At 43.6% G+C, this 122,657-nt stretch overlaps 1 protein-coding gene across 1 annotated transcript; it reads left to right on the top strand.

Annotated features, from left to right (window-relative positions):
- The first annotated feature begins 36,053 nt into the window (after nucleotides 1-36,053).
- Barx2 (BARX homeobox 2) lies at nucleotides 36,054-102,945 on the top strand. Its single transcript, XM_051156127.1, has 4 exons — nucleotides 36,054-36,573; nucleotides 87,747-88,071; nucleotides 92,670-92,754; nucleotides 101,903-102,945. The coding sequence occupies exons 1-4, from the start codon at nucleotides 36,387-36,389 to the stop codon at nucleotides 102,167-102,169; spliced, it is 864 nt and encodes a 287-aa protein (XP_051012084.1). The 5' UTR covers nucleotides 36,054-36,386; the 3' UTR covers nucleotides 102,170-102,945.
- Nucleotides 102,946-122,657: the final 19,712 nt, after the last annotated feature.

Below are 122,657 nucleotides of genomic sequence, written 5' to 3'. Positions count from 1 at the left end.
AATAAAAATAATAAAAATGTTTTAATACTTAAAAAAAAAAAACTTTGTCTCTCTGAGTTCAAGGCCAGTCTGGTCTACAAAGTGAGTGCAGGACAACCAGGGCTACACACAGGAACCCTGTCTCGAAAAACCTAAGCAAACACCTTTAGCTGAGCATAGTGGCACATGCCTACAGTCCCAGCACTCCAGAGACTGAGGCAGAAGGAGCATGAGTTTGAGGCCAGGATGTGCTACAAAGAAACCTCCAGGCACGCCTAATGAGATTCTATCTCAAGAACCCAGAAACAGAGCAGGGTGTGGTGGCACGGGCCTTTACTCCCAGCACTCGGGAGTCGAAGGCAGGCGAATTGCTGTGAGTTCGAGGACAGCCTGGTCTACAAAGCGAGTCTAGGACAGCCAAGGCTACACAGAGAAGCTCTGTCTCAAAAAACAAAACAAGACAAAACAAAACAAAAAACAAAAAGAAGAAACCAGAAATAAATAAGTTGGAGGATATGGAGGATATTACAATTCTTCTTCCCTTTCTTTCTTTCTTTCTTTCTTTCTTTCTTTCTTTCTTTCTTTCTTTCTGTTTTTTTTAAAGATAGAGTTTCTCTGTGTAGCCTTGACTGTCCTGGACTCACTTTGTAGACCAGGCTGGCTTCAAACTCACAAAGAGAATCTTAGAAGAAGCTTGTTAATTTGTACAGAGTGGTCAGTGGGTACTCAAATGGGAATTACAGTGAACTATAGGCCAATTTGAATAGTATTAGAATTTCAATATTAGAATCTCTGTCTCCTCATTGGATTGTGTAATTTACTCATTTTTAAGGTTATGATTGACATGAATTTACACTCGTCATTTTAAGATTCTCTGTTTCTGTCACAGGACATTCTCAAGTTTTGTTAATTTTGTCTTTAATAAAGCTGATCTCAGCCAGGCGTGGTAGTGCAGACCTGTAATCCCAGCACCCAGGGAGGAAGAGGCAGGCAGATCTCTGTGAGTTCAAAGCCAGCCTGGTCTATAGAGCAAGTCCAGGACAGCCATAGAGCAACTCTGTTTCAAGAAAACCAAAAAATTAAAAAGCAAAGCTGCTCTCTTAATGACCACCATGACTTCCTTCTTGATCTACAAGATCAGAGCTGTGGTGAAAGGGGGAACGCCTGACTGCCAAGCAACAACCATCACTGACTGACATTCCGCTTTCAGAGCCCTTACCATTTATTTACTTATTGGTTGTTTTGAGACAGGGTTTCTTTGTGTAGCCTTGGCTGTCCTGGACTCGATTTGTAGACCTCTGCCTCCCTGAGTGCTAGGATTACAGGTGTGAGCCCACTGTGCCCGACTTCAATGTGACTAACTGGATTTTGGACACTTAAGGAACAAGACAATTAAACATAAGAGAAAATGATACACTAAGCTATTGTCTTAGGGTCTTAATGTTGTGAAGAGACACCATGACCATAACAACTCTTACAAAGAAAAACAGTTAATTGGGGCTGGCTTACGGTTTCAGAGGGTTAGTCCATTATCAATCATCATGGCAAGAAGCACAGCAGCATGCAGGCAGACATGGAGCTGGGAAAGGAGTTGAGAGTGCTACATCTCGATCTGCAGGCAGCAGCAGGAGACTGTGTGCCACACTGGATGTAGCTGAGCATATATGAGACCTCAAAGCCTGCCTACACAGTAGCACACTTCCTCCAACAAGGCCTTACTTCCTCCAACAAGGCCTCACTTCCTCCAACAAGGCCTCACTTCCTCCAACAAGGCCTCACTTCCTCCAACAAGGCCTCACTTCCTCCAACAAGGCCTCACTTCCTCCAACAAGGCCTCACTTCCTCCAACAAGGGCCACAGTTCCTAATAGTGCCACTCCTTATGGGTCAAACAGTCAAGCACAGGAGTCTATGGGGGGGGGGCATTCTGATTCAAACCACTATAGCTTTTTTTTTCCTGTTGTCATTGTCGTCGTCATCATCATCATCATCATCATCACGAGACAAGGTCTCTCCATGTAGTTCATTGCGCAGAATTACTTTGGCTTTCATCCTGTGCTTCTTTTTTGCATCACTGCTCTTGCTGAGGACCCAAGTTCAATACTAAGCATCCACATCAGGTGGTTTGCCACCACCTGCAACTCCAGCTCCAGGGGGTACCTGCACTTATGAGCACGTACCACTTCAATATACATAATTAAATAAATAAGAATAAATATTAAAAACTCTATTGTCTCAATGCTTCGGCCTTCTCTTCTTCATCTCCTCCTCTTCCCACTCCCCTGCCTCAGTGGCTTTGTTGTGGTATCACTCTGGGTCAGTAATACCACCTCCACCTAGCAGTAGTAAGCATCTGATGCTTCTCCTTAGGGAGCCATAGCTAGTCGCCTAACAGTCATTCTGGGAAGTCAGTTGTTCGGCAGGGCTTTCTTCCTTTCTTCTGGTCACAAATACCAGGTAATTACTTATCTGTTTTCAAGAATTTCCTGGTACATAAATCGCTCTACCAACAAGCATAGTAAAATCATGGCTCCTTTATAGAAATGGTTTCTGAGGTCAGTACTTGGTATTTCCCAAGAGGGCTCTTAATTGCCGAGGTCCCCTGAGCTCCTGTCTTACACAGTGGCCAGTTTGTAAGTTAGCTTGAATATTGATCCTTCCCACCAACTGTCACCCACAGCTTCTTCTTCTTCTTCTTTTTCTTTTTCCAAAGTTCCCCCGCCCCCCCCAGACAGGGTTTCTCTGCTTAGCCCTGACTGTCCTGGACTAGCTTTGTAGACCAGGCTGGCCTCGAACTCATAGAGATCTACTTGCCTCTGTCTCCGTAGTGATGGGATTAAAGCATGCACTACCACTGCTTGGCTCTTCTTTTTAGGACCTATTTCCCCAAGTTCTGTTGCAAATGGGTAACTTCTTTTAGGGAGGAAGTTAAGAATTGCCTTTTTGTAGTCCAGTTTTTTTTTTCTCTAAGCCAGTCCTCTGAGGCGGCAGTCTGGTGCTTCTGGATGAGGACGGACTACAACGAGCTTTGCTGGAAAGGACACCACTGCCCTCTAGTGCTCCGTGGAGGGAGGGGTAAGGGCGGCTCCCAGGGCGCCTTCCATTTTGTCTCTTCTGGCACAGATCCACCAATGACTGGCCATTGACAGGGCTCCAGTCTTTTCCACATGCCAGGCCCAAGGTTGGACTGAAACACAGAAGGGAGCCATTTCTTTAGTGCGTTCCCACCTAGCAGGAAGTCATGGAGATAGGATGGGAAACATTCGATGTCCAGATTCTGCAGAGAAGAAAGCCTTCCTCCTGCAGATGGGGTGGGGGGTAGGGGTGGGGGTGTCTTGTTCTCTCAGCTGTGTCGGCTGGAGCGGAGTTGGTATGGGGTGACGAGAGAGGGCATGTTGCCAAGGCTTTTAGGGTCAGAGCGTGGGTCCTGGCCGCTAACAAGCTAGGCTTGTCCTCCCATTCTCAATAGGCCGATTAAAGAAACAAATAATGGTGAGGAGCAGAGAAAGGAGATTTACTCACTGTGGCCACATTGAGAAGAGGAAGAGATAAAGGGGCCCAGTGTGCCCCCCACCCCCCCCCAATCTTTGGATTCCTAACTTGAGTCTTAGGTTTAAGTAGAAGGCGCTAGACACGCTATGCACAAGTGAACAGACCTGGTCAAGGTTCATCTCTGCCCATCGCTGACTCATCGTTGTCTTGGGTCCAGTCTCTCCTGCAGGCAGTCTGACATGTTGACAGAACTGTCAAGTCTGGCTTCATCCACCTTTTCCTTCTCTTGGGAAGGGCTTTAGAATAAGCCCCACTCCCGTTGGGATGATTACAACGAGCTGGGTGTGTTTAAATCGCAGACTCTTCCTTTGGCACGAGATGCTCTTGATTTGTCGTTTCTTCATTTGCCATCTGCCCTTAGGACTTTTTCTAAGAAACTTAAAAGACTCTTTCTCTAATAATAGTTTGTGTGAGATCACAGGAGAGCTGAGCAGAGCTGGTCATCATCATCTGTAATGACAATACCACCTGGGACCCAAAACTCAGAGCTAATACTCTCTTTGCTTTGCTGCTTCTTCTTCTTCTTCTTCTTCTTCTTCTTCTTCTTCTTCTTCTTCTTCTTCTTCTTCTTCTCTTCCTCCTCCTCCTCCTCCTCCTTCTTTTGGTTTTTTTGAGACAGGGTTTCTCTGTGTAACTGCTCTGGCTGTCCTGGAACTCTCTCTGTAGACCAGGCTGGCCTTGAACTCATGGAGATCCACTTGCCTCTGCCTCCCAAGTGCTGGCATTAAAGGCATGCACTACCACCACCTGGCTGCACTTTCTTCTAAGTGATGTTCACCTGTGGCCTCCTTCGAGTACTGCTGCCTGCCCAATAATCTTTACTGAGAGTCATGTTTTTTCATACAGTACAGTCTAGTCACACACCCCCCGCCCCAACCCCACCACCTTCCTCCCTTCCTATCTGGATTCATATCTTTTCTTTCTCTCCTTAGAAAACAACAGGAATCTAAGGGATAATAAACAAAATAAGATAAATCAATAGCAAAAAACAAAAATCAGACTATGACAAAACAACCAAATAAGAAAAAGAGCCAAAGGAAAAGAAAAGCGCGCGCGCACATACACACACACACACACACACACACACCATATAAACGCAGAGAGAACATGTATACCCACTCGGGAACCCCATAAAAACCCCCAATCAGAAACTTTAATATATACATCTGTAAGGTGGAAAAAAAGCACAAACAAACAAATGCCCTGACTTAGCACTATGAGACGAAGAATCTCTAAGGATGCCAACAACACAAACAAGTTCATTTTGTGTTGGCCACTACTGCTGGGCATGGGGCCTATCCTTAAGAGTGGTTTGTGCGCCCCCTCCCACCCCCATGAAATTCCCTTGGCAAAAACTAAATTTTCATTTGCAACTGGCTCTCAATTGGAGATAGTTTCTGGGCTAGGGATGGGTATGTGTGTGTGCTCACTTCTCTTTTCAGCTCTAGCACTCCATCTGGTGCAGACCCACGCAGGCCCTGTGCACGTTGCTTCAGTCTCTGTGAGTTCATATGTGTGCCAGGCCTGTTGAATCTAGAAGGCATCGATTCCTTTATGTCCTCCATCCCTTCTGACCCGTACATCCTTTTTTTAAAATTTAATTTATTCATTCGCTTTACATCCTAATCGTAGCTCCCTCCCTCCTCTCTTCCTGGTCCTGCCCTGTGGCGCTTACATTCTTTCCGCATCCTCTCCCACAGGGTTCCCTGTGTTCTGAAGGGAGAGATTTGATGGAGGTGTCCCTTTTAGAGCTGAGTTTTCCATGGTCTCTCACTCTCTGCGTATTGTCTGGCTGTGGGTCTCTGTTCTCATTCTCATTGGCTGCAGGAGGAAATATCTCTGATAATGGTTGAGCGAGGCACTGATCTATAAGTGCAGCAGGATGTCATTTGGAGTCGTTTTATTGCTACATTCCTTTAACAGGGCAGTAGAGTTTGGTTTCCCCCTAGATCCTCGGGCTGTCTAGTCTCAAGTTCTTGGCCACCCAAGCAGCATTTGGTGTGGGTTCTGCCTCATGGAGTGGGCCTTAAATCAAATTGGATATGAGTTGGTTACTCCCACAAGCTTTATGGCCACTGTTGCACTAACAGGTCTTGCGCACAGGTCACTCCTGTAGATCTAAGGGTTTCTTATTGAGTTGATGCTTACCTCTCTCTTTGGTCATATGCAGAGTACTTCCCAGTACCATAAATTCTAGTCTGTAGGGCTGAAGGCATCAGCTCAACTTCCCTGTGTTCAGTGAGTTGTCTTCAGCAATAGCACCTAACCATCAATTAGTGGAGAGTTATCAATAGCCTGGCAAAAGCCCGGGTTGTTTGGAGGATTCCCAAGGGACCCCTTTGGCCAACAACTTGATTAGTTGTAGCCCATTCCTGGTACTGGAAGCTTTATTTGGTGAGAGATGTCCACTTGAGGATCTATATTTCCTATTTTTGGCAATTTCATTCAGATTGCCTTAATATATGTAAATACTATAGGGCACTTCTGCTGTATTAGGTTTTCTTTTGCATTAGGTTTTCATGTGGCCTTTCAAATGGCCCTCAGTTTTTGCTGTCTCTTCCCGCATTACTTCCCTCATCTCCCTCTTCCCTCCCTGTTTGAGCACCCTAGTCTAGCCCCGACCCCAGTCCATTCCTAACTATACCATTTCCCCTTCTGAGGAAGATCCCTCCCGCCATGCTAGCTTCTTACTCTCTACTCAACTTCTGTGGCTGTCTAGAATGTAGCTTGCCTGTCAATGACATAATAGCTAACATCCACATCTAAGGGAATACATGCCATTCTTGTCTTTCTGATTCGGAGTTACCTTATCTAGGATCTTTTGCCCCTCGTTCTGTCCATTTATCTGAAATGTTAATGATTTCCTTTATTCTAATGGCTGAGAAACAGTCCACCGTATAAATGTACTACGTTTTTGTTATCCATTCATCTGTTGATGGACGTCTAAGTTGTTTCCAATTTCTGGATATTATGAGCAGAACAGCAGTGAACTTGGTTGAACAAGTAAGTGTCTCTGTGGTAGGATGAAGCATCCTTTGGGTACATGCCCAAGAGGAGTGGAGCTGGGTCTTGAGGTAGATCAATTCCCATCTGTCTGATGGACTGTCACACTTATTTTCTTGGTGGCTGTTGCAGTTTGCACTCCCACCTGCAATGGATGAGTATTCCCCTTACTCGCATCCTGGCATCCTCACTAGCAGGAGCCGTCTTTTGCTTTATTCCTCTTGGCCATTCTGATTGATTTAAAATTTTATTTCTAAATTTCAGAAGAGTCTTTCTCTGCATTTCCCTGATGACTAAAGATATTGATCATTTCTTTAGATGCCTCTCGGCCTTTTGAGTTTCCTCTTTTGAGATTTTTTTTTGTTGTTTGTTTTTGTTTTGTTTTGTTTTGTTTATATCTCTACCCTAGTTTTAAATTTCCTTTTCTGAAGCCTGCTGCTTTGTGTCCTGTTCCTGGCTGTGTTTTTGGATTTTATTTTCAAGTATTTTATTGAAAAAAAAAAAATCCATGTTTTTAGGAATAGCTCTATAATTTTCTTTTTTTTGGAGGAGGCTTTTATATGATTTTGTTGTCAGGGTAGTAGTGGTCTCATACCAAGAATTAATAAATGAGCCAGGCACAGTGGCGTATGCCTGTAGTTCCCAGACCTCTGTGAGGCAGAGGCAGGTGAGTCTCTCTAAGTTCAAGGCCAGCCTGGTCTACAAAGTGAGTCCAGGAAAAAAAAAAAAAAAGAAAGAAAGAAAGAAAGAAAGAAAGAAAGAATTAAGAAATGTTCTTTCAGTTTCTATTTCTTTGAAGGTCTGGTAGAATTCTCCATTGAATCCATCTGTCCCTGGGCTTTTCTTTGCGGGGTGGAGTGGGGTGGGGTGGGAGATTTTTAATTACTGCTTCTATTTCACTAGTGGCTATGGGTCTGTCTAAATTGCTCATTTCATCTTAATTTAACTCGAGTAGATTATATACATCAAGGAATTCATCCATTTCTTTTAAGTTCTTCAGTGTGGCAAAATACAGATTTTTAAAGCACGTCTTCATGATTCTCTGCATTTCTCAGTATTGGTTGTTATGCCCCCCTCCACATTCCTAATTTATTAATTTGGATCAGCTCTCTTTGTCTTCTGGTTTGCTGCTTACAGAAAGTGGGACTTAATTTTCAGTTCGCTTATGTAGAATCATCCAGGGCATTGGAGCTACCTCCATCGATCACCTTTCCATAACTCAAAGAACTGTAGTTAAAGCTGGGTACCAAGGCACACGCCTGTAATCCCAGCACTCGGGAGGCACAGGCAGGTGGATCTCTGTGAGTTCCAGGCCAAGCTGGTCTACAAAGCAAGTTTAGGACAGCCAGAGCTACAGAGAAACTCTGTCTTGAAAAACCAAAACCAAACAAAACAAAGAATGATAGCTATGGTGGTTTCAATAGGAAATACCCCTCCCTCCCTCCCCTCCCATCACAACCTCAAATGCTTGGTACCTTGCTTAGAGCACTGTGTGGGGGGAGATTATGGAACCTTTAGGAGGTACAACCAGCCTGGTGTGAGTTTTAAGAGTTCATAGAGAACCCATCTTCGGTTCATTCTCCCTGCTTCCTTTGTGTGGGTGGAATGTGACTTCTCAGCGCCTGCTCTTGGAGCCATACCCGATGCCTGCTGTTTGCTTCTATGCCTGCCTTCATAGTGGGCTCCTAGCTCTCTTGACCACAAGCCAAACCTTCTTTCATTAGTTGCTTTTGATTGTGGTATTTTATCACGGCAACAAAAGTAACTAATACCATAGCCTAGGTAAAGTGACTCATGAAAACTAACCATCACAGGCTGCCTGAAGTCCCCTTGGCATCCTTGTACATCTATTTAAAGGAATAAAATATAACAAACATTAAAAAAAAAAAGACACATTTCCACTTAATATGATACGTTTCTCCTTCACACAACCAAAAATGCACTAAATTTGTTTCTTTGTTTTTTTTCGGGACAGGGTTTCTCTGTGTTGCCTTGGCTATCCTGGACTCACTTTGGAAGATCAAAATATTCACAATATGTTTACTCTTGCTAACATCCTATAACACAAGTACTGTTATTTTAAATAATCTGTTATTTCTACATCTTACATTATACTGTTGGAGAAGATACATGGGAACAAAGTGAAAGCGACCAGGCAAGTTTTGCAGCAGGGGGCAGAGCAACCCAAATTGGACAAGTAAGGACCCTCGGTGGGGAGGACAGTCACTTAGTTTTTAATCTGAATGTGGGAGTGGTTTCTTGCAGAATGGTTATTATGTCTCAGGGGTGTGGTGGGGTGGGGACAGAAGCTCCCCTAGACTTAAAGCTTTTTGGGCAGTTGATTTTTTTAAAAGGGTGTTATGAACTGAGGTTCCCTGAAAAAAAAAAAGGTCCCACCTACATTGGAGAGTGAGAGGACTGAATAGAATCTCATGACCGTGTAGAGTTAGTTGTGTAGAGAAAGTGCTGGAACCCAGAAGCCAAATGGCCTTGGACATCTGAAGTCCCCTGAATAACCATCTGCCCCCCACTGCTGTGTCTGCTCTTATCCTGGTCTTCCTGACTACTCTCCCAGTGTGTTGTACAAAAGCATTGATTTGTGACTGAGCTTTTGTTCTGCGACTATAAAACATCGTGAAACCGTTTCCAGGTGCAGTATGTCATTTGGAGCAACCTGAATCGGTGTTCCCAGGCCATGTGCTCTCTGATTTGGCTCAGAACAAGCTGTTTCTCATTCTCTTTGGGATGAAGTCTTATTTATTTATATTTTAAAAACCTTAATATAGTGACAAGACAGTGTGGTTGAGAAAATAAACTTTTTATCACATAAGGTGCTTCTAGGATAACTGGAATCCATAGGAAAGAAGATAAATGGACTTTTTCCTCATGCCACATGGAAAAAAAATTTTTTTTAAATCTCACTCTCCTCCTTGAACTTGCAAAACTCTTTTTTCCCCGTTTATTTTATTTATTGCGTATGAGTGCTTTATCTGCAGAAGAGGGCATCAAATCTCATTATAGATGATTGTGAGCCACCATGTGGTTGCTCGGAATTGAACTAAGGACCTCTGGAAGAGCAGGTGGTGCTCTTAACCACTGAGCCATCTCTCCAGCCCCCACATGGAAAAATTTAAGAGCTAAAAAGATAAGACGCTTGTAAGTACACTTTAGGAGTTAGTCCTTTTGAATCGGGGTTTGGCAAAGCCTTGTTGAATTCCACACTAAAGGCGTAATTCACAAAAGAAAACTAAAATACATACATACATACATAAACAAAAAGACCCCAACAAAATGCAAATATTTGTGCTTCAGAGAACTTCAAAAGTGAAAAAAAAAACAAAAAAACAAAAAACAAAAACAAAAAACAAAAACAAAAACAAAAAACAAAACAAAACAAAACCAACCCAGAGAATGGGAGAATAATATTTGTAAAAAGGTGTCTGGTAAGAAACTGTGGTTAGGTCTGGAACAATGAGTCGCTGCTTAAGAGCAGTGGCTGCTGTTCCACAGACCTTGGTTCCATTTCTAGCACCAATATGTCGGTTCACAATCATCTGTAACTCCAGTTCCAGTGGATACAACACCCTCTTCTGATCTCTGAGGGCACTACCTGCGGTGCACATACTTGCACCCGTATGCAGAAAATAATCAAAAGTAATTTTTTAAAAGGGCAGAAAAAGAACCTGTGGTTGGATACCACCAGTAAAGTGACATGGGGAAGTATGACAGGTGAAGTGACCTTCACGGTCCACTGCCTGGGCAAGGCCAGGATAGGCGGAACAGGAAGTGTGCGGAGTAACTCAGCACTGTGCTGACGAGCCGGGAATTCATCACACGTGAAATGGCTTGAGCTGAAACTTGGGAGAACTCCAGAAGTGCACACCAAGAAACGCAGTGGAGGCCTGGTAAAGTGAACATTTCCAGCTCGAAATGTGACCAACAGAAGGCTGTGGTCACATCAGAACCTGATTTAGAAACACAATACCTGTGCAGCAGTGACTGACAGAGAAACAACAGGTCGTAACGAGGGCTCGGAACAAGACAAAGGATGGGCTGACACCTACTGGTCACCGAGTAAAAGCTCATCTCAAAAGATACTTGAATTCCACTGGGACTCAGCAGTACTGTACTGAAGCAAATGTATTTCACAGGTTTGAACTGGAGCTATAAACCACATCTCTTGCTTGTGCATAATTTGGGACTTGAGACATCACAGGGAGGAAAAGAGTTCAAAATCCATTCCACAAAAGAAGTAATGCTATAGGCTGGGAATGGCATGTCTTTAATCCCAGTACTTGGGAGACAGAGGCAGGTGGATCACTGTGTTCGAGGCCAGCCTGGTCTACAAAGTGAGTCCAGGACAGCCAGGGTGACACAGAGAAACCCTGTCTCGAAAAACCAAAAAAAGAAAAAGAAAACAAAACAAAAAGCCAAAAACAAAAAAAAGGGAATCTTTCTGGGAGGTGGTGGTGCATGACTTTAATCCCAGCACTCGGATCTCTGAGTTCGAGGCCAGCCTGCTCTACAAATTGAGTCCAGGACAGCCAAGGCTACACAGAGAAACCCTGTCTCAAAATGAGGAGACCCTCCCTCAGGGATCTAGGCCTCCCAAAGACCCAAGTTTGCTTGACTAGACCAATTTCATGACAGGCTTCAGGTTTTCACTCTGCCTAACCAGGCCAAGCTTCTAACAATTCCTGGAAAGGCCACAAGTTATGGCCAGCTCATGGCCAGCTCATGGCCAGCTCATGGGCAGCTCATGAGCAGCTCGTGGCCAGCTCGCCAACTCCTGAGGAAGAGCCAGAACCTCAATGACTCAAAAAGTCCCCAGTGATCAAACTAGCAGGCAACCCTAAATCCCCTCGTATCCTCTGACTCTCTTCTGACCAATCAATTAAATTTTGTCACAAATCCCTCTAATGGTTTATAAATTGAGCCTGTGTGCTTATTTTGGGGTCATCCTCTAGAGGAGAGAGATGATCCCAGTATGCTGGAATTAAAAAAAAAATGCTCTTTGCTTTTGCATACTGCCTTGAGGGGTCTTTCTTCAGCAGATCACCTGGACTCTAAACAAAACAAAACAAAACAAACAACAACAGCAACCCTAACCCAAAAAGATCAAAACAAAAACAGAATCTTAAAAATGTATTTATTTATTATTACTGGTGTGTGTGTGTGTGTGTGTGTGTGTGTGTGTGTACAGTTTTGTTGAATCTGTTTTCTCTTCCCACCTTTACCTGGGTTCCAGGCTTGCTTAGCAAGCTCTTTTACCTACTTAGCCATCTTACTTTTCAAAATCTAGTTTATTTTTATTTACATATGCCTGTAACTCCTAGTATTTAAAAGGCAGGAAGATGCTGTCTTAATCACTTTTACATTGCTGTGATAAAAACAGCATGACCAAGGCACCTTATAAAGGATAGTGTTTGACTAGGCTTATAGTTTCAGAGGGTTAGAGTCCATAAGCACTGTGGCAGGAACAGCTGAAAGCTCATGTCTTGATCCATAAGCAGGAAGCAGAGAGCACACTGGGGATGGCAGGGGTCTTTTGAAACCTGGAAGCCCCTCATGCACGTCTTCTCTAGCAAGTCCACTTCTCCTAATTCATCTCAAACAGCTCTACCAACTGGGCTCCAACCACTCACAGAAATGAGCACATGGGGCCATTCTCAGGGAAACCATCCCAGAAGTTTCAGACCAGCCTATGTTACATAGTGAAACTGTATCTCAAAATGAAACAAAGTAAAACCGAAACAACAACAACAACATGATTTATTTGTTGTCTACAGGAAACATACCTCATTGTTAAAGACAAACAAGCTTGGAGTGGGAAGATGGAAAAAAAAAAAAAAGGCATTCCAAACAAGTAGAACTAAAAGGCAATTAGGTGTCATTGTTATAATATCTGACAAAACATGACAAAATGACTTCAAACCAAAATTAGTCAGAAGAGATAAAAAGATCACTTTCTACCGATTAAAGAAAAAAATCCATCAAGATGATGTAACATCAAGTTGGTGTAACAATTCAAAGCATACACACTGAATATAGGCACACTTAATTTCATAAAACAAACACTACTGAATGTAAAGACACAAGTTAACCCCAACACAATAATAGTGGGTAACCTCAGTAACCCACTCTCATTAAGAGACAGATCATCACAACAATAATAAGACACAAAGAAAATCTTAGCAAATACAGAAAAATGGAAATAATTTCTTGTATTCTCTTATCATAATGGACTAAAACTAGAAGAGAAATGACAGAAAATACATAAATGTGAAGACTGAAAAAACTGCATAAATGTCAACACTATTGAGTGATAAACGAGCCATCAAAGAAATAAAGAAGGAAACTGAAAAAGTTCATAGAATTGAATGAAAATGAAACATAATATACTCAAGACACAATGATAGCAGTGTTAAGAAGGGCGTTCATAGCTACAAATGCCTACACTAAAAAGTAGAAGAGAGCTACATTGGTGATGCATACCTTTAATCCCAGAACTCTGGGAAGCAGAGGCCGACTGAATGCTGTGAGTTTGAGGCCTACAGAGTGAGTTCTAGGACAGCTACACAAAGAAAATCTGTCTTTAAAAGAGAGAGAGAGAGAGAGAGAGAGGAGAGAGAGGAGAGAGAGGAGAGAGAGAGAGAGAGAGAGAGAGAGAGAGAGAGAGAGAAAGGAAAGGAAGAAAGAAAGAAGGAAGGAAAAAAAGTGTGCTGATAGGATAGCTCAGAGGATAAGTGGGCAGCTTTTCTAGGGGTCCTGAGTTCAATTCCTAGCAACTACTTGGTGGCTCATGACCATCTCTAAAGGGATCTGGTGCCCTCTTCTGGCGAGCAGGTACATGTAGATGGAACACTAATACATTAAAAACAAAAACAAAAAGAAAAAAATTTAAGATTTAATTATTTATTATATGTACAATGTTGTATTTGCATGTATACCTGCAGGCCAGAAGAAGGCACCAGATCTCATTATAGGTTGTTGTGAGCAGATAGGGCTCTTAACCTCTGAACCATCTCTCCAGCCCAGACCCTGCCCACCTTAAAAAAAAAAAAAAAAGTAGAAGAAGTCTCAAATAAATCACACATTTTATGGCCTTGGAAAACCATAAACAAGCCACTCCCCAAATGAGAACACTGAAAGAAATAAAAAGATCAGGAAGAAGTTAGTACAATGAAAACAAACTAAAATTACAAAGAACCAGTGAAACAAAGAGTTGATTCTCTGGAAATATGAACAAGATTGACAAACCTTTAGCTAAACCAAACAAAGTAAGAGAGCAGACTTAAGTTAATAAAAATAGAAATGAAAAAAGGAGGCATTGAAACAGATACCAGTTGCTGTGTCAGAAAAAATAAGTAAATAAACCAAAAACCAAAACAAAACAAAAAACCCAAAACAAAAACAAACCCAGATAAGTTCAGAAAATCATTATGGCATACTTAAAAACTTATATTCTAATTAATCGGTAAATCGAAAACAAGTAGGCAAATTAAACAAAAATAAGGTAAGTAACTTAAATAAATATATATGAAGCACTGAGACTGAAGCAGCCTAACATTTTTTTCCAGCCAACAGTGTCCAGGCCCAGATTTACTCACTGTTGAATTCTATCTGATTATTAAAGAATTAACAGCAAGAACCTGCAAAGTACACCAAAGAAGAGAAAGGAAAGGAACACTACGTACCAAGCGCTGCCACAAAGCCAGCATTACCTTGATTCTAAAGCCAGATAGAGACACACGAGAGAAGCAATACACACCAATATCCCTGATGAGCACGGATGCATTAATTCTCAGCAAAGTGCTTGCAAGCAGAATTGAAGAATATATCAGATAGATCATTCACCGTGATCAAGTTGACATCATTCCAGGAAATCAAAGATGGTTTGACATACTTAAATCATTAAATATAAACATTACACAAATGGACTAAAGGCCAATAGTATATGATCTTCTGGAAAGATTCAGAGAATTCTTTTGACTAAAATCCAAAATTGCTCTTGATAAGAGTGCTAACAAAACTAAGAATAAAAGGAACATATTACAACATAAGAAAGGCTATACACTACAAATATACAACATTATACTCAATGGGGAAAAACATAAAATATTTCAACTAAAACAAAACAAAACAAATGAGATAAGTGTGTCCACTCCTCCACTACAGTACTTGAAGTCTTAGCGAGTGCTTAGCAGTAAGACAGGAGAAATAAATAATGAGATATAAATAGGAAAGAAAGAACTCCAAATATTCTTACTAACACATGGTACAATTTATATGTAAGGAGAGTCTTCAGAAGAAAACCTAGGGTGTTGGGACAAGCATGCTTAGAATTTTGAGCAGTAGCCAAATAATAGATAGATAGAAAGAAGAGAAAAGGTCATATTCTTGGGTAGGAGCTCAGGTAATTGGCAGGTGCTTGGGGTGAAGATCTGTAAGCATTGCCATGGAAATGGCTCCTGGGATATGTAAGTAAGTACACTATCTCATTAAGGGGATAATTTTTCCTCCCATTTCCTAACCGTGTGTGTGTGTGTGTGTGTGTGTGTGTGTGTGTGTGTGTATGTATGTAGTCTTCTAGTCTGTTGATTGATTGGCCCAGTTGGTTTAACTCTTAAAAGAGGGGACAATAGTTATTCCCTATGGATCAGATAAAAATGTTGTGTCACTATGGGCCATAGACAGAAACCAGATTTTGGCCAGGAAGAAGTAGCTCTCCATTGTCTCCTAACACATCCCTGACACCTCCATATTTCACATAATAAATGGAATGTGGTGTCCAAAGCTGATTATGAAGAATGAGTCTATCCTCTGTGAACTCCAAGCTCCCTAACACCTGTCCACCTTCCTAATAGGAGTTTTGGTTTTCATTTCTCTGGTGACCAGTAATGAAGTTCATTATTTTCTTATGAATTTATTGGCTAGTCGTTTATCTTTGGGGATGTAACTTCTACCGCTCAGCTGTTCTAGGGAAGTGGAGTAGATTGCTGAGAGATTGGGGAAAACATTGATGGTAACATGTAAGCTGTAAGGATGGCTGAAATTCATTAACAAGGGGCCTAAGGGGAGAAATTCATTAACAAGGGGCCTAAGGGGAGATAAACTCACTAAGAGGATCAACTGTCCAGTTGTGGCTGGGATAAAAAGATAGGTGAGATTGTCACCAAGGATGTATCAGACACCCTTGAGCATCTGAATGGACAAGAAGAATCACCCAGAGTTTGAGGAGTGCCTATGTGTGTCTACAGCTCTGCTAAGGTCCAGCAGGGACCAGCAGGACCACAGTGCTTGTCCTCAGCACAGTGGTCCTTTAGCACAGTTGACAAGGGCTTAAAAGGTTATACTGTACAGACAGTGATTTTGCTTAGCTTGCTTTGTTCTGGCCTTCCAGGAGTGACTGACTCAGTGGGTGGGCAGGGAAGCAGATTTTCTTCTGGATAACATTGGTTTGCCCCAGGCTTCAGCATGCTGGGGGTGGGGGGAGGGGAGGAGTGATGTGAATTTTCATGACGCCAGTCATTTAGTTCTTCTAGGCTGCTTTGGATTTCTCTATAGGGAACCTGATACTGACACAGGAAAGTATTGGGGTGTCATTGAGTTCAATAGAAGCTTTTCCAATTCTTGGTGAGTTTATTTGAGGGTGGGGATGACTAGAGCCCTAGAAAACTTGATGGCCCCGAAGCTGCCCCAAGACACAAAGATTCTTGTCTTGTGAATCTGAAGACTGAAAAATCATGGGCCACAGAAGGTGAGTTTTAGAGAGAGATATATTACAGATTTTATAATAGAGAAATATATTATAGATGTACTATAGATTTGCAAGTGAGAGCAAGAGAGAGAGAGAGAGAGCGAAGAATATGGGGTACTATCGAAGTCTAGTAGCTTTTTAGAGTAACCACAGCTCGTCCAGAGCAAGGTCTCAGGTACAGATTCTGGTCAAAGGTGAGAGGTCACAAAGAACAGAGGCCGGAACTCCCCTGTCATCCCCGGTCTCCAGTAGAGACAGCCTCACACCCGCTATCTGTGGTCCCTGTCTTGCCTGACCAGTTTCCATCTCTTGTTCTCAGCAATATGGTTTCTAACTGCAGGGGAAAGAGAAGCACATTCCTTTTTCTAGAGCTTTGCTCACTCTATAGTTAAACAAGCTTGTATTTGTCGTTGTTTTCTTTGTGGTTAATATAATCTAGGACCTCACGATGAAGTTCTAAGGGCAAGGTATTTAGAAAGAAACTTGAAACATCCCAAAGTATAAATATCTACATTCCAAGAAGCCCTAGCTCAGTTCCTCAGCTCCTTTCTTTTTTTTGTGGTACTGGGCCCTGAGCACGCTTAGTCAATGCTCGAGCCCAAAGTCAGTACCATGGGCTCTTAATTCTTCAAAAAATAATAGAAATTGATTATTAATCTCTTCAGTTCAGCTCCTATATCCAAAATTTGTGTCTTGTTGTTGCTAATTATTTGCTTAAAAAAGATTTATTTGTTTTTGGTGTGTGTGTACATGTGTGTGTGTGGTGGTGGTGGTGGTGGTGGTGGTGTGTGTGTGTGTGTGTACAGGTGCCCCAGGAGGCCAGAAGACTGTGTTATTCCTTGAAGCTGGAGTTATAGGCAGCTGTGAGCTACCTGATGTGGGTGTTGGGAATTGAACTTAGGTCCTCTGAAAGAACAGTATATACTCTTTTTTTTTTTCAGTATATACTCTTAACCACTAATGCATTTCTCTAGCCCTTGCAATTATTTCTAACTGCTGTATAGTATTCCATTTTATGTATGTAGCACAATTTATACACGTTCTTGTTGGAAAACTGTTGTTTATACCTTGGTCATCGGGATAATAGTCCCACGGAAACTCTTACAAATTGAAAGGATTTTAAGGGAAATATTTGTTTGACACAACAGAACTGTTATACACATGAACTCAAAGAGGTTGTGAATATATGCACACAACAGCACAAGATCAAGCCAGCCAAACCCCCAGCATAGACGAGGGAGGGGCCTACAAAGTCTCTTGCTTAGCTGAGAAGCTATTAGCACCCAATGGCTTCTGGGGAAGACAGAGCAAGCTTTCTTTAAGCGACTCATTTTTTTAGTAGATATTCCTATATCTATGTACATATAGGCAGTGCTGAGTGAAATCAGTGAGTTTAAAAAAAGAAAAAAATAAGAGCTGGAGAATACGGCTCAGCTGTTAAGAGCACTGATTGCTCTTCCAGAAGATCTGGGTTCAATTCCCAGTACCCACATGTCGGCTCACAACTGTCTGTAACTCCAAGATCTGACTCCCACAGACATGCATGCAGGCAATGCACATAAAATAAAAATAAATAGACAGTGCATAAAACTGGGAAGGGGACAATGGTGGTGGGGAAACAGCAGAGGAATTAAGGGGGCGGGAATAGGGTGTGGATTTCATCAAAGCATTATGTGAAATGACGTTCTCAATTTAAGAAGGCTAAAGAAGAGGATGACATCCCCACAGACAATAAAGCACAAAAACCCTCATGCACAGGACAGATTAAAGTATAACTACTATTTCAGAGTAACTTAAAACACATTTTAAAAATAGTACAACATTCCCTTCTTCTTGAGTCTAAGAACCATTGAATAAACCAGTGCTGGTCAGTTTTTGTCAAGTCGACACAAACTACAGTTATCGGGAAGAGGGAATTTCAACTGAAGAGTTACCTCCCCAAAGCAGCCTGTGAGACTGTGAGGCATTTTCTTGATTAATGATTGACGTGAGAGGGCCCATCCCACAGTGGGTGGAGCCATCTCTTGGCAGAGGAAGCAAGCCAGTAAGAGGCATTTCTTCTAGGGATGGAGATTCCTCTGGAACTTCTCTTATTGTACAGCGAATTCTCTCTTGCCTTAGCTAATCTGGGGTTTTGTTTTTCCACATGAAGTTGAGAATTATTCTTTCTTTTGATGGGGATTGCATTGAATCTGTAGATTGCTTTCGATAAGATGGCCATTTTTATTATGTTAATCCTACTGATCCATGAACATGGAGGATCTTTCCATCTTCTGATATCTTCTTCAGTTTCTTTCTTCAGAGACTTGAAGTTCTTGAATATACAGGTCTTTCACTTGCTTGGTTAGAGTTACACCAAGATGCTTCATATTATTTGTGGCTATTGTGAAGGGTGTAGTTTCCCTAATTTGTTTTGTTGTTTGTATACAGGAGGGATACTGATTTAAAAAAAAAATTAATCTTGTCCAGACACTTTGCTGAAGGTTTTTTTTAGCTGTAGGAGTTCTCTGGTAGAATTTTGGGGATCACTTATATATACTTTCATATCATCTGTGAATAGGGATGCTTTGATTTCTTCCTTTCCAATACCCCTGACACCATTAATGATACTCTGCCATGTTTACAGACTGGAGCCTAACTTAACCATCCTCTGAGAGGCCCCATCCAGTAGCTGATTGAAGAAGATGCTGAGTCTCACAGCCAAGCATTAGGTGGAGTTTGAGGAGTCCTGGGGAAGAGTCTGGAGGGAACAAGAATGCTGAAGTCAACTAACATAGACCCATGGGGGCTTACAGAGACATAAGCACCAACCAAAGAGCATTCATGGACCAGCCCTAGGCCCCCTACTCATATGTGATGGGCAGTTTGTTCTTCTTGTACATCCCCTAGTAAGTTGAGCTGTTGCTGTTTATGACATGGATTCTGTTGCCTGTGGATGAGGATGAGCTCAGTCCTGATGTGACTTGATATATTTGGGTGGGTCTGTAGAGGGGGCTCCCCTTTTTTGAGGACAAAGGGAGAGAGGATAGGGGGAAGAGAGTAGGAAGGAGGGACTTGGAGGAGAGGAAGGAAGGCGCTATGATCAGGATGTAAAGTGATTATATAAATTAAAAAAAAAGAGGCATCCTTCATGGTTTTTCCCTGGATGATGAAATAAACTCTTTCCCCAAGTTGCTTTTGATCATAGCATTTATCACAGCTACAGAAAACGAACTAGAACCGATCCAAGTAAAGGAGCTTGAGTGGAGAGTTGGTATTTTAGTTTCTTTTTTGGTTGTGGTGGTAAAATACCCAACAAAAGCAACTCAGGGAGAGAGGATTATTCTGGACCATGGTTCAAAGGTACAATCTATTATAGTGGGCAAAGTCCTGACAGCAGGAGCATGGGATCGTTGGTCACACTGCATCTGCAGGTACAATACAGACAATAGGGAATCCTTGTGTTCAGCTAGATTTCTCCTTTTTATACAGTCCAAACCATGGAATGGGGCTCCCCCTTTTTCAGGGGAGGGGCTTCTTCCCACCAGAATTAACCTAATCAAGACAATCCCTTACAGGCATGCACAGAAGCTAATGTAATCTAATCTCTCACAGGCATACACAGAGGCTAATGCAGTCTAATCCCTCACAGGCTTGCTTGGAAACATGTCTCCTAGGTGATTCCAGATCTTGTCAAGTTGACAATATTATCATCAGATACACACACATGAACATGTTATCCATGCCCCCCTAAAACACGCACACACAATGTCTGGGAGCTCATAAAACTTTCAAGACTCAGAGGAGACTCTTGTGCTGAGACGCTGCCTGTAAGTTTGTCAGGGAGCTTCAGCTATGAGCTTTCCTGAGTCTTCACTCAGGATGAGAGGATATTTTAGGAACTTGGAATCTTTTGACTTGCCCATGTTCCTTTGGTCCCTGTAAGTAATTCCAATAAACTCATTGTCTCACCAAGATACACTTGCATAGAATCATTCCTTTCATCTGTTGTTGGCACCTTACTTGGAGTTAATAGATGCTTGTTCACATATCCTAGGAAAGTCTTTTAAACTGGAATTCTACTTTTTGTTTCTGTGAATTTATCTATTCTGGTATTTTGTAAAAAATTCTTTCTTTCTTTGTTTCTTTCTTTCCTTCTCTCTTCTCCTCCTCTTCATCTTCATCCTTCTCCTTCTCCCTTTTCTTTCTTTGAAACTAGGTCAGGCTGGCCTAAAATTCACACCCTTTTAGTCTCCAAAATACTAGGATTATAGGCATGTACCTCTATGACCCACTGGGCTATACATTTGGTTAAACAATATTTATACAGTTGTGTCTGGCTTATTTCAGTTAGTGCAATACTTAAAAGACTCATCTGAAGGAGAGAAATCTATTTTTGTTATGATGCCAAGTGTGGGATCCGAATGGTCTTGTGAGAGAACAGGTGAGGCTAATCCACTAGAAGACAAACCACCTCATGCAGGAGCTTGATTGTTGCCAGCTGAAAAGATCCCATGAACAGACTCTGGGAGGAGATATATAAATGAGCCCAAAACTGGAGGCGGGACCTTTAGAGACTTGGGATAGTTTTGGCTGTTCATCACTCCACTTTGAGAGGCTCCCAGAGAGAACTGCTCAAGGGAAGGCTTTGGGTCTCCGGGCTCCTGCTGAGGTTCCAGGTTCTGGTTACTCCAGGTTCAGCAGAAGAGATCCTGCTGATTATGTCAGGAGAATGGTTCCTTGGAACTGATTTCCTTACGGTTTTGTTATTCTTTAATCCTCTTTTCCTATCATTTAGGTTAGTTGGGTTATAAGGGATGTACGCTTAGTTAATAAGTTCATAATAAAATATATTGGTTAAGAAAATTGAGCCTACACTCATCTATGTTGTAGACTGTATCAGAAGTTTATGCCTTTGTGTAGCCAAATAACATTTCATTGTATGTATGTAACATTTAGTGTTTATATAATTTTCTGTTGATAGACTCAATTTGTTAGCCATAAAAGATAATACTGTAGTGAACATCTGATTATACTTTTGTAATTCCTTTTTAGGATTATTCTGAGTATGTTTCTAGAGCTGCGTAGCTGGGTAGTAAATGTGAGTAAGAAATCATCCCCCCCACACCTTATAGGTCTGTATGTTTGAATTTTTGGTCCCTATGTGTGAAACTGTTTGGGAAGGATTGTGAAGTGAGGCCTTGTTAGGGGAGGTGTGTTACTAAGTTTGGGATGGGAGGTTTCAAAAGCCCACAGCTCTTTCTGCCTTATGCTTACGGACCAGGAGGTAAGCCCTTAGTTACTTTTCTGGCACCATGTCTGCCTGCCTGTGCCATGTTCCCTGCCATGATGCTCATGGACTCGCTGCCTGAAACTGCCAATAAGCTTTCCCTTCTATATGTTGCTTTGGTCATGGTGTCTTAACACAGTAAAAGAAAAGTAACTAAGAGAGTTTGGTGGCTTTATGTTTACATTTCCTAGGAACTACTAAGCTACTTTCTACAGCTAACTTACAATCTTCCTTCAGACCTTAGCTTAGAGGCAAATGTGTGTTTTGTTTTTGTTTTTTTTGTTTTTTTTTTTTTTTTTTTGTCCCTGTTTTTGAAAGTTTTCCATGATCTTTTCTAAGCCTGGGCTATGACTGGGCTAGTTTCAAACACACCATCTTGGGCATAGGTAGCTGCTTGTTGATTTATTTGTCTGCTTTTCTGAGGAAGGAGTGAAGACGGAATGGGCAGGGGTCGCACACTCTGTAATCCAGCACTTCGGAGGCAGAGGCAGGTGGACTTCTTTGAGTTTGAGGCCAGTCTGGTCAATAATCAGGACAGCTAACAGCCAAGGCTACACAGAGAAACCCTGTCTTGGGGAGAAAGAGGGAGAGAGGGAGAGAGAGAGAGAGGGAGAGAGGGGCAGAGGAGAAGAGGGGGAGAGGAGAAGAGGGGCAGAGGAGAAGAGGGGGAGAAGGAGAGAGGAAGAGAGAGGGAGAGAGAGAGAGAGAATCTTCCAAATGAAAGCCACACTTTAAGGAAGCCATGTAGAAAGACAGCAACGCAGATGATGCAGAAAGTAGATCCCCTGCATGGAGACAGCTTAACAAACTGACAGTTTGTTGAAGAGGGACAACAGTTCACTAGACTGGTAGACTGAAAACCTTAATACTGAAATGTACCATTGCTGAAGGACAGATGATCAGGACTACAGTTATGGAGGCTCATCGCATCAGTAGCTGAAGGACATTTTGACTGCTAAGATTGTGGGATTGAGAATTGTTTCTATTGTAAAATTTAAACTGTGTACAATTTTTAGCTTGAACAGAAAGGGGGAAGTTGTAGAGGAGTGTTAATTCAGAACATGGCTGCTCTGGCAAGAGATCACATCCAAAGACCTTCTAGGTCTGTGTGATCCAGCTGGAATACAAACATGCCTTTAATCGAAAAGTCAGAAGCAAAAAGATCTGAGTTCAAGGCCAGTCTGGTATAGAGCAAGCATCAGGTAAAGAAAAGCTTAGATCCAGACATGGTGGTACATGCCTTTAATCCCAAAGAAAAGTAAAGTTAGTTTGTAGAAGGAAGTACTCATGTTTGAAAATTATGTCTAATTGAGTGGCAGAAAAGGTGACGAATCATAGATTTGACAAAACAGGATACACCTAACTCTTGTGAGAAGAGAGGAAAAGGAAGCAACTTAAAAGGCAGTTTTTCAGAGAGGAGGAGTTTTTTTTTTTTTTAACCAAGGCAGTAATGGAGAGATGAGTTGCAGAAAGAGAACTCAGATGAAGACGGAGTGAGCCAGAAAGTGAGAAGAAGCCAGAAGATTAGAGCAGATTGTCAAGTTGGTTTGGGGCCAGGCAGAGCAATTCCAGGCTGAGAGGGGATCCAGATTGAATAAGTCAGCTGGGAGAAGAGTTTGAGCCAGAACAGCTGAGTTGAACCAGCCAGCCCAGAGCTCAGAAAGAACAAGAAACGGCGAGCTGATTACACAGTAAGTCTCAGAGGCTAAAAACATTCTAGGCCTAGGTTAGGTTTTACGAAGGCTAGAAGCTTCCAGGACCAGGCCTAGGTTAGCAGAAGGTGGCAGTAAGACAACAATTGAGCCAGGAGAATAAAAGTTACTTTTACAAAGGAGTGTCCACTTTTTACTCATGTTTCCCAGAACCTCCACCCCCAGGGTTTCTGGGAGAGTACTGATACTCAACAAATAGGGAAGTTATTTTGTGCATTTTCTGTACCACACAGCAGTGATTGCGAGAAGGCAATGCAGTGCAAAGGGGGAAAAAAAAAAAAAACCACTGCTGTTGAAACAACAATGTCCTCCTGTTCCCAAACTCAGTTATCTGATTGGCTAAACGGCCACCAGGAATGCGGTACCCTCGCCAGCTTCTTAATGGTTATCCACAGTGCTTTGTAGTTTGCCCTGGTTTCAGCCAGCCGCAAGAAATGGAGCTCTGCTCTGAAATGTTCGGCAGGGCCGGGTGGTTGTAGTGACATACAAACTTGCTTTTCATGCCTGGCCAGACTGGTTAGCTTGGTATGTCCTACGGCAGAGCAGGGAAGAATAAGGAAATAGGCATTTCCTGTGAAAATGCCATTGTCGCTGCTGCCAAGTCAACAGCGACTTAGTTATTTGGAAGGCCAGGGATTTTTCTCTATGGTAGAAAAGATGGGATATTTTCAGTTTGCCTTCTTTTATGTGTATCCTGCTGTTCACACTTTGCACCTTTCATTTTCCCAATATTAGCCACATTCTCTACTTTTCCCAGAAGGTTTACAGCCTTAATTAACGGAGACTAAATGGTAAGCTCAGGGTAACATAAATGTTATCCAATCCCCAGAGGTTAGATGTGTGAAAATAAGGCCTGGAGTAGAAACATGCACACTATAGTTCACTGTACGTAAACCGTGTAGATCGTATTAGAGATCTGCTGAGCTCACAAATGAGGTCTCCGAGGCTAACTACCCAGGGCCAGCGCGCCTTTAATATTGGTTGAGGTCCACAAATGAAGCCTGGACTTGAGCCTCACACCGTAGCATTAGGGCACAGCCAGGGTCGTGGAGTGGGCTATTTGCAGATAATCTTTTTGTATCGTGGCCTGCTCCCATATCTTTTGTTCAATACCCTTGCTACAAAGTAGAGTTAAGTCACTTAAGTTATTTTAGATGCATTTTTAAGTCCTTGATGCACGTAAGTAAGCTCAGCAAACAGCCTTCCCAGTCACACCCAAAGCTGCTCCAGATCTGGGAAATATAGTGATTAACGATGCTTCCAACATAGTCCCGTGGTCCGGTTCCCCCTCCCTCTTCCTTGTCCCCGGTCTCCCGTCGTCCCCCCCCCCCTCCGCCCGCCCCGCCCCTGGAACAAAAGTTAACACTGACTTAACTGACTTAGTGTCGTCAGGGACATTCCCGTGTCCTGACAATAGAGGGAGCCGTGATTCCACCGCACAGACATGACCGTCCTTGTCCTCTGACAGAGGGCAGTAACCACCAAACTCCAGCTCCGAGGTGTTGCCCGCCGCTCCAGGCTCCTGTTGGTTCCAGGAAGAGTCAACAGCTAAATTTGCTCACTGATAAATCACCGCCAGGCTTCGCGGGGGGCCTGCTGGCCGGAGAGCGCTTTAGAGTAGGAGCGCACAGCTCTCCAGTTGGCAGCTCTTACTCCACATACTTAGTCAACTAATTTTCCTTGCTCATGAAATTTCTGTTAATTTTAAAAGGCAATTGGGAGTATTTATATTTAGATTACTTCATAACCGAAGCTTTGCGGCCCGTGAGATTATTAACGTTTCTATAAATATATTTTCCTGCCAGTCTTCTTAATATTCAAATAATTTTAATGTTATCAATGGCTTAACATATAAAAAGCAAGGAAACAATGGGGCAGACAAGTGCAGTAGAAATTAGATTAAAAACACATACCTGGGTTCAATCAGAAAACATTGTCCAATAGAAGGTATTCTGAAGTTGGACAAACAAAACAAAACAAAACAAAACAAATACAACTGGATTTGGGATTCAGCTCTAACAATTGAGCTGACTGTGGACAGCCTAAAAGAAATAGCAGACGATTTCATTTTCCTCAGTGTAAAAAGGATTAGTACACACATTGGTTTTTCATACATAGGATTGCTTGAGGCTCCCAGGAATCAACGCATCCAAAATACTTCTGTAAATGTGTTATGCAAGTGTATAATTAAAGTATACTTTACATTCTTAGGCTTAAATGTACAATTTTTGCTCCTTCCTTCCTTCTTTCCTTCCTTTCTTTCTTAGACAAAATCTTACTGTGTAATTCTGACTAGTCTAGAGCTCGCTATGTGGACCAGGCTGGCCTCAAATTCACCTCGATCTGCCCACCTCTGTCTCCAAAGTGCTGGGATTAAAGGTGTGTGCCATTATGCCCAGCTGTTAAGTATACAATTTAAAAACTTAAATATTATAGTTTTTTTTGGAAATTATACATTTAATATATTTGATAAAGTTTACCACCAAGAAATTACCAACTAATATTTGAATATGTTTTGGAGCCTGTCTGGGCATATACATGTCAATGAACAATATTTTCAACAATTAAATCATGTTTTACATGATATTATTTAAATGGACTTTTTCATTCAGTATTAATAATTAACAGTTGTTTATCTTTATGTCAGGCACTGTTTAAATGTGTATCTTTTAAATCCCACAAGAACTTTAAGAGATCTGTGTATATGAATCTATATCTATATCTAGTACAAGAAAACTGAGGCTCAGAAATGTGAATTGTCAGTCTCAAATTTATATATCTTTCAGTTTGACGTTTCCATTTCTGTTGTAAAACCAAGAAGCGGACTGCTTGTCGAAAAAAATGTCAATTCTTACCTGGTATGGTAGCACTTGCCTTGAATCCCAGCACTCTGGAGGCAGAAGCAGGCAGATGTTTGTGAGTTCAAGACCAGTCTGATCTACAAAGTGAGTTCTAGGACATCCAAGGCTACACAGAGTGACCTTGCCTCAAGAAACAACCCAAATCCAGACCCAAACAACAACCAAAAAGACCCCTCAAAAACCAAAGAAAGGTCAACTCTCACACCCCAGGTGTTGGCAGGTTTTTTTTGGCAAGTTTTCTAGGGCAGTGGTTTTCAACTTCCTAATGCTGTGACCCTTTAATACAGTTCCTCATGTTGTGGTGAGCCCCCCAACCATAAAATTATTTTTATGCTACTTTATAACTGTAATTAAAAATATTTTAAATATGATATACATAACATCGCATGTGACCCCCAAAGGAGTCTCAACCCAGAGGTTGAGAGAACTGCTGTCCTACAGTGTCATGTCCGTGTGTCCGGAGAAGGACAGCTTTGGTTCCAGTTGCTAGACTGGGATTGCTGTACTGCCTCTGAGTTTGGCATGATGCCAAGCTGCCCTCCAGAAGTGTCATACCAGGCCACATGCCCACAAACAGGGTGTGATTCACTTAGGCTCTTTTATGTGTGTCTCACTGTGCACTGGAATATGACCTTGTAAATGACGTCTCAGTTTGTCATTAGGACAGTAGCTCACTTGTAGGCTGCGAGCCTCCGTGCCTCTGCCAGGCAGGTATGGTGCTCTAAAGTTTGCACTGGAGGCCTGGCGTCTTCAATGTTGTTTGTCAGTGACTTTGAGGATTTTTAGGAGTTGGTTGTTACAGTCTGTTCAAGAATATAATCTCTCACCTCTTCAGTGTTCTCTTATGCAGTGCTGCCTTTCTGTTCTCCAAGCCACTCTCGTCAGGGCCTGCTTTCCTAATGTTATACCGGACACAAGGAGGAACAAACAGCATGGAGGCTGGTTGTAACTCAGTGGTAGAACACACACTTGGGCCCTGGGCTCAATCCCAGCATTCACTCTGTTCAAGTAGTGTGCACTCCAGTTTCACTCCTAGTCTGATTGAGTGCTTAGTAAATGTTCCGTTTTGATCTATTTCTTTAAATTTATCTCTTGCATATGAGTGCTGTGCTTGCATGTATGCACACCACGTGCTTGTCTAGTGCCCTTGGAGGCAGGAAGAGTTGTGGATCTTCTTGAATGGGAGTTGCAGATGGTTGTGAGCCACGCTGTGGTTGCTGGGAATTGAACACAGATTCTCTGGAAGAGCAGCCACCCAGGACTACTAAACACAGAACCCTCTCTCCAGCCCTTATTTATTTATTTTTAAAGAAAGCAAGATTCTCATACTGAGAATCCCCTAAAAAACAAACAAACACACACACACACACACACACATACACACAAACAAACAAACCTTCCTGCTACTGAGGAAATTAGCTCCTTTAAATTTCATTGTCCTTGAAGCAAAGAACTTTCTTCTCCCCTTTAAGAGACTGGAAATACTTTAAGCAAAACAAAACAACAAAACAAAACACTTAGCTCATTAGCAATTATCTTTGAACAATTAGCTGTAGACATCCGGCAGGTCTACACAATCATCAGCATAAGTGACTGGGTGCCCTGGGATGCTCAGGAGGAGAGGGTGTCTCCTCTGACCTTCACACAAAGTTTATATTGTATGGTATAACAAACATTGTTTATACTCATCTCTGGCTTTCCCTTTTAGTTGAAAACTATACGCAGATAAGAAAGCTATAAAAAATAGGCATAGCTTGGCAATCTGTCCTTACTGTTACAGATCAACAGGAAAATGTTTTTCTTCACTATGAAAATGTGTTTCTTCAAGGGAGAGTCTGTATTCTGGTGCAGATTTCTGAACAGCACCATTCAGTAGAATGTTACAAACCACAGGATATTTCTTCCTCAAGTAACATACGGGGACAATGCTTTCAAATGCCAGGCTCTCAGGGCTCTCCCCCTCCCTCTCATTCTCTTGGGACTATGGCCATATGATTCCTAAAGATAATGATTTGAAATTCCAGCTATCAGTTGAGGATGTCCTATGAGAGGGCTGAAGAAATCAAAGTTCTCCACTGATCCCAGATTATACTAGATAGATCTCACAGAGAAGCACTCTACGCACGGAGGTTCCAGGGAGAAGCCACGGACAGATTTGCTTCAGGCAATGAAAATCACGTGCGGGGTTTTGGTACAGTGAGGACACCAGTCTGTGATTGCTAGCTCGGCTACGTTTATTTTTTCACGATTCAGGGACTACCAAAGAGCGTCAGCCGGTGGGCTTGTTTCCAACTTCCAGAACACAGAATTCAAATGAGCACAGAACTGTCTCATAGACATGAATAAGTCAGCTTCACACCCATTACATTTTGGACTGAAGATCTGTCAGAATACTTTGCAAGCATTAACTGATAAAAATCACAACCTCTTTCAGGAATTACGGACTGTACTCTGGCTTCCGAAGAGAAAACTAAAACCTATGGAACAATATCCACTTACTGTCTACTTGAAGAAAACAACCCCTTGTTCTCCTATACAAATGAATAATCAGACTAATTTTTTCCCCTTGACTTGGCACAACCTCCTATTGACCTGATTGAAACCACCAGATGTTTTGGCAACTCCTGGAGACATAATCTAAGTAACTTAATAATTGATTTAAGTAAACGTAGCAGAATGTGGACTGGCAATGGAATCAGGGGGTCTCTGTTCCGTGATGATTTTGAATTCCATAAAAAAAAAAAAAAGGCCGTCTGCTTGCATAATTGAAATGAATAGAGGTTGGCACCATCTTGTTTATTTACTTCGGTCTTTACATTCCTCTAACTGTTGAAAGAAATGATGAAAAATCCATAACATCAGAGAAATGGAACAATTGTCCTTATGCTGTCTGTTGGAAGGGAAATAAAATGTTTCTCTGCAGAAACACCCCCTGATTAGAAAAAGAAAGAAAGAAGAAAAAAAGAAGGAAAAAGAAAAGGAAAAAGACGACGACAACAGCAGGGATCCCTTTGACTGATTTTCTAGGAAAGGATGTTTTAGCATTTTAAATTTTGGATTATTGCACACCATGTTGTTTTATGCCAGAACTTTTCATACTTTTTGTTTCTCTGTTTTCCCCTGAGCAATTTACTATGTCATCATATCCACAGGTGATGAAAATATTACATATGAGTAGATTTAGAAATGGAAACAGTTTACTTTTCTTTATGTGCAGCAAAGACTGGTTGAGATAGAACAGGAATGATGCTTTGAGCGTGACACTTTGGGATGTTGAGCATGCTAGTAATTGTTGGTGCCCTTTGTAGTATGGGGTAGTTCTCTTGAATTTGCTCGAAGATCTTGAACTTGCCTTTCCTCTTTCCCCTGCCACAATAATCAGAAAGAGAGAGAATAGACAGACAAAAGTTTATGGAACAAGACCATATGTGAGGCAGAGAGAAACAGAGAGAAACACTCACACAGCCCCATACACTTACACACACACACACACACACACCCTTTGTACTTAGACCTAAGTAGGTGATTAGCACCTGTGTCCAGGACTCTGTCCAAACTTCCTCTTTCTTAAGGGCCTGGAGTGCAGAGGCCATTATACTCTTTGATTGGCGTATTGCACCCATTGTTCTTGGTAAATGTTGTTTTGTATTAGCACGGCAACAATCCTGCCAGCAGATTGCCTTAATCACCCAACGCTCTCCTCTGTGAGCGTGGTTATTCTTTGTGTGCTCAGAAGGCAGACTGGCTCCACAAGTCTTCCCCTGTGCTGGCTGACACAGGAGCCTTCTGTATTTGATAACAACCGACGCTAATGGCCCATGGGCTACTAGCTCTCTTTGAAACCCATCTCTCTTGGTTGGCTACTTGCCCTGAATTGGGGAAGCCCACAGAGATCTGATTCAAAACTACTTGTGAGCAAGGCGAGAAAAACACATATTTTATAAAGCGATTTGGATGAGACCGTCTCCTAGTAGGCGATTGATCATAATCCTGCTGTGTTTCCAGGACACAGCCTCCTGCAAACTGCTGGGTGAACTGGTTAATACCCGTGGATGTGCTGAGTCTGCTGCTGTGGGGTCAGATGATTTTAGGAGCCCTAGGTAGCAAAGGCTACATCTTTATTTTAGCCCTGCCCTCTATTCCTGCCATCGCATTCATTAAAAAAATAAATTAAAAAAAAAATAAATAGAGCTAGGGTTTCATGTATTCCAGGCTGACCTTGTTTTATAACTAAGGATGAGCTTGAACCCCTGGTCCTCCTGCCTCTGTCGCCTCAGTGCTGGCTTTGCGGGCATATGCCCTATCACACCTGGTTTAATCAGCACTGAGAACTGATCCCAGGCAGTGTTCCACAAGCTGAGCCACATTCCCTTCTGTCCCTTCACTCCTAACGTCTTGGTTGATGCTGGGATTATAACACTGAGAAAAACCTGATGCTAGGCATATGAAACAGAACAGATTGGCACTCGTGCCTTTTAAGGAACTGTTTTGTTTTGTGAAAATTGTTTATTTTTATTGAAATAACAAAAATGGGAGGGACACTAGCAATTAAAAAAAAAACTTCTTAATGTGCATTGGTGTTTTGCTTGCATGTATTTCTGTGTGAGGATGTCCGATCCTGGAACTGGAGTTACAGACAGTTGTGAGCTGCCATGTGGGTGCTGGGAATTGAACTCGGGTCCTTTGGAAGAGCAGCCAGTACTCCTAACAGCCGAGCCATCTCTCGAGCCCCAACACTAGCAATTCTTGAGTTAGTGATGGGTACATGGAGTCCCTTGGTTCTCCTTATACCCAGGTTGTCAAAGACCAGAGGTCAGAGAATTACTCAGTGTCTGAGCTAGGAATGGATTTCAGCTTGGCCTGATTTAAAAGCTAATTTTCTTACTCCAGAAGCAGTTCCATTGTGTGTCTCAGACTGCTGCTGTTCTCTTGCTGCAGTTTTCTGCTTAGCTAAAGGGATAACAGGGGTGTGTGTATGTGGTGTGTGTGTGTGTGTGTGTTGGTGCAGGCATGGTTAGTGACGCTCCAGGTTTCTCATGTGTTTAACACAATATTATGATAAACTTCATAAAGTCAAATTTTAGTTCCCTGGTACACCAGTTGGAATAACAGAAGTACATAAGCCATTTGCAGAAACGTGTCTAAGTGATCAGCATAGTCCCATTAAAAGGAGAAACAGAGCCAGGTATTTTCTATCATCTTAGCACTTGGGAGATGGATGTGAGAGGATCGGGAGTTCAAGACCAGTCTTGGCAACATAGCAAATGCATAGGAAGCCTGGATACGTGAAACATTATCTGAAAAACCAAACAGAACATACATGCGCACGCGCGCGCGCGCGCACACACACACACACACACACACACACACACGGGAAAATCTTTGAATCTTAATCTGTACATTTAGCTCCTCAAATTTAGAACTATCTGGATGATTTACTGAACTTTCTCTCTCTCTCTCTCTATTTCAACATTATTATTATTATTACTACTACTACTACTGTTAATTTTTACACTCCACCAGTTTCTCCTCCTTTGTCTCCTCAGTGTCCCTCCCCCATCTCTACTCTGCCTCCCACATCCTATCTAACTGAATTTTTTCATCTTTGTATTACTGCTAAGTCTTTATAGATAGAGCTATTGTCTTTTTTCCCCCCTCCAGCTTGAAGCTGCCTTTTGGGAAAGGCTCAGTGGCTCTAGTCTGTCCTTTCTAAGCTCATTGGTCAAGTGGATTGCATTTGTGGCTTGTCTTAAAAAGATGCCTTGTAGTGTACGAGAGCAGTTTTGTAAATTAATATCATCATTAAAAATAATCTGGCCTCCTTGTACACCTCCTTTAACTTGTTATTCGAGGCTGCCGGGTCGGGCTGCACAGACAGCAAGCGGTTTTGGCATGGACCTGGGGCCCAGGGGAATATTAACTTACAAGGCTTTCCCTATTTTGCTTTTACATGTCTGAAAGCATTTCCAAACCTAGTGGCAGAAGTAGAAGCTACTAAAGACATGTGACCAGACTATAAGAAATACTGTCTAGCCCCCTCAGTCTCCTTTAAAGAGAAGACAGTCGGGGAAATGAACTGGTGTATTTGTCGTAATTATACCCCATTGCATTATAATCAAGATTATAAAAGGGTGGTTAACTAAGAGTCAAGATGGTAACACCTAAGGTAGGTCCTACATGTAATTTAAGCGTCGTATTTGGGATTAGAGGAATTCTTCCATTAAACATCAAGAGTTCTCAGGCAATGGAGATGATGAGAGTGTAGGATAAAAAGGGAAAGGGAAGCTTTGCTTTTTGGATCACCCAGCACAGCCTTCATCCTGGTACCCTGTCTCCTGCTGGGCTGTCTCAGGCATCAGAGGCCAAACTGGGGAGTGTGTGTGTGTGTGTGTGTGTGTGTGTGTGTGTGTGTGTGTGTGTGTGTGATCCTCTATAACCTGTTCTTCAGGGTGTGAACTTTTCTCATCTTGTCTACTCACTGTTCTGTGTAAACTGTCTCTCTCTGTGTGTCTTCCTCTGTGGCCGCAAGGGCAGACACACACTGCCTGGTATGGTGACTGAACACTGAAGAGTGTCTGCAGTCTCCAGCAGCTGGAAAAGGTTTGAGCCCCTCTGGCAGATGTTTGTTGTTCCAGCCACTTCATTAACTTTGGAAACAAAACCCCTGACTATTCTGACCAAAGTTCCACTTTGTGATTGACAGCTGGGGTGTGTTTCCTCCCATGGAAATGCTTTGCAGTCTAAGAGTGGCAGAGAGGGAATTAAAAAAAAAAAAAAAAGGAGCTTGAAGGGGGGAGAAATTGGGCTACATGCCATTGCTCAAAGCTCAAAACTAACAAGGAAAGGGGAGAGACTCATTTAAAGAGAGAGACAAATTTAGTACAGCTAATTAAGACTTGCTGTCCCATCAACACATTATATAATTCTGTTTCCAGAACTTTTATACAATCATTTGTTCCTGACACATTTACCAAGAAGGGACCATGTGCAGGGTGCTATGTGGTATTGGTAGCAGAGGATGAAGAATGTGAAATAAAGCACTGGCCACCAGGAGTTCACTGTCCAGTGGGCAAAATAAACATGCGAAGGACAACAGTTGAGGAAATGCCGGGATAGGGGCAGGAACAGCAAGGGGCAGGCTTGGGGGTGAGAAAAGGCTGCTTGGGAGGAGGTTGTATTTGAGACTAGTTTTCCTGGGCAGAGAGGAAGGGAAGGGAAGAAGTGGCAGGGTGTTCCGATGAAAGGCGAGGCTTGGAAAAAGGCATGGGACCCTGTGAAGTAGAAATTAGGAATGCCCTTTGGAAATGAAAAGCCAAGGTCAGTTAAGGAAACCGAATACCTGGATTCCAAGATCCAGAGGTGCCCACTTTCCCCTCCTCCCTCCGGGGTGGGGAAGAGGGGAATTTCCTCCTACAAATCTCTTCCTAGTAAAAAGTGGGAAACAAGAAAAAGCTCTACTTCGTTAGCTGTCAAAATTCACTAGATTTCAAACTAAATCTGCAGGAGGGTCTAAGTGACTTTTGTGCCTGCGGCTCTGTAGAAGGGAGCAGTAAGAGGAAAGACAGATGCCCGCCTTGGGGAGACTTATCAAGGAACAGGGGCCAGTCCAAGGGATGAATCTGCCGGCTGGGTTTCGGGTTCAAGCACTGTATCTGCCGATGAACTCCACGGGTTCGGGGTACACAAATGGCACTCCTGACCCAAGTTCAGAGTAAGAAAAGATGGGGAGGAAGAAGAGGAAGGAAGAAAGAAAAAAGAAACAGGCGCGCTATGGGGGGGAGAACAGAGCGAAGGACAGAAGCAGGGATTAAAAAAAAAGGGGGGGGGGAGAGAATGAATAGAGAGGCCCCAAAGGCAAGGACCAGGGAGGGAAAGGGAGAAATGAAAGGGGGAAAGAAGAGTTAGTGAGAGAAGAAGCGGGAAGAGCCAAGAGGAAAAAAAAAAAAAAAAAAAAAGGGAAAAAAAGATAGAAGAAAAGCAGCGCAGTAGAGGCAGGGTTTGGGGCGGAAAGACCCAGAATACACGGCTGAGCCTCCTAGCGTGAGCGTGTCAGCACGCTCCTGCCCTGCGGCCACTTTGGTGCGGGGTCTCGGAGTGCAGCAAGCTCGCCTTGGTCATAGGCGACTCCTGGCAAGCACTTGGTTTCTTTGTAGCTGCCTACAGCATAGCACTGTCCTGGCGACTCACAGAGCCCCCCCCCCCCCGAGGATTGCCCTGTGGGCGAGTGTTGCACCCCAATCCCAGACCCCAGTTCCTCACGCAGCGGGTCGGGGAGACGGGTGGCAGCCAGGGACAGGTCCTAGGCCCTCGATCCCCAACAGCAGATAGGAGACAGGATCCAGAGAAGAAAGCAAGGAACGCGCCGCCGCTGGGATACATAGCTGCAGTGCTGGAGGGCCGCCTCGGTCTGGAAGAGAAGAAATAAAAGCAACCCTAAGAGGCCAGGAGGGAAGCGGAATCAGGCAGACGCAGACACGTGGGAAATAAAGATAGTCAATACGGCTACTATCCATAGCAAACACTCGGCTATGATTTGGTCTAATAATGCTTATTTTCTTTAAGTGTTTAATCATTGGTTCAGCAAGTTTGTCCCTTCGCGAGTTTAGCCACCGGCCCAGGTGCTAACTTGCTCCAACTTGCTTCCGCGGCTAGCCATGCTTGGAGCGCGAAGCCAAACAGAACACTCCAAGACTCCGGTCAGCCCTAGGGTGCGAGCATCCAGCATCGAGGAAACATCATCAGCTGTTTATGTCCCCACCATTCGTTTCTTTTCCAGCTCGCACACACTGCTTCAGGGGCACAGATCTTGCCCCCCACCCCCCCACCCCCCGGGAGTGCACCAGGAGGTCGCTTCCCAAGGCGGTGCGCCAAGCTGTCCCAGGCGGGTGTAAGCGCGGACCCGGTCTCTCTCACTCAAAAGTAGTGGTTGAAAACAAAAGTTCGTAGAGACATTGATTGGGACAGATTCTGAGATTAGAACACTAAGAAGAAAGAAGCAAATTATCTTCAAATACCTGAACGTCTGTTATACTCCATAATGAAACCCGGGCTTTGGCTCTAGGAAAAGCCAGGATTTTGGCTGACTGGAAGGGCCACGGATTTGTCACTATCCCGCTGTTTTGGCCCTTCTCAGCAAAGAAAACCGTTTTAGGAACAGATTTTACACACACACACACACACACACACACACACACACACACACACACACACAGAGAGAGAGAGAGAGAGAGAGAGAGAGAGAGAGAGAGAGAGAGAGAGAGAGAGAGAGAGAGAGAGAGAGAGAGAGAGAGAGACACACAGGCACCCCCCCACACACACACTATTCCCCCAGTTTATTATTGGGATAACAGACTGTATTAAGGTCACTTGTATTTTGGGGTCGTGGTGAGGCAGTTAAGTTTACGACCTCGAAGAAAACTCCCCATGCCAGGAATGCACGGGTGCAGTGCGGGCTTGGGAGCGGCAGGTTGCGAAGGGTACACTGTGATCCTGGGAAATGGCCCGCGCGGGAGCAAGTGAGACACAGTGGTCGCCAGGAAGCGCGTGCTCTGGGGCCAGGAGCCTCAGAAGTCTAGCAGAGGACTCCACTGCTTTGTCGCAAGAGATGTAGACGTAGCTGCCTACAGGGTTGCAAGGCTAAGAGCGAAGTCCCCCTTTAGCAGGACTGGCTCTGAGGGAGGATAAGGGGATGCGGCTCAGAAAAGCAGCGGCTGGACGCCTGGGCTCGCTGGAGGAGGCGACGCGCGCCGGCCGCACTGCGCGTGCACACACACGGGCGCGCACCCTCCTGTACATACACCTGGAGCTGGGGGAGGGGGAAAAGGAGAACCGACGCGAGTGTCTTAAAATAGAGAGCCAAACTGGGGAGCGCCCGACTCAGACCGGCGGGAGGCTGTGAGAAAGAGCGGTCCGACCCTGGGTGCGCAGGTCAGCGCCCGGGCCGCACAGGCGCGCAGGGGTGGGGTAGCGGCCGACGCCCCTCGGCTCGCGCTCAGCACCTGGCCCTGCAGGAAGTGCGCGCTGATTGACAGCTGCGGTGTTCCAAAAAGGCTGTAGTCGAAGATGCCGCTTGGCGGGTGGGTGTAGACGCAGCAGGCGCGCCCGTGCCCGCTCTGGTTCGCGCGCCTCCCCGCCGCCCCTCTGGCTGCCGAGGAGCGGGGCTCAGGCCCCAGCCTGCGCGCCAGCTCCCACGGTTTCGGACCGCCCGGCGCTCGCAGCGGTCAGGTCGCCAGGCTCTGGTCCGAGCTCACCATGCACTGCCACGCGGAACTGAGGCTCAGCTCACCCGGCCAGCTCAAAGCAGCCAGGCGGCGCTACAAGACTTTCATGATCGATGAGATCCTCTCTAAGGAGACCTGCGACTACTTTGAGAAACTTTCCCTGTACTCTGTGTGTCCATCGCTGGTGGTGCGACCTAAGCCCCTGCACTCTTGTACCGGTAAGACAATCGCTGGGAGGTAGTGGGGCTGTGGTACTTTTCTTCCGTGTGCGGTCGCCTCTGCTTTCCAACCGGAGAGCCAGAGGGACCAAAGGATTCTTTTCCTGCGTCCTTGCAAGGGGAACAGACTCGCCAGAAATGAACTTTCAAAAGCGTTTGCAACCCTGCCGGGCAGGTAATGTTCTCTGAAAGGGAGATAAGTAAAGACCAAGCGGCTCTCGGAGTGTCCAGCTGCCCTGCCTCTTGGAGAAAATTCCCTCCTTCCTGGCATTAATAGGTTTTAGTGAGAAACTTAAACACTTGACCGCAGTCAGTGCTTATAGGTGGTTTCACGCGGTGAGCTTGTTGGCTTCAACTTGAGCTTGGTGGTCTCAACTTTCACCGAGAGTTACATTGCTCAACCTCTTACGTCTCCTTTGTAATTTTACAAGTAAACCGGTTTCCTGGGCTTCAAAACAAACTACTGAACTCATCGAACTTTACTTAAAAAGATCTCCCTTTGGGGAAGTAGTTTTGGATTACTACTTGATACAAGCAGAGAGACCCCAAACCCTTGTTTGTCTTAAGTGACGAAAACCAACACTAGTAACAGTAAAAAAAAAACACCCCTCAAACCTGGTGTCCTCTCTCAACAAAAGCTACACCAATAGGAAAGAGACAGAATTTAGTAATTATATTGAAAAAATAGATGTGTGGGGAACTAATCCAAAGACGTTCAAAACACTGAGTGCAGTGAGAGAAGCTACGGGTTTCAAAGTTTCTTGGCATGGTGGGGATTAAGGCTGAAAAAAAAATGGGTGTAGCTAGAAACAGTTCAAGAAAAAGAATATTTTCAAAGAAGTTCTTGACCGTACTTTCCATTAAGAGCTCTTACTGCTTTTTAGTTAAAAAAAAAAAAAAATTAATGCTTCCAAAAATGAGAGGGGCCTTTGGTGCTATGCTTGTTGTATGGCTGCCATGAAGTAAGTTCATGAAATTATTATTTAGAAAACCAAAGTGTGTGCTAGTAGTGGTTCTCAACGACTTCTTTTGGGATTAAAAAGCTGCTAAACATAACGCGGTGCTTGGACTCCCCTATGTCCCTTGGTTCTATTGACAGTCCTGTTAAGTCTAGTCACTAAGTCTATAATAAGAAATACAGCTCGGTCTTTCCATAATCAAGTTATTGCTACATTTGTTTGGCTATAAGATGAACATTACCTATTTTGTAAGCAAGGTAGAATTAGATCTGCTATCCTCTATAGCAAGCCTTGTAATACTAAATTTTACAAACAATGAACTAGACAAGATAGCATACAGGAGATTTTAGAAATAAGATAGATGCCCCATAAATGTTGGCAGTTTTGTTTTTGTGCGTCTGCTGTGTTTGATGCCTCGGACATGCAGTCTGTGAATGTTTTAGGCTAAATCTTCATGAGAACATCTATTTGCCACAATAATGCAAACCCCATTGAGGATTCCCCTCACCCACCCACCCCAGGGCAAATCTCAAGGCACCCTGTACAGTTGCTACTCAGGAGAGAGGCTCCTGGTTTCATACCTGCTGAATTTCAGGGGCTTTGCTGTAATTCTAAGACAGCTTTTCATGGCTTGTAGGAGCCATAGAATTGGGTCATGCAAGAAAACATGCTGGAAAAAGAGAGGAGAAGGGGAAAGGCCCAGACAATTGTCGTGCGGTCAGTCTAGGCTGAGTAAGTCCTATGATTTATGGAACCTCCTGTGGGAAATAAAGCAGAGAAAATGCAATGATTCAAAGGCAGTTTTGTGAGCATTAAAAGCGAGTGGACACTCATCGCAGGCTAGGCCTATGTTTCTAGAAGTTCCTTGATGGTTTTGCAGCAGAATTGGCTATTGGACGTAGTCTCCTTCCGTTCTTCTTCCATTCTCCCTCTGGAATGTTTCTTTCAAAATGTGCTTGTTTCTTTCTCTAGTTGAGACTTAAAATATAGAAAGTAGGATTTGCTAGTGGAATTAAGCTCATAAAAACTGGCTACAATAATTCATACTTCCAGATCGTAAGCCTTTAGTGGGTTTACAATTACAGAGAAAGCCTTACATATATGAGATCATGGGAAGCCCATTAGTGACTTCTCTGGGTTTCATGCTTTCAAAGCCTCCTTGTACTTTTAAACTGTCAAATGCAGGATAAAAAAAAAAAAATCTTAGCTAGGATAAGTGCAATCTTTTAAAAATTAATTAAAAAATAAAAATTGTAAGTTACTGGTATCTATAATGAAACAGTAATGTATTTGTAACGTATATATATTTTTTTCTGGATAGAGACAGATGTTCAGCATGTTTGGCAGCAGCAATGTATGCAAAATTCAAAGCAAATGAGAACTTATACTGGAATTAAAATGTCTCATCTTTTAGATTGCTCACCTCCACCAGCTTAATAACCCCAGCAGAACTGAACTTTGTCAGGCAATGTACTGAAAAGTAGGATTGAAATTTTCTTCACAGTTGACTTCACCATTGACCAAGCATGTACAATCAACACACAGGATAAGGGTGGAACAAGAGCCACATTTAGAAGACTTCTACCTAATTAGGCAGTCCGTGTTGCTAGATTTAGTAATCCAAGTGGCAATGCATGATATCAAAACTCCTCAGGCATAAAAGTAGGTATTTAAGTAAACAGAGGAGTGGAAATCTTTTTCATTAGGCAGATAATCACCTGGCAGTGATTTATTACTAAATACTTCCCCCTTGATGGAATACTCATTATCAATGAAGTATTATTTATTTCAACAGGAACTTTATTGAAAATATAATAGTTTTGCTCTTCAAGAGTGGTCTCTAAATGTTTTCTTTCCCATTAGTTTCTCCTAAATCACCTAAATAAATACTGAGAAGGAGGATCCTTCTTTTTAAGCCAAACTAAAGGAAAGGTTATCATTAAATTTAAAAACAAACAAACAAACAAACAAACAAACAAAAAACCTGACAAGCAAAAGAAAGCCTCCATGTAAACAGTTTGTCCTTCACACCGTCAGTGAAGTATTGGATAATTTTTGACTTAATTGAGTAAGTGACCCGTGGGTCTTATCTTTAAATCTGATAACAGTAATCCTCCTACAAAATCAAAATATATTGCCAGTTGGAAGTCAGAAGTCATTTCTCAAATATTAAAATGGTGGCAGTGATTGAACGTTTACACTGTGTGATTTCAGAAATACAGCATAGTTTTTGGGGGTGTGTTGATGGTGTCTATTTTGTGTCATCATTAACTCTTTCTGATGGAAAATCCTTTGAGCAAAACTGGCTCCTCACAGTGGACTAGATTGCAAAGTGGTTGGCAGGGTAATTTTTGGAGGCTTCGCCTCTGTGTTTAAATCTTTAAGAAATCGTTAGAGTTTCTAAATCTGAGGAGTGCTCAGGGGAAATGCATAACCTGTTCCACAAACACAGGCATGCAACAGTTTACCCTGAGGCTTTCTTTCTGTGAGGTTATTGATAAACAAACCTATGAGTGTGAATTACTTATAGCTTTGTGTTGCTGTTAGGGTGATCTTCTGTTTTCACATGCTTATCTTGGAGAGAAGAATACAGGTATGTGGTCACTTTAGAACTTGTCACTAGTTTAGTTTAGTTCCTTTTTTTTTTTTGTTTTTGTTTTTTGAGACAGGGTTTCTCTGTGTAGCCTTGGCTGTCCTGAACTCGCTTTGGAGACCAGGCTGGCCTCGAACTCACAGTGATTCACCTGCCTCTGCATCCTGAATGCTGGGATTAAAGGCATGTGCCACATGACTTTTTCCCCCTTTCTTTTCCCTTCTTGGGCAGGATGGTTCCGCTGAACTTATCAGTGACCTTCAGGTCAAACCTTTAAGTCTGGCTGTGGCTTTGGAACTGGCAGGGGTTGAGAGGTCAATCATCCCAAGTGGAAGATGGGAGATGGATCTATCTATCTGTCTGTCTATTATCTATCTATCTATCTATCTATCTATCTATCTATCTATCTCTACCTATCTGTATTGCAAAGTTACCTCACCACACTGGTTTTTGACATGGTTCAACGCATCTTTTACACCGCTGTCCTTGTCAGAATTCTCAGAAATCAGGAAGCCTCTTGTATCATGGTTACACACCCTGGATAAACTTGTGCAGTCACACCCAAGGGACCGTCAACCAATTAAAAGGGACATTTGGGACAGGTGATTATCTTAGGAGATGGCATTGAGAACATTTTATCCTCTGGTGGGTCCATGAGAAACGAGTTCTTTGGGGTGGTGTCCCTTGGGCACATTTATCAAAAAGACTGGTGTCACACCAGCCGAAGGTGAAATGAGGCCCGACATGCACGACTCTGCTGTTGTAGGGGTGCGCAAGTGCTTCATGAAGCTGGTTCTACCGACTCCCCAAATCTAGGCTCTTTTAGTTGGAGGCCAAATCCTGTAGCATTTTGGGAACTCGGGAATAGGGCCCTGGAATGTTAATGGAGAAACGTAAACCAGGGTCTGGGAAAATGATCATTATCAGTGCTGCCAGAGGCCAGCAGGCTTTTATTAGCAATTACTCACACTGGTTTCTCCCATTCCCACTTGAAGGGTGAACACATTGAGGGACACACATCTTCACGAGGGACTTGCTCAGGGCCAGGATATATTGGGAGAGGAGCTGGTGACTTACCGCCTCTTAAGTCTTACAATTCCTTCTTAAAATTGAGATGCAAGGGGTTCCTTAGGAATCAGCTTTAAGAGCTTATGAATCGTTTACGAGCAGTCTCTATTGGTGCTGATTTTTCTAACTGCAGATAGAAAAAATTTAGAAGTTTTGTTCAGAGTTTTAAAATGCCTCTTCCAGTGCCTACAATTCTTGACATTATATATACACACACATATATATGTCCATATACATGCGGGCTATTTACTATTTGAGATGAAAGGCTGAATTTGTGATACAAGCAGAAACAGTATAAAGTTAATTTTAGCACACTTTATCAGGTTTTCTAGCTGTCTATATGAGAAGCAGTAAGAACTGAAAATGGTTGTTTAAATTGTAAAGAGAGATGAGAAAGAAACAAGAGGAGAGGATAGAGAAAAAGAGAAAGAGTGGATTTCTGTGAACAAGCTCAGCCTTGTGCCACAGGAGAGCTTGGAGCATTTTGTTGTACAGAAAACACATGGCTAACCTTGATTCTACTTAGATTCATGCGAGGCACCTTACGTGGAGTCCCCCGAAGCCTGGTACTGGCTGTCCTTTAACACTCATGCCAGGGAGTAAGCGGCTGACGAAATGTCACATCCAGAGCATTTTGAGGGCCGGCTTGTTTCTCCTTCAATACTTGGGGGGACGCAGGAGCAGGGACAGATTAGAAATGAGGCAGCTCAGATGGCCCAAGTGGCTCCTCATCTATACTTGGTTTGTGTCCTGTGCGCGTGGTGGGAGTCAGCCCTCCCATTTTTGCCATTTGCCCAGGCATGGAGTAAAATTTGTAGTTTCGTGGCTGAGCCAGTTTACCAACTCTTACCTGGAATATGGTTGAAGGGCTGCAAGGATTTGGGTGATGTGAGGTGTGCACATCTTCTTTTAGGAAGTACTTGTTTGCCACTTCGTTTGGGTGGAACAACTATTTCTAGTGTGTCTCTTGAGACACCTCACAGATGAACTAGCCAGCATCCTCCTTCCTACTCATGAACTCGCTAAAACCGCAGGTGCTTGTGGAATGGTCACAAAGCATTCTGCTACAAGGACACGTGTATGCTTCAAGCAACAGGACAGTAGAGAAAGAAAAAGGACTAAGGACTGAGGGAATTGCCGGGCACTGACATATCAGTGTCTGCTGTTTTATCTGCTGGAGGGCAGCAAATGGTGCCCTCCCCCCGCCCTGCTACTGTGGTGGAGCAGAGATATAGACTTGGCATTAGGTCTCATTAATATTGAGGTTCTGATCAGGACCTTGCACAAACATTATGGCATCAACAAAATAAATACTCTCCAGGGGGAGTGTTCATTTACTGTTATTTTTTTTTTCAAAACAGAATGTCTTTGTAAACTCTCAGGATTTAATTTATTTTTATTGCGATTTAATAATAGTTAGGAAAAAAAGTCTTGTTAAAATAAGTGTTCTAAATAAAAACACAGTTAATTTTCCATTACAGTGTCTAATTACTCATCCTTGCGAGAGCATTTTATACGGCAGTTTAAGTTCTTGAAAGTGGAAACTTGGCACCCGTGTGAGGAAGAAAGCCTTGCACCTAGATGATTTCAGAAGGCAGCCTAATTATATTTGGGCTGTAGTTGTGTCTCAAGTCAACTCTGCAGAGGAGAGAGGACCTGAGTGCAGTTCCTGAGGGGATCCTGGTGTCCCAGTGCCAGTTTAAATTGATTACAGGGGGGTGGTAACCGCAAGCTTTAGCTGATATGAAAGCACATATGAGAAGCCCATGGCAGCCACCGAAGGGTGCTGATGTCAGGACCACTCGATAGGTCTGGCATGCAGCTGTGTGTGTTTCCGACTCCACCGGCTGAGGTCGCAAAGGCAAGCACAGACATCCACAAAGGAAAGGTCAGATGCGAGTGAAGAGAGGCTAGAGGCAATGGATCATCGGACATTAAATATGTCACAAGCCTAGGCAGAGCACACACTTTTTATTGGTCTATTTTTTTTTTTAAGGCTAGATCTTACTATGTGCTCTGTATTAGACTGGGATTCACGGTGTAGTCCAAGCCCCCATCAAATTCGAAATGCTACTAACTCAACCTTCTCTGTAAGGGAACGTAGGCGCATGTCATTATGTCTGCTCAGTGTAGTTTGTTTGAGGCAGGCTCTCACTGTGCAACCCTGGCTAGACTGGAACTCCATTTGTAGACCAGGCTGACCTTAAACTCACAGAGCTCTGTGTGCCTCTGCCTCCAGAGTGCTGGGATTAAAGGTGTGTGCCACCACATCCTGATTTAATATGCTTTTGATTACCACTTCTATAACACACAACTTAGTTCTTTGATAAATGCTATTATTGCCCATTCCTTTTGCATGTTTGAGGTCACTGTGGCCCTGGTGGGGGCCATGCAATGGTTTTGGGGCTAGTGAAATTGATGAAGGCTGGCCTGTATTTCCACTCCAGGAAATACTTGGGCATGGCGAGTCCCTGTCAGCCTCCACCACCCTGTTATTGAGAGCTCACTTCACTCTGTGACATAACAATTGCTGAGATTCAAGATAATGTTCCTGTCACAAACAAGGTGTCAGTCACATGTGTATCAAGGTTTAGTTTACATAATACCTTGGGTTGCTGACTGCCCTTTTCCTGAATGGACACTAGAAGCACTATGGCTTCTTATCTTGGAGGAACTACCTGGATAAGCAAGAGGGATTGCAAAGAATCCTCTCTCTGAGACTTGCAGTAATCATCCAGTGGCAGCTACAAGCTTGGGACAAATGGCAGAAACACTGCGCTTAACCTCAGTTAACTTAGTTAGCCCTCACTGTGCTACTCACATGCATAGCCATAATAATACTAGTAGGTGTCAGTTTTCCCCGTCCACCACATGGGGCCAAGTGATCAAACTCAATGTTGTCAGCTCTGGTGGCAAGTACTAAGCCATCTAGCTGGCCCACTGGTTTTTTTTTTTCCCCCTTTCTCTGACTGACATGAAATAAATGATTTTAAAGTCAGATTTAAAACATCCCTGGGAGGGGGTGTATAGTATTATCTCTGTTTGTTAGTTAAGTCACATTACTAGAGGTGCAGCCACACCATTCATGGAAGTGGAGAACTAGGTGGTCGGTGAAATGCAGGGACGAGGAAAATGCAACAAGATGGCAAAGGCAAAGCAGAGGAGCTGGCAGCCGTGGCTAAGGACCACGCTGTAGAGAGACTGGCCGTCTCAAACCCCAGGTGCCAATGTTAGAGTGCTGCCGAGTCTGATTACTTTGAGAGGATTTACAGATTTTATGTTTTGGTGGTGGGATCAAACCTGGGGCTTTGTGCAGGCTGAGTTGGGCTCCAGTTTGGGTTCGATCACTGAGCAGAAGAGCTGGCGACCCCGGCGACGCCGCAGGGGTGTGTGTGTGTGTGTGTGTGTGTGCCCCGCAGTGCCGTGCCTTGGGAAGCTGTGCCTTGTGGAGTCATGGGAGATGGGACACAGATAAGAGTGGTCATTCCTGTGTTTTTTAGATTAGGGGAAATTAAAAACAAACAACCAACCCAACTAGCCTTTCAGGGAACAAAATAACATGTGCTGTAACTATGCAATAAACTTTATGTAGTAATTAAAAAATAAATGAACTAAATGTGCTTATGTCAACATGTACCATTTTTAGAAATAAAAATGCTGGGGATGAACAAACTGTAGATTGATGTGTGTAGTCCGACGCTATTTATAGAGTGACAACATTCATGGTGGTACAGGATATTAGCAGGCAGTGGGATGGAAGTGGGGAGCGCTGTCTATACATGTTTATTTTCCTATGTAACTATTTACCATTAAAAAGGGCCTAGTGGGACTTAGTCTAAGCACTACAAATCTGTCACTTGGCGGTGGGTACACAGATGTTTCTAGTACGATTCTTTAAACTTCTCTGTATAGTTGAAACTTTTCATAACATAAACATTGAAAAGTGATAGGGTAAGGGACCACACATATCCATGAAACTCTTAATCTCAGGGAACTTTTGATGGCTTCCTCAATAGCTTTTTTCATCCTGAGACAAAAGCTTTTAAACACAGAGCTTGTCGACAGTTTCGCAGTGCGGACACAAGGTTACTTTATAATTAGGTACAGGAACAGCCACTGTGGCTTCTGAACCTGAGTTTGGGGTCTGGCCCACCTTCCCTGCCTGGGTGACAGCATTACATCTCTCCAGAGTAACTTCTGTGCCCCTACCAATGCTTTGGCACGCAGTCAAAGAAACCCTGAGCTCCTGAAGGAATTATCATGACTCCTAGCTCTTAATTGTTGCTCCCTGCTAATATGTATCTGTAATTATGTAAGCCTGAGTTATTGGGAGTTCTTCCTTACAGTGCTTACAGTCCTAACAAACTGCCTTTGCTTTGCATCCTACTTTTATAAATACTTGCTGACAGGGCGAGATGCTGCCCTTGGCTTTTGGCCAATGTCATTGGTACTGGTATTTTAATTTTCAAAAATTGGTTAGGATGATTGAGAGTAAATGTCAAAGAATGTGATGTTAAATTGAAGTTTCTTCATCAAGGGAGGATAAGACTCTTAGTATACCATGTAAGGATTTTCTTTATATTTTGTAAGCGTGATTTCATTTAAAAACTGTTCAGTGTGTGGTGTCAGGGATTGTTGGAAGGGATGAATGTTACCATGGTGATCTCCAGAGAGATGTCTGCTACCAGTAATAAGTGGTCATCTTGTTGTTTGGAGGTGCTAATCTCAACGACATTATTCAGTAATGACAAGTATAGTGGCAGATGCTTTATTTAGCTATCTTAGCAGCCCAGACATTTTAATTATCATTGCGTGGTAGGCCTAATTTAGAAATACTGCTTTTAGACATTTTGGCGAAAATATAGCCCTTTGTGAGCTCTACCCTCCTTCACGTGGAGTAGTTGGTACAACTGAGTTTGCCAAAGCATCCCCTATTCCCCAGACACTCCTTTATGTCCAAATAAATATTTCAGTAAAGATACATCTCACATCTCACAACATTGCAAAAAGGGTGAGAACAGTTCAATAAGATGTTGGCAGGAGCAGGACACCACTCTTACACTATTACAGTACATTGTTACAATTGTTCTATTTTATTGTTAGTCACCTGTTGCGGTTAATAAATCAAGCTTTGTGATAGATATACATGTATGGCAAGATGCCGGAAGAACACCAGAGAGATTGGTACAGGATACTTTCATCTATCTGTGGAGGCTACAGACACACATCACTGGATAAGGATAAGGAGGATGACTGAATTCCAGAAACCTTCCATGCAGCCATGCGTATGTCTGTGAGAAAAATGCAGGGGGCATCCTTCTGCAAGCTCTATAGGTCTGTACGTTGGTGTCACATCTGGTAGATCTGCTTTTGAGCCTTTGTGCTGAAATGACCTAGGACAGGGCTGGAGGGGCGGCTCAGTGGTTAAGTGTACCCATTGTCCTTTCTTAGTGCCTAGAGTCAGTTCAGTGCTCATATCCAGCAGCTGACTAACGGTAGCCTGTAACTCCAGCTGCTGATCCAACGCCCCGCCCCCCAACCGGGCTTCTTAGCTAAGCACCCTGACCCCAAATATATGCACGTAAATGAAAAATAAAAATAAATCTTTAAAAAAAAAGTACTATTTGAACTAGGCATGGTGGTGCAGTCCCTTACTCCCTGCACTCAGGAGACAGAGGCAGGCAGATCTCTGTGGGTTTCAGGCCAGCCTGTTCTACACAAGGAGATCCAGCCCAGTCAAGGCCACCTTGTCTCAAAAGACAAATCATCAAACAAGAAAGGTTAAGATGTAGGATATTCCCTGAGGCTTTCCCTGAGGGGAAGAAAGGGGAGATAAATCTAAGTTACTTCTTTTCCATGATTAAATTTGTTTTATTGAAAAAAAATTGGTACGTCACGCCTGAGAAAATTTTATTTGGACAGTGTTGTTAATTTTGTTTTTTCCTGGATATCATGCTAACTCAGGAATGCTTTTAGCACATCAGACAACTGGGTCTACTGGAAACTTATTTTTAAAGTTGTCTGTTCAGATCACGGCATAACAGATTGCTCTGTCAGAGGGCTAGCTATGTTTTTTTATTTATTTGTTTGTTTGTACTGGAGTATTCTGCCTTTAATGCTTGGAACAGTTAGCCTAAACAGAATGTGTTCTGCTGTTTAGGATGTTGGGGGCAAAACTCAGCTGTGTTCCAGACTCTGTATTAAGAACTTGTAGACGTGCAGGCAGTTAAACTAAATGGAGACCCTATATAAAGTAGTTCCCATTACAACTGTCTACGGAAAATGATAGGTAAGTGGCAGACTTGAGATTGGATCATGTGTCTCTTTCAATGTAAAGTTACATGCTTCATGTGATTATTAGGCATGTAAATTAGAATTCAAATCTGTTTCCCTTCATGCTGGCTTCATATATATATTTGTGTCTGTGCTTATAGCATATATAGTAAAGTCCAGTTTTTCTTGTGACTGAGGTGTTCCATGATTCTGGAGAAATTCTGCGAGGCAATGGGATTTTGGGTGGGAAATGAAAGAACTGGTCATCAGGAGGTTTCAGACCTGCTGTCATCTGCTTCTGTGACTCACTTGTTCCTGGGTGACGTTCGCTGAGTCTTTCTTGGGCATCTTTGATCTTTGACTCATTGAGTAAAGCTTTTCACAGAAGAATCAAGGGTGGACACTGCATTCCTTCATTGTTATGAATGGGCTAGAAAATGCTTAACAACTCTGGTCCAGTTTCCACTTATTTCCATTTTAATTGGGACGTGCATTGGGGTATAATGTGATAATACAAAACACCATGCAGTATTTAATGGTCAAAACCTGTAACTATCATTTCTGCGTCCTTGAACAGGCCTCACTTCTCTGTGTTTTGAGCTCCATCTACTTGCCCACAGCATATATCATAGACTGTTGTAACTGCAGATCCTCACTGTGCTATAGAATAAAAATGCTTAAGCTTCTAACTAACCTCTTTTTTTTGACACCTATGGTCCACTTCCCCCCCATCCTTGCCTGGCTTATTTCACTTGATATACTGTTCTTTGGTTCCATTCATTTTGCTATAAATGACAAGATTTGATTAAAAAAAATGGTCACAATCTTTGTTTTAGAAAGATTTCTTGGACACTCAAGCTTAGGAATGACTGGATTGTGGATAACTGTTTGAAGTGTAATTTGTGTCCCATGGATGGCAGCAACACGAGGCTATTTGGTGGAGGCATACTGTGTACAGGTTTGAGTTAGTTAGACAGTCCGGCGTTTGTCTGTGTTTTATTGTCTGTGTGACCTTAGGCAAGCCACTTTAACCTCTCTGACACTCAACTTCCTCATCTATAAAATGGGAGATAATAATGACTACACAGTAAGGTTAGTTGTTTAGATTAAATAAGATGGTGTTTATAAAGCTATTAAGCCTTGTTCCTGGAAACAAAGCACTCAGTAATTGAAAGCTCCTATTAAAAATAATTATCTTATAAGAAGAATGTCTTTTCAGTTGATTGAGGCGTGGCTCTTTAGGGAAAGATTACTATTATTTGTGAATTAAACTCAAGCAAAATTAACTCTCTCTCTCTCAACCCCCCCCCCCCACTTTCCTCCAGGCATCCGTTTGGATTATGTGATTGTGCTTGATGCCTTTTGAGGCAGCGTGGGGGGGGGGGGTCTGTGAGTGGCTTGAGTCCAGGTCTTCCTGGATAGGTTTGCTTCATTCCTCCCGCCATTCTGTTTTACAATGGGAACTCAAGTTTTATAAATTTAACTGAGTGACACAAACAGGTCAATACTGCAGCCGCACAAAATGAGCTTTGTTGCTGTCTTTTCCATAGGACTTTCTTAGGATTAATTGCCCACAGGAAATGTTTCCTCACGTGGGTGGTAGGAACTCCAGAACTGCATTAGAAAAGCAGAAAAACTTCTCAAGGAGTTTGATTTCATAAGAGTAGAGTTCAGTCTTTTAGAGGAGTATAGAGCTCATGTTCTTTTATTTCAGAGTACAAAGGAGGAAATAACTTGACTGAAACATATTTTTAGTAATTAGATAGGATGGCAGAAAGTGGCAGTTTGAGGGTGAATTGCTTTCCTAGTTTATTTCTGAGTCTGTGATTTGGGGTACATTCTACATGAAGCCCCATTTTATACTTTTGAATCGTTGTGGCACGGTTTGGTCATCTTCTGAGTGGTAATGATAGATGATCATTGTGTGGAAGGACTGTGTAAATAAGAGTTCTGCATGGACCTTTCTGGAATTGTATCTCAAAAGGTCAAGCGGTTCTAACTCCCATGGCACAAAGGGAACCCTATGCCCAGGGCAGTGCATCTGGCCAACTGCTCAAATGTTGAGTACTATAAACAAGATCTAGTGTCCTCTTCCACATTCAAGATGGGGGTGCTGTGAGAGAGGAAACAAGAGGATAGGATAACATGGTGTGCTATGACGGCAAGGTAGAATGGTCAAGTCTCTGAAGGTCCTTGAGCCATAGTCTGAGTCTTGACTAGCTGGGACAGGATTCAGTTGAACTTAGGGATCTTTAGCAGCTTGTTGAAAACATTCTGTGAGACTTGGGAATCCAGATAAGCAAGATATTGTGTGTGTGTGTGTGTGTGTGTGTGTGTGTGTGTGTGTGTGTGTGTGTAGGAATGCTGGGCAAATGAAGAATGAAATGTCAGGCATGAGGAAGCAAGCCACCGGACTACAGCAGGGTCCTGAGATGCTTGCTTGGCATCTGCTGTCCTCAGGAGAAAAACAAATGTTAAACAGAAGAGTGGAATACTGGAATACTGCATTTGGAGGTGGCCCTATGCATACATGCTCCTTGCAGAGGCGTTCCTGCTCACCCACGGCAGCCACCGATTTGTGATGGGGCAATAGCCCGCCCCGCCACACATGTAGCCTAATTATCGCACACATTAATGATGCCTTAAAAAGTGTCATCATGCCAGATCATGAAAAATCCTCATGCCTGTATTTTAACACAGCCAATGGTATCAGGCAGTGCCACACAGGAAACTGTGTACTCGATGAACAGAGACAGTGTGCGAGCAAAGATCAAGTGGAAATACTGCCAAAACCACTCTTCTTCCTGGGCTGGGGTTATAGCTCAGTGGCAGAGCTTAGTATTTGGGAAATCCTGGGCCCAGCTGTAGCACTGCACATAAAACCAAATCAAATGAAACCAATATCCCCAGGCCTGGTTTCTGTGGACCTTCCCTGACTATAATTTTTGAATGCTTTATATTCTACTATTTATGAGACAAGCCCCACCTCCCTGTTGCGTTAGGAAGGATGACTGATTAAGGAATATTAATTTAGCTCTGAAAGGATAAAAAAACATATAAGCATATGGAAAGCTAAATAGCATTTGGAATTATATACATTGTTGTGTTCTGTAGGCAAGTGGGTGTAGGGGCTGCTGAAATCTGGACCATCTTTTTTTTTTTTTTGGATACTGTGAGCTATTGATAGTTTTTACATTTATAAATAGTCACAGAGACATTGATAGAATATTTTATCATCTGTGAAAATTATATGAAATTCAACTAGTATTTATACATAAAAATTTCATTGGAACTTAACCATGCACTCTGGTTTACTTATTATGTATGACATCTTTTGTGGAGATCATCAGAGGCAGGTAGATTTGATAGAGACAGTCTGGCTCACAAAAGCTGTAAGTATTTATTTTCCAGAAAGTTTTGCCAACCCTTGACAGAGGCTATTAGAAGAGGAGTTCCTAGTTGTGAAATAAGGTGGTTACGGATCCAAACATCTGATGTCATCCCGAGCCACACAAATACCTCTTTTGATCCATCACCGGCCCTGGTGATGCTGTCATATTTGACACATGAAGGGCTGAAGGTGAGCGTTAAGAGGGATCTTCCCAAAGAATCTTAAAATTGAGGTCAGACTTGGGATCCTAGGACGACTTCCCAAATTTTTCTAGAAATAATTCTGTACCAAGAGAGCAGTCAAAAATACTTACAAGCCTGGCAGTGGTGGCATACACCTTAAATCCCGGCACTGAAGAGGCAGAGGCAAGGCGATCTGTGCTAATTCCAGCACAGCCAGGTGCACACAGAGAAACCCTGTCTCGAATCTACCCCTCCAAATACTTACAATAAAGGGGTTGAGTTTCAGCCACAATAAAGTGGTTTGGAATTCAATAAAAATACTTGTATTCATCTCCTTCTGCTGTTTCAACCCACACTGTTTTTCCTGCAGGGAATCTGAGGGTGACAAGTGCAGACAGACTGGAGTTTCAACATGACTGATGCTTTCAGCTTGAGATTTGGTGACGGTTCATATGCTTCTTAATTGGCTTTAGCTTGTCACCCATCCCTAGAAATAATACTAAATACAAATAAAAGTTATGTAGCCATTCACCACATCCCTGGCTGGAAAGAGAGCTCAGAACAGAACGAGGCAGTTGACTGTGGCCAGCCGGCCCTCAGAATAGAGAGATGTCTCTGTCTCTCTGTGTCTGTGGGTTCCCCAGTGCCCAGGTCAGGAGCTCCTAAAGCCTTTGAGGAAGGACAGAGTGTGGTCCTCCAGCTCTTCTGTGCTTCTGTTTAGAAAGTTTACTTGCGGTGAGGCAGCCTTTGAGCAAAGCCCTTGAGGGGAACACGGTGTGTGAAAGTAAGCTGGTTTTCTATAGCTGCCTCTGCCTTATAGGGTTAACCCAGACTCTAGGCTGAGAAGCTTCTAGATTTAGTCCTTACCAGAAACAGAGCTGGGGAGTCACAAAGCCAGTTAATTTCAGAGGAATAAATTATAGATTTTGGTTGGTAAAATTCTACTAAGTACAAATTTCCGTACTCAGTTTAAGGTGAAGTTTATAAAGTAAGAGTCCTGGCAAGCATACGTCACAGCAGACACTTGCATGTGCTTATCTCGTGACACTCTGAGTGTTTTACATGAGCTCACTTATGGTGGACACAGGGCAATTTACATGAGAAGGGATCACATGAGACCTCCCTCCCCTGGAAGGAACAGGATGGAAGAGAAGAGGAAGTGACTCTCCTGGCTGGACGGGGATACCTTCAGGGGAAGCAGTCTCGGGGCTTGTTTCTTGTTTCTTGTTTCTTGTTTTTGTTTTTGCCAAGCAAACCCCATAAACAATGTGGGTAAAGGCACAGAAGAAAAATCCAAACCTTAACACACAGAGTGGTCACTGCTGCCCAATTTAGATCTTAGTCATCTGAAAATTTTGTTTTTAAAAGCACAATGTTGCATAGAGAATAGTGGATTGTCAGCAATACACATATTTTTGAATAGAACATTTTATTTATGTGTGTGTGTGTGTGTGTGTGTGTGTGTGTGTTGGAGGGCCTCCTGCTCTTAGTTTAATTATTATCGGTTTGATTTGTATTAGTTGATTTTAAAACTCTTAAGATCTACTTCCACAAAAATTAGGTAATCTTTCTCCTTCATTTTCTTCTTTTAGAGTCTCCCAAATCTCATATAGCTGAAGTCCTAGGAATGTATTTTATGCCAAGTTTGTAAGGTGAGTTAGCGATGGGTGGTGTGCCACTCTTGTCTACTCTGTTTCACTAACCCAGGTCTGTTCTACGATGCAGATCATTAAATACACTTCAAATCATTGTTATTTTGATTTAAGATTGAGTTGGGGTGTGGTTCAGTGATGGAGTGTACTTAGCACTCACAGGCCTTAGGTTCAATCCCAAGTGTAAGCACACACACACACACACACACACACACACACACACACACACACACCCATCAAGCAGGTGAAACTATCAATAAAATACAGCTTGGACATCAAGAATAACAATAAAATGAGCAACAATACACCTGTCAACCTCTTTGGAAAAGAGCATTTCTGCTTGATGCCTGTCCACGCTAGAGGTTATCCGTGTCTCAGTGCTCCGCTATGGTTGCTTTTCTCTGTAGTTTTGTGTCCCTGTCGTGTGTAGTTTTGCCTTGCTCACTTTGGGTGCCACCTCAGTGTAACTGAGCATATTTTATGTGACTCACCTTTTCACATGGTATTGTAATTCTAAGCTTCCTCCTTGTTCTTGTGTGTGACAGCAGTTCACACATTTTCATTATAGTGCATAGAGCATAAATATACCACACTTTATTTCCTCATCTTATTGATAGATTTCTGGAATGTTTTCTGTTCTTATTATTGTAGATATTGTTGCTTGAAACTTTTTGTTAAATTTCCCTCCAGCTTATGAGCTAATTCTACTAACTACAAAATTTGTTACTCAATTTAAGGTGAAATTCATAAAATAATAGTATCGACAAGCATAGGTCACAGCAGACACTTGTGTAGGCTTATCTCATCATACCCTGAATGAAGAGTCACTTAAAATATTTTTTTCCTACAGTTCATAATTGCCAATGGTAATTCTATTTGTTCTATATACATAAAGATGTGGTTTTAATTTGGGTTACAGATTATCTGTTAAAAGAGTTTATTTTTAGTTGGCTTATGGGTTAATTTTCATCCAGAATTGAACAATGATTTGTTTCATTTTCTAAAGTAAATCAAAACATTTATGATAAAAAAAAAACCCACCAGTACGTATGTATTTAATAGTTAGGATGTTTGTATTTCATAAAATGAACACACTAAAAATACTAAATCCTGGTGGAATTTGAAGCACCTTTTCTCTGAAGAGTGAACATTAATTAAGCATTTCTGGAGCTAGGCAGTGGTGACACACTCCTTTAATCCCAGCACTCAGGAGGCAGAGGCAGGAAGATCGCTGTGAGTTCGAGGCCAGCCTGGTCTACAAAGCGAGTCCAGGACAGCCAAGGCTACACAGAGAAACCCTGTCTTGAAAAAACAAAAAACAGCAACAACAAAAAAGTAAGCATTTCTGTGGAGGTGATGGACAACAATACTGCTATATATTGGGAAGATGATCTCTGCACCATTTGTGTATTAATAGCCTGGAAAAGAAATTGTCATTTTTCTACATTTTGTTTCAGTTTTAAAAAGCAGTCTCTAAAATTGTTCTGGAACAATCTACAGAGTTATGCAGAAGTGCTGGGTTTGGGCAGACCACCTATCCACTGTCTGCTTTGACTGGGGAAGAAAAGCAGTGCCCAGAGTGGTGACATCATTTAATCAAGATCCCCCAGGAGTCCTGCTGTGCGTGTCCTTTAAGTGTGGCACCTCCAAAACAGCTCTGTGAATCTGTCATTTCTTAATTTTCAAAGCCACCAGCTTCTTCATATGTATGCATCTGCCTCTATGCAACGTCATTTGAATATTCAACGTTATTTTAAACCACCAAGAATCTAGTGCAGTCTCTGACAGTTGGAGGTGTGAGTCTGCACTGCCCTGCTGTCTGTACTGAGCCTGCAGGGGTCTCGCCTTGGCTCTGCTTCCTGGTGATGACAATATTCCCATTGTCTTCCGACTTGCCTGCCACCGATGGTATTCCAGGCGAGCACCAAGCATGAAGGAGCCTGTTGTGTCAACACAGGCACAGGCCTCCCTAGACAGTTTGTCCACCCGCTGTGCAGGTGCTTTCCCACTGAAGGAAGCGGCAGCTTTGCGAGGGAGATCTTCAGGAGGCCACTTGGATTAGCCTGGGTTAGTGGGAAGTGAGGGCCTCCATTTAGGGCCGGGTGTGAAGCTTTTCATGTTCTTGACATCCCCTAGCCTTCCCTGTCACACCCCAATGGGGAGGGGGCACCTCCCACCCTCTGCCTGTGCCCCCATCCTGAAATAGCCATAGTTCAGCATGGAAGAAATGTGCTCCCTTAATCCCTCACGAGCTGGTGCACTCTACATTTGCCAGGGGTGGGCTTTCCCTTTTTTCTCCTTGAGGAGAGAAATCTCCACTTGCTTAAAATCTATTGAATGAGAACACCAGAGGAATGCAAGAGCCTCCCTACTCCCCCCACTCCCAGTCCTCCCCAAGCCCCCCCCCCCCCACCTTGGAGCTGGCTACTGGGACTCAGCTTCTAGCCCTGCCTCTCACTGACCACGCCCGCCAAGCGGCAGCACTTTCTTCAACGTTTCTCCTGGACTCCACAGGCACCAAGCATGCATGTGTGGCACAGACACCAATGTAGATGAAACACCCTTACACACACACACACACACACACACACACACACACACACACACACACGCAGCACTACCTTTGTTCTGGGCTCACTGCAGGCGTTGAGTGAGCTAAACATCTCAAATCTGCCGTGAACAAAGTATTTCACCTCTAAAATAACTTTTAAAAACCAACATATACTCATTTAGATTTTCACAAGAGAGAGAAGAGAGAACAGAGTGGGCAAGAGGCTAGGGTCTGCTGACTGCAGCTTGCACTCAGGGGCACCAACTTCTGCAGTCTACTATGTTGATGGCTTTCATTGTCTCCTCTCTGCTAGAAGAGCAATACTTTGGGCAAAGGCCTATTTTCTTCATCTTTTGTCTCTAGCATAGTGGGTTTTCTATCTTCCTAATGCTGCCACCCTTTAATACAATTCCCCATGTTGTAGTGACCACCCCCCCCATCAAATTATTTCCTTCCTACTGCATCATTATAGTTTAGTTACTTGTATGAATGATAATGTAAACACCAGATATATAAGCTTTCTGATTAGTGAGTCCCACAGGGGTCGCGACCCACAGATTGAGAACCAGTGCTGTAGCACCTAGGCTGTATTTTGGCACCTCGACATGGAAAAATATCTGTTTTTCTTGCTGCTGTTTGTTTAGTAGTACTGGAGACCAAGGGAGGGGCTGGCCTTGGCTAGACAAGCACTCTCTCTCAGGGCTCTGTCCCCAGACCTTACATTGTGTGGATCTGAGCCTTGGTAAACTGCTGGGTCTTGGCTTTTCCTTTCTTACTACGAACAATCTATAACTTTTCTCTCTCATCCCTTCCCTGCTTCTTTTGTCTAAGCGAAGCTTTCCCGGGCTCGGGGTCCTCTGACCCTACATGTGCAATTTTCCTAAGTTGCTGCTCCCAACTTTTTTTCTTTTTTCCCTTTTGGACTAAGTGCTTGTAATCTGCAGCTGGAGTTATTGTCTGGAATATTCTGTTTCAACTTTAGAATCCTTAATATTTAAGGCCTTATTTATAGACATTAAAGTGTCTGCTGGCTGCATGTGTGTGTTTAAATTCTCTAAGTTCATTTTGATTGTATTTCATCCTGGGGGATAAAAGTTCATTTCAAGTTAATCTACAAGACTAACGTGTAACTACTTGGTGGTGTGTGGGGTGGGGATAGGAGCGAAACAGCAGCTGTTAAGTAGCGCCCAGCAGCTCTTCACAGCAGCTTAAACATGAAAAAGAAATTGGAGTAATAGAATATGCAGGAATTTGATGAGGACACTGAGAGCTGTGGGGTGTGGGATTTGAACTTACAGTCACAGACATTTAGCAGACCGGAACTCTTGAGCCTTTACCCTGGGATGCCCTAGAAGAAAAGCGGGTAGAGTTGTCAGCAGGGGCAATTACTAACGGAATATTATATGCTGTCTCTGCAGCTAGTATACACTTTTCTTCTGAAGTTAAACTTCCATGCAAAGGCCAGCATAGTCCATATCACCTTAATGTCCTATAAAGAATGACAGAACCCTTTAAACCCTTTAGAGCTAAGATATACCGAGAAACAGAAAAGTAAGCTCTTGTCACATAATGTGCATAACCGCAATTAAACAGATTTTTATGAGAGGGTCGGGCCTTCACTGGCAGATAGTGGAAAACTCCCGGGGAAAGTCATAGCATTATTTAAGAGTGCTAACTCACTTGGAAATAAAATGACTAGTGAGCTCATTTGCCTCTTTTAACTCACAGGAACTTGTCTGAGTGCTGCAGGCTTTTTAAAAACACTTGTTCACAATCAAATTTCAAACAAGTAAGTAAAGAGCTGACAGTACAGACTGGACGTCTCTTTTCAGAAGCCTTCAAAGTTTTAAGAAGTGACATGGCACCCAGGAGCTTGACAGTTGTAGAGTAGTTTATGGGGCTGGAGGAATAGCTGAGGTGAAGAACACTTGTTCCTTGGGAGACCTGAGTTTAGTTCTTAGTACCTACATCAGGTGGCTTCATCCCAAGGCCATGCCAGCTGCACCACCTGCACCACCTGCACCAGCTGCAGCACCTGCATGTCCTCTTCTGGCCTCCAAGCCATCCACATTCTTAAAACATGTTGGCAGATAGACCACAGATATACACATAAATAATAAATAATAATGGATGTTAGGGTAATTTAGATTTTGGATTTTTGGGTTATAGATGCTCAACCGGTGAGGTCTATGAAAATATTAAATCTGATGTACTTCTGGTCCCAAGCATTCTGGATATAAGGGACACTAATCCCCTAGCTACATGAAAAAAAAAAAAAAAAACTTTAGTGAATTGAATCTAACTCCAAAATGATACAGCAATTGTACTCCTTGATTAAAACAGTAAAAAGCTAATGATCTTTACTATTTCAACTAAAACTTAAAAAAAAAAAAAAAGTGCTTGCCCCCAGCCTGCACTGTGCACGGAGGGTAGACACAACATCAGCATCCAATGCTATCTGACAGATCCTGGCTGGGAGGTGGGTGTGCTGAGGGGCATCAGAATCCCACTGAGACTTGGAGCAGTTAGGGAAGGCAACCTTGAAGCTAAGTCTTGAAGCAGGAGGAATAGGATGGTTAAAAGGAGTGCTCCAGGAGAGGCAGACGATTTCTAAATGCAGATGCTTTTTTTTTTTTTTTTTTTTTTTTTTCTGAATGGGATAACTAATATAAATGAATACTCGTGGTGGTTGAAGATCTCAATGCCTTTAGGGCAGTAACTTTTTATTTTTTATCTATAGTCTTTACATAGTGTCATAAACGTCCCATATTAAAAAAAAATATAAGTGGACTCTTAGTGATAACACAGTTGCAATGTGTATTTCCAAGGTATGTCTGTGAACTTGTACTAATACTTCTGGGCACAATGCGACACAGTGAGTCATGTGTGTGTTTGAATCCTTACTTATTGTTTCTTCATGAATTTCAAACATTTTTTTTTTCTTTTTGAGATAGATGCCTTAGAGGGCCAGGATATTACCTATATCTTTTGATGAAGCTATAGCCTTGCTTTGCTGGGAACAGAGAGGCTCACTCATTATGCACATTTAGCTATAATGAGCCCCTAGAGCGGAGGGTCTCAGCCGATGGGTCACGGCCCCCCAACAGAGGTCCCATATCAAATATCCACATTATGATTCATGTCAGTAGCAAAATGGCAGTTATGGAGTAGCAGTGGAAATAATTCTATGGATGGGGGCCATCACAACATGAGGAACTGCATTAAAGGGTTGCAGCATCCGGAAGGTTGAGAACCACCGCCCTGGAGTGTCATGGACAGACTAGTTTTCCTTTGAACTTTTCCTTGTCTTGTACAGAGGTATCAGCCCCATTTCCAACATCCTTGAGATTCTTACATCTCAACCAAGAAACAGAAAAATTCAAAATCTGAGTCTTCAGAGCCATTGGTAAAAGCTGAGTTCTCTTGCCATACAATCATGGGCTGCTTAGCGAGATTAAAATTCTGCTAATGACTGACTCTATATTCAATTGTGACACCATAAGACTGTATCTCCTAGTGGCATTGTAGCTGTCTTTGTTTATGTAAGTACACTATACTGTTCGTGCAGGAAACTAGACAGGGGTCTATTTAACCGTGAGCTTGTTCTTTTATAATACAGTGGCTCAGAGAAAACCTTGTGTGCTACGTCACCTCCATATGCTATTGTGTGGGATTGTAATTCACCTCCATAGATATTGTCAGAGAGAAATGCATGACGTTAGTTTTACTTCTGCGTTTTGAAGAGCATCATGATAGGAGGCTATCTGATGCCCCTGTTCATCAGCCCATACCTGTCCACATTAGCTCACCAGAGCTGCATCTGTATCTTCCCCCCCCCCCAGCTCTGTAGACTCTCCAGAGGTGTATTCAGGATTTGTTATTTGGAGAACATTCCTCATAGGAAGACATCCAGCTTGATCAGAGGTCAATGGGATGGCCCATAGCTGGGAGAGCCAACAAAGCAACTTTGACTCAGCCAGCTAGCTATGTTTCCTTTGAACCTCAAAAGTTCTTTGCTTAGATCTGCAGGCCTTACAGCAGAAAGATACATAGGATTCCTCTCATACACATTTTGATTTGGTATGGGGAAACAGAGGTTTAGGTCAGTTCCAAAAACATTCATCAAGAGCCTACACTTTGGAGGGCTGGAGAAGCAGCAGCTGTAATGATGGATTACTGCACCCCGCCCCCTTCACAGAGTTTCTTGATAGCAAAAGCATACAAACAAGCAAGGAAAAAGTCAGTTGAAATGACTGGGAAGGCTCTGTCTGAGAGGCTGTAAGCATGGAGGCTCCCTGAAAGTACAGAAGAAGGGCATTGGCCAGACTGCGCAGAAGGGAGCAGGAGAAGGCTTTAGATGTTTGCTGGATGAGAAAACCAGAGCTGAATAACAAAGGATGAGTAAGAATTAGCCAAGGGAATGAGATTATGATTCGCGGCAGGAAACACTCTGGGAAAAGAAAATGCCACCGAAGGCTTGAAGCCGTGTTGGCATCTGGGATGCTGGGCAGGTGCATGGAAGTCAAAGTACAGAGAGAACACGCTGAGAGGTGTTGACTGGAGAGGAGGGGGCCAGGCCACGGAGGCCTTCCTTCAGTGGAGAATCATGAAGTGGGCTTAAGAAAGGGAAAAATATGACTGGAGCTGGATTTGAGGAAAATCTTTTTGGAAGATGACCTTACCAAGGACAAGTGTGATGATGGGAGAACCCATTTTGGAGGCATTGGGAGGCTCTTACTGGCAAGAGATGAGGAGGAACCAGGGTGGTGGTGGTAGAACTCTAGCTTTGAACAGGAAGGGAGAGATCAGGTGCATGAACGAGCCAGGTAAGAGAGATAAGAAGAAAATCAGTGTCGGGCTTGGCTGGCTAGAGACCCATGGCGCTGCTCCACCCATGGCACAAGCAGCTCCTAAAGATTACAGACTCATGCTCCATACTTGGAGATGTTACTTGACTCTAGAAATGGTTGTTGATGGCCTTGACATGCCGCTTCATTGGAGTGGATGGAGACAAAGGCAGCATTACTGTACATTTAGGACTTACTGGGAATGAGAAAGTAGAGATAATATGGTCTTAAGAAACCCAGTTACCATAGAAAAAAGAGATGTTGTTTAGAGATGGATATACTGAGCGTGGTGTCGCACACCTGTAATGTCAGCACTTAGGGAGGCAGAGGCAGGCAGGTCTCTGTGAGTCGAGGCCAGCATGGTCTATAACGTGAGTCCAGGATAGCCAAGGCTACACAGAGGAACCCAACCTTGAAAAACCAACCAGCCAACCAACCAACCAACCAAACAAACAAAAAACCCCAAAGACATAAACAAAACCAAAAAACAACCCCCTTTTTTAGTATGACAGTCAAGTGATCTGCTTTTAGTTGCTAGGAAAACAGAATTTGAGGCTAATGAAGAATTTGGATGATGGACGTCCAAGGGGTCAAGATCAAGATGATAATAAAAGTGACTCTACTTACAGTAAAGCTATTTCAGACTTCAGTCCTGGCCTTTCTGTAGTTTAGAAGTGGTTGTGCTGGTTATAGATCGTCATACAGCAGGTAGAGACAAGACACAGCAACTAACTCTAGCCAGAAGTTTATAAATAGTAGTTCATGTAAGCTTGATGTATTTGACCCAAGTGACCCAGGATGTAAAGGTTTGTAATGAATATAATCAGAATCTGAAGAAATGGTGACCAATATCTAGCACGCAGGGTTGACAGAGTGTTTGTGATTATTAAAACATACCAACCGTGCAGATGACCTGTGTCTTCACGTAGAAGTGTGTGAACAAGTGTGAGTCATTGCAGTGTGGGATGACATGAAGCAACTGCTGCTGCGCAGTGAGTGCTGAGCCTTGGCTTTGCGGCCTGGCTCTGTCTGGTGTTGCACTGAGAGACATGAGCGTACATTAATACCAGCTTGCAGTTCTAGAGGGACAGACCTCTGTCTGGCCCTCAATGTGATAAAGTGGGCACATGACTTAGACACTCCGAGCATTTGTTCCTTCATTTCTAAAACAGGCGTACTAATACCCACTACACGGGATTGCCATGGTGATTAAATGAGCAAATGTGTACGCAGACTGTCAGGTGTGCCACATTAGTGCCCACAAACACACACGATGCCCGACAGCTGTTTGAACGATGTGTGAGTGAATGCAAAAATCACTGGATGACCGAGCAGCCACTTATATTGGAATGTCACAACTCCCCCCAGCTTCAAAAAGGGGTTCACGATAGTATCCTTTTATTTATAGGATTTTATAATGGAAAAAAAAAAACCCCAAGCTATTTATGAAAAGCACTTTATGGCATGGGATGTTTTGGAAGCTGAAGGAATAAATTCACTAAGTTTGTAGGCACTGAGAGGTAGGAGGTGAAAGGATCGACTGGACATTTAACTCCCTTTTCTGTAGCATCTTAGCAGATTCTCCACAGAAGAAACAGGCCTGTCAGTCAAGAGCTTGCTAACGTGATGCCTATCATATATGCCACCACAGTTCATCAGGAAGAACCGAAATAAACAGGAAGCACAGGGACCTCCTGCTTCTGAGTCCTTGTCTTTAGAGAGCAGAAGGTCTCCCAAGAGATCCTGGGAAGGAGGCTTAGGCTAAGTGACAGCCAAGCAGTAACTGCGAGGGAGCTGCTCAGGGTAGAGGGCACGGCTGCTAAGCAGTTCTCCCAGGGAACGCACCTTTGGAGAAACTGGTCTGCAGAAGCAGGAGGTTCAGCAGGTAACTCTGGGGCTGAGTGAACCTTCCCTGTTTGCTCTGCTGCCATACCAAGCACATGGCACAACGGTTTGCTCAGCCTCCGGGTTTCCTAGCTGCGGTTGCCATCAGCCATTTACTATGACGCGTCTCCTACTTCTCTGTATAATAAGCGGTGGGTGGAATACCAGTGGGTGCAGAGGGCTGTGCGGCGAGCTTGTTTTCTGTTGTGGACCCTGGGCGGTTCCTGTGGCGGGTTTGTGTGAAATGTAGGTCTGCGTTGGATGTCACTGCAGGCGTGCTCACAAGGAAGCTCTGGTTTCTCAGCCTCTGTTCTTGCACCGTCTCAGTAGGTCCCACCACCGTTGGCCACAGTCCCCACGGAGCACTCTGAAAGCTCTTCCCTGCTAGACGGGGTTGTGCCACCCTTCACGGGCATTTTATGGCTACCATGTTGCCAATTGGCATTTCCTGCTGTGTATTGCAAGTGGAAATTACGGGAACCTGGTTGAGAAAGCACTAACCTCGTGGTCACCCTGCTTCTTGCTGAGGTAGTCCTTGGTCACTTCCATGGCTACGGAGTTTGTGCCGGGTGGCAACTTGCCCTTCATGAAAAGGTCAGCGAGTATAAGGACAAAATTGAAACAAGGGTCAGGTCCTGGCCCAGAAAGCCCGTTCTACGCAGTGATTGGGTCGACGATTCTGTGGCACAGTTCTCACCCATCTCATCCTGAAACTCCGCAAAGAACTTTTGAGGCCAAAGTCACACCTGCTACCACAGAGAGCTTGTGTGTGTGTGTGTCATGGTGCTGACTGCTTTGGCTATTACCACAACTCCAAGCGAACCCTAGGCTGCTTGGAGAGGGTTGTAAGGGTGCCGCAGGCTGCTGAGGTGAACAATGCACCATTCATAGCTCACAAGGGCATGCCTGTCTCTGAAGCCAACCAAAATGGTGATGCGTATAAATGTCACCCTACAGTCTTGCTTTAGGTGCTTAGAGCCAATTAAGATGGTGACATAGTAGGAAGGGGAGGGGGCAATGAAAAGACACAGAAGGTGCCAGGTTTTTTTTTCTTTTTTGGCCCAAGAGAGAAAGCAAGTGTTTGCCCCTTTATAAGTCTATCTACAAATGGCTGAAGGACCTTTAGTTTGCCAGTTGACCTTTGCAGGCTTTTTTTTTTTTTTTTTTTTTTTTTTTACTTCACCCATCTTGTTCTATAAAGCTGTGTGACGCTACGTGCTAGGAGATACTAACATGGCCTCAATAAACTTGGTGTGAAAAGCTTTTTCTTTTGAGAGTTTCCGTGCTCTTCCATGGCTCAGTCCCAGGAGAGCAGAAGCCTATCCATCTGGTGTGAGCAGTGAAAGGAAGATCCCAACAGGTGCCGCCACAAGCCTTCTGCTGGGGAGCCAGGCCAGGGCTGCAGCCTTGTTTTGATCTTTGCTTAGATGGAAGGCTGTAGAAGCGCACTCTCCCAGGCTGGTTGGGGACTCTTTGATCTTCCTGTGCCTAATAGGCCGATCTCTCTTCTCTGTTTCCTCTAAGGACGAAAATAAACAGACAAGCTGAGTTTGTGGACAGCTGCATAAACAGGGCAGTTGGGAAGCATGCGAAGAATATGTGGGTTGTATATACATTTGTGCATGGGTGCCCTCGATCCGTCTTCTGCGTCCTTGGGATCATCGCTTGATCTGAGGGAGATTTCCATCTAATGCAGGGAAATCCGGGCTCTTTTATGATCTGAGGGGTTTAAGGTCTCAGAACTTTGGGGCAGCAGCATTTCACATGGGCATGGATCATTTTGAGATGTGACAGCGACCGAAGGCCCATGATTGTCAGTGGCTCTACTTAGGATTTCTTCAGTTGACCTTTTCTTACACACAGGGTTTAGATGGTTCTGCACAACTGTAAGCTAATGTGTGCACTCTGAGCCCAGTAGAGGCAGGTTATGCACATCAAATGCATTTTGGACCTGCATGATTACAACCCACGATGGTTTCCTTGGGACAGAACACCCTTGTAAGTTGAGAAGGCTCTCAGTGAGACCCTCTTTAATGTGCCAAAAGGCTCCCCATAGTCAGGGCAGAAGCTTGAAGTGCTTTTCTGGTTTGGTAAGTCTGTATGTGGATATTGGCCTTTGCAAGGCTGAACCCAAACTTGCCTTTTCAATCTCCCTCTTCCTCCCTCAAGCGGTCCTTTCTTTCAACTTAATGGGATTTCTATTTGCTTCCTTATGCAGACACGGAGCCCTGGAGAAGGCGCTCTCTTCTCTCTTACTCCGTTTCTCTCACTGGTTTCTATAAGCTGTGCAGACTGTCTTTCTTTTTAAAGATCTGCTTCTTCACTAACGCACCTAGCCCAGGCCACCATTACCAGCTCTGACCCTAATGGAGGGTGATCTGTCCTCACCCTGAATGACACGTATGATACAATGGAAAGCTCAAGCATGCCCCTTAGGACCCCAGGAGATCATGGAAGCTGTGACTTTCAAAAGGTCACATAATTTGAAAACTTAGAAATTAGATTTGTATCGTGACACAAGTCTCTACTTTTGTAACCTTTCCTCTCTAACCTATTATGGATATTATTATTATTATTATTATTATTATTATTATTATTATTATTATTTATTATTATTATATTTTAGTCTTCTGCCAAAATATTTTCAGAACCCAACTCAGTTGCTATCTTCTACCAGAGCACTCATGCACAGGGTTTCACTCTTTTTATTGAGCATCTAGAACACATAACATCTTTGATTCTGCTTGCTTGACTGTCACGTACTCCCAGAATGCAGGAGCCTGGAACAGGAGAATTGTCATGAGTTCAAGGTTAGCCTGTGCTATATAGTTAGTTCCCATCAGTCCTGTACTACAGAGTGACTCACTGTCACAGACAACCAAACAAAAATGTAAATGGATAATATTAAATTATGATAAGCACGTATTCATCTAATATCCCTTGTGGCCATAATCTTAAGCAGAAATGTAAAGAGAGGCTTTATTAATAAGAATCATATAAGTATCATTTAATCCTCATGATGATCCCGTTGCATAGGTTGTTGTTTTTTTTTTTTTTCCTTCTCATTTCATTTCAGAAAAACAGGTCTCAAAGACATTAATTCCTTCAGAGCTATCCAACTTGTTGGTGCCCGACTCTGAACCCAAATTCAGGTCTGTCTGACTCCAAAACCATGTTTGGACTGGTGAACTGTCCTTTCCTCAGGTGAGCCGTCTGGAGACACAGGAGTTAAAGCCTGGATGGCGATTCCAAGAAGCCTTCATTCAGAGAGGTGACTTACAAGTTCCATTGTGGCAACAGCCTGCTGTAACAAGGACACTTCAAGACATTTCACCAGTGAGCTGAGAAGGGATTGTGTAGGATAGACACACAGACAGTCTATGCTGTCTGTCCTCAACACTGATCCATCCGTAACCATCCTTTTTCATGGTCTTAGCTGAGGGAGACCTGTTCTCACAGTCAACGGTGATGCTGACCTTCACTTTTGGCATTCATATAAAATACAGGGTGTGGTGGTGATGCTGGGCTGAGAGACCATATGAAAGGCTAAAAAATATGTCTGTAGATTTTGTAAATAAAACAATAGGTTAAGGGGCTGGAGATGGCTCAGTTGTTAAGAGCATTTGCTGCTCTTGCAGAGGACCTGGGTTTGGTTCTCATCTCCCTCGTGGAAGCTCAGAAACTTCAGTTTCGGGGAATCTGGCACCCATTCCTGGGCCCTGTGGGCAGTAGGCATACATATGGTGTACATATGTACATACAGGCAAAACACCCATGGATATTAAAAAATGGGTTAAGTATGAAATTGCCAAAGAACAAAAAGAATATAGTCTATTGAAAACTGGGTTGAAAATGCAGCCGTGAGTTTTCCCCGCTGTTAATGAAGTCTCCGTTTGTTTTGGCTCTCTGGAGCTATAGTCAAAGCCCATCCCCCACTCATCCCCACTCCACAGGCAGCTGTGAAGGCAGTTTCCATGTTCCATTTATTATAAAAAGCTGTGGGAAGAAACCAAGGAAGCACTGACAGGGCATCTAATGACAGATCTGACAGTGTCTCCAGGAAGCATGTTTCTGGATTTGCTCTGCATACATGTGTTCACATGTCCTCAATTGTAGACTCTCTGGGTTCTAGAGCCTGTAGCATGGGGCCCAAGAAGTCACTTGATTTAATATTCTTTACCCTGTAGGGTCCCGTTGGGTGCCAGTCTCTGTTTGTGTGTGGCTGGTGTGGAGAAGGACTCAGCTTAACTCTCCATGGAGCCCCCAGGCATCTTCACGGAACACATTTGATAAAGCTATCATCTGTTTTATGGGTTCTTGAAGTGTAATCATCCTTCATCTTACCGTTCACCCATCCCTACTTCACGGGCAGCTGCTCAGGCATTTTCCAACTTACATTTACTTATTAGATACACTTATCAAGTAAGCCCTGGGTATCTGTGAACTATTAAGCTTTCTGCTGTGTATTGTTATTCTAAGTTATAGCCCTGGACTAAGGTGTGTTTTTAGATTCAAGTTGAGGCCAATAGGAAAGACAAACAGAAATTCCCATGTTGAGTGCTATGATAAAAATGCATGCGAGATGTTCCCTGATGACAAAGGAAAACCCTCTCTTCTCACTTGCAATGGAAGAGGGCCAGAGAGGCATCCTGGGTCTCGCACCCTGATTAGAACTTGAAACACAAAAGCTTCCAGTTGGTTCTCATTTCCTCAAGATTCCTTTACGTCTCACTAGTGCCACAAGTTGGTTACCAAGCCTCCAACGCATAGACCTGCAGCATGTGTGCAAAGACTGTAAAGTGTTAGAAGGTGCCCAACAGGCTGTTGAGATTTTCCAGTATTTGCTTAGTGTATTTGATATCTATATTCTTCTAACTTATTCCCTACTTACTTGTTCATTAATTCACTATTAAGATGAAGTCTTGCTATTTAGTCTAGGCTGGTTCTGAACTTGTGATCCTCTTGTCTCGTCTTCCTGAGTACTTGGATTACAGGCATGCCCCAGCTTGTCCAGTTTATTGCTTACATTGTTTTCGCAAAGCCATCTTCGAACTCATTGTTTTTAGTTGGAAAGCATATTAAGACATTATCTATCTATCTATCTATCTATCTATCTATCTATCATCTATCTGTCTGCCTTTCTATCTACTGTCTATTATCACATCTGTCTATATATCATCAGCAGCATGTGTGTGGAGATACGTGTATGGCATGCCATTTGTGAAGAAGTCAGAGGATAATTGGTGGGAACTGGTTCTCTCTTTCTCCTGTATAGGTTTGGAGACTGAACTCAGGGCGTTAGGCTTGGCAGCAAGTGCTTCCTTCCTGCTGAGCCATCTCACTGCCCCCCAGTATGTTCTAAAAGTTTGTTCTTGTCCTCTAATAGTCACTTCTATAAATAAAATAGCATCTTATTTCATGAATATGAAAATTTTCTCATTTCTCTGAGGATGTTAATGAGTTTTCTTTTACTTCTCTGAATTGTCTTTAATTGAACCAATTTCCCGTTTTTTTTTTTTTTTCTTCCTATTTTATTTTTGGCCTTCATGTTCAAGGCTCTCTTCAAGCATTTAATGAGTTGGGCTGTGTCTTTATATACCAGAGTGGAACTCTACGCCACTGAGTGGGAAGGGTGTGTGCACAAGAATGGCTGTGTGCACACCCCCTCAACAGGCGTGCTACTTTTTGGGGTGTCCAGGTAGGGGGAAGGCAGTCCAATTGGGGGACACGTAGAATTATCAGTAGATCTTTGGACAAGGCTATTTTTTCCCTCTTGAGAAGGGTCTCTTCAATTTTTGTTAGAAAGTGGCCTGACACCAGCCAAGGACAATACGTACAGTAAACTTCGAACCCCTACCCAGATCTAGCCAATGGACAGGACAGTCTCCACAGTTGAGTGCAGACTGACTTTCACACGAATTCTAGTGCCCCATATTTGACCACATCCCCTGGATGGGGAGGCCTGGTGGCACTCAGAGGAAGGATAGCAGGCTCCCAAGAAGAGACTTGATACCCTATGAGCATATATACAGGGGGAGGAGGTCCCCCTCAGTCACAGTCATAGGAGAGGGGAATAGGGGGGAAAGTGGGAGGGAGGGAGGAATGGGAGGATACAAGGGAGGGGATAACAATCTAGATATAATATGAATAAATTAATAAAATATTAAAAAAAAGAAAGTGGCCTGAGGTGGATCTAACTTTTAGGGTCAGGAGAGCTGAACCCAAGCAGGGTTCATATTAAGACTCTGCACACACACACCCAACAGACACCATCTTGCTCTGTGCAGTCAAGTCCTTATGGATCCTGGAATGTGGAACCCACATTCTCTTTACAGTCTAAGCTCTGCGGCTGCATAGGAGATGTGTCTGAATCATATCCAAGTACATTCTTGGACGGGCTCGAAGTCGATCTGTGCTACCCAGATCCTGTGGTCTTTCAGTGCTGCAGTGGCCTGCCGTATAAAGAAGAGTAGCAAAGACGTGCACAGGGGATGTAACTGAGGATGTGAGTGAGGCGCGACAGCCAGCAGACAGCACTGGAGTCTTTGGGGAGTGTGCTTAGATAGCAAGTCTGTAACTGAGTTGTGGGCTCATGTGTTTGATGGAATCCGGAAGAGAACAGGAAGAAAGCGCTGAGACGAAGTCCACTCAAGGGCATGTGTAGGGAGAGAAAGCTCACCAACACAGAGACAGGAACCGAGACGTTTCACTGCTCATCACAGGCTCCCACCAGTCTCTCAACAAGGACTGTAGGATGTGTGCGTGATGGCACATTACTTCTCAGCTCCGGCTGCAGAATTAAAATCAGCCAGACCCATCGCAGGCCAGCTCATCAGCATTCCTTGGTGTGAGACCTGAGGGTTACTATTTGTTAAAAGTTCTTAAGGTCTGTAAAGGGAACAAATGAAAAAAAAAATTTTTTTAAAAAAATGTTCTTAAGGTCATTTTGACTTGGAAGTAGAATGACAAGTCTGTGGCAAAGCATGAAATATGAGATGGGCGGCTTTTAAGGTGATCTATTGGCACTCATACCTTAAATCAGAGTTTAAGTTGTAGTATGAGGCATCTATAAATCAATATAAAGTCGCTCATGAAATGTAATATAGGAGTTGACAAGATGGCTCGGCTGGTAAAGGCTTGCTCTCCTCCAGCCTAATGGCCCGAGCTCAGTCCCCGGGACCTATGTGACGGAAGGGAAGAACCCACTCCAGCAAGTTCTCCTCTGACCTCCATGCACACACTGTGGCCCACACTCCTTCATACATGAAAATAAATAGATGTAATGAAAAAAAAAAAAAAGACTCATGTGATCAGCGTAGCCGAGGGAGCTGTTTTTTTGTAGTGGACATTGTTAAGTAGTGCCTCTTGGCTGAGGGCTTGTTTTGTGTCTGGTCTGAAATGTGCTCTGAAGTAGAGACAACAGTCCAGGATTCTGAAGAGATTTCTATTTTAGATTGAGGACAATAAAAATAACAAGCTTGAAGAAATGAAGATATTTGGTGCTAAATTATGTTTGAAAATTTAAGTGCAATAAGAATGTGAAGATAGTTTGGGCATGTTTTGAAAAAGTTTCTAGTGCCATATCTAATTTGAATTTTGTCATAAAGAACCCCAGAGAATAGCTTAATAACTTAAGCAAGGGCCAAAGAGCATACAGCTTTCCCAGGGAGCATTGCGCTTTCCCAGGGAGCATTGCGCTTTCCCAGGGAGCAGTACGCTTTCCCAGGGAACAGAATTCTTTCCCAGGAAGCATACTAAGCATTTACAAAGGATACCTCTTACTTCCATGCTGTCCTTAGGAGGCATGTATTGTTATCATCTCTGCTTTGCAGGTGGAAAAGCCAAGGCATATCAGTTGTCACATGAGATGTTGAGTGGTAGAATTATACTCTTAAGTGGGGCTGTGTGGCTGTCATGCTGGGCTGGCCAGCACCAGCTGTAGGACCAGAGTAAGCAGAGGAGAGGCCAGTGGGGACCGTGACTTGGTGGCCACTTAGAGTCAGTAGATGCCTCCACCTAAGTTTTGGAGACAGGTCTCTCACTGAATCTGGATATGTCTAAGCTGGCTGTCCGCCTCCCACAGGGCTGGAGTTACAGGTCTGCACCATACCTGGATTTTTACATGGGGTGGGGATGGGGTGGGGTGGGGGTGGAGGCTGGCGGATGGCTGGGGATCTGAACGCAGATTCTCATGCTTTTGCACGGTGCACACTTTACCCGTGAGCCATTTCCCAAGCTGACAGTGTGTCAAGGCTTCTTATAACATTTTCTGGGACACAATTTTATGTTTTGGATAATGTGGAGTACTTGAAGGTTTCTGAGAGAGAGCACAGAGATAGAAAGTATTGTCTTGAAAGGTAAAAAAAAGTAAATCCTGGAGACATGGAAGGCAGGTAGTCAAAGCAGGAAGGTGGAGAGACCTGGGCATGTGGGGAGTGGAAGGGCAGATGGGAAAGAACAGGCCAGGTTCACAGACGGCAGGCATGAAGCTGGCATGAGTGTGAGCTTCTCCGTGCTGCAGTAAGAAGCGGGGTTTTAGGGTTGAGAATATATATTCTTAACAGAATTTTAAGAAAAAGACAAGTGGCTTTTCTTAACTAGGGTAAGTTCTGTCTTACTTCTAGGCTTATCAGCACTATATGACCTTTGGTTCAGCTCAGTGTTGTATATAATTGAATTTTGGCCTCTCTGACTAAGGTGTTTTATACGCCTTATCTAGGAAGTTCTGAGATAAAGGGATTACATTAATTAAATACAATCAGATTCTGATGCCGGACTCTGACAATATTTCCCAACAGGCCAGTAAATTGTTTTCTTATTTCCTTGTTTTCTTTTTGTATTAAATAAAGCTACCAAGTTTACTGCACTGTTTTCCTTAAGCAGTCCAGACTCTTCTACCAGATTCCTCCTTCTCTGAGTCTGAATGCTCCCTGGGAAAGAGCAATGTTCCTGGTCCCTGTTTATGTGATTAAGCTATTCTCTGGAGTTCTTTATGACAAAACTCAAATTACATGTGTAACTAGAAACTTTTCCCAAACATGCCCAAACTACCCTCACATTCTCATTGCGCTTGCCAGAAACATCTATACACCCTTCCCTGGGCTTCCATGAGGTTGTATTTCTGTATCTCACCCATGCCTTTACGTCATGTTAGCATGGCATGCAGATGACCTCAGTGGGGAGAAGCAGGCAGCAAATTGAAGTGTGTTTATACCTCTGCTGTGACTGCAGTCATGTATTAGCTTGAGAAAGACCTTGAGTCTTGATTACTCCTATCAAAGCTATGTGGAGGCTAACTGGGCTAGGTGTGAGAAATTCAAATGCATTCTTACTAATGATTTTCATAAGGGCTAGAGAGTTTAGGCCAAAAATAATTAAACTGAACAATAGCACTGTCAACAACACTCCCAAATAATGAGGTGGCAATTATTGAATGAGTGAGCTCATTGTCCTTCTTGGCTCCAGGCACTAAGCGCCTCATGATAACTGTTGTTCACTTATACCTCCACTTAGTGCTGCTGTTGTAATTTTGACCTAACTTTCATTTGTTTTCATTTAGTTGGTCCACCATTTACACAGAAGATGACCCCTGTGTCCCCCTCCTCATTATGAGCTTTGTAACTGTGGCTTCCATACTGTGGCACTTCCTCAGTTCACTCCCTGTGATAGGCCCCGTAATTAGGTTCTTAATAGACGGTTTGGTGGTGCTATTGATGATAATAATGAGTTTTTAGTGTGTGCCTATTGCCTAATAGGACAGCCTCTTTGATGTGTTCGCTGTGTTGTGTGGGCTCTGCGGGGCCAGCTGTTCTCTTCTTGGCAATCCCTGCTGCACCCCTTGCCCCCCTATCTGCCGCCACAGTATATATATATATCATTGCGGCTCATCATTACATCTTCAGGGTTTTGGTATTTCTGGGCCTGGAACTTTTATTAGCAACAGGTGACATGGGGGGGTGGTTATCAAGAGAGTAGGGTGTGGTTAGGCATGGAAGTGGGAGGGTTAAGAAAGGCTAGCTGATGCTCCTGTGGTGAGAAGGAGGAGAGCCAGGGCCTGGGGATGAAGACATTAACAAGGCAGCTGCTGCTTCCTACAGAACTGCTTCTCAGCAGATCTCAGAAGGGACTTAGCTTTGTGTCTCTGGTCACTTCCCTATGTCCGTGGCGCCTCAAGGATATTCAAAGCAAGGATCGCATAGTGCCTCATGGGTTCAGACTATTCGGAAATTGTGTGGTTGGTCTCTTCCAAACACTGATACGTGGGAGCTGCTTGTCTCCCTTTTGAACTCTGACCAGATAGAAGTCCTAACCAGTGAGTGAGTGGGCTGACAAGGTGACAGTTTCTGTTTAATTACCAGGTTGGCAACTCAAACCTTTACTAACTTCATTATAAGCATAAAAATGTAAGAGGCCAACTGGTCCTTCCTCTCTCAGGGGATGGGCAGTATCTACCTGGGTTAGGTACTGTGTGTGATAGAATTCCACTGCTAGTTGAGGTTATTTGTGGAGACTTTGGAATGTCCTAGGAGTGCATCTCTCCAGTGCCTTTTTTTTTTTTTTTTTTTCCATCTTAAGGGATGCTACAGCACTCCTGCCTCTGCCAGTCTGTCGATGAGTCATGGGATATAAAACAGGGACAAAGTTCAAGAAAAGGGAAACCCCCTACTCTGCCCCAACTCCCTATCAGCTCTGCTCCCCAGGACAGGGAGGGACACCCCTTTGAGCAACTCTCCATTTCTGCTCTCAGATATGCAGTGAGAGAGGGGGTGGGGGCAGGCTCTGTCTTCCAAGGCCCAGCGAGCACTGGATGGAAAAATCTGTGCACATAGTCCCTAAATGAAAGTGGAGGCTCAGTGCAGGGTATACATCCTGCAGGGCCAGCTGCATACATAAACTCTCTCTGTTGGGCCTCAATGAAGAGGTTTTTTTTTTTCCTTCAAAAACCCTCTTTTCTATGCTGGATAAAATTGCAGGATTGGATAGAATAGTTTTTGGGGGCCTGTGAGTATATTTCAGTCTCAGGAGCAATCGACACACTCTTCATTTTTTGGTGGGAATTGGGTTCTCTGATGCCAACAGCAGGAAGGACAGTATTCTGGGGAGGACTGTGCTCATGCACAAGTCCATGATGGGTGCTAGCGATGATTTGTTTGTGCTGCTCTTTCCTTTTTGTGTGTGTGTGTGTGTGTGTGTGTGTGTGTGTGTGTGTGTGTGTGTGTTTTTCTTAATCAAATTTACCCCCTTAACACAGGTACAATAGCGCTTCTGAGGTGAATTTACCAAATTATCATTTTAATAATGTTCTCTTTTATAATAGAATCTAAGAACCTTATTCTAACATCCATCTTACTAAGAGGATAAAAGAAATCTAATACATACATACATACATACATGCATATTTAAATCAAGACAAGCTCTTGTGTAGACAGGCTGGGCTTAACATTTGTCATATTTCTGCCTCTGATTCCTGAGTGCTATACAGATGTATCCTGTGTCTGCCTAGCTAAAACACATGCTTTGACACTGTCATGGCCACGTTTTTCCACTGTGGCTTATTTATTTATTTCCTTTTAAAGATTTATTTATTATTCTTGTTTGTGTATGGGTGTTTTGCCTGTCTGTCAGTGCACCACATGTCTGCCTCGTGCCTACAGAAGCCTGAAGGGGGCATCAGATCCCCTGGAACTGGAGCCACAAATGGTTGTAACCAACAGATGGGTGCTTGGAATCCAACCCAGGTCCTTTGGGAGAGCAGCCGGTGTCTTTATCTGCTGAGTCATTTCTCCGGCCACTGTTGTTTATCTGTCCCTTTCCTGTTGGGAGAACCCCATTTTTGAGCCTACAATCCAAAGTCAGTCTCGGGAGAGCACAGTCCTTTTAACTTTAGTCTGTACTGGCCATTCTGAGGCACTTAGTAGATGCTTGCCAGCATAAGAAGTAAATTTGACTTATTAAAGGACACCTCAAGCACTATAGATTCTCACGTGGTCAGTGGGCAAACAGCTCATGGAAAATGAGAAAATACCTAAGCCTTTGGCTGCAAATTGGCATTCATCGCCCAGGTGTGTGTGTTGGCTCAGCTCTCTGGCTTTGGTAATGGTAATTTAGGTGTTAGATGGATTTTAGAGTGTCATATTGTTTCAACACAAGCTGTTACCTGGGAAAAGCAACTATGTGTCCTTTTCTTACCGGGACTGGAACCTGAGTGCCATAGTTCTAAACAGGGGAGAACCTCTTCACTTTGGGCCCCTTTATCTTTTAAGAGCCCATGAGCTTTGGTAGCTTTTCAGTATGTGGGAATACACACACATTTTGGAGGATACATATTTTCTGTGTTTTTCTACACTGAAATATATTATTGCCTATTGTGGAACAATTGTTATCTAGGAGAAATGAAATGTATCTTTTGACTGTTTTTTGGGGGGATGAGAGTCAGAGGGAGGGAATTGAGTACCATGTTAGGAAAACCATGAAAGGCCTTGAGGCAAATATTGACCATTCTTGAGTGTTAGTTAAGCTAGCACCTGGCATAGCTCCTTAGCACACGTCAGAAGAAGCGGGAGGTCTTAACAATGTCTGAAGGCACAGTGAGTGTCAGGAAGGCTCATCCATTCATCAGAAAGGCTGAGTTCAAATCCCAAACGAATGCTCTAGTCATTGGGTGGTGCTTGTGAGAAGGATGAAATGAGTATGGTGGGACTCAGTGAGCTCTCCTCCCCCCTTCGCTCTGTGCCCATTGTCTTTAGATTAGGGATGTTATTTAAGAATTGTGAAGTTGGTTTCATGGCTTGTTAAGTTTCTTTTCTTTTGGAGAGACTGACCCTTCAAGAGACTGAAATTATCACCATTATTATTATTATTATTATTATTATTATTTATTTATTTATTTATTTTTAGCGAGCAAAACAATGCCAGCGTGGGTACGGCTGTGTTACCCCTTCTCCCCACTCTCTTGCTACATGACTATATGAAGCCAAATAAGGAGCTGTAGTACTCAGCATTTGGAAGCCCTTGTCTACAAAGGCAGTCCAGTGAGATGTGCAGACCTCTGTCCTCCCCTCCAGAGGTCGGAGCTCTGGTCTCTGAGTTCAGTACTTGCTGCCTTACCCATCAAAGGCTGGCTTAGGAAACAATAACCCCATGTTTGGTTTTCAGTGTGTCATTAGGTAAAAATCACAGTCTCAAAGTCTTAATTGTGCAAGGCAAGAATTATGCAGATAGAGTCATTTGCCTCCAGTAGTTGATCAGGATCACCTATGGGGATATCAGATAAGCAAATAGCTTATCACCCCACTTCCTGTGAACCAAGTAGAGCTGGAGAAGCTTATCTGCATGTATTAATATTCATTCTCTCTGTTTGTTTAGTTGATATTTTATGAGGAGTATAATATCAAAGCAGATAGAAATACAAAGCAAAGACTTCAAATCATATTGAGAAATACAGAAGGACTATTGTTTCTCAGCATGACATATGAATAAGCCCATCACATTTTGGTGCCAAAAAAAGGTCATAAAGTTATCCAACTCCTTATTTAGAGATGAGGAAAACTCAAGAGAAGGAGAGACCTTTCTGTGGTTGGAAGGCTGAGCAAACTGAATGGAGTTGCTGCAGGCAGGATGGGGTACCGCAGGTGGGGTGAGGTAAGCCCAAAGCCATTTTGTGGAAGGGAGCAACTGTCTCTGGCCTTGTTTGGGTACCACAGTCCACACAATTGTTGTTCATGTTGCTGTGGCAACTTCCTGCTGTTATCTCGACATGATGTGCACCTTAAAGAGTAAGGCCCAAACAGGACTAAGTATTGCTTTGTGACACATGGTTTTCATAGTTGGGGCACCCATGCTTGAGTAAGAGAGAAAGGGAGGGTAGCAATTTCATTCTCTTCACTCAGATCCTACCGCTGGGGTCTGGAGAGATGGCTCCACGGTTAAGAGTGCTGTGGTTCTCCTAGAGGACCCAAGTTCAGTTTCTAGCACACACATTGGACATTTCACAACTTCCCGTAACTCTAGCTGCAGGGGACCCAACACCCTCTTCTGGTTGCTGTGCTCACCCCCATATTGTGTATACATATACATAAAAATAAACTAAAATTTTAAAAAAGATCCTCCTGTTAAAGGATTTCCCTTTATTCCTCACCTCACATTTGAGATGTTTCTGCAACTTTGTTTTTAAATCTCATGACTAACTTTTAATAAGACTCGTGAGAGGGAACCCATCCACAGAAATCATAGGACATTAAAATATGCCGATGGAAATGTTACAGTGCCAATCATCACAACTATGGGTACTGTTCTGATCCCTAACTGTCTTTTGGGACCCTTGTCAGGCAAGGGGCTGAGAACCTCCTGGCTTAGTGACTTGCCTTTATGTTCCAAAGAACTTCCCACTCACCTTTGCTCTGTGGAACCAATATCAACATGACACTCTTTAGAATGTGCCCAAGCACCTTTTTGTGTGGTTTTTTTTTTTCGTCTCTATTGCTGTGCATGTGTGTTTTTAATGGTATTGGGCAAAATTTTATGCTTTTGTGTGAACATATCTTAAATTTCTGCTTGTTCCTTCATAGCTTTTTGCTGTTTGTGATGACATCTCACCCAGCTGCACTTTCACACCTCAATTAGACCCATTCTTGTAGGAGACTCTGCCTCCCCCATCCCCACCCCCCACCCTGCCCGCCATGTTTGTTAGGGTCTTTCTGCTGCATACTCCAATGCTGACAGAACTCAGACTTCCTTCTAGTAATTGTACAGGTGCTGCCCCCATGAGCCCTGGACCCTAACTAGAAACCACTGAATAGGAGGCATGGGAGTGGGGGCGGGGGCTACAGCACCAGAAAGCAGAGTGGTTATTTCCTAGGGAATATAGGCATGTGTGAAATAGGAAACCACTTGGGCCTCCTAAATGAGTGTTTGAAAAAAAAAAAAGGAGAGAGAGAGAGAGAGAAAATTTTTCCGGGAATAATTCTTCATTGATTTTTATACTTATTTTCCAGTGTTGTCCTATGACATAGTTGCAGAAAAGTGTCAGTGCCATTTCAATAAGAAAAATAGAAGCTGTGAAGTGGGATTTGATCAAAGCTGCAGAGCTCAGTGGGGTCAGAATGATGTCCCCTGGCCTTTAGCTCCTGGTTCTGGGAAAACCAGTTCAGCGGAGGCCCAAGTTCCATGAAGATAGGGTTTCTGATCTTGTCTTCCGATAAAGGAATTTTCAAGTTGATGAGAAGCAGATGGGTGAGTAAATTAGCTTGTAACTTAAGGCTTGAATTAAGTAAGGGTGAATAAGGACACAAACAAAAGACGTGGGTAGGTAGAGGTAGGAGTGATTAATTCTGTCTTTGTAATAAACAACAGCTGCTCTGGGCAGCATTCTGACAATGCCGGCTTGTGAGGGGCGGTTGAGAGCAGGTGTGGCTGTACAGAGACTAAGGGATGGCTGGGAGGGAGAAGAAAGCTCAGGCCATCTCCAATGTGTTCTTGGTGGAGGGAGCTGAGGACTGTTGAACACTCACAGTGGATGGTGTGGTGGGGCGATCTGCATTTTAATAGCATAGGAAGGCCCGGGAATCCATCCTCTTGGCTATCTTGATTGATTGCAACCTTCAGCATAGCCTGATACTTTGTGGGTATCTACAGATCTGGTAATACTGCAGGTCGAATGTGACAAGACTGAGCTTGTATGCATAACGAGTCTGAAGGGTGATGCAACCAGGCTCCCCGGGGGTTCCTCTGGGTCTGTGCTCACCTCCTACTCTTCTTTGTTTTCTCACATCCACTTGACTTCTTCTCTCTACTCCACCTCTGGCCTTTCATTTTGAACCTTATGAATCTTCCTCGGTTTAAAAAAAAAAAAGAATTCGCTTGCTTACTTTATGCCCACAACGATGATTATTTTAGAGTTTATGTCATGGCCATTTCAATGTGGATTTTTAAATAAATTTCTTCCGTGTTTCAAATTCACCTATACTTACCTCATTAAATGCCAACACCTCCTTTTAATACGGGAGTTAACAGCTAAGATATTTTGTTCGCTTAAAAAAAAAAAAAAAAAAGCTTCTCTTTTCTTTAGCCACACAAAGCTATGGCCCGAGACACAACCTACTCCATTTGCTGTGCTGTGCTGGAAACCAAGGGTGTTGTAATGTTAAAGGGCCTCCCAGAGCCTCTTTGTATTTTCTTTATATCCCTTCATTCAATGCTTACAGCCACTGGACTTTACATTCAGTCCTTGTGAAGTTCAGTTCAGTTCACTCCTTGCAAAATAATTTGAACTACCCTATAATTGTTTTCTTCCACTTCATAAAAACTGACGTTGGTTTTGTCTATTGTGCTCTGAGATTTATCTTTCCTTGTCCATTACCTTGACAAGGGCTATGATGTCTTGGGATCTTCAGGCTGTTCAATGAATTTTGTGTGTGTGTGTGTGTGTGTGTGTGTGTGTGTGTGTGCAGGTGTACTGTGGGGTATGTGTGCTGTGTGTATGTGAGTGTGTGTGTGTGTGCTGTGTGTGTATATGTGTGATGTGTGTGTATGCATGTGAGGGTGTGTGTATGTGTGTGTGTGTGTGAATGTGTGTGTGAGTGTGAGAGTGTGTGTGATATGCTGGGGATGAACTCTGGGGCTTCCATCATGCTAAGCAGGTATTTTGCCGTTGAGCTATACACGTCTCTAGCTGTTACTTGTCTCCTTTACAGATTTGTAAAGTCAAGTGGTTCTGGACTCCTGGTGGTTTTGGGAGAATTTCTGGCCAGCTTACACTGGTTTCTTTGCTCTCTGGTTGAAGGCAGTCCTAAGACATGGCTGCAAGGCCTTTGAAGGCTTCCACAGGGCAAAGAGAAACTGGCTGACTCTGGGTTGCTGATTTTTGCATTGTCTATGAATACACAGAGGGTAGGGGAAATGCCTGTGGGTTCGAAGTAGGTTTCCTTTTCTTTTCTTATTTTTGATACTGAAATCTGAACCTAGGGCCTCTTGTGTGCTACCACTCATGTGTAGCAAGTGCTCTACCCCTGAGCTGTCTCTCAGCCTCTGAGACAGTCAACAGCTACGTGGCTATGCTTCCCAAACTAGCTATGGCTTGAAACCAGCAATCCTCCTGCCTCAGTCTCCTGACTAGATGGAATTTCAGGCCTGTAACACCAAGCCAAATGTAAGCCTGTTCTCTCAATAAGGAAACCAACCCTACTTCCCTGTAATGTGGCCCAATCACAAGTAACTAAGTTAAGGCATGATACAAAGGGGACTAAGAGCAACCTAGTACCTACTGGGTGCTTCCCATTTTTTTTAATTCATTTGATTCCCACAGTCACACAAAGGCGAGACTATTGTTTGTTTGACTCTACAAATGATGACATTACAACAAAGGAGTCTTTGACATTTATCTGTTCCAGATTACTCTGAGAGTCAGAGGTAGGAGCCTTCCCCTCCCCACTCTCCACGTCCAAATTTATCAGATAGTTGAGAGAAATGAAAGCCTATTGGTGCTGTCTTTTGTGAGTGATTATATGACCCCCACCCCTCAGGGAACCCCTCTTACTACGGGGTTGTTCCACCAAGTCACTTCCAGGTTGACCGAATACATCTACCTCCTTGTCTTTGTGTGTGCTGCTTGGGTTGCTTGGAAGCATTCTACACATATATAGGTCACACATTCCTGCAACATAAATGAGTCAATCAGCAGCTTAGAGTTTCTTATTCATTCTGACCTTTGGCCCTTGCTTGTGTCAGCCAGAAATGTGGGTGTGGAGAGGCAGTTCGGGAACTGGTATGTTGAAGAAATGGAAGAGAAGCCCACAGGAGATTTGCAGAAGCAGGCACTATTGCCTAGGGTTTCTGCCCATGTAGCTCAATACAGCCATGGCTGAAGGTGAGATGTGATAGGAATTGGCAACACTGGCTGCTGTCCATGCCTGGCCCTGGCATGTTCATGAATGTGAGCTCATGTACAGTGTGGGATCTTAGGAGCACTGTCATGTTTCAGTAATCAAGGCCACTGGTTCTAGGGCACCCTGCCCCTGTAGATATGCAAACACATGGGTGGGCAGATTCCTTGTATAAAATGTCACACTTTCTCCTAGATAATGTAAGCCTTATTTAGATTATTTTAATACCCTATACAATGAAAACACTATGGAAATGGTGGTTACACTTAGTTTTTTATAGAATAATGAAAAAAAAAATTGTACATGTTCAGTTCAGACCCAGTTGTTTTAAACTATATTTTCCAGGAGAGCTGGCCTTGAGGTCAGAAGATCAGGAAAGCAGGAGAGCTGACCCGATCCCTTGCTGGCTGTGGCAGTGCTGGAGAGCTCCTCCTAATGCTCTGGGTGTGGGAGAGCTGGTGGGCTAACCAACTCAGGTACCATCCAGGCCCAGATCCAGGGCTTTGAGTTGGCCCACCCCAACGTCTACCCCATCTATGGGGAGATCACGAAGGAGCTGATCCTGCAGAACCAAAGCTCGAGCATCTCTATGGCACAGGGCAACAACAGGATATCCGAGAAGAGTCTTGGTGAGGATCTAGTATTGATAGTGTAGCAGAATCTATAGGGCTCAAATCCACGGGACCAATGACTCATTGCAATGAACATTTGCAAGTAAAGCTTTTCAGGCAAAAGGCTATACGGCGTGACACAATGCATCTTCCACCATGAGATTTTTGTTTGTTTCTTTTTTAAAAATTATTATTATTATTTTTTTTTTTTTTTGGGAGAGGAGGTTGCAAGGGCAGAGGGAAGATATGAAGGAAGAAGATGAGTGGGATTGGGGTGAATTCACAAAGAATTAAAAAAAAAAAAGTTAAAAGAAATATTTTCAACCCAATATTGGGTTGGGTAAATTCATGGATGCGGAATCCATGAATCTAGAGCAATGACTACCCTACTAAGTCCATCCCCTCTTGGAATGTTTGTAGGCATCAGTCAACTATTCAGATTTAAAACCCCAAGGCAGATTCTCAGAAAGGGCAGACATTCAACAAGGGAAGTATTTTTAGAGACAGGAGACACAGTTACGTGCTATTGATCGTATGAGAAGACACTGTTTAAGTTGAAGAAAACAACTATTAGAAAATGCATCCAGTGTGGTGGCGTTTACACTCCTTTTGTCAACTAAAAATGTGTTTGTTTAAATAGCGTGTCTGGTTTGGTTTGGTTTTGTTTGTTTTTTTACAGTCATCACTCGCTCTCAGGCGGATAACTGCCTGAGTTTCACAAGTGCCTAGCAGTTGTCTTCAGCAAACGTTCTTAGAATTATGCATTAATTTGTAAATTCCCTCCCCCCACCTACTTTTAAGTAAAATGTAGGCACAATGACTAAACCACTTCAGCACTTTGATGGGAATATGAAATGTTGACACAACTGGTTTGTTAAACTAAAGCTCTGAGTAGATTTTGATGAAAATCAGGGCGTACAAGAAAAGGCAGAAGCAGCTGACTTGGGCATATTTTGTCTCACTTGTCTGTGCGTATGGATTTACCCTGTGGGAGACTCAGGACTTCATTGGCCTGCCAATTCCTTCTAAACCTTAAAGATATACGTCTAATGCCCAGGACCCCGAGTCTCACTGCAACTGTATTTACCTTGGAGGTCTTCCATTTGTGTGTGTCCTCACTTACAGGTGATCTCTGGTGGCAGCTCCATGGAATTGTTGCCACTGAATTTGCATTAGAATATTCAGTTAAGATTCCTGGTACTTGATACCCTATGAGCATATACAGGGGGAGGTAATCCCCCTCAGGAACAGTCATAGGGGAGGGGAATAAGGGGAAAATGGGAGGGAGGGAAGAATGGGAGGATACAAGGGATGAGATAACCATTGAGATGTAACAAGAATAAATTAATAAAAAATAAAGAAAGAAAGAAAAAAAAAAGATTCCTGGTATTGTAGAAGGTGGTAGTTCTGTGAGCCTTAAAAATACTATGCCCCACCAGAAGGTTAGAGATAGGGAGGATGAAGGGGGGAGTGGAGGAAGGATGGGGGAGAGAGAGAGGGGGAAGGGGAGAGCTTTTGAAGGTTTTCATTGGGCTTAGTCTTTATTGAGCAAATTGCACAGATCCCTGGAAACCATCTTCATTAGGGGGTAAGATCATCAAAAGAGCTCTCTTTTTCTAGGTTAATCTATGAGGTTAGCACAGATTTATCAAGGTATTAGTGGTATTTGCTTCTTCATTTGTGCATGTGTGTGTGTGTGTGTGTGTGTATGTGTGTGTGTGTGTGTGTGTGTGTAGGGGGGTGTTGTTTCTTAAAAGAGACCAACAAGTTGATTGTAAGCTGTATAACTACTGTTGAGTTCAGGGTACAAAACAATCCCAGTACCCCTCGGTTCTCTTGTGTTCTGCTCTCTCTGTAGTCAGCTTTATCCTGTCCCCACTTTTGACAGTGTCTTCTCCACCCTTTGGTTGTGCCACATCTACATCAGGGACGTGGAATCACGCAACATTTAGTGCTCACAACAATGCGTTTGAGATTTCCCCATGCCATGTGCATCAGAAGCTTTCTCTTTTTATTTCTGAATAGTATAGAGTGTTCATTATGAATACTAGTTTATTTATCCTTCTCTAGCTAAGGGGCACTTGGATTGTTTCCAGTGTTTGGCAATTCCTAAGAAGTTGTTATAAGCATTGGCTTGTAGGGTTTGTATGCTCTTCTCACTTGAATCAACACCTAGGAACTTGCTTGGGTCATATGGTTTCTGAATGTTTAAATTTATAAGAAACTTCCAGCCTTATTTCCAAAGAAGATAGGCCATTCAACAGTTTATAAGAATTCTAGTTGCTCCTCTTCCTTGTCAGCACTTGATACTATAAGCTTACAAAACATCATGGACCTTTCTAGCCCTGTATGGTAGAATCTCAGGTGTTATTTTGCATTTTCACAGTGACTAATTGATTATCTTAATCACCTTTGATGATGTGTCTTTATATAACATTTCAAATATTTGTCTTTAAAAAATATATTTAAAATATGTACGACAAGTTATTGCTATCTAGCTGAGACTGGCCTCCAGTTTGCCATCCTCTTGCCCCAGCCTCCCCAGTGTGTTAGAATTACAGGTACATACCATCACACCCTGCCTGCTTTTGCTCATTTTTGTAATTTTTAAATTGAAATCTTTAATATACTCTATGTACAAATTATTTACCAAATTTTATACATGACACTCCCCCCCCCCCAATCTATAGTATGCCTTCTCCTTCCCTTACTCTTATCTTTCGCAGGTCAAAAGTTAGCACACAAAGTAACATGTGTCATTATGGAATGTTCATACATGTATGTCACTGTACTTCCTAGTTATCTCACTTCTCCACTGCCCTCTCCCATCGCCCTTGCCTCCTTTTCCTCACTCCCCTTGTCTCCCCTCTTCCTGATCTTCTCCCCTCCACCATAATTTCCACTTCTGTGTCAATGTATTCCATTACCCATCTCTCAACCCCTTAAGATATCTTCTGCCACTTTCTATTTTTCCTCTCTCTCTCTCCTTCCTTCTTTTACTTTTTTCCCTCCCAGAACACACACACACACACACACACACACACACACACACACACACACACACACACACACACACACGCATATAAATATAAATTTAAAATTTAAATCTAGTGCCACATATGTGAAGACATGCTGTTTATGAAAGATTTAATTTTGATGAAGATCTTCTTTTCTTTTTCTTTTCTTCTATTTTAAAAATCCATTGCATTTTTGGCACCACTCTAAGACTTCTCAGCCTAAACAAAGCCATGAGATTTTCCCTATGCATTTATATTGTGATCCATGATCTATTTCAAGTAAACTTCTAAGTAATTCAGGAAGCATAGTTTTGTTTTTTGTTTTTTGTTTTTTTTTTTATTTTTAGTTAACCTAAGAGTCTCCAGTTTTCTCTCTCACTTGTAGAAAAATCTCTTATTTCTTTACATTTAATCTAAAGGAAGGAGCATGTTTTAACCTAGAATATGAACTCAAACATCTTTCAGAATAAATACCCTTAATGTGGTGAAGAGAGCCCCTTGCCTAAGAGAACACCCACAGCTTGCGGCTCAGTGTCACAAAACTAAACGTAGTTATACATCCGGTTCCTCTGCCCAGCTTGTTAGAAGCTCAAGAAAGACTGAAAACAAACAAACGAACAAACAACAATCTTAAAAATCTAGGATGAGAATGGAACTTAAGGCTCATTCAAGCGAATTCTTCCTTTTTTTCATTTACAAAAAGGACGCAAACACGTGACAGAGCGTATGTGCCACGGAAGTATTATCTTGGGCATTGGAGCACCGGACAACACTGGCTTCTGTTTCTTTCTCCTGTCCTTGTAGTCTGCGGCTGGCACCCCTCCCTCCTTATGACGTCACATGTTGGCGTGCCCCAGGCTCAGCCCTTGGCCCTCTTACTCCTTCCACTCCCTGGGTGATCTCATTCAGCTAAGGTTTCAAAATGCCACATAGACTTCATGAGTCAGTCAGCGCTGCTCCAGCCTCCTGTGTCCCTCCACTCCAGACTGATTTACCCACTGCCTCCTCAACACATCAGAGATGTCTAACTTGTCTATCACAGCAGTCTTGGTTTTTCCCGCCCACCCTTGCTCTGGGACTGTCTATCAGACCCTCTTACCCTGTCAAGGAAATAGACCCAGAGTCTGACAGCACCATGGCCACAAATGGTGCCTGTAGGGCCTGGGGTTTGGCCTGTACTGGCTTTGCAGCTTCTCTACCTGCTCCTGAGGCCAGGCCAGCTCTCCACAATAGCCATATAAGATCTTTAAAGACGAGGCCAGATCTTGCCCCTGCCCAGCCTGAATCTCAAGGGTGGCTTTTCACCATTCTGAATCACGTCTCTGTGTGACCTGCCTGCTTACTGGTCCCTGAGTCAACATTTGTTGCCCTGAATGGGTGTGCATATGCTGGTTCTGTGCCTTGGTGCGCTCAACCCTGTGTCTTCTCAACATTCTAGTACGCTGAGATGTCTTCTCAGAGGTGGCCCCCTGAAAGGCCTTCCCTGACTCCTCCCACGTACCCGCCCGCCCCCACCTGCTCTGTCTTCTCACTCAGCTGGGTATAACTTTCTTCTATAGAGCTCTTCTATATAGCTTTTTGTCTATAGAGCTCACTACTACCTGTCATCATATGGCTCGCCTTCTGCTTGCCTCCTCTTCTGAAATGTAAACGCCATGCGAGTGGAGCATTGCCTGACTCCCAGCTGTGGCCCCAGATTCCAGAGCAGGTGCCCCATAGTCCGTGCTCAGAGATCAATACCAATAGATTCCTTTCGATTCTGTTTTACTTCTACCTTTTCCCCCAGAGGCTGTTACTGTTCTTCGTGAGGTAAATAGCTTTTTGGACTTCTGATGACATAAGCTTTACACTGTATTTCTCTCACTTAATAATATATATTTGCGTAATTAGTTGATCCACTCATCTATGTATTTATCAGATTATATAGCTAGGCCACACTACAGATCTAACCCAGTTCGTTGCCATGTTAACAGGTATGTGGGTTGTGTCCCCTATCCACTGCTGTAAATAAAACTGCAGTGCATTTGGTGGCACACACATCTCTGTGCACATGGGTTTTCTGTCAGTGACTCAGTAGATGTTGATGATGGGCATGTAAAATGCTTTTTCTTCTATTATATTGCCAGCAACAGTATATGAGTGCCTATTATTTCATGTCTTTTCCAACACATTATTATACATTATTATAAAGACTTTTAGCCAAAAAAAAAAAAAAAAAAAAAAAAAAAAGTTCAATTCCTTTACAAATGAGACCAGTACTAAAGATTTAGACTTAAACAAGTAAATATTTTTCATTTCTTAGCTGGTAAATTCCCAGATCAGAAACTAATTTCATAAAGGAAGAAATAAAGTGTGAAAGTATAGAAAGTGATTGAGATGAGAAGCATTGGTCTTTGTCTTTGTAGAAGCTTCCAGAGACGGTTTTATGCAGAATCATCTTGATATGCTCTGAGAGATAAAAAGTCCACACACAGTGTCTTTCTTGGCTTCCTTGTTATAAAATACTATTTGTAGATGATTTTTTTCTTAAATTTACTTTTATTATTTTTATGTGTCTGTGTGTGGGTGCAAATGAGTACAGCAGGCGTGGAGACCAGAGGCCTCGGGTCTCCTAGAACTGGAGTTACAAGCAGATGCAGTCTGCCTGTCACTGGTGCTGGGAACCAAACTCAGGGCCCCTAGGAAAAGCAGACATGCTCTTAACCACCGGGCCATTGCTCCAGCCCTGATTTTTATTTTCTTTTTTTCCTAAAATGAATCCACAACACAAAACCTCAAGTGTTTAAGAGTTGGCTTTAGGGTTCTTGGAAGTTGTTGCACTGGGTGATTTATCGTTACTTAACAAGTTTGTGGTTTCTGCTGGGCCTCACTAGAGCACACTCAGAGAACACCGGCAGTTATCTGTTTTTAATGACTAGGCCTGGCGTCCAGAGCACCAGAGCAGGAATGAATACCATGAACATTGCCAAGCCAGGGGAGAGCGGGTTCACAAGCAGCACCCGGGGGCTTCTAGGATGTAGTTGGTTTCAGCCCAGGACTAGGTGTGAATGTTGGTTAGCTCTTGCTTGTCGTGCCTTTGTGCCCGCTGGCAGCACTACGTTGAGGTCCAAAGGGCGGGGGGGGGGGGGTGGGGGGAGGGGCTCTTCTCTGTTTTCATCAGCTGTCCAATGTGGGATGAGAGGCACTTTGTTGTAGCATTAGTGTGTCAGAATCTCAAGAGTTCTGGGAAGTTAGCTACTCTTATTACCTAGGCGATAAACCTGAGTCCAGAGAGAGACAAGGGAGGTCCATAGGCGCTAGTCCAGACACTTTAAACCTCTCTATGAAGCAGGGAAAGTGGACCCTTTTATGTGTACTTATAGACATAGGTTGTTAGCTGCAAAAGCACTTTGACTTTGAAATTCCTAAGAAGCAGTGTTAAAAAAAAAAAAAAAAAAAGGTATATATGTCTTTGAACCCGTGTCACCCACCTCCTGCCCATGGCAGACATTGTTAATCAACTTCAGAAAGCTCCAACCCAGCCTAAGAACTCTCCTTATACAGTGGTGCTGCTAGGTAACTAGTCATAATTGAGGCAAGTTTGTATGTGAATTGAACATCTGTTTTTTTCTCCGCCTTGTAAATGTGTGATTCATGACTCAGTGCTAAGAGCTCTGGACTTTAAGCCAGAAGAGTGTGGTTTGACCCCTCAGTTTGCTCTTCTGGGTTATGTTGTCTTAGGCAAGTCACTTAACTTTTCTAGAACCAGTGTGCCCCTGAAATGAAGGATAATCATTAAGGGTCCTCAAGGAACAGGGATTGTTTGAGTCTATGATTTTAGAGTTACAAGCAGGTCTTTAATGAAGACCATAGGAGGGTTGCTTTTTGTTTCTTTTTAGGGAATTTATGTATTACAGATCTGTTATTGGAATTCAGATGTACATGTTTCTAGCTTTTCTTGGCTACTGCTTTTTGTTTGCATGGGTGCATGAGTCTGTATCACTGAAACCAGGATTTAGGGAGTGACTTAAATGAGAGGACTTACACAAATGGGGGACACAAATGACCTCACACACCAAGCTGGAGCAAGGCTCCTTGCAGTTGGCCTGCCTTGCAGTTCAGAGTCTTGAGTTGCTTTTCTCGTTTGTTTTGCTCCCTCCTTTTGACCTTTCTGATGAGCAAGAGGCCCTGCATTCACGCAGTTCTTAGCAAGGGGTTCTCTTTGCTCTCCTCCGTCCCTGGTCTCTCCTGGGTCTTGTGGTGACTTGACTCTTGTTTGCTTTCCAGGCTCTCCTTCCCTACGGGCATATCCTCTCCTGTCCGTGATCACCCGACAGCCCACAGTCATCTCCCACCTGGTTCCCACCGGCCCAGGAATCACCCCAGTGTTACCTCGCCATCCCGTCACCGAGGCTGCCGCTGCGGCCGCCGCCGCCGCCGCTGCTGCTGAGACCCCTGGTGGTGAGGCCGTAGTCAGCAGCGAATCTGAAACAGACCAACCAACACCCCGGCAGAAGAAACCACGCAGGAGCCGCACCATCTTCACGGAGCTGCAGCTCATGGGCCTGGAGAAGAAATTCCAGAAGCAGAAGTATTTGTCTACCCCAGACAGGTGAGGGCATGAGGAAGGCACTCACTGTAGGTACTGCCTGGAGAGGAGTTTTGTTCTCTGTGCGTTGTGGCACAGAGGGCACTTTCAGGGCCGGGTTACACTCTGGCCTGGACTCTATTCCTTTGCGCTAGTCCTGCCAACTTTGCGTTAGTAGAGGCAGCCCACCTGAGCCTATTTTATTGGCTCACAGTGCCCGGATAAATGCACTCTCCTCTGTCTCTTTTATGATTCTGATACACCTTTTAAGAAGAACAAGCCAGGAAAAGTTGGGCAAATACTTGCCCAGGCTCTCTGTCAGGAAGCTGGCTTGGGTTTTAAATGCCCCCCCCCCCCAATATTTAGCATCATATACAGCGGGTGTAGACCTGGACATCCAGCTGTAATTTCAGCCCTCCCTAGCTCTCTTGAATACCTAGCTGACTCAGTTTGCTGGCCTGGCTTTGGCTGGAAAGGGATTGATGCAGGGGAGGAGGTTTCTGGGACCTTGGCGTGTTTGTTCAGGATTGAAGGAGAGCCACTGGGCAGCCTGCTGGGACTGCAGGGATGTTTCCTCTTTAAACCCTTTGCAGTTAGTGTCAGGGATGATTGTAATCCTTGCTCTCTGTAGAGGCCTAACACCTCACCCTCTGCCTTTAATTTACTATCTTAATTACAAAACGTGCTGATGTGTGTCTTCCCTTGTTCCCTTATCTCACCCTGAGCTGGCTGGACTCAGACATGAGCCTATTTTATTGGGGGACTTTTCCAGATCTTTTAAAAAATCTTACCCCATCCAACTGCTTTATTCGTATTAGGTTGACCCCAGTCCTATGAAAAAGCATGGGAACTAAATGCCAGTGAATGCCTGAAGCTATTTAGTAGTTGTTTAGAAAACAAAGTGGAAGTGAGCCAGCAATCTTCAGATCACCCTTTCACGGAGATCTGTCTAGCCTCCCACAAGCCAGCTGCTTGCTGAGGCTGTCTTGAGTCCTGGCAAATTGGGGTGGCAGGGGCCCAGAGATCAGTAAACAGAGTCCTGCTTTGAAGGACATCATGGAGGCGTGGTGGTGGTGATTACAGTTGCCATGGCATGGTGAGCCAGTACTGGTGCCATATGTTACCATAGAAACTCAGATATTGCTGGGTGTGCCAAGGAAGCCTTTAAGAAGACCTTTGGTTCCAGAAGAAACAGAGCATCCTACACAGAGGGGATATTGCCAAAAGGCATAGACTCTTGTCTCACTGCGCATGTTGAAGAAACTACAAGTATAGGTGTGGATGGGGGTAGGAAGGACCTCATATGCGTGGCTGAGGAACAGAGTCTGGCTGTTGGGGTACTCACTGGTCCATAAGGGGCAGATTTACGTTTTAGAATCATGGCTTTGGTAGCACCATAACTGATGGCCTACAGGCAAGTGATGGGGCAGAGAAGCCAGTTATAAAAGAATCTAGGGATGGCTGCAGGGAATAGAGAGGAGTGAGGAGAAGCGAGGTTGTGGGGATGTTTGAAAATAAAATGGGAAGAACTGACCCTGGATGAGGAAGAAATGTGAGAGTGGAGTGTCCAGTAGTTCCCGAATGAGGCAGGTTACTAGGAAGCAAGGATGCTATTCATGGAAGCCAAAAGGCCAGCTCAGGCTGGGGCTAATGGGGAAAGGTGAGCTTTGCTTTGAACATTCACGTTGTGGGTCGCATTTGGGCAGACAGGTCTGTGAGTTGGGCATTAAAACACGTGGTTCCCCAGGTAGCAGGTAACTAAGCTTCATGGACTTGTGTAACCAGGTGGAGCAGCCATCAATGTTGGTTGCATGGTTGTGTATCTAAGAGGCTTCAGGAAGTATGAGTAAAAGTTAGGCTTATTTCTCAGAAAACTAGAAAACAGAGAGGGAGTGGTGGTGGTTAGAGCTTAATAAATCTTGGGGCTCCCTGCTACTTGCCCAGGCATCTCAGTGACCCACGCAGACCTGATTCCCTTGCCTAGGGAGGACTCCATCTGGCTGGTATTGAAGCTGACGCCTCAACCTGCCCTCTCTGGTGTTCCCCCACCTCCCTACGTGACCAGAGCCATGGGCACTCCTTCCTCCCACAGCTCCTGCTCTTCCCCTCTGCGTTTGTTTCTCCAGTTTCCTAGGTGACTCCAGTTGAGTGAATATGCAGGGAAGTGAGAATTTGTAACGGTGGCAGGTAATGAGAGGAAGCCGATGACAGTGAGACGTTTTCTGCAGCCAGTGTGAGTCAAGGATGCATTTTTCCCAAGTGAGCTCACAGCGTTTGCTAATGCCACGGCAGAACTGTGAACCTTCCACTGACTAATGCACCTGATGGCCTCAGGTGAACCAGGATCAGGAAAACCCTGTAGGAGCCGGAAAGGACCCTTAGGACCACCAGAGCCTAGAGTGACCCTGGGACCAGAACTGTGGGGTCACCCTAGATTGCTGGTTCATAATGAATGACTGCATAGGGCCTCGTGCTTCACTGAAGGGCAGAGCTAAGTGCTGTTGGCGTTGGGAGTTAGTGCTTTGGCCAGCAAACCATTTTCAATGAAATGCTTAGCTGCCATGAGCTCCCTTACAGGGACCATCAGGTATATGGGAATGCAGCTGTAAGACAGGCTCAAACAGTCTTTTGAAGGCACGTTCTATTTTTAAAATTACTATTAAAGGCTTAGCTATTGTACCATGATCCGAGCAGGAGTCTTCGGCCTCTGTGCCTTTGAGTACCGGGAGTTGGCTGATGCCAGGGGTCAGAGGCCAGGGTCAGTGCCAATACTGGGTGTCCTCATGTAGAGAAAGCTGCGGCCAAAGTATTGCACCTAGACTGCCTGTGACTGATGTTTGAGCCTGTGCAGACTTGCAAGTAGCAATTCTAAGAAATGTGGTGGCCTCCAAGCAGTGGTGGTCGCTGCTCAAACTGTTGTACAAGTCTGATGTACAAGTCTGAAATGCTTCACTGAGCAGGGTTGGAACTCGGGGGAGGCTTCAGGCAGGCAGCTCATGTTTCCTCAGATTTCCTGTCCCTCCAGATGGTACCCAGGTAACCACATAGGCCCCTGGATGCAGCCTTGAAAACTAAAGATAGAAACAACTAATTGTCCCCTTGTATTCCATGTGCTATTTGGAGTGTTGGCTGCTCCCTCAGGCTGTGGCACCTCTGTTTCCCTTCGGTTGTTCTGCTTTGTGAAGTGTTGTGAGGTGGGGCCTTACACAGAAGGTGATGGACAAATCAGACCTGGGTGGATTTCACTCTTGCTCCATGATCCAGGAGTCAGCAAAAATGGAGCCAGAAGGGTGTTTATTTCAGGCTTTTTGGGCCACATGGCCCGCCCCAGCTACTCAAGTCTGCTGATGTAGCACAGAGGTCTCCACGAGCAAGATGAAAACAAACGAACGTGTCTGTGTTCCAATAAACTTTATTTAAAAGAAAATCAAGTATCAGGAAGAGATTGGCCACATTAGTGAGAAATTCTAAAATCTCTCTGAGATTTAAATCATTTTATCTGCAAAATGGGAATAATTACTCCAACCTCAGCGTGATGAAAAGATAGCACTGGGCAGGGGCTTGGCATGGGTCTGGGATGCTGTCACGCTCTAGAAATGGTCGCCGTGTGTTGGAACTGCCACCCTTAGGGCTTTTCAGAAGGCCATAGAGAAAAGTGGAGACACGGTGAGCCTGGAAAGCAGGAGAGACCATGGATTTAATGCTCCCTTGGACTCTTTAAGGTTCTACATTCTGATCACTGTAATAATTTAGGGCAGCTACGATTAAGTTCCTGGGGCTGAAGAGAAGGCTCAGTGGCTGAGTCCCTAGCTTCCCGAGTACAAGGGCGGAAGTCCAGACCTCCAGAACCTACATGAAAATTGGGCAGATGTGGCTGCTGCCTGCAAGCCCAGCACTTAGTAGTCAGAGACAGGACATGCCCGTGGCTTCAACAAGATACCCTGTCTCAATAAATAAAGTGGAATGTAATAAAGAGGATGCCTGACATCAACTTTGGGTTTCCACGCACATCACACACAAAAATACACACACCTAACCATATACATACGTATATGCAAAGATATTTCCAAGCGCTGCTTTGTGATTTAGTAATGCAGTAGGTAACTTTGTGAGCATAAATTAAGTGGAGGACTTTGTCTTGAGCTGGGGGGCGCTGAAATAACAAGCACTCTGAAGATAGCTGAACAGACAGCATGGTCCGTTGGGGGCATCCTGGGAGCTGGGAGGCTCGCCTGCTGGAGGTGGATCTGCAGTCATGAGTGGGATTCTCAGAGAAGTATAGCCTCGCCTTGTAGTTCCAGTTTTTTTGGGGGGTGGGGATCAAAACATACATTTTATAGAGGATCAGGGTGGAGACCAAAGGCTCAGCTATCCAGGTTCATTTCCCAGAGAGAATGAATCTAAGACAAGGGTTCTCGGATGTGGCCACTATTTCTAAGTTTTCCAGCGTCCTGTGCAGTGTTCTCAGAAGGGTGACGTTCTTCCTCTTGGGGACCGACTGGCTTAGTGGTGGCAGTCTGAGGTTTAGCAGCAAGTGCCTGGTGCTAGCTAGCATCTATCTATCTACCTCTCTCGTTCTCTCCTTCCTTCCTCACCCTCCCTTTGTGTCTCATGCCTTCTAGGTTGGACTTGGCCCAGTCTCTGGGACTCACTCAGCTGCAAGTGAAGACTTGGTATCAGAACCGCAGGATGAAATGGAAGAAGATGGTAAGCAGGCCAAGGACAGGGAGTGTAACCCCGAGTGGGAAGATGGTCCACCTTGGGGCTGCTAGGAAGACTTCCCACCTCGGGGCTGCTGGCAAGACTTCCCACCTCCGGGCTGCTGGGATGCAGGGCGGCTTCAAGAAAGGAAGGCCTTCTGAGCTGCTGGCTGTAGAGGGAGGCTGTTTGAATTTGACCTCATTTTTAAAAAATATTTTAATGTTTTTTTTATTCTTCTCTCATATATTACATCCTGACTGAAATTTCCCCTCCTTCCCCTGAGCCTCTCTCCCCACCCCCCCCCCAAACATCCCCTCTCCCCCAGATCTACTCCCTCCTCCCCTCAGAGAAGAGCAGGACTCCCAGAGACATCAACCAAACAGGGCATCACAAGCTACAAGAAGACCAGGCACACACTATCACATCAAGGCTGGACGAAGGCAACCCAGTAGGAGGGAAAGGGTCCCACAAGTAGGCTAAAGGGTCAGGGACAGGCTCCACTCCCACTGTTGGGATTTCCACAAGAACACCAGCCATAACATATATGTAGAGGCCCTGAGTCGAGCCCCTACAGGCTCCCTGATCTCTGCAGGTTCTCATTAGTCCTAGTAGGTTGACTCTGCGGGCCCTGTTCTTGTGGTGTGTCCCTGACCCCTCCAGTTCCTCCAGTCCTTCCTCCCCATCCTCCATTGGACTCCCTGAGCTCCATCTAAGGCTTGGCTGTGGTACTCTGCCTCTGCTCCCATCAGTTGCTGGATGAAGTCTCTCTGGCTCTTTGATGACGATTCTGCTAGGCTCTGGTCCCAGCACACTCTAGGACCAACTGTAGGTCAAAGGTTTTGTGGCTGATTTGGTGTCCCCATCCTTCCACTTGAGCCCTTGCCTGGTTACAGAAGATGGCCGACTCAGGCTCTGTGCTGCTCATTGCTAGGAGTCTTTCCTAGGGTTACTCTCGTAGATTCTATGGAGTTTCCATTGCGCTTGCTAGGTTTCCACCTTCCCCCCACCCCCACGGAATGCCCCCAACTCCAGTCATTTCTCCCAGCATTTTATCCCCACTCTCCACCCCATCCAAGGCCTCCTGTTCCCAACCCCACCTATTCCCAGTCAGCCTGTGAAATCTCTTCTATTTCCTCCATCCCCCATCCCCCGGGAGATCCTTTCATCCCAGCTAAGTCCTCCTTGTTGCTTAGCCTCTCTGGTTGACCTCATTTCTTAACCAGAGAAATTTTAATGTTTTCAGTTTCCTTAGAAATCAAAGAAGAAAGCCTGCAAGCCCCTCAGCTGCTATTCTGAACTGCACCATCTAGTGCAGCATCTCCCAGCAACAGCTAAGCACTCTCTGGCAATAGTCATTAAAAAAAAAAAAAAAAAGCATGCTTCTGTGCCTGTATCCTTGAATGCAGGAATCTTGAAACCTGGTGCCCATCATAGTCACTGGGTAGCAGGATAAGCAGCAAACCCCCCTCCCCCATGCCAGGGATTCTGATTTCAGAGACCCATGGCAGGGCTGGGAACAAGCCATGTTATTTCAAAAAATGCTCTCTTCAACTTTCTCACCTCACAGTGGCCTATTAGACTGTGAACTTGGGGTGCAGCCAGAACCCTCATAATGCAGTCACTTCCTTGAAGCCCCACTTTTGAACATTTTGCATTAGGATGATGCTGTGAACACACTTCACACCCGAACTGCACCATTGCTGTCCACCCCATTCCCCACCCAGCCCGCCCCCCACCCTCCTTCCACTAGCCATCCCTGTCCGAGGCACCACAGGAAAGAAAAGAAAATGTAACTTCTGCTTCCAGGGTGCAGGACGCTTCAGTGCCAGTTGTTTAGTTTGAGGTGGTAAACCCCACAAGAGCTCAGTGGTGCTATAGCGAAGACAGCTGCAGACAGACGTTGAAACCGAAGGACTATGAAATTCAGGCAAATAGAGTCATTCTAAAAGTTCCAGAAGGCTCTACACATATGAAGCTTCGGGTGGAAACTGAGGGTGCGTAGGTGTTGTTCTGTTAAGGAAGCAAGTTTGGGAGTGAGAGGTGCTGGCCTGCATTCCCTTGCATGCCCCTCCCTGCCCATTTTGGGCACGTCCCTATTGGTTCTTTTTCTTTTAAGTTCCACCACCTACCTCTTTCTTCATTAATCATCATCGTGGAAATCAATGTCTCCCGTGTAGCTGAGCATTGTTTGAATCGGTTATCAGCGATCTGCTCATGAGTCATATGAGCCACGAACTGACAGCCAGTCCTCTCGGCCAGCACCGCCCAGTCCCCCCGTGGGACTGCGCATGTGCCTCGGGCTCTGACATCACTTGTTTTTCATCAGCCACTACCGCGCTGGCACAGTTGTGGAGTAGTTCACGATAAGTATCAACCATACACTTCAAAATGGACGTAACTCAGCAGATTTACTCAGAGAGCATTCTAGGCAAAGCAAGTTCAGGTCCCTTCAGAGCTTTTAGTTTATGTCAGCAATGACGACATACGGGCGGCTAATTCACATTGGGTAATAGGGGACGAAGTGACAAGCTGAAGCTGTCCCTGGAAACCTTCAAAATGTTCTGTGGTCCTTTTGTGTTTCCACATGGTGGCTGTGAGTGTGGGTGCAAGTCACGAAACTGAAAAGGACTGTGGGAGGAGAAAGAAGGGTTGAAGGGACAGGACAGATGAGGTGAGGGGTACCAGGGGGGCAGTGAGGAGTACAAGGGAAGAGGATGGGGAGAGAGGGAGGAAGGTCATCACAAACAAATGATGTTTGAAAGCACTTAATGAAGTTAATGCTTTGTGTGCTAATTAAAACACGCAGAATATAAAGATGTTTTCAGTTGTCATTGAGACAGACCTGAAAACTAAGTTACACAGAGTAATCAGGGTGACAGGGGAAGGGTGACAGGCTTCAGGAGCAGGGAGGAGGAGGGAGGGCTGTGTAGGAGAGGCACCATTAAGCTGGTTTCAGTGCATGAATGAGGAGGTGTCCAGTGATGGTGGGGAATGGACTGCGGGAAGAAGGAAGGGGCTGGAGGCCTGGGGGCGCTCAGGAACTTCAAAATGGCCGAAGCCACACACAAGGCAAGGCGTTCAGTCGGGAGTGTTGAGTTCTGATTCCTTCAGAACAGCAGGGCATTGTTGAGCTGTAGATTGCTTCACATATTTTCCTGCTAAAAACTCTTTCAAGGCTATCTCTTCAGGTACTGAGAAGGAAAGAAAAAGATAATTGGGTAATAAAGATGTCTCAAGGCTAGTAACCTAATTGGAACTGGAAAAAGATTAGCATTTGATTCTCAGACTCACTCTTGAGGCTGCCAAGGACAAAGCTGCCAAGAGCAAGATAGGATCTCTGACGAGTTTTGACTGGTCAGCATCTGTAACCTATAGCGGGTTGAGCCCATTAAGTTTTGCACATTAGCTGGGAGTCTTGTCCTGTACTCTATGTCTCTGGATCCACAGCATTCCTAGCGGGATGGAAATGTCTCATTATTCAGTGGTCTGCAGTATTAAAATCCAGTTGTCTTCTGAAAGAGGATCCAACCCCACTCCAGGATGTGGGTGGATTATACCGTCACACACAGGTGCCGCCAGCTTTTACACTGTCTCCAAAGAGTCAACAGTTCGGTGAAAACTGTTACCAGTTGTAACTCTGGAGAGGTTACTGTGTGTCTCCTTGCTAAAGCCTCACATCTACTTCACAGGGTTGTGCTGTCTGAGGTAACATCTATAAAATGCCTAGGACAGTGCTTGCCACACGGGATTCGGACAAGCAATATTAGCCACCGTTGTTATTAGTTTTTATTATTGACAAAATCCATATTTTGTCATCTGAACTTTTAGAGGCCACGAGGGGTAAAGGGAAAGTGAATTCTACAGACTTCTACGGCCCCTCAAGCTTCTCTTTTGGTTGAGAGGAGTCGTGTGTGTTGTTGGTCCCTGGTTTGGCACAGAGACACAGTTCAAGACCTAATGTGACATTGGGTCTTCCGGTTGGGACAAAGAGCTAATGTGAGCAGTGATGCTGTGGGAGAGGTCCATGCAGGATGACCCAGTCTTCTCTCTGGGCATCACTGAAACCGTCATCAATTTCATGGTCCCAACTTGGGGGAGGAGGGAACGAGAAGCAAACATTCACTAAGTCCATAAGCCTGCATCCGTTGGGAGAGTGCAAAGGAATAGGAAACAGTAAAAACAGCAGTGTGCCTTACGTGCACAGTAAGCAGAGTGAAATGTTGCTGAGAACGGTAGAGTTGAGTAGTTTGGGGTCTCATGTTTAAGTCCAGCTCTGCCCTTAGCTCAGTTTGATCCCTACAAGCTCTTTCAGTCAACTGCTTTCTGTTTTGAAGGGACAGGAATAAAGACATACCCTTCTACACCGTCATCCCATTCTCTCTGAGGTGACTGTCTGAACCCCATCTAAGTACCTCAGGAAGCGCCATCTTGACACCCTCAGCCACAGGACATTCCAATGCCTAGACTTTCAAGTCCAGAGGAGGGCCACCAACAGACACAGCCACTAAAGTCTTCCAGGTGTTTTGTGAGTGACAGAGAGAAGCACAACTTCATGCCTAGTGGGCTGCCCGGCCTCTCTGGGCTAAGGAACAAATGGTCTCTAGGAATTGTCGGGGAAGCAAGCCCCTAGAGAGGTGCAGGGTGCATGTGAGTGTGCAGTCCTGGCTCAGGGCGGGTGCGGGGATAATTGCATGTCTCAGGTGCACCGGGAGGCTGGGGGCCAGAGGTCGATGCGGAAAGCAGCCAGGGGGGTAGTTCTCTCCTAGTTATTGCACTGGAATGTTTATTCCATTTAGAAAATGGTCTGATTGTTTTAAGTTTTTTTTTTTTTTTTTTTTTTTCATGCTGTAGGAAAACAGCCAGGTGGGGTAGATCCAAGCTGTGTGGGTGGTGTTCTCTAATTGCTGGGCTGGACTTTCTTTTGCCAATTAGATGGCTTCCTTAGACCTGCCCTTTTCTAACTTGATTACTGCATGGGGCAACTGCTTTTTGTATAACCTCTTTCATACCCAGTGGAGCGGCTTTCAACATGTAGATTCCGTCTTGGCACAGTCAGGCACTTTCAAAAGCACTGACATCAAAATCAGATACTGACTTACACAAAAAGGAATACAGGGTGTTGTCTCCCTAGAGGTGATTTCTGTTAGTGTCTATCTATACCTTGCTAAAGGTCACTTCATACCTCCGTGTGAGCTGTCTGGACAGGCTCTTCAAATAAGTCAAGAGGAATTGCAGCTGGAAAGAGGTGTTTATTGAGAACATATAGTTTTCCTGGCCCTCATACACAAAAATTAACTCGAAGCAGATCTACATAAGAACTAAAACCATAAATGCCTTCGAAGAGAACATAAGTATTTTTGACTTAGGATTAAACAAGGCCTTTCTATATATGACACAGAAATCACTAGCAACAACAGAAAAATTAAGTTGTATTTTATGAAAGTTAAAACTTTTGTACTATGAAAGATACCATCACAAAGTGAAAAGAATAAAGAGAAAGAAAAAAGGGAAAAGAGAGCCCTCAGAACGGGAACAAATATTCTCAAATGTCCTATCTGATAAGGAACATGTATCTAGATTTTTTTTTAAGAAGCCAAAAACCTCTCACAATGTATTCTAAAGAGACAGTTTGAACAAATTGACATACAGATCGTCGCCCAGTGAGCTCATATACACCAAAGCAACAGTATACAGACTGAGCAGGCTGCACTACATACTGAGGGAAATTTTAGATCAACAATTAAAACAAAGAAGGCCTTGAATTTGAGAGAGGCCAATACAGGCAAGGGCGGCGGCGGCGCATGAGAAGGGTTGAAGGACGGGAATGATGATTATATTTTAATTAAAATTTATTTTAAAAAGATGTACAAGTAGCCAATAAGCACAGGAAAAGCTGCTCAGCATTGTTAGCCATCAAGGAAATGAAACCGAAACCACAGTGAGATCCTACTTTGCACTAGCTAGGACGGCTATAATCAGGAAGGCGTAATGACAAATGTTGGTGAGGAAGTGGAAAATTGAAATCCACACACATTGTTGGCTGCGATGTCCAGTAGCATGGCTACTTTAGAAAAAGCCCTCAGAGTGTTAATCATAGAGGTGCCATACGATGCAGCAACTCCACTTTTGGGTACAGACCTGAAAGAGGTCCAAGCAGAGACTTGAAGAAATGCTTGTTGGCATCACAGCAGCATCATTCACAGAGCCCAAAAGTGGGGCTAACCTGTACGTCCATCAGCACATTTTGATAATGACATAAAGTGAGTGTTATTTTCTGGTGTGTGCTACAACACAGATGGATCTTCAGAACACTGTGTCAAGTGAAGTAAGCAAAGCCCACACATTATGATTGTGCTTATATGAACTGTCCAGGATGGATCCATCTCTAAGGAGAAAGGGAAGATTGTTAATTGCTGATGTGCAGGACAAGGAGGTTGTGGGGATTTGATGCTGATGGGTGTAAGGTTTCTATTGGGGAATGAGGAAAAATGCTCTAAAACTTCATCGCAGTGATAGTTGCCCAAGTTGGCAATTATACTAAACATAGTTGAACTGGGCAGTTTAAACACATGAAGCATGAATGCAAATTATATTATCAAAGCTGTTTTAATAAGAACATAAGGTTTGTTGAGTTATTTCACTCCTTAAAGTTCAGCTCAGGAAGGTCCTTGAAGAAAGAGACAGGGCCGATCAGTACCCAGTGACTACATGGAAAGGTCTTGGCAGCTGAAGTGTCAGGAGAGATCTGTCCCTAAGGAGCTTCTGTGCAGATGGAGAATATAGCAGTAAGTCAGAGATGTTCTGTAGCTTGGATCTAGACGGGCTCCAAAGGCCCATGTGTAGGATGGAAGCTCCGTCTCTAGTCTGTAGTGTTGTTGGCGGTGGAGGAATGATCTAGCTCTAAGAAGTGGAGCCTAGTGGAAGGCAGTTAGGCCACTGGGAATTGTCCTTGAGTGGATCCTGGGACCCCAGCTCCTCCAGTTTCTCTTTGCTTCCTGAACACACGAAGTCAGCAGCGTGTTCGATTCTCCCACATGATATGCTGCCTTCACCGTATGTCCAAAAGCAGTGGGCCAGCCACGAAGTAAAACCACTAAAGCTGTGAGCGAAGCTAAACCTTTCCTTCAGGTAGGCTTGTTCGTCTCAGGTGTTATTCCACAGAAATATGAGCCTAGTTAATACAGAAAGTAGCAAAAATATCTCCTACCCCTTCTCTTATTTAATTCAAGCACCCTCAAAGCTTTTTTACACCACCTGCCTGGAATATTAGCTACACAGAACCAGAGATTGGAGGTGGTGGAGGAAGTAAAACTGTGAATACTGAAAAAAAAAATGACTTCTACAGGTCTCATGGGGGTTCTTGTATAGATCACAAGACGGATAAGTATATAAATCTTTTATAGCAACAAAGGCCACTTGGAGTGTGGTTTTATATATGTGTGTGTATATGTGTGTGTGTGTGTATGTATATATATATATTTATTTGAGAATTTCATACATGTGTACAGTATATATTGGTCATAGCCACCTCCTCATTCTCCTGGAGACTATTTCGTTTGAACTAGAGTCTTAGGTAGCTCAGCTTGCCTTAAACTTGTTATATAAGCAAAACCAACTCTGACCTCCTGATCCACTTGCCTCCACCTCCCAACTTCTGGGATAACAGACATATGTCACCATGCTGTACTTTTGGTCTTCTCTCAAGTTTCTGAAGTGTTTATTGAGAAGGGTTCAGTCCATGGTGGTTGTCAAGTGCCTTCTGTGCGTATGCAGTGGGAGGGACCAGCAAGTATGCATGTGCAGAGAGTATTTTCATCAAAGTTCTCATAGGGCACATAGGGAGAGAATTTGATTGCCTTGAGGGAGCAGTGCAGAGAGGCTTTCAAAAGATGTCAGCCAGGGAGAGGCTGTTCTGAGCAGAAAAAAAACTGCCTTGCGGCAAACACTCTGGTTTCTCATGCATGCGAAGGGTTGTTCCCAGTCATCTTGTGGCAGAAGGTACTCTGAGACCCATTTTACAGATTAGGAAACTGAGGTTTGGATTTCCTTAGAGAGCTCCCCAAAGACAAAGCCGAGAAGTGATGGGGTTGGGATTTAGCCTTTGTGGGTATAAGTCTTCCTATGGTGGCCTCTTTTAGCAAGACAGGAGAATATATTTTATAACACCTTTCTCTCTGGCAACAGACATTCTTGTAAATGATCCTTGGTGGAAATTTAGAAAATAACTTAATATAAAAGATTATCCATTATCCCTTTTTTCCCCCCTGAGATAGGATTTCTCTGTGTATCGCTAGCTGTCCTGGAACTCTCTCTGTAGACCAGACTGGCCTCGAACTCGCAGAGATGTGCCCACCTCAGCCTCCGAGTGCTGGGATTAAAGGCGCGCACCACCACACCCAGCTTTACCCATTACCTTGATAATGCAAATGAGGCAGCATATAGCTGTCTAGTATCAAAGTCGGACTACACTGTATCATATGTATTTTTTATAAAAATATATTGATGATATTTCCCAAGCAAACACTCTGATATATAATAATTATTTCAGTTGTCAAGAATGTCCCTTTGAAATTTATTGTAACCATCTGACTTTTAGGGTACCCTCCTAACTTTCCTGTTATAACCACTGTTGGTTGAATATGTTTTGCAGATCAACCTATTTTTTTTTAGACATAAGTAAGAGCTGAGAATTTGTCCGGTGGAATTTCTTTTTAAAAGGGGGTTTATATTTTAAAGCTTTTTAAAGTGAATTGTCAGATTGTCTTGAAAAGACAGTCCACCGTCCATTTTCACACGAATGTGTTTATTTTCCTGCTTGCTTCAGATCCTGTTTTTTCAATCTGTCAGTTCCATAGTTATCTCCTTAGCATTTGAATGCTTAATTTTCTTTCGCTACTAAAGGAGGTGACTTTTTTTTTCTGTGTTTATGATCAGAGTATTACATGTCAAAGTATGCAATGCTGACTAAAAGTCCACTGAACAGGGAAGAAGCTGGCTACTGGGGGGAGGGGTGGCCTTAAAATACGTGTTGCCAAACCCTGTGTCTTTGCTATTGGGGAGGGAAACTACACTGTAGTGTTTGACGGTGGCCCAGGAGCAGGAGGGAGAGATTGCTCGGATTCAATAACTTCTCTCCTTTTTTTTTCCCACATAGGTTCTTAAAGGTGGACAGGAAGCACCCACAAAGCCTAAGGGGCGTCCCAAGAAGAACTCCATTCCCACATCAGAGGAGATTGAAGCTGAAGAGAAGATGAACAGCCAGACCCAGAGCCAGGAGCAATTGGAGTCCTTGCAGGGACCCGAGGCGTCCTCTGATACCCAAGAGCCCAAAGCATGCCATGTCCCCTCGGAGGTGGCAGAACCATTTCACCAGCCCCAGGAGTTGCCAGAAGCTTCCTCTGAACCCCCACCATTAAGCTAAAATAAAGTTCTTTGGGGGAAGGGGGAGACTGGGAAGAAGGGAAGAGAGACAGCAAGGAGACTCTGGAAGGACGGAAGGCCTCTAAAGACTAGTGACGCATGGGTAGAGGAGCATGGCCTGTGTTCCTCCTCCCGGCAGCATTCTCATCTTGAGCATTTGATGAAGACTTGCTCCTGTGGGACTTCCCCTTCTTGCAAGGCTGTGTTAGCCACAGATGCCCTTGAGGAAGGGAGCTAGAACCTTGGGGCTGACTCCCGGGCTTGGGTGATGGCTGTGGGGTTGGGTACAGCAGCCTGTCAGTGTGGCAGGCTGGCTTGGCCCTCGGTGAGGGCTACTCTTCTCCCTCCCTGCTCCCCTCTGGGCAGCCATCAGCAAAGCAGAGAGAAGTAGGTGGGAGTGCTTGGGAGGCTTACTCAGGCTCCTTGCTGACTCAGTGCTTATTTCTGTAGTTTTAAGAGAATTGAATGTTTTGGATTTTTTTATTATTATTTTTGGAGGTTTGGGTGGGGAAAACTGTTGAAGGCAGACAAAAACAAAATAAAATAATAATGATAAAAAGGAGTTGGAGGGAGTTGTGAGTTACTAGGGACATCTTGAGTCCTGCTTGTCTGTCAGGAGACACGTGTGCCTTTGTACCTTTATAAGATGGTCAGGTGACAAAAAGAACTGATGACCCTTGCCTTTCCTGCTTCATTAAGTTGCCATCCCTGAAGCTGCAAAAGCAGATATGTTAAGATAACTTTTATTTTTTAATTAAAAATAAATCTTTCAAGAAGACTGTCTTCATTATTTGTTTGTTTAGAGAAGTGTCCTATGGGAGAGAGGTAGCCAGTTTCTCTGGACTTTTTTTTCCTCGTCTACAAAGCAAAATTTGGGCCAGACCATTAATGCCTGAGTACAGGAGCCACAGAAGTGCTGCTGTGGTCATGGGGTGAGGGAGCTGAGCAGCTGGGCTGCCCCCAGCAAGCAAAGTCCATAGCCAGTAGCTGTATGGCTGGGACTTAGACTTTAAAAGGTGTGTGTGTGTGTGTGTGTGTGTGTGTGTGTGTGTGTGTGTGTGTGTGTGTGTTTGCATTCTGGAGCCACAGCATGTGTGTGGAGGCCAGAGGACCAACTGTGAGAGTCTGTTCTGTCCTTCTATTGTGTAGAACCTGGTGATTCAACACAGGTCATTAGGCTTGGAGTCAAGTGCCTTCACCTGCTCAGGTGTCTTGCAGCCTGGTCCTTTTGAATAGCCAATTAAAAGACCAAAACTCTATGAAAATAAGCCTTGCTTTTAACCAACCCCTTAAACACAATTCTTTGTATTGGTTTCTCATTTGTCCTCTCAGCTTTTCCTTATAAAGTATCAAACTTAAAAAAAAAAAAGAACAAGTCTTAAGCACAGACTGCCTAGCTGTGCTAAGTGACTTCAGATTTAAAAGTGATGTCCCAGACTGGGTGGTGCCCAGGGGAAGTGCTTCCTTACATGCACAGGGGCCTGGGCTCCACCCCGCACATCAGAGGAAGACAAATAAAAGGTAGTAACAATGCCCCCGGTTTAAATAAGGCCAGGGAGGCACTGGGCAGCAAACATCACGTGTAAAGGTTTGTCCAGCTGTCATGCCCTCTGGCCATGGGGCTTGATTTTTCCTTTGATGGTGTTCTCCTGTGATGCCCTTCAGGACACAACACCTAATTAGTGGCTGGCCAGTCATTGATTACTGTCTCCTCTGTCAAGTTATAGAACTGGAGGATAGCAGGGCCTCAGCGAGGAGGCAGAACTGATTTCTATCTCCGTGAACCAGTCATATAACCTCCTTCAGAGCCAAGCAGGAAAAATATCTGCCTCTGCGTGGCCATCTGACTGCTTGCTTCTCTCCACTGACAAGCAGACAGAGGGCAAGCACAGCCTTGATGTCACCAGGGCCCACTGACATCTTGGCCCCTGAGAAGAGCACAGAAAGCCGCCCTTCTTTTCACTCCTGTGAATAGACAAAGGGGTTAAGGACTTGGCCTCTGAGAACCAGTCTGTGCAGACCACACCCAGCTGCCTGTGCGAGGTGGCTTGTAGCAAGTGAGCAGAAAGCTGTCTCCCTCACCTGTGCCTACCCTGCCAGTACAATTTTACAATCTGCCAACCAGGTGGTGTCACAACAAGCCAAAGAAAGTGCACAGTGGTCAGAGTAAGCACGTGGATGGGTCCAGTTAGACTCCGAGAGCCACTCTCTTCTCCTCACTCTAGGGAAACAGCCATCCTCTCACTGACGGCGTGTGGTCTCTTGGCCCGGGTGCCGGTGATGTCCCTTACTGAGCCGTCTGACATCTCCGGTAACCTTGTGGACCTGTCTGTACACACACATGCTGGTGCTCCCACGAGCTGGGTTCCAGGTGCTTCTGACTCCATCTTACTCCTTGGCCCATCCTCTTTGGTTTGTTTCTTGCCTGGAGGGGTTGAAGACATTTTATGGGAGGATTTAAGACCTGGGATTATCCTTCCTTGTGTTTGGTAAGGCCCAGCCCAAGGGTACCTCCACTGACAAGCTCTTGGCTTATCTGCCAAACTATGAAGTGTATGTTCCTTTTTTCTTCACTTTCTGAGGAATCAAAGACGGGTCAGGCTGGGCCTTTATTATTACTTTCAATTGGCAAATATAGGTTATGCATACTTAAGGCATATCTGATATTCTGAAATCTGCATACAATGTAGAATGGCTACATTAGGCAAATTGGTATTTGCTTTATCTCATATACCATTATTTTGTGGTGAGAATATGAAAACCTATTCTCAGCAATTCTTAATTACATAATGCTTTGAAACCTGTAATCACCATGTTGTACAATAGATCTCTTGAATCTATTCATCCTAACAAATATTTTATTTTTACAAAATGGTTTATTTATTTGTATTTTATATGTGGTGGTGTTTGGTCTGCATGTCTGTCTGTCTGAGGGTGTTGGATCCCCTGGAACTGGAGTTACAAGCAGTTGTGAGCTACCATGTGGGTGTTGGGAATTGAACCTGGGTCTAGAAGAGCAGCCAGTGCTCTTATCTACTAGGTCGTCTCTCCAACCCCATGAAATCTTGTATCCTTTGCCCAGCATCTCTCCGGACGTAGACTCCCATCCCTAACATTTGGTAATTACCATAGCTACACTGTACTTTCATTATGCCCTCAACTTCCTTAGCATCTACACCCTAAGTAAAAACATGCCGTGGTTGTCTTCTGTACATGTCCCCCTTTTCCACTGAAGGTGATGACCTTCAGGCCCATTTATGATAAGATTTCCTTCACTTTTGTGCCAAATAGTATCTCATTGTGGCCAGGTACCAGTTTCTTTATCTGCCTGCCAGTTGGATCCTTTGTTGACATCTGTCTTCTGAAAGTAGGACTGACATGGGCATGCAGGCACGCAGAGGTCTTTCTCCAGCAGTAGAGAGGAAAAGGGCTGGGCATTTTGCTTACGCTTTGTTTGGAAGCCAAGCCCTAGTCTTCCTCCAACTTTGTCTTTCCCTTTTCACATAGTCACAGGACCTGTGGTTGGCATCCAGGTACCAGCCGCACAAGTTTCCTCTGGAATGTCACAGCAGGTGAGTTGTTCCAAACAACTCTGGAACAAATGACTGAACAAGTGCTCTAGCATTACCTCACCCCACTGCCGTTTCTCAGTGCTACCTTCCTTTCTTCATTCTCAGGCCTTGTTAGGAGAGTGCAACCTCCCTCACCGCTGGAATACAGGATACTGGCCAGCAGGGGTGCAGGTTTAATGTGAGGTCTTCCAGAGGAAGGGCAAGAGCTTAGGCAAGTCTTTGAGAATCTACTTGGAGTAGCTGACCCAAGACGCTTTGATGTTTCTCTTTAGGACTGACCCTGCTCTGGCAAGCTTGAAAAAAGCTTGTTTACACACAGTTTTTTGGACTTAACTGCTGTCCAATTAGGCTGTGAAATGGGCTGGTTCTTTCAGTTTTACGCAAGCCCTTGGCGAGAGACCAATGCCATTTCCTGGGTCCGGTAGTATAGCTCGGGAGACATTCTGAGGACCAAGCAATCCTTGCAGATTCTGCATGGCTCCTCCCAGCCAAGGACCTGTGGTGGGCATGCTTGTGGCCCTAGTGAGGGTTTCTTAGAGGGTCTGTCTTTCTGGCACTGCTCCTACTTTGTGCATTCTTTCTAGTAGAAAACAGACTCCTGCTGTAGAGCCCACCGTCGGCTGTCAGTAATGGCCATCTAACCATGTGACTGTGCTCTGGGTCACTGCGTGTGCCAGATGGCTCCCATGCTATCTTTAAAGATTTGCTAAGATACACCTAAACCACGCAGAATTCAGTAAGGCCATGGGTCTCAGGGTATGAGCCAGAAACCCTCAACTCATCTAAACACATCTTAAGTGGACCGGTTTGCAGGTTTCTTTCCTGCCTAAGTCTGTGGCTAGGTCAAGCTCTAATTCTCTCAGGATGATTTGTAGGCACTTGCTTACCCTTACCTTTCCCTCTGTTTGAAAGGAGCCAGAGAGAGGCAGAATGTGTTAGGGGCAGAGCTGAAGCACACTGTGTGTGGAAGCTCCCCTCTTAGGGTTTCTATGCATATCATTGCCTGCACTGCCTAAAGCCTCGACTATCTGGGGGTTTTTAATCCCCTTCCCAGATCCTCACTGCTCTCTCCTTGGTTGTGTTTGCTGCCTGCTGCACCCTCTCCAGCATTAGAGGCACCCCTCTTCCTTGGATCAGGTGACTCTGTCTCTGAGACCCTGGACCCCAGCATGTTCTGTGCCCAAGAGACAGTGTCCTTTCTCAACACCTCTCTCTCACACCTCAGCAGGACAGGGTGAACCCTCCTCTTCTTCCTCCTCAGAGTGCACCGCCTTAACTGACCCCACCTTCTCTCCAGTCCAACCTGTTCACTCTTCCCTCACCTTGTCCTCTTAATGCGCCTTTTGTAACTGCTGCTGCCTGTCCTCTCGTTTTCCCAAGAAGGACATGGATTCTTTTTTGTTCCCCTATTAGAGCATAAATTCCTTGGGGCTGTTTTTCAGTTCCTATGCTGGCACTTCCTCTTTCTCGGTTGAGGTCTCCAAAGGCCTGCAGCTGTACAGTTAGAGAGTCTGTGTTCTCCTGGCTTCCTGCTAAGTTACTATTGTCATTATTATTATTATTATTATTATTATTATTATTATTATTATTATCATCATCATCATCATCATCATCATCATCATCATCATCATCATCATCATCATCATCACTATAGAAGTTTGCATGGCTTACTGTCATGAAGCCCGGGGCCCCTCATCATAAAGTACCTCTTCTGGTCCCTGGTAATCCTCACAGCAGCAGATCTGTCAATGGGCTGTGGGGTTGCCTGGGTTTTTCAGAGACAAGAAGGTCAAAGAAAAGAACGTCACTGTCTACTGAAATTCTCCCAGAGCCCAAGAAAATAATGCTGGGCTGTCTTCTCCTACGGAAGCTATTCAGAAAGAAAGGCAACAGGGACTCCACACTTGAAGGCGCTCATGGCCAAGCACAAAGGCCGTTGGCTGTATGTCTCCTTTTGGAGAAAGTCAGGACAGGGCTTTGAAGATGTCCACAAAGTGCTTTCCACCAAGAGTTCTGGGCGATGTGTGGCCTGGGGAAAGGCAATGCCTATTGGGTATTTATCTGAAGCAAAAATTAAAATCATTCCAGAACAAAATGATGTTGGATAGTTGATGGAGAGTCATGAGGCTGTTTGGCCTATGATAGCAGAAGTGGAGAGGGAAGATGAATCCTAGAATGGGGTAGCATGGCTAGAAGGCAAAAGCAAGAACGTCTGAGCCATACCTATGGGCTTGGCTCTAGGATGGAGTGAAGCTCCAAAGCTTGTGATGGGCAACAGCCACAGACATCCCATCAGTTTTGCAGAGTGGAAGCTGATGGAGATGGCAATTAGATAACAGAGGTCCCAGAGCCTGCAGGACCAGAAGCCAAGGCAGCTGAGGCTCTGGAGGGCCAGGAGCAGTCAGCTACAGCCATAATCCAATAAGCACTTTAACATCCTTTTTAAAAATGCCTAATCCTAAAATAGCACTAAGTAATGGTAAGGGGTAGACAAAGAGGAAATGGAAAGGTGGCTCTGTCCTCAAATGAATTCAAATATTAGAGGAATTTATAATCTGCGAACTCGAGGATGAGGCTAAAGATTCCAGCTAGGTTTTTACCACGTAGACATTTTCCCTTTCCTTGTGTGATGGCATTCTTCCTGGGCAAGGGAGGTGATTCATGGCAGATACACCCCAAAGCATGCCCTTATTATGCTAGACTGGCTAAGAAAGGGTTAAGGTCTTAGGTCTGACCCCTTGTGCACCTGGAATGCTGATTAACACTGGAACAACAGGTGTTTGTTAAGTTCACCTGAATATGTCTCTAATCTCAGTTTGTCTCCCAAATCCTGGGTGGAGGGTGATTTGGAGTGGGCAGAAAGAGCCTGGTAATGCCATTTGTAATCTGGGTGTGGCTCAGCATCAGCCTGGTTTTGCCTCCTTGTGTTTTGCTCTTGTCTCTCAGATGGCCAGTGGATGGTGTGGCCTTCCTCCGTCTCTTACCCACCATCCACATACCATCCAGGTGTGTTTTGAAGTTGGCCTCTACCTGGCTGTTTTGGACTGGCCTGCAAGTCAGCCGGACTGGGAAGGGGCCAGACACCCTGCTTTCTAAGGGGCTGTGTAAATCATCGTGACAGACTCCTTTCGTGCCTGCCAGCCTGCCTGCCTCCTTTCTTTCCCAAACCCTCTTCCCTTCTGTTTATTTTTGTTGCGGATTTATTAGACACCAGTTAAAGTGCCCGTTTAACTCTGTCAACTGTCATCATGCCTGCTTCATGAATAAGATCATTCATGGACAAAACCCTTTAAAATTTTTTTTTAAAGAAGGTGGGGGAGGCACAGGGGAGAGGAGGAGGGAATAGTGCCCCAGGTCAGTGAGGGGGCCAAGAACACCCGAAACCCAAGCAGAGGCCCCTCCTATAGCTCAAGAATGTAACAAGGGCCCTCAGAGGTGCCTGGATTTATCCTGTTCATCAAGACATGTGTCATCTCTCCCTCAGGATGCTGGGGTCTAGAGTTCATTCCTTTGTCTCGCCTGCTAGAGAACACACAACCTGAGACAGACTGAGTGGCAGCTGTGCACCTGCTCAAAAATGCCTGCCAAGAACCTCAAGACAAGTCAGGCCAAATCCTCATCCCTTTGGGATCAGAAACCAACTCTCTTGCCCAAAGTGCTTGGGTTCTTCAGGGTTTCTCTCCTTCAGGTGGTCTTTCTTCCCAAAGCACCTGGATTCTCACTCATAGATGGCTGGACCAGAGTAACAATGTCTAGGTCTACTGTCATTTTAGTGCATCCTGACAATACACTAGGTGCCGCAGAAGGGGCTTTCTTTACCTTGTCAGATTAATTCCCTTAGCAGACCAAAGGCACAGGCATTGCTGTCATGTCTATTTTAGAGATGGGGAAACCGGGGCCTAAAATGGCTAGGTAGCTTGCATAGCTACTTGACATGGTTGGACTTCTCTTTGATGCAAGTAGCTTTTGAAGGTCTGGGGAAACCAGCAGTCTGACTATCTAAGCCAAAATTCTACTCAGTCCAGTTCCCCCACATGACTCTGGCCCCAGCTTCTCCATTGGACCTGACCAGCTGCTGCCCACCCCTCCTGACTCCCACAGATGCCCTGAAGGAACCCAGTCATCCTCCTTCCATCCCTCTCTCCAGTGGACTGTGTTAGAATAAACCTGGCTTCATTCAAAAGCCAAAAACTGGCATACCAAATTCTTACAGGAAAACCAATTCCCAGATACCTAAACTATACTCTACCTTCCCAAATAACTAAGCTCTGTTCTTATCTCTAAGATGCTGCTTTCTAACTCTTAAAAATTAAAAAAAAAAAAAAAATCCGTTCTCTCTGATTTCTTTTTCTACCATCTAAAAATCTTTTATCTCCTTTTAGACTAATAAAGCAAGTCTCATCTTAAATTGGTATCATTTTTTAATAGAAATTCATATTATATTTTTACAATATGCTATATGTATGATTCAACTCTGGTTCAAAATGTTTTTTATATGTTGATGAAATGTCAAGGTTATAAAGGTCTATTCAGATTAACAAGCTAATTTAAAATGTGTTTCTAACTATTTATGTCTTTACTAGTTCTTAGATGCATGAGGAAGTGAATGGTATTTCTACTGTCACCAGCTACTTGTCCTTGGGGTTCACCTGCAGACTTTCTGGCCAATGGATTTGGCATAATAAACTCAAATATAATTTTAAAGTCATCTTCTACTGTTCTACTGTATTGCCAGCTCTGAAAATTGGAATATATTAATTCTAGAGACATTCATTTGTTTACAATGTTACAACTTGATTATTATGTTGTACCTTCACTCTTCAAAAGTTAAAAATCACTGTCTTAGAAAAGGCTTAGCCTTGTTTTCTAAATAGATGTTATTAATCTATAAATACAGCCTTAGATTTTTATAAGCTATGGGCTGTTTATAAACTAAGTCATACGGGAAACTGTTAAGGCTCCATACTGCTATGATTATAAGGCTCCAGCCTAACAGGAATGAAACCCAAAGCCCTAGTCTTTAATGACTAAGATTTTATAAACGATCAAATCCTTTATCCTGTTCAGAAATATTTTTAGTCATGCTAAGAACCAATGCGATTTGGTTGCAGGATTAAAGTTTATTTAGCATCCTGCGCATGTCTTCAAAGTTAAAGAAAAAGGAACTAAAAACAAAGTTTGTCTATCTAGATATTGTTGAGATAGACTGCCGGTCTCACCGCCATCTTAACTAAAGAGCCGAGAATGGCCTCTGAACCCCCATACACGAGTTGGTAAAATGGTTTTTAAAGTCTTTAAAGCCAAGAGGAGCCTTCCTGATAGGCTCAGCTACAGCAGAATACTATGCTCTAGGCCCACTGCCCTGAGGCTATTGGCATTCCTGCTGAGGACACAGAGGACTGCTACTGTCTCCTCCCACTGGGATCTAGCCTGAGTCACCCTGGCTGGCCACTGGAGGGACATGGGTCCCAGGGCTACCTTAGCAAGTCATGCTCTGCCTGCCTGCCACCTGGCCTCTGGAAGTCGAAATGCTCCCATGCAGGCTAGATCTCTGTGCACAGACAACGGAGGCCTAATCAGAACACCACCACAGACACCTGCAGCTTTTGAGTTCCTTTTTCTGACGGAGGACTGAAGGCTCCCAGATTCAGCACCCTCCATCACCTCAGTGAGGCCAGGGTAACACCGCAGGGTAACACTGCAGGTCTGCTTCCGCTCCTATTGCCAACCTCTGTCAAGGGAGGCTTTAGATTTCTTCTCAGTCCTCTTCCATATGCAGGCAGATAAAAAGGCCTAAGCCTCAGTCTTAGAGCTGCTGCTGTCAGGTCTAGATATAGTCTACCTTGTTACCAGACTTAAAAAGCAGGTCTCAGGTGCAACTTTTTATCATTCCTTCAGCTAAAGGATAGTGGTTGCCCACAGCAGTCTCATTTGTGCCTCATGATAAACAGAAGAAGGCCTAAGGATATAGAAGCGTAAGATCTGAGGACCTTAAAACAAAATCTAACTCTGGTAAAACAAAACAAAACAAAACAAAACAAAAACCAAACAACAGCAACAAACAAACCAACAAACAAAAAACCCGTTCCACTAAACAATCCACTATCATAGTTCCAAGCTCAAGATTTTAAATTTTCTTTGGTCTGTTTTTTAAGTATAGACTTAAAAATGCTTCTCATTGTGCTAGACCTATGTAGATCCACTCTTCTTTCATGATGTGCACTCATGATGAAAATTAAGATCAAGCGAGCTTTTGCTCTTCTGCTCTACAGCTCCCTGAGGACGCACGTGCTATCATTTTCACAGATGTCAGAAAGATCCAGTAGTTGTGCTTTTAATCCAAGGTTTTTTTTTCCCCAAACCTCTGTTCTACTGCCCTTTCTTACAATGTGTATCTCACTGCAGACTGCCAACATGTCTAAAGTTTATCTCCTTTGTAAACTTAGAGATTTCTGCAAGCTTCAGGAGATCCACTCGAGTCCACAGGTCACACTCCAGATAGGTACCACTGCCAATGAACAGCCTACCCATTGCCTGGGTTTGGAACTCCCCTCCCCCAACTACCAAGACCATGGGCCTAAAAGTTTCAAATGTCCACCTAAAAGAATTTTCTCCCTAACCCTACTTAACTTTGTCTTCTGCTTTTATATATGTTCCAGTACCCTGACAGGTCCAGGGGCTCTCTACATCCAGGACAGCCCCGAAGCAGTTACCCACAGGTGCTCCAGTCTAACCTTGCAGACTGCATCAGCTGAGGCCTTACTTTCTAGATGTTCTCACTGATGCTGGACAGCAACAAAAACGAAACGGGACTCTGCCAGCCCACTCCTACTCCCATTCTCTTAGGGTTCCTCAAAGATGTCTTTGCCCCCCAAGTCAGCAGGAAGCAGCAATTTTCACTTTCAAACACCACACTGTTACTTCCACCTTGACACCACTTCCTAGTTCCTTTTTTTTTTTTTTTTTTTTGGTTAAAGGAAATGGAAGCAAGTTAGCATAGAGACAGCCCCACAAATCGGCCTCTGGGTTGCTTAGCAACCTCTGACATCATCATCGGTTGCAGCTGCTTCCAGAGGCCCCGGATATAACCGGATATAACCTGCCTACCACCCCTGCTTGCTCTCTCTGTCACTTCCGTGGCCTCTTTCCCTCTCCTTGTCCCCCCTACCCGGGGTGCACCTTCTCCCTTCTTCCCCCCCCTTCTTCTTTCTACAATAAATCTCCTTCTAACAAATGTTTTGCACGGAGGCCTATTTGTCACTATTATTACACAGGTTTGTTGGCTTGATAGCTGGTCAGGTCTATTGATTCTCTCCTTCTTGATAGCTTGCACGAGATCTCCTGATACTGTGAGAGCCAGTCTTCAGGGAGGAGGCTTCAAGGCCATTTCTAGCGCAAGTGCTCTAAGTCCTGTGTTTGAAGTGTGTGGTGTCTTCAGTGCTAGGGTCTTGCCTTTGAGTTCTGGGAGGCATCCAAAAGCAATGGCAACAGGCTATATTGCTCTGGGAGTCTCTTGCTCCCCCTGAAAACAAATCAAAGGGATATTTCTATGCCTGGCACAGTGGCTTTTGTTCCGTTAAATAGTCTACAGCTTTTGTGGGGTGGGAAGCATTATCACCTGATGTGGTATAACTCCTCTCTCTCTCTCTCTCTCTCTCTCTCTCTCTCTCTCTCTCTCTCTCTCTCTCTCCCTCTCCTCTCTCTCTCTCTCTCCTCTCTCCTCTCCTTTCTCTTAAGCTTGTAAAATATGTTTTCCTATGGCCTTTTTTTTTTTTGCCTGTCAAGTTCTTTTTTTTTTGTATTTTTAAAAAATTTTTATTAATTTATTCATATTACATCTCGATTGTTAGCCCTGTTTCCTCCCATTCTTCCCTCCCTCCCACTTCTCCCCTTCTCCCCTCTCCTATGTCTGTGATTGAGGGAGATCTCCTCCCCCTATATATGCTCTTAGAATATCGAGTCTCTTCTTAATAACTTGCTATCCTTCCTCTGAGTGCCACCAGGTCTCCCCATCCAGGGGACGTGGTCAGAAAAGGGGCACCAGAGTTCGTGTGAGAGTCAGATCTCACTCTCCACTCAACGGTGGAGAATATCGTGTTCGTCGGCTAGGTCTTGGTAGGGGTTCGAAGCTTACTGCCTATATTCTCCTTGGCTGGTGCCTTAGTTTGAGGTTTCAAACATCCTAGTATCATTTATTCCTCCTCCCTCCCTTTGCCTCTGTAGCACCTGCCTCCTACTCACCACTTCCCCTTTTGTCTTCTTAGTTCCTGTGTCCTACCATTCTCCTCCGGAGCATCCCCACCCCTTTCCACCTTCCAAGCTTCTGCAGTCATTTCAAGTGACACGATTCAAAGCTATGACCTCAATTAAGATGCAGCGTTTTGTTTTCTTAATAATGATGACTCTAACTTGGTGATACGGAATATTGGTGTAGTTAGGACTTGTGTTTCTCTGCAGGCTAAAAATGTTAAACTTTTTTTTTTGGGGGGGGGGTGGAGGTGTATTTATTGGCCACTTGTGCTTTAAAAAAAAAACCTTAGGTTCATGTATTCATTTATTGATTAGATTGTTCTTTTAGTGTTTAGCGTTCTGTGTTCTTTCTATATTCTATATCTACTGTAGGATAACTGCTGGCAGCACGTCTCCTTTTCTGCAGGCTGTCTTTTCCCTTTGATGATTGTTTCTCTTGCTTAGCAGAAGCTTGTTATTGGATGCAATCATTAGTCAATTCTGTTATTTCAGAAATGTTTGAGTCCTACCAAAACCCTGGACTATACTAATTATGCTTTTCCTTAGTAGTTTTTGAAGTCTTATCGATGCCTTTGATACACAGACAATAGATTATTGTATAACATAAGCTTGGGGTCTAGTTTCGGTTTCTATGTGTGGATGTCCAGTTTTCCCAGCACCATTTGTCAAAGAAGGTTTTTTTTTTTTTTTTTTTTTTTTTTTTTCTTCTTTATTGTGTGTTTCTGACACCATTGCTGAGAATCAGATAACTGCTTTTAGTTGGATTTTTCTGGGGTCTTTATTCTGCTCTGTTGGTCTCCATACCTGTTTCTATGCTAGTATTGTGTTCATTTTGCTATTATGGCTCTATAGTATAATTTCGAATCAAATATTGTGATACTTCCAGCATTACTTTTGCTCAGGACTGTTTTGGCCATTTGGGATCAGCTATCCTTCCCTGTGAATTTTAGGAATTTTTTTTTCATTTCTGTGAGGTATATTATTTGAATTTTGAAGGGGATTACAATGAACCTGAAGATTACTTTCCGTTATCTTTGCAGTATTGACTCTTCTGGCCCCTAAACATGGTAGCGTTTCCATCTTCTGGTGGCTTCTTCTTTCCTCAGTGCTTTAAAGTTGCTTTGTAGAGGTCTTTAGCCTCCTTGGCTAAGTTTATTCCCAGGTTATTTTTTATTTTTTTAGGCTCCTGTAAGTGAAATGAGTTTTAATTTTTTTCTCAACATGTTTGTGGTTGGCATATAGAAATTTTTGCATGTTGATTTTGTACCCTCCTATGTTGGTTCAACTATTTATTAGATCTAAGAGTTCTGGTGGAGACTTTACAATGCCTGAAAATAGGAATGGTTTAATTTCCTTCTTTCCCATGAAAATTCCCTTTATTTCTTTATGTTGGTGCATGGTTTTAGATAGCAATTCAAATATGATGTTCAATAAAAGGAGAGAATAGACACTGTTCTGTTACTGATTTCATAGGCAATGCCTTCAGTTTTTCCCCACGTGGTATAATGTTGGCTGTGGTTTGTTATATGCAGGCTCTAGTGTGTTGAGGTGAGATCATCCTGCTCCTAGCATCTTTGATCATTTAATTTTGTTAAAGACTTTTCCTGCATCTACTGAGACGATCATGTGGTTTTTGTCCATGATTTTATTTGTGTATCCCTTACATTGGTCAGTCTGCAAGAGTTGGACAGTGCTTGCATCGATAATGAAAGCAGTTTGATCATGTGTTTTGGATGTGTTGTTGAATTCGCTTTGATGATATTTTATTGAGTCTTTTTATGCTTGTGTTCATAGAAAATTGGTCTAAGGTCTTTCATTCTGTCATGCCTCTTCTCTCTCTCTCTCTCTCCTCTCTCTCTCTCTCTCTCTCTCTCTCTCTCTCTCTCCCCCTCCCTCCCTCCCTCTCTCTCCCTCTCTCTCTCTCTCTCCCCCCTCCCTTCCTCCCTCCCTCCCTCTCTCTCTCTCCCTCCCTTCTCCCTCCCTCCCTCTCCCTCTCTCTCTCTCCCTCCCTCCCTTTTCCCTCCCTCTCTCTCTCTCCCCCTCCCTTCCTCCCTCTTCTCCCTCCCTCTCTCTCTCTCCCCCTCCCTTCCTCCCTCCTTCCTTCTCTCTCTCTCCCCCTCTCTCCCTCCCTCCCTCTCTCTCTCTCTCCCTCTCTCTCTCTCCCTCTCTCCCTCCCTTTCTCCCACCCTACTTCCCTCTCTCTCTCCTGTGTCTTTATCTGGTTTTGGTATCATTAATTCTGGTCCTACAGGATGAGCTAACTTTTGTGCAGTGTGATAGTTTGAGGAACATTGGCGCTGGTTCTTCTTTAAAGGTCTTGTGGAAGTTAGCAGGGAACTCATTCAGCCCTGGCCTGGGTTTGCTGGGAGACATTTTATTCATGCTTTAAGCTTGTTATTATTGTTATTGCTTGTTACTGTTCTGATGATGCTGTTCTGATGTCTTCTTGGTTCAGTACAGTCACTGGAAATGTGTATCTAGAAACATCTCCATTTATTCCACATACTACAACTATTGCAGTATAACTTTAAAAATTCCCTAAAATATTAAAACATTAAAATATCAGTTATTTTTAAATATACTAAAATATTATATAATATATATAGTTCTCTAATTTAAAAGTATTCCCTAAAAATTTGAATTTCACTGATATGTTATAATACCCCTCTTTTGTCTCTAATCATTAATTTGGGTCTACAGAGTTTATTGATTCATTTATCTTTTCTTTTTAAAATTTTTATTTTTTTTTTACTTTTACATATATTTATATATTATTACACACATATACAATAAATTACATGCAGCAAGAAGAACCATGAAACAATTAGGGATTATATTAATGTTACATTCATAGTGTACCAGCTATTTGTATTTGGCAACTTTGGAGAAAACATCTTTCCTATCTTGGTAAGTTTACAATTCTGAATGTAAATCAATATCTATCATATCTCATCTCTATCAACCTAAAAAATCTATCTAGAGCTAAAATCAACTTAAGCCCTAAACAACTAAGCTTAATTGTAAAACTAAACTATCTGGTCTTCAATCCCATCAGAGACTTGAGAAGGAATAAAATTATTTATCTGAGTAGACAGGAAGTACAAGTTAGCAACTTCCAAAATGAGAAAATGACAGAGACAGTTCACTGCCTAGACAGCCACACAAAACCCTCTATAATGTTGGAGCATCATCTTCAGCCTTCTGGCCCAGTTTATCTGGCAGACATATTTGTGAAGCAGGAACTATTGAGGACTTGCTTACCCTGTTTTGGCAGAGTTTGGCTGTTGACTCTGCTGGCATCCAAGCTTATCCACTTTTAGGCAGAATTCTGTCTGTGGCTGAAATGAGGACATTTTGCCCAGTCACTTGTTTGCCACATTTGAAGCCATCTCCATAAGGAGGTTCTTTGATGCTCATCATCTTCTCTGAGGTAGGCTGGGTGTTGCCAGGAATTAACCTGTCTTATTGTCAAAGGATCCTTAAAATCATAAAAACATCTCTAAATGCCATATTCTGTATGTCTCTGAGGTTTTTGAGGATCTTATCTAGTTTACCTTATCTTTCTATACAATCATATCTATCTGTTAAACCTAGGGTGTATATTCTTGTGATGAAAATAGACTAGTAATTGACATGACCATGATTTGATCAACTAACAATTAGCTTGTATTACTTAATTATTCTAAACAGCCTGCAATAATACCATCAAAGTATTGGAAGTAAACTTTGTATTAGAATTGAGTTGTGTGGGTACACTACCTCATATTTAATGTGTGTGAAGAATAATCTTGAATTTGAATTCTATACCAATGTATCAAAATTGAATTTATTTTGCATCAGTATACAAAATTTTATACCAATGAATTAAAAATTACCTTGTTTCTGAGTAGCAGTTAAGGTCTTAAGTTGAAGAGTAGATTCAATAATCTACTTTTTGTCCCATCATCCTTATATATTCCTATATTTTCCCTTCTTTCTTTTTAACCCCTATCTCCATACCTATGCAAAAAAGACAAAGGAAAAAAGAGATATCCCTGATCTGACCTCGCTTTCTCTTTGAATAAGACCAATAATAACTTGTAACCAACTCCCAATGAAAATAAACATCCATAGCCCAAGAAAACAACCAAAACCCTACCCAACCCCCTTAAGGGAAATGGGACGTCATTCTCTTTTTAAGGTTTCTTCTGGCTGACTTGGGATGAATAATCCCTTGGCAGGAAGCCAAATACAATTGAGGAAAATGGTTAAGCAAGCCAGGAATAGCACTTTTGGTCCAGTTTCTAAATGTTGAGAAATTCCAGGCTTAATAGAAGTCTTGTGTGGGACAGTTTGAAATTCTGGACCCATTCGGAAGGAAAGTTTTCTTTGAAGCTGTCCTGTTCTGATGAGGAACAGCAACCTTAGCACTTGGGGTTGGAACATGAAGAATGCAGGACGTTAGCATCCAGCATGCTGAGCGGAATGAATCCTCTCAGGTCTGACCCAGCGTTAGAGTCCAGTTATTTATTTGTCTTTTCAAAGAACCAATTCCTTGTTTCATGGATTCCTTCTATTATTTATGACATGATCCTTATTACTTCTTATTATCTACTCATTTTGAACTTGGCTTGCTTTATTGTCCCAAGTCTTTGAGGTACATTATTAAGTTATTTACTTGAGATCTGATATGGTAATTTTGACACTCACAGCTATAAAATTCCCTCTTTGTAACAACTTTTATTTTTTTTTTTTGCATTCCAGCAGTTCAGATAAGTTGTGTTTCCAATTATAGTTGATTCTAAAGATTAAAAAATATTTATTAAAAAAAAAAAGAAAAGAAAAAAAATAAAACAAAACAAAAAAAATTTTTATTTTACTTTTGTGTATGTGATTATACATGTGTATGCACATGTTTGTATATGATGGTGCATGCATGTCAGTGTGTGTGTGTGTGTGTGTGTGTGTGTGTATGTAGAGGGCAAGGATAGCCTTGGGTATTAGGTCATCTTTGCCTTGAGGCAGGGTTTCTCTCTTTGTGGTTTGCTATTGCTCTGTGTATCCCAGGACAGCTGTCCCACGAGCATTGAGCTATTCTCCTCTCTCCACCTTCCAACTCATAGAAGGAGTGCTCGGATTACAAACACATGATAGCACATCTGGCTTTTACGTGAGTACCAGGGACCCAAAGTTGGGTTGTCCGGCTTGTATGACAAGTGCTTTGATTTCCTGAGTCATTTCTCCAGGCTGATTCTGAAAAAAATTTAAATTTCTCTCCTACCTTCTTTAATGAAACTCCCTATAAAGTAAACTGTTCAATCTTCATGAGTTTAATGTTACTTCTCTTGCTAGTTCTGTTCTATTGTGGTTTGTTATGAAATTATTTCATTTTAAAAGAATTTCAGTATCATATAAAATTCTATTTATTTTGGATAAAGTGTTATGGGCTACTGAAAATGGCACATATTCATCACTTTTCAGAGACATAATATGTAGATATTTATTAAGTTTATTTGAGCAAATTAAACATTCAAATTTCTTGTTGAATTTTTCATGTGAGTGATCTACCCATTATTGATGAAGCTTTGTTTTATTGTGTTTTTTTAAAATATATGGACATGTGTACATTATGCTCAATGGTGTTTGCTTTTTGAAGTTAGTGTCCTAACATTCATTGGCATATCTATTTCATTATTCAATATTCATTGAATGTATTTATTTATTTGTTGTTGTTGTTTTGAGACAGGATTTCTCTGTGTAGCTTTGGCTGGCTTGGAACTCACTCCTTAGAGCAAGATGGCCTGGATCTCAGAGATCTACCTCCCTCTCCCTCCTGGGTGCTGAGAATAAGGCATGGACCACCACACTCTCCTCTATATTGAATATATTTATAATATTTATGCTTTCCTTATTAACATAAGATGACCTTTATCTCCTGCAATTACTTTTGGCTTGCCTTCTGCTTATTCAGATATGACCATGATGTCTTTGCTTGCCCCTGGATTCCATTTGTTTGGAATATTATCTATCCTTTTGCTTTCTATCCTTCTTTTTATTATCTATCATCTTCTGGCCTTTGGAACTTCTGCTAAGAGGTCTGCTGTTATTCATATATTTTATTTATAAGTAACTTGGGTCTTCTCTCCTGTCATTTTTATTTGTTGTGTCCTTGTGGCATTTATTTTTAGATTGTATTTATTTATTGTTTTTCTTCTTTTTTGAGATTGTAATTTAGCTACTACATTTCTCCCTTCTCTTTCCTCCCTCTAAAGTTTAGAGTTTAAGCCCTCCCTTATACCCATCCTTCCCTACTCCTTCAGATTCATGACTTCTTTTTTAAAAATAACTATTACATACATATATGTAGATGATCTTAGTTAGGGTTACTATTGCTGCGATGAAACACCATGACCAAAAGCAAGTTGAGGAGGAAAGGGTTTATTTGGCTTACACTTCCATATTGCTGTTAGTCATTGAAGGACCTCAAACAGGGCTGGAACCTGGAGTCAAGAGCTAATCCAAAGGCCATGGAGGAGTGCTGCTTACTGGCTTACTCCTTATGGCTTGTTCAGTCTGCTTTCTTATAGAACCCAAGATCTGGTCTCAAAGATATCCTACTCACAATGGGCTGGTCCTTCCCCATCAATCATGAATTAAGAAAATTATCTCCAAGCTTGCCTATAGCCTGATATCACGGAGGTATTTCCTTTTTAAAATTTATTTATTTACTTATTCACTTTACACCCCAATCATAGACCCCTCTCTCCTCTTCTCCTGGTCCTCCCTCCTTCCATATTCTCCTTATCCCCATCTCCTATTACTCAGAAGAGGGACGTCCTCCCCACCAACTCACCCTAGCACATAAAGTCATATCAGGACTGAGCATATCCTCTTCTTTGGTGGCCTGGCAAGGCAGTCCCCACCAGGGGGAAGTGATTGAAAAACATGCAACAGAGTCCCTGTCAGAGACAGCCCCTGCTCCCCTAATGAGGGGACCCACATGAAGTCCAAGCTGCTCATTGGGTACATATGTGTAGGGGGCTTATGTTCAGTCCATGCATGACTCCTGGTTGGCACTTCAGTCTCCACAAGCTCCTCTGGCCCAGGTTAATTGGCTCTGTTGGTCTTCTTGTGGAGTTCCTGTCCCCTCCAGGTCCTTTTATCCTTCCCCCCACTCTTCCACAAGTCTCCCTGTGCTCTTCCCAATGTTTGGCTGTGAGTGTCAGCCTCTTTTTTGGTCCATTGCTGGGTGGAGCCTCTCAGAGGACAGATATGCTAAGGAGATATTTTCTTAATTTAGGTCCCCTCATCTCAAATGACTTTAGTGTGTGCTAAGTTGACACAAAATCACACACACACACACACACACACACACACACACACACACACACACACACACACACCCTACTCAACATAACTTGTTGAGTCCATATGTGTGGGAAGCTGAAGCTATCGCCCTCGCTAAGATGGCGCCTGGCAACCTGCCAGGCAAAATGACTTGCAATTCTGCTCCTGGTAAACAAGTCCTTATTTGAGTTGTGGGCTGTGCTTTGCTCTGACTTATGCATCCCGCCTTGTCGGGAACCAATTGGAGCTACCGACGTAAGAGCTGCTGATTGGGTGAGGCAGAGGATATAAGAGGGGAGCTGGGGTACAGAAAGAAGAAGCTTGCTGAAAATTCCTGAATAAACCGCCCGGAGAAGAACGCTCGGGTCGTGTCCTTATTTTCCGCTGGTTGGAAGGATCGCGGCACATATGATTTTATTTTTGTGTATGTTTCCAGAGTTGACTGCTTGAATCTCTTCTCTGCTGTGCTCTTCTCTGGGGAGGACCACTTCTCCCATTGCTAACTCTACTCAACTCCCTATAGTACTTCATATGGTGTTTAGGCCTCTGGGATTTTCCCTGTCCACTTTGGCATGTTCCTTGGTGTCATCTTTGTTTAGCTCATGTTTGGGTGGTCATTTAAATCATAGTATAATATGGTAATTTCTATTTAGAATCCTAACTGCTTCCTGTACTTAAAAGCACAAATATTCAAGATTTGCAAGATTCCTGCTGTAATTTAATGGAATAGATTTTCTATGCCTTTATTCTATGTTCTGGCTCTCTCTTTTACCCCACAGATTTACAGGCTTGAACTCTTAATCATCTTCTAGTTTCTAAAGCATTGTGGTAATTGTTACCTTTCTCTCTCCTTTCTTTTTTTTTTAAATGGTTTATTTATTATTATGTATACAGTGCTCTGCTTGCATGTACACCTGCATGTACAGTAGGTTTCAATTTTACCCCAGACTCCTGGGCTATCTAGCCTCAGGTTTTTGGTCACCCACACAGTATCAAGTGTGGGTTCTGTCTCATGGAGTGGGCCTTAAGTCCAGTCAGATATTGATTGATTACTTCCACAAGCTTGACGCTACCATTGCCCTAGCATAGACAGGACACCATTGTAGGATCAAATGGTTTGTGGCTAGGTTCATGTTTACGTTTCCCTTTTGGTAGTGTTCTGAGTACCTTTATGTACCAACGATACTAGAATGTAGGGGGAAGGCTCTTTGTAGGCACAAGCTTGACTTTGCCATGTTAAAGGAGTTTTGTAGATATGGTCTCCAGCCAAATGGGGCCTTGCTGTCATTTGTAGAGAACTACCAGTTGTCTTGGCAACAACCTGGGTTGTTTGGGGAATTC

The sequence above is a fragment of the Acomys russatus genome, chromosome 14 (genome assembly GCF_903995435.1).
Source record: "Acomys russatus chromosome 14, mAcoRus1.1, whole genome shotgun sequence".
NCBI classification, from domain to species: Eukaryota; Metazoa; Chordata; class Mammalia; order Rodentia; family Muridae; genus Acomys; species Acomys russatus.
The sequence above is the reverse complement of the archived record's forward strand: the minus strand, read 5'-3'. Positions and strand labels throughout refer to the sequence as shown.

Coding starts and splice junctions, on each gene's coding strand:
- Barx2 (XM_051156127.1), top strand. CDS start 36,387: ATGCACTGCCACGCGGAACTGAGGCTCAGCTCACCCGGCCAGCTCAAA. Junction 36,574..87,746: donor GCCCCTGCACTCTTGTACCG/GTAAGACAATCG, acceptor TTTGCTTTCCAG/GCTCTCCTTCCCTACGGGCA. Junction 88,072..92,669: donor TATTTGTCTACCCCAGACAG/GTGAGGGCATGA, acceptor CATGCCTTCTAG/GTTGGACTTGGCCCAGTCTC.